Raw genomic sequence first — 144,179 nt, forward strand, 5'->3', positions numbered from 1 at the left:
TAAATGAGATATACCCAGTGCAAAGTTTGAGGCTAATCGTAAAAAATCAAAGTGGGGATTCTGCAGCAGGCTCAAGATACAACAGGACATAGTGAAAAATCTGAAGGGGTCTTACAAGGATGCCAGAAAGAGGTTCTTCTTCAGGGACTATAGTGATAGGACAAGGGGTAATGGTTTTAAACTGAAACGAGAAGTTCAGGTTAGATAGAAGGAAGAAGTTCTTTACTGTGATGGTGGTGAGGCACTGAAACAGATTGCCCAGAGAAGTGGTGAATGTTCCATCCCTGGCAGTGTTCAAGGCCAGGTTGGACAGAGCCTTGGGAGACACAGTCTAATGTGAGGCATCCCTGCCTATGGCAGGGGGTTGGAACTGGATGATCTTAGGGTCCTTTCCAAACCAAACCATCCTATGATTCTATGAATCAGACAACTGTTAGTGACATGAAGACACTACTTGAACACTCATTTTATGATGAGTTGACTACATCATTATAAATAGAGTATTACAAAGAAGGCAGCCCTGAGCACCTGGGTGGACTTGTGACAAACATCACCTTTGAAAATACCACCAGATGTTCATTACACTGTTTGACTGACAACAATCTTCACGCTCAACTGCAAAAAGTTAGTCTGTGTTGCTTGCTTTAGCACTCCTCACAAGCCTCAGTTCTAAACACTAGACATGCAATTATTTCATTAACATATAATCATACTAGCATTAAAAAGCCAAGTAATGCCCCATGCAGCACAATTATGCTGTGTTTGTAAACTGATGCTTTTGTCTGTATTTTCATAGACTGGTACTTCCACGACAGCACTTCTCACTGAAGACTGCTGTTTGTGGTTCAAACACCAATTTAGCACCCTTTAATCAAGAGATCCTTCAATTCATATCTCCCCAATTCATGCTGAAGTGTACAACACTTTTCCTGTAACAGAGCAATTCCTGAACTGTCTCACAATGACTTCCCAAGGAAGTTTTGGTACTCCCCATCTCTTCATTTTCCTAACTCCTACTAGTACCTAAATAATATAAACCTAATGTATCCTCTTGGCCACAAGGAACACGTGAAGACGAGAGTAATTTCCAGCAAATACTTTGAGATATCCCTATTTTTCAAGCCTCCATCATCTCCTCAACATATGTAAAATACAGTCTTTTGTAACCAATTTTGTTTCACTAGAGTAACTGAGAAGACTGACAAGCTCAGATTTTTGTTATTTTCTAATGAAATACAATTTAGCATTCCTTGTGTTTTGTTTAAAAAAGCAAACACACCCACACCCTTGGAAAAATTACTGAAAGGTATACATTTTATTAGGATAAATAAGCCTCAACTGGTCTGCAATATTTACCAAACAATGGCAGAAGGCTGTCTTGGCAGATTAATTCCGTTTAAGACCATCTTCTCTGTTCAATGCATAATAAACAGTATTGAATAAACAGGTGAGTTAAACCTCAGACTTGGTAGCATGATTCAATATGCAGTCTGAAGTGACACATATATTTTTAAGTATGCCTTTTTAACATTCCTTCAGCAATCTGGCTGATTTCAATGCTGGTTGAGCACCAACACCAATCACTGCCAGATTCTTTGTCTTGAATTGCATGCTATGGGAAAGAGGGAAGCTTCCCTATTGTTATCCACAGTGCAGATTTGGAGTATGCACTGAAACATACCCAGGCGGAGGGCATTAGGGGGGGTGAGTTTCATTGGTTTGTGATATTTTCTGCATTTACTAAGTAAAATGCTATAACTATTCAAATGAATGGAAGGAGTTATCATCTTCCTGAATATGGCTTACTCTCACCCACCAGTGCTACTGGACTGAAATAAAACCAACCAAACAAAAAGTCATTATTTGGTTTTCTTCAGAGCTCTGCAATAAAACAATTCACAGAAGGCTTCTACAGATTTCTCTGAGGAAAATTCTTCCTCCCCTTCCTTTCCCTTCAAGATTATCCTAATCCTTATCCTACTTGTGAACTGTTAAAAAAAAAAACAACCCTACACTGTTGTTCAAAACCAAACTGCATAGGGTAGCTTTCACCTTTGTTCTATATACACCCTAAACATTTAGTAATATCTACACTTTTAATATAAAGAGTAGCAACATGACTTCAGAGACTCTTCTCTCATATTTACATAACTGAACCTGAAAGAATGGCTGAGCTTCAGAAGGAATCAAATGCCTTCTGCTGTTTGTTATCAGTACAGATGTGCCCATGTATGAGATTTCACAGACAAGTGAACCCACTTACAGGTACCCACACAAATCAGAGCTAAAATTTTGGTAAATGTATGCATGCATACACTATTTTGTGTCTCTTTGCTACAGGTGTACAGAACTGCAGGAAATACCACATATTTGCCATGCCATAGAATAAAATCAAAACATAATCAGCTTGATGAAAAGTGGTATCTTTCAAGAACATCAAAAAGATTAACAGAGAATAGTAGTAAAAATCTGATTTTGCAAGTGACCTGAGGAATAAAAAAAAACCTGCCAGCACACTTGCTGATTTCCTTAAACTCTGAACTCTTGATAACCATTTCCAGAACTTATTTCTGTAGGTGATAATTAAACTGCTTTCTTCTTGAATCATTGAGCTACTCAAAGGAAATCAGAACACCAAAACCTATGGCAAGTGTCCAACTGTCTCAACTCCCTGAAAATCTTTATGCAAGTGGCAGTTGTTTTCTCCTGTGGGTATTTCCTGTCTGCTAATTTTGCCTAGAGAGCATTTGATCAAAGTTGCTCCCATTACCTTCCCTTTTATAGTTGGGAGAGTGGTGAAGCCCATTCAGAAAGCTGTGTGAGGGCTGCAGGTTCCACAGCTGGGCTGGGCTGCCCAGGGAGTTGTGCACACCTGCCCAGGAACATCTAAGAAGTGACTAATTTTGTACCAGTTTTGCTCTCTTCCTGTCAGACATGTTTTGTGGAAATGTTCCCCCCACACACACCATTATCCCCCACTTCGTCTAATACAGGATTCTTTATTACTGCAGGGGGCTAAAATGAAAAGTAACTACATTATCAGATCATATCTGAACTTAACAAGAAAGAAACTTTGAACACAACAGGCATTTCTATAGATTTAGTGGATCAGACCCATCTGGAAGTTTGGTAATACAATTAAATAACAGCAACTTCCGCTTTTTGCAACTGAATTGCAGCATGTTTATATCTACAGAGACTATTGAGAAATCAGTCATCCCATCTGATATCAATGTGAAAAGTCTTTTAAGTTTTTCTTTCAGAGAAACAGGTATAAATTAACGCATACAAGATAAAACACACTTTACCAGGAATGTTCATGTAAACTTCCCAATATTTAAAGTGATGTTAAGAAAGAACTCAGGTTAAGCATTCCATCTTTCAATTGATTCAACTGATACAGGAAACAGATCTCCAGTCACAAAATATATTCATTTTAATTTCAAGTACGTATTGTGCACCATGGTATATACCAAGAAGAAAGAATCTGTATATCCTAGTAAATATCCACATACATACAGTGTTTACATACACTCACACACACTGGGCACCTGAAAATAAACAGCATTCATTTGAACAAAAATATACTTCCAACAACAGAATTTCTCTATTAAATCCATGTTTATTGCTTAGATTTTATCACAGTGGAGATTAAATTATGCTTAATCATCCGGTCAGTGCTTTTTTACCTTCTTCAATGCCAAAAAAAAAAACATTTAAACCAAGTCATTCATACACTCTAAGTCTTATTACCATCCCACCATTCATTGCCTCTGTGTGCTCCTTTAGTTGCCACAGACTTCAAGATTGTAAAAAGGTATAGCTAATAGGCTTACTTATAATACCATTTTCTTCAAGTATTCAGAAACCAGTACAAGTAGCTGTACTGTATATAAGAAACATATCTGCACTGTTATTTATTGCTATAGGATAGAGGCTCCTGATGGAATGATAGTGAAATACTGCATCACTGTGTATGAAGATGATCTCAGCATCCTGTAATCATCACAACTCCTCCCATGTTAGTGAACAACACTAGACAGATGGGTTTCTTTCCTTTCTCCTTCAGGCATGGGATTTCAAACTACAAATAAATAAAGCATACACTCACAACACGTGTAGTGCAAATTCCAAGTAAACAGAATGACATGGAAATAAACTCATAGTTGCCACCTTTAGTACAGCAGGGCAGTGATGATTTTACACCCAGCGCCCTGCATCCCTGCCCTTGGTGCACATCACCACCAGCATCCTGTGTCGGCAACAGTGGTTGAAAGAGATTGTTGCAGGGGAAGGGCGAGATGACCACTTCTGCAAACCTTGTTCTGGGGTGGCCAGGCTTCACCCCATGTGTTCCACCAGCCCTTGGAAGGAAGGTGAGGAGGCAGGCTAGTCAACCACCCAGCAAGCAGCCCCACATCAAAGAATGTGGATTGGCAACTATGTGAAACATGGACTGAGTGGCCCAGACTAATAGAAGGTAGTATTTTTCCAAATATAACCATTGAAAGAGAACATCTACAACACTGTGATTTAGAAAGAACTTCATGAGAATTAACAAGAAGAGACATTCAGTGTTGGGGGCAGGGGGGGGATGTTTGGTGTTTTTTTAAATAAACCCCAAGTATGGGTTTGATTCTTTACAGCTCTGGGCCATTACAAAACCATCTGCATTAAGCACAGGTCTAGTTTTCTTTTTGTTGTTGTTGTTGTTTCATTTATTTGCCTTAATTATGCAAATCTACTTCCCACACAGCCATATTTTAAACTGAAATAAAACTCCCTAATATTTTCATGGCATAAATTATATATGCAGAGAAAGGCAACAAATAATTTTTTTTATAAATTTAAAATTAGGACATATTGTAGACTCACTCAAGATCCTTTTCTCCAAAGTACTAGTAGTGAGCAGAAGAGTCATGCAGTTTATCAGTAAAAAGAGTACCTATTTTTGCCATTTTTCTTCAGTGCTCATTTTAAGTTTGTTGGCTTTTTGGTTGTTTGTTGGGTTTTTTTTAATGTCTGTGTTTTCAGTCCAGAACTTCCTATTTCTTGTACAAAGGCTGGGAAAAAATGGGCTTTTTAAACAGCATTGTTACACAACACGTTGAGCCTTCAACAAAGGAAACACAGAACTAGCACTAAAGTTCTCTCAACTAAAAGATGGATATCTTAGATGAATAAAAAACTAAACAGAAAACACCTCTGCAAATAAAAAGAAACCTCTCCTCATTTTGGACGCACATTTAGCTTTTAAAACCTGAAAATTCATAAATACTATATAACTGTAGAGAATTAAGGCTTCTAAAAACTTCAGTGCCAAAATAACTTCTCTGCATCAGTATTAAGAATAAACTATTTTCCATTTTAAGTTGTGCTTGCCTTTGTTGTTCTTTTTAAAGCCTTTTCTTAGTTCCATTGAATTTTGTCACATAGTATTACATACTCAAGGGGAGTGTTAGAACTGCTTACTGAGGTTTTAAGTAGTTGTTAGACTAAGTTACAGCAATAAAATTTGATTACTGATCTGATTCATTACTACTTGACATGGGCAGTTGGCTCATTTCACCTTTTTTTCATGCCTAATGTGGCCATTTCTTCTATACTTGCCATTTGGTATCCCATTTTGGTAATGTCCATTAAGAGTGCTATGTTCACCATTTGACCAAAGCAGTTTGCTTTGTTTGCAGATAAATTTTGTTACCCTGGCCAAAATGTAATAAAGTAAGGCAGCACTCACTAGTACAACAAAGGCAATATCCAGTAAGAAGTACTGATAGAAAGAGATGCTGTAAACAGCGGCACGTAGATGCTGGGCTCCGTTGTGACGAAGGATGTAATTAATCCAGTATACAGTCCGGTTAACAGGATGACCAGGTTGGTCTTTGTGAATCTCAGACAGCCTCTGGGCCCGCTGTCGGTAGCTGCGGGGAAGAAAGGAAAAATCATTGTCAGCGCTTCGAGCAATGCAAGCTTGGGAACACCTGAAGATACTTAAAGCCTCTTCAGATAAAACAGCACATTACCACGAGACTCTCGCAACCACCAGCATACAGAAGGCTAGACACAGCAGATAAACTGTCTTTAATCAGTCCTCACAGCTTCGTGATGAAGAAAGACTAGAAAAGCAGACCCACGTGTGATGAAAGGCAGAAATCCACCCTCCAGCAAAGCAATGAAGAGCCAAGCTGACCTGCTGCCAGAGGGAGCTCTTATCGAATCCAAAATGAATCCTATCAAGTGAGACACATTTGTCCTTCCCACTGTAAACTGGCAATGTACCCTGCCTAATACACCACTCATTTATGTTATTGTGCAACTGAATTACTACAGAAATGCAGAACAAAGCAAGAAATTTGGTTTTGACTGCAACAGACTACTTCCACTTGGGGCTAGAGCTCAGCCTAAAACTGCTTGCTCTTCTAAACAGGCTCACCCAGCAGCTGATCACGACAAATTCCTTCTCTTTTCCCTCACTGCAGCTGCAGGGTCGACAGGTTATTTATGCAGGTCTTGCCTTTAAACCAAGGGTAATTGCACAAGGGAAAGGTGATGCAACTGCTGTTACCAAGATCTCTTTAATGACATTCCCTCTTGCTGCGGTTTTGCTGCTTGCTACTTTACAGGTTTCTCTTTTCCCAAGGCAAACACCACTTCCAAGACTTTGCTCCCATGAAAGCAAGAGACATTGTCAGCACCATACTCCAAATCTACAGCTAGCTAGACACAATAAACCACCAGCTAAGAGGTCATTATTTTTAATCTGGAGGTGGTCTGAACATCACAGATGCTTAAAACAGAGCAGTTTGAAACAAACTTGAAATTACTCTCCTTACACTTTAATATCCCTGAGCAAATTTGTTGGCTGGAATTAGAAGGAGTTATGAAAGCCAGCTCATGGGCTTTTACTTATTCCAACTTGAGTAACAAAAATAATTTTACAGAAAACAGACTAAACTTCTCATAGTCATAATAATTTATTAGAATATGGTCATTGCAAAAAATGACCTTCTTGACCTTAAGAGAGGTTTTACTGCCCAGAACAGGAAATACTTTTTTAAATGGGACTTTGGAAGAGTCAGTCTTTTTGAATACCTCTGTATTTTTAGTTACATTGCAAACATGCCACCCTACCATCATGTAAGTCTATTTTGCTCCAGCCCCCACAGGCAGCAAACAGACTGCTAGATATGGAGAAACTTTAGTCTGCAACAAGGAATAAAGCAGGATAAGTTTGTTTCTGTAACCTTTCTGCCCTTAACAAGGCAATTGCACAAAGAGCAAATGAGACAACTGAGTTTTGGTACACTGAACAATGAGCTTAGTACCTACACAGAAACCTGATCAAGTGAGTGAAATTGTAAAGTGGCACAATCATACAAAGACTTGCCCCCACTACATAGACAAGTAGATCTCAACATGCATTTCTTTCCCCTTGCACGAAGGCTCTGTACATGCATATTTAGCCCATAGCAATAGCAAAAGCATAAAACAAGCACTCATTCCATACCTGGGATCATTAATAACTTTTACTAGAGCTTCATACAATTCGTTCTCAGTGACAGTCTTCCAGTTCAACAATATTCCCATGCCCTTGGCCTGCACACGAGTCATAGTATCATAATGGTCTCCAAAAAGTGGAATCCCCACCACCGGAACCCCATGGTACATGGTTTCAAAAATGCTGTTCAAACCTCCATGACTAAGAAAAGCTTTAATGTTAGAGTGACCTGAAAACAGAAGAGGCGTGAAGATTAAAGAAAAGATTTACATCTTCTCCTTAAAGTTACTGAAGGTTGCTTCAACTGTGTACAACACATTTATCACCACATTTCTACAGCTGCAATTGAGGAAGAAAAAAATGAACGCAACTTGTTCTGAAGTTCTCCTCCTAAAACCCACTACACTGACCTATCACGTGCATTAGGTGATTTCATCAATGGGGTAATTAATTTACATTGTTTACTCCTGAGTAGCTGCAGGTGGAGACTACAACCAGTGTAACAGTACAAATGAGGCAAGGTGAGAGCATTTTTCCTCATTATTCATATGAAATACATGCCATTTAATAACAGGAGAACCAATGTTACATTCTCTAAAGCTTCACGTGCTTTACTTCAGGCTAGCAAGATCTGACAATAATGATAAAACCTTATGCAACGGAAAAATGAGACTGCCTCAGGGCAATTCAGGAACCAAAACAAATCTACCTGCACTAAAAGTCATTTGCCTAACAGCTACACAATGACAAATACTCCAGCTGACATGCACCCACAACAATGCATATGCATGCTTAACATATCCAACAGCACCCATCGTAGTGCTGGAACTGGTTTGTGAACACACAAACATCCAGATATCCCAGAGACAACCATATATATTCTCTGGCTCCTCAGATCTGCAGTGTGTTCAACTAGCCTTTAACACAGAAGGAAGGAAAATAAAATTCATAGACTCTTAATATTGCCTTCACCAAAATATGGAAAAATATAAAATTTTGTCTCTGCACCTGAGAACCTGGAGTACCTCAGGTTAGTTAAACAAAAAGGTTATTATCAGCTTGCAATACATGCCAAAGTTCTGTTAGAGCTTTCTTTGGAGAAAAATAAATAAATGTGTATATATACGGCCAGTATTCAGTAGAATATAGTTGGAAAAGCAACCTGAACGGGAGCAAGAATAAGCAACATATGATCAAAATAGATACCCACCAAGGAGATCATTTTGTGGTAACCATTCTATAAGCTTCGTATTGTTGCCTAAATTCCTTGGTTTGTTTCCTGAAAACCTAAAATAATAAATCAAATGGAAGCTGAGTTAAAAACCTCCAAAAGCAATAAACCAGAGAATTAAACCAAACAATCCATGAGCCCTAAGCAGACTTACATGGGGATACTCTTTACTCACTAATACAAGAAAACAAAATAGGCTCAAATAAAATGCTGTAAATAGCTAGTAACTTCCAACTTTGTTTTCATCCTTCAGTTTCCTTGTGCTCTGGCTTGAAATGCAATGTTTTCTATTAACATAATGACACTGTAGCTCCTTCTCAAAGCATATAAAACTTTCACTACATCAACCACGAGGAGGTTTTATAACCTCTCTATGGTTTTAAGTTCATTGCTTTACTAAAAACTGTAGCTGGTAGTAGCTGAGAACATCCCATTAGCGAACAAATAATAATCCCGTACCATCAACACAACTGGCCAGTTTCCTGTAGCTTCTGATGATTGACACAGTCTTATTTTAAAAGGAGTTACTAATACCAGGAAGGGAAAGGCTGATATCTTATCTTACAAGTTTGGAATGAAAAGTTTGGGATCAAGCTATGAGAAAAGTGCGGTCTTCTTACTTTCTCAACTGCCTGAAACCCAATGGCAACATCCTGCTCACTTGAAGTTGCTGGAAAAGTTTAGCCCATAAAATATGGGCTCAAAGTACAAAATGACTTACATATTAATCTTATGGACAATTAACATAGAAAGTTAATTATATTCTAAACAGAAAAGAGAGAAAAAACTACCACTTAGTACTAGAAGATAAAGCTGTTTTGTGACAGCTCCATTAAAAAACTTAAAAATACTCTCATTATTAAGAGAGCTTTAGAACTGTAGCTTCATAAAAATACACCTGCATATTCCCAATTAAGCAAGCCTAGATCTTTACAACTGCCTTATATAATCTGCATGTTGAAAAAAGCCTGTTATTTAGGCTCAGTTGCATAAAATAAACTATGTTGCTGGGTTTGGCTCTAACTAGTATTCCATCATCATAAGTTTAGAAAGAACTACAAAGATTTCCTTGATTTGACATTCTAACATAAGACTGCCAAGCAGTACTACCACCTTTCACATTTTCAGAAAAGTCTAGCATAGGACACAGGTCTGAAGAACATCAACAACAAAAACAAAAAACAAAGTTGGACTTATAATTTCTATTTAGGATTTAATTATGGATCTCAGATTCCCACTTGACTTCAAGCCACTTGCTCAGCCCTCCCAAAGACGATGTCATACAGCTCATCACACCGACATCTTCCCATTCCACAGATAATGATGGAAAAAAATCAGCAGGTGAGTTCCCTTATCCAAAAAGCTATTCAGCATTGCAGATAAAATCAGAACAAACCAAAAAAAAAACCCAAAAAACAAAAGCATTGGTAAGGAAATACTAGTGAGGAAGGGTTTCAACTGAAATTGTTGCTTTTGCATTAATTAGCTATCCCAAGTAAAATTGATTTATTGATTACAGAAAAATTGATACTTCCTACAGAAAAAAACATTTCAGGGAGAACATTTAGAAGGGTAAAACAAAAACCAAACAGTAAGATCAACAGGGATTAATAACTAATTAGAAGCCAAGCAACACTGCAGGTTTCATTAAAAGCAAACATAAAGCCTTGCCTCTACCCCAGAGAAAAACTGATGAGATCTTTACTGCACCTACCAAAGGTTCTGTGCCATGAAGAATTTCCATTTTCCTGTTCATTAGTGGGATTCACTTTTTCAATTACACACAGCAGTGAAAATGGTCCCTAAGAGATGGCAGGGGATAGGCTGCTAAACGAACTGCTAATCCAACTCTGAGTGCAGCAAGGACAGCAGTCATAAATTGTAAGACACTAATTATTATTTGGAAACCAATGGTTCATATGAATTCCTCTGAATTATATTCCAGAGCAACACACCATGTGAAGCAGAGCTGACTAAACAGTTCTTGAATTTTTACAGTAAGTTGACTACGCTACTCAAGATGTTTTTAGAGTGGAGAAAGTTTATTACTAATTTTTATACTCCTGCAGATTCTTCTAATTTCTCACAAAAAAAAAAAAGACAAGTGAGAAGAGCAATTATGAAAGTCTATGTTTACAGATAAAGAGAAGGGTCCCCAAAAAGTGAGAAATGAGAATCATAGAATCGTTAGGGTTGGAAAGGACCTTAAGATCATCCAGTTCCAACCCCCCTGCCATGGGCAGGGACACCTTAAGCTAAATCATATCACCCAAGGCCTCATCCAACCTGGTCTTGAACACTGCCAGGGATGGAGCATTCACAACCTCCCTGGGCAAACAGAGAAGAGAACAGAAGAAAGAAAATTAAGGATCAAATCAGCACGATGTCATTCTTCCTTCCTAGGGTGGCTTCTTTATCAGAAATTATGATAGTATGCCACAAATGCTATAACCTCAGACTCTCTTTTCACTGTCCCCAATCCTTCTAGGATATGAATTCATCACAGAAACATAACCTAAGCCTTATTCTGCCACAAAATCATTGCTCTTCCTTATTACCAGGGGACTGCAACATTTCCACAAAGAGTATCTTTCAAAAGCATCAGGTTCCCTGTGCCACCCAGACGATCTCCATTTCAGCTTCTACAACTCAAGGTCAAGATGGCACAACAGGCAATAAGCGTGCAAGTACATCTACCATCGCACTTACCTCCAAATAACTCTCTGAGGCAGTCTTGCCAGAGCATGTGCCAACTTATTCGCTATATCTTCAGACAGATATTTCACTCCAGCTCCAAAGGAGACAAGGACAAAGCCATTTTCACTAGCACCATTCACCCATGTCTGGAGATCCTGTTAAAGTAAAAATTTAGACTGAGCAACACAGAAGCACAGGTAAGTCACAACAGGTTAAATAAACATTGCTTAGGAAGAACAGTTGTTGGTCCCTACGTTACATCACAAGCCACATTTCCAAAGTCATACGTTTTAGAAATCACTGAGCACAATGACTCAATGATTCAGAGTCCACGGTACAGGCTATGAACAGCCAAATTATTCCAGGTTTGTTTTAGCTTCTGTATTAACAAGCAGCTTCACAAGACAAGTTTTCCTTTCCTAACTTATCAGCTGACACACAGTCACAAGTTAACACATTGTATTTTAACTCAGCAAAATGTAACTAGATCTCGTAGTATCAGCCTGGAAGTAGAACACAAGAAATACATGTATGAAGCCTGGGACTATGGTTTAAAGAAAGTGGAAGTACTTCCAAAGGGTTGGTTCTGGGGCTTTGCTGGGGTTTTGGTTTATTTTTTCATTTCTATAAAAATAATAAATGCAACCTGAAAAAAGTCAGAGCTGCTGTACCCACTGTACATCAGTACCCACTGCTCTAATATTTTAAGGAGTAAGGAACAGTATCACATAGAATCATACAAACATAGAATAGTTAGGGTTGGAAAGGACCTTAAGATCAGTACAGGGCGGATGTCCCTCTTTCTTGGACCTATATCCTTTATCTTACTTGGACCTGCATGCCTCTTCCACAGCAAGTTACCGGTATTATATTAAATACACACAAGCATAATGCAGGCAAAGCCCTTTATACCCTTAAGCTCATCCATCTCCTGTAATTATTCTGAAATTGAGTTTCTTGCAACCCATTTTTTGATGACTCTCTTGATTAATGGGCTGCCTCAACTTACACAAGGAAGGCAACAGTGCAGAAAGCAGAGGTCCACAATACCGCACTGCTCAGAAGCACTCCAAAAGCAGAACCAACATCAATCAACATGTGGGCCACACCATGAGATTCAAGTTCAGAGGTAGCAGCTTTTACAGCAGGACACCCTGTGATGCAGGTGTTTCCTTCCCAGTTGATGCTTCAAGCAAGGCACAGTGAAGTTGTGAAGACGACTACATCATCCAAAGGCTGGGGCTGACTTCGTATAAGTGGGGTCTGTATCACTGATGACAAGGCAAGCCAGCAGATACCACCACCCACCGCCACATGATGTTCATTGACTTGGAGGGAGAAGAAGGTTGGGAAAGCAATGGAAAAAGGAAAAGTTGCAATGTACCCTCTGCTTTTGGAAATACAGATGTAAATTCTATTTTTTCCAAAGTAACTGTTGGCAGTGGGGACTAAAAAACTGTACCACTGAAATACAGGTATATCAGCCCCCAAAGAATATGTTGTTTCCCAGGATATGGTTTCATTCTGGTCTCACCAAATTTAAGTATAAGCCTGCTCAACACCAGTACATCAATATGAAATGAGTAAAAGGAAAATCCAGAGCCCTGTTCACCGTGTGCATCTTGTCCTAGTAATAAATATCAGGCCAGAAAGTAATAGAACAATGTTGTGCTACCCTGTCTGAGCACAAAACCACACAAGTTACCACAAAACCCAGCAGGTGTAACACAGACCTGCACATTAGACTTGAGGTTGTATGCTAGTCTCTGTTACACAGTGAAAAAGGGATTTCCATTTTCTCTAGAATCCACACTTTCTCATTTTTCTTCATCCTTTTCCAGCACACTTGCTCATCCTATCTTTTCCCCACAACATCCATGGAGAGGGAAGAAAGATAAAGAGGGGAAGTGCCTGCAGTATGCCTCAAAGCTGAATCATTTATTATGGGCTGAGCTTCTGACATAAAAGTTTCCAAGTGGTTTTGTGATTTATTTAAAGCTTGTCCTTGAATTTTACTTAAGGACCGAAGGCATGCTGCAAGTGGAATCATATTATAGTCACTTTTACTTAGTGGTTCAGCTAGTCACATCTTGAACTATTTTCTATGTGTTATTTAAAGCTAACCAGAAAATAACCTTTTGTGGTTTCTAGGACAAACCATTCTGGAAAGCAATCAAGTGCTATGCTGTAAAACACAGCTCTCTGCCCATTTGTGACATCTGATCAAGTCAGATTCTGAAAGCTGCAATTGCCCACTACAAGGTGGTTTTCTTCTCACAACTAGAAGCAGCCCAGAATTCACAGGCTCTGGTCTTCATAGGGCACTTGTCCATCGCTGCAGTAACCTGGATGCTTCTGGAGTGTCTTCCTGATGACAACTCCATGACAGAGGTGCTCAAGAAGTCAACAAGAGGTGAGATTCTGCTGGACCTCAAATGTACAAACAAGGAAGACCTTGTCTGGAATGCCAATGTCAAGGGCACCCTTGGCTACAGTGACCATGAGGAGTTCAAGATACTAAGAGTATAAAGAAGACAACAGCAGCATCTCTTGGACTTAAAGAGAACCAAGTCTGGCCTCTTCAGATACCTACTTAGAAGACTCCCTTGGGATACAGCCCTGGAGAGAAGAGGGGTTCAGGAGAGCCAGCTGATACTCAGCAAATCACCTGCTCTAAGCTCAGGCACAGTACATGCTGATGAGCAGGAAGTTAAGCAAAGGTGGCAGGATGATGAATAAAGGACTCCTGTCAAGGCTTACATGTAAAAAGGAAGCATACATGAAGTAGAAACAGGGACAGGCTGCCTGGGAGGAATATACAGAAACATTGATGAGGTACTAGCTACACAAATGGGCAGTGAGATAGAACTGATAACTACTAAAACTGTGGGGCCCCAACAGTTGTTATCAGTGGCACAAAGTCCAGTGGAGGTTCGTTTGCTTTTCAATAAGAAAGAAAACAGGACAGCTGGCACTACTGCTCAAATTATCTCATTCAGCACCAGGAAGTTGTACCTGTGACTACTTATATTTGGTCAGACACGTGGCTTCTGCTGCTAGAGATCATTCTGTTCTGGCTGTGGAACAGCTCCCAAGGCTACTGCTCTTCCTCTGTGCTTCATTAGAGATTCGGTAAAACTCCACAAATCTGATGTATTCATTATGGGTCCTGCACTTGGGCCACAACAACCCCATGCAATGCTTCTGTCATAGGGAAGCATGCCTGGTAAGATTCTCAGGGGAAAAGCACCTGGGGGTGCTGACTAATGGCTGAACATGAGCAGCTTGTGCCCAGGCATCCAAGAAGGCCAACAGCATCCTGGCCTGTATCAGCACCAGTGTGACAGCCACTGTGTGGGCACTGGTGAGGCCACACCTCAAATCCTGTGTTCAGTTCTGGGCCCCTCACTACAAGAAAGACACTGAGGGTCCAGAGAAGGGCAATGGAGCTGGTGGAAGGGCCTGGAGCACAAGTCTGGTGGGGAATGGCTGAGGGAACAGGGGGCGTTTAGACTGGAGAAGGCTCAAGGGGGACCTTATTGCTCTCTACAACTACCTGAAAGGAGGTTGTCATGAGGTTAGGTCAGTTTCTTCTCCCCAAAAAGTGATAGGACAAGAGGAAATGGCCTCAAGCTGCACCAGGAGAGGTTTAGATTGGATATTAGGAATAATTTCTTAACTAAGAGGGTGACGAGGCATTGGAACAGGCTGCCCAGGGCAGTGGTGGAATCACCATCCCTGGAAGTGTTCACAAACCATGTAGATGAGGCCCTCTCAGTGACATGGTTTAGTGGTGGCCTTGGCAGTGCTGGGATAATGGTTGGGCTTGATGATCTTAAAGCTCTTTTCCAACCTAGTTGATTCTATGATTCAATGTAGTAAGAATTATACATCATTAGGTAAACACAGAGGGGGCATAAAATTTCCTACCAGTAGCACTGCCATGAATAATAACAAATAGTTATTGAGCACTTAGAAATTTATTTTTTTCTTTTGGGAGGGTGGGGGTGAGAGGAAAGGAAGGAACTTTACTACATACCATAGAATTAAGAATCACCCTAGAAACAGGCTTTTGAATTTTATTGTTGTGCAACAGCAAAGCAACCTGCTTTGTGTTTTTATAGCTCATTTCACACCCAAAGCTTCGTAACCCTAATCCCAGTGCTTCACTGTTACATAGCACATACAAAGGGGAGGATAAAATCCTGCCAGACCCGACAAAAATTCTGCCCACAGGTTCAAAACATGGATTTTTTTTTTCTTTTTCCATATTAAGTGATGTCAGATTACAAAACAAAAAAAAACAAAAAAAAACAAAAAAAAAATCAACAGAATGAAAACTATTTTATTTTGTATCAATCTAAGTTTATTATCTGAGTGTTCCCTCCCCTGGCCCACTTCCCAAGTGTGGCAACACATAAATGCACACTTGCAAACTTTAAACTGGAATCTAACTGACAGATGTTTGCATGGAAAGATCTGAATGAATTTCAGAAATCAGGCATTCTTCCCCTACAGACAGGTCCACATGAGGAAGAGACAAGTGAAATGAGGTTCACTATGCTCTGAGCTGGTTAGGTGCAAATCAACTCTGATCCAACAGGTCCATTGCCATTAACACAAACTGCAACAGGCAGAGACTTGGCTCAGATGGAACAACAGCCTACACGGCTACTAGACCAGAGCAGGGTGATGCTTGGCCAATCCAAGTCAGATGTAAACATACTTGAAGCTGTCCTCACAGTTTCTTTTAGGTTGTTAAATTAGAAAGGATATGATTTTAATTCCTCTCACAACTGTGGTGAAAACTGTGCTCTGCCAACCTCAGGAAGATCCAGAAGCTTCAACTCGGCTTGCATTCTGACGTCACCTGAAAGGTCCTCCTCCTTCCCCTCCCCCTCAAATTTGTCCTAATTTACTCGAGCTTTACATCATGTTGCTATTAAGAGGAACTGCTTGCCTGCATTCTGATCTGCAGCCCCTTTCCAATCTGCTTTCCCAGAAGGGAGGTAAGAGACCAGTTCCATTCATATGCTGCAGAAAATGAACTATAGACTTGTCAGAACAAGGGTTCACCTTGCATACAACTCTGTAATTCCTGGCATAACATAGCCTTAATTAAATGGGATCACTAAGCATGGCTAACAACTCAGGAGTTGGGCAAAAATCAGGAAGCAAAGAATGGGGTGCCTCCCTGTAGAGATCCCCAAGTTCCTGACCTGGAGGAGTCCATATTAAGATGTTAAAGGAACCTGAGAATAATCATTTCTCCGACAGCTTTTTAGTACAGACATTTTAAACTTAAGATCTAGTGAAACCAAATCCAAGTTAGGTCTTTGTTTGCAAGACAGATTGCAAGGTCCTGGTACAGTTAGCTGGGCCATGGCAAAGCTCAGTATGTTCTTGTACTTTTTCTGTCCTTTATATGGCATGCAAGGTATAGAAGTGATACATAAATAAAAAAAAGCAGGCCATGATCTTGCACATGAAAGAAACTAAATACTCCATCTGTATTATTACTATGGCTATGTACATCACCCCATTCACACATATACATTCCTAATATTTACTTTAGGAAGTGCACCACAGAAACTGTGACACAGGACAAGCTATGAAAAAATACAAGCTCTGAGTGATTCTGAACACCTGAATTGTGTCAGAGAACACACTGATGCTACAGGACAATTTTGTTTGCCTACAATTTTAGCATATCTAGCCACTGTAGCCTTTACTGACCTTCCTACATTCATTAAGGCTGTATTAGCCCCAACACCCTGAGTATCTCTAAATGAAACCTCCAACACTATATACTAAAAAGTTTCAGACACCTTGGCCTCACCCCCTGTAAATTCACCCCTTGATTTTCCTTAATTCCACTTACGCTTTTGACCTCAGGCATTCTGTCTTCCCCTTCTAATGACACACCATATGAAAACACTCTGAATCACTATGAGTCATTAGAGCTGCCTTCATTAGAAGCGGAGTTCCCTGTTCAGGCAGCATTTTACAGCTCCTTGCTCGAAACAGTAAAGTGACCTCCTTTTGTCCACTTTAAATGATGTTCAGGTTCACTGTAAATTCAGTGCCATTTTTTTAACGCAAGACAATGATGTTTATTATTTGAAATTACATCTTCTAAACTCTAAACCTACAATAAAGGTCTGTTACATGACAAGTTGCATTACTGAGCCTTTCTCAAATTTCAAATGAACACAGAAGTGAGATGGAAACAGCACTGACTTTTGCAGTTAATTCAACTTTAATATATATAACCATTTAAAAAAGTGCTTGACTTTGCAATAGCTCTTTCAGTGACTGTAACAATCACCTGATCACTTCCCCCCACCCCAATATAAGTATTTTCAGGTTTTGGTGTGTAGAAAGAAAAACTCTTGCCTCATTTACTTGAAGTCCTAGCATAGCCAGATGAAAACTAGCAGAATTGTGAACTACATTTGCTAACTGAATATCATCTAATACATATACTAATTAATTACCATTTTCACTGAAATGATTTTAAAGTTATGCATGCTAAGGTATAACATGCTTAAAAGGGGTCCCAATTACAGCATTGTGCCAAAACCATTTTCATGTTAACTTCTGTGCAAATGCATGTTCTTGGGCAAAGCAAGACTGAAATGATAAACTTTTTTTTGAAGCTCCCTACCTGCCCGTTCAGATATCCAGTTTCACTCATGCTGACTGATCTCAGCACACAGTTCCAAAGAAAGTACCGATTCTTCTTTGACAATATTCCACAATAGATGTGTTTTCCAAAGCCCTTTTAATAAGTTTTAGTAATTTTAATATTCCCTTTTAATAATTAAACATACATACAGGTCTCACAGAGAGGTATGGGACTTGCACAGACCAGACAAAGGCACTCAGCAGCTCCTATTCCCTTCCTTCCCTAAGCAGGGAGCTTTCATATCGTAGCAGACTGGCTTTGTGACCATTTCGCCCATCTCAGAAGTTACATGCTTGCCTTTAAAACACTGCCTCAGGTCTGTCACATACACTGTCTACAGACTGCCTAAGCAAGCTTCTCCTTTTTCGATCTGGGTAATATTTATTGCAGTCAGAGCTTTGCCCTTGCACAAGAACAGACACTACAACCTTGCCTTCTCTTCTCTGAGTTTGACTGGTAGAAGTAATGATTTCTGTGCAACACTGTTACTGAAAAGTGAAGGTTTTTCAGTATGTACTGTCCTCTTACAGAGGCTTGTATAGGAAGAATAAGAACTTACTGACCTATGCTGTACTATAGGCGCGAGGGAGGAGCAGAAGAAATAAAAAAAATAAAAGTAAAATAATTCTTTTGACCATTCTCAGACAGGAATGTTATTGTGTTAACCTACTATGCGAGCTTTGTTCTGTTTGATTTTCTAATTAGCTGTTCTTAGCAGGCTTAGATGCTAAATGCACAGCTGTGACTATAGAGTGAGGACCCAGCTGGCAGTAACCAGTGGTGCCTAATACTGAGCTTTGTTTCAGATAAACAAAGTATACAAATACAAACATAACTTGGTTTAATATCTGAAGCTTTCCCTGTTCAGCTGCTGGATTCAAATGCGCACAAGCCTCTGTTCTTTGAATAAGGTTGCAAACCGCCATTCCCTGATGGACAGCACAGGCATACTATGCAACTTTTACAAAATGCTACTTAGAGTAGACAAAACCAGGCCTATTTCAAAATAAATAAATTAGAAGCCACATGAAGTGATCTACAGAAAGAAGATACCCACTGATAAATAAACTGAAAGGTACACAGACCATTCGTATTAGGGTCCTAACTTTTCTGGCATCTTCTAAACAGTACTTCTCTCATGTGAAATATTTAAATGCTATATTAACACATTTTTAACTTCATTTCAAGTTCTACTAAAAAACAATCTTTCAGCACAGGCAGTTGAAGATCATATAGATGCCATTATACCTTTACTATCACTGAACAGAGACCTATCTTACAATCTGAAAGTTATAAAATATCAGCTTATAAACCCAGAGAAACTCCATTACTCAAGGCAAAGTATGCTGTCTATATTTACTTGCTATGAATTTGTAAATCAGTGTACAACCAAAGACGGGGTATTTTTAACTTGCTCTAAGGAGCACAGGACATACAACACCGCAACAAACACCCGACTGCACCGAGCAGAAGATGACTCACCTCCCCTGATTCAATACATCCAGCTGCCTTCTGCTAGCTCGGCTCAACATCTCCGCATCAGCCAGTGCATATGTCACACTCTGAAGGTTATTTTTCCACTAAGTAAAGTCCTGCCTTTTAAAAGCAATGGCCATAAGGCTAAGGTGTTCGGCCCATTTTCTCAGGGTTTGTTCTTTTTCATAACATCAGGCTCAGTCAGTTTAATTAAGAGCAGTCATACTGCCCCCAACCAGGACAAGAAACTTCCCCACCCCATTTCCCTCTGGAGTAATTGCAAGTTAATTTTCCTCTTTTGCCAAGTACAAGTTGCTGTCACACACCAGCCTCCTCTCTTTTGCAAGCTTGTAACTAAAGATACTTTCTTCCAGTTTCTCCCCTTCTCTCCATTTATTCTGCTGTCTTAAGTCAAACTGAAATTTCTAAAAATAAAGCAGAAAAGGTGGGATATTTGTAAAGTCTCAGTAAGTTTATACCTTGTCTTCCCTGGATACACTGATGTTGGCTGAGCTGCACCATATACTATTGAGATGCTGATAAATCTCACTGTTTTAGTAAGATCTACCATATACAAAGTCCACACAGTTAATATAGAATCACAGGAGCAACTAGGTTGGAAAAGACCTTTAAGATCAAGTCCAACCATAAAATTGATATTATTACTTCGTATTTTGTTGTTCATATTAGCAGAGTGAGATAATTCCAAAACCAATACTTTATAGACATTAAAAAAGCATACTCAAATTATAGCATTAGACTAAATTTCTCTATTTTCTTGCTGGATAAAGTCATGCTAACAGTCTCAGTTGGGAAACAAACTAAAATCTGAGCTGTTTTCTGCCTGGATCCCAAGCCCTGCACTGTCAACACATATTCATCTCCCAGTGCTGTTGTTAAAGTCCTTCTTCAATAATATTACACACAGATTCAGCCCTGCTGAAATACAGACTTTTTCCTTTTATGTTACTCACTGGTTATTTAGTGTATTAATACTGCATATTAGGCTTTACCAAAATGCACTGGTGGGGAAGGTGTCTTTAAAGCTTTTCTCAATTTTTAAAATGCATTTTCTCATGCCTGAACTCTGCTGCCTTTTCCTATTTAAGATCCAACACCAAGAGAATTTAACTGCATTTAACTTTAAAGAAAAATGAAATTCAGACTCAAAAACACAGGTACCACATGCCTTTGTCTTTTCTCCTGTATCTCAGGCCTCTCTAGAGTTACAGGTGTAATCAATGACGCCTCTGAGAACACGGACTACCAAAAACTAGAGGTCAACCAGAAAGCTGCTATGCAAGTATTTCCCTGATGCAACGCATTCCATCAAAAAATTCATTACTCACTGGACCTTTGGCAAGCACCCTGGGAAAGCAACCTTGCCTTCCAAATGAATGGAAGGTACTCAAAATAAAGAAGCTTGCCCTTCAAGAGAGGTTATTAGAATCACTGCATTGAGGAGCAAGTGCAGCAGAGGTATCCTCAAAACCAGGATTTAATAAAAACATTGTGATGATACCCCAGAGACAATATTCTGTTAAAAATATCTAAAACCCATTCATTTTCCTAAACATAAAGCCCTGTCATGTAATTTGCAAGCATACACAGAACAAGTTTCCAATTATTACATGTAAATGTAAATCAAGGTTTTGCCAATCCTCCCACAGTATCAATAGCTGCGTATGTAATAGAAGAGCTGTGCAGATAACAGTAAGGAAAAGACAGTTTTAAGTATGGAGGCTGCTTTTACTTACTCCTTCTATAGAACACTGGGTCAAATTAAATTTCGGCAAATACAGCAGAAAGGAAACTGCAAAGTTGAATTTTACATTCAAACCTCAACATTACAGATACCAACATACAGCCCCACCCATAAATCCACATTATAAGCTAATCTAGGTGGGAAATTGTGTCTTTGATTGTTACAGTACAATGCCTGTGCTCTGGATTGTAGGAGAAATGGTAGGTAGCTCTTACCTGAAGCTTGGATTCAATAACAGCAAGTTTTCTTCATCTCCTCTTCAGATTAATGGCTTTTCTTTCTCCCTGGAGTTTACCTTCCCCCTTCTCTCTTAAGTGTTTATTTATATATATATATATATGCACACACACATATATATGCCAGTGCAAATGTACACACACAAGTAGCTATAGACACAATATACATATATTTTATTCTAATATTTATATATGTTAAACAGTCTGCCAGTCACCACCCATTCTTTAACAAACTTAGTTGACTTCTAAGCCTGTGTTTAAGCAAGATGATCTCACATAATTCAATCAGACTGCCCTGATCTCTTCTGCTCCACCACGTAGTCAGGGTGGCCAAAACTGCATTCAGACTCTAAGGGGGGGGGGGGGGGGCATACGTATGTCTCCCCTCATCTTTGTGCAAAAAGCATGAAGAAGTATCAAGCACCACACCAGCACCTGCTGAGCAATTCCCTGTTTCCACCTCTTACAGAGCCCCTATTCCTGCTAGGTCTGGATGAAGGAAGGTAACTGAGGGAAGAGATGTCATCCAGAAGGACTCTGACATGCTTGAGAGGTGGCCAATGCCAACCTCATGAAGTTCAACAATGTGAAGTGCAAGGTCCTGCCTCTGAGTCAGGACAATCCCAGGCACAGCAAAAGGCTGGGCAGAGAAGAGATTCAGGGTAGCCCTGTGGAGAAGGACCTGGGGGCATTGGCTGATGAGAAACTTAACATGAGCTGCTTCGGTGTACACTCACAGCCCAGAAACCACCCATGTCCTGGGCTGCATCAAAAGGAGCGTGACCAGCAAGTTGGAGGTGATCCTGCCCTGCTACTCTGCTCTTGTGAGACCCCACTTGGAGTACTGTGTACAGTTCTGGGTGTCCTCAGTGTAAGGACATGAAGCTGTTGGAGCAAGTCCAGAGCAGGCCACAAGGATGATCAGGGGCTGGAGCACCTCCCATATGAAGGCAAACTGAGAAACCTGTTCAGCCTGGAGAAGGGAAGCTGTGTTGAGACCTCATAGCAGCCTTCCAATATCTGAAGTGGGCCTACAAGGATGCTGGAGAGGCACTCTTCATCACAGACTGTAGCGATAGGACAAGGGGTGATGGGTTCAAGCTGAAAGAGGGGAAGTTTAGGTTACATATAAGAAGAAGTTCTTTACTGTGAGAGTGGTGAAGCACTGGCACAGGCTGCCCAAAGAAGTGGAGAATGCTTCATCCCTGGCAGTATTCAACACTAGGCTGGACAGAGCCTAGCACGACATGGTCTAGTGTAGGGTGTCCCTGCCCACAGCAGGGGTGTTGGAACTAGATGATGTTAAGGTCCTTTCCAACCTGAACCATTCTATGATTCTATGAACAAAAGATCAATTTTTGAGGGGGAAGAAGCTTTATGTGGAAATAATTTGCACCAAAATACATGATCATACGGTTCAGCACAGAATTTACACAGTATTCAATCTCTTTTCATCCTTAAAGGACTTTTTGCCTCCCCAGCTTATGATCACATGCATTTTAAAACAGCTCTAGAATTGCTTCACATCACCAGAAATTTCCTGTAAGAAGTAGCTCTATAATACCTATTTCCCAGGCTTTCAAAAAAAAAAATTAGTAAAATTATGGTGTTATGACACACACAAAAACCATACTGCTACAGCCTGCAACAGCTTAGAGACAGCATCCTTGAATTGGACTGAAAGAGAAAAATCTGATCTAATGAGTAAAACATCACTACATTCTTCCACTTAATTTTAAAGAATAAATACTGTTATCAGCTAACACACTCCGAGTAAACACAACTGTCTGCAAGACTCAGGAAAAAAAAAAAACACAACTTCTTAGTGAAGATATTTCAAAGCCACGGATTTCTTACATAGATCCAGACATATGCAGTAACAAGGTCAGACAAGAGATCTGCAGGGAGGAGAGACTATGTTACTGTAATTACTATTTCTTTACAGCTACGGCTGAAAGGACAGCTTCTAATTCTGCAACATGAACACCCTTCTTGGAGGCATACAGTTAGTTTACTCAAGTATAGAAGAATTTAAAAAAATAAAGCTGTCATTGGCTTCTCTCTTCCTATGAATGACAAAGGGTATTCAGTCCTAAATACCACCTCAAAATCAGCAAGGAAAAGTGCAGCGTTACACAGAGGTAGTTATAAAAAAACTTTACAAACTGTGCATATGTGTGAAAGGAGCAGCCCAACTTAAACTACAGGGTATGGGACATTTTAGTTTGTGATTAATTGTTTGTTTTTTTTTTTAAACTGGCACAGATTATTTCAAGTACAACCATATCCAAAATGCAAGATCCAACTTATGTCCAAATATGTCTACATCATCAACTAGTTGATGAAAAGAAGTCCTTATGAAACACTTTACTGTTGCATTTTGCAGCAAAGATGCAGCAAAGGTAATTTCCAGTGCCCTCTGTCCCCTTCTCACCAGGGGCCAGGTATTTCCCAAGGCAGCTGCTCATAGTACCCCTTGGGTTTCTAACCCAATTCAAGGACATATCAGACTGATTATCGCCCAACTACTTATCAACTAAGACGCAAGATATAAATGCCATAGCAGAGGGTTTCCCCATTGTTTAAGATGTATGTTACTTGAAAAAGCCAGCTTTGTTCAGCTTTGCAAGATCCCTCTGAACAAATTTAGTAAGGAAGGCAGAGGAGCCCTTTGTTTCCTAATGGTCACTGCCAGTTATCTGGGAAATATGCCAGGTAGCATCACATACGTAAGTCAGTGATGACCTTAATGACTCGGCCTGCCTCTATCTTTTGATCTTTTAAGGCTAATTCTGCTCACGCTGTCCTCTATGCAATTCAAAACCTACTCTTTTTGGAGTTAACTGTACAAACCCTGGGGCCTTTCTCACAGCCATGTAAGATTTTATTCACTTAGGGTGATGGGTGCAGCCACATTAACCATCTCCTTGTCTTTCACATAACACACTATGCAAGAAGCACCTTCCAAATACACATTCTTTAACCAGTGAAAATAGCACGCTAGCTATCAGAGAAGACTACTAACTGTGCAGTGTCCATTGCCTACGCTACTAACTGCACTGAGCTTTGTGAGGCTATCATCAGCCCTCCTACCACGATGAAATAAAGTTCCTCAGGTAATGCTTCAGCTTCATCCACCTGCAGCAGGGATTAGAAGAGCACAGAAGGAAACGTGACACCATTGTGAATTTCAGACACTGCTTCTCTGTAAAAGGCAAGACTAACCCTGCTAAACCGAGAAGAAACCTCCCGGCTGCCCACACCATGCTGTGCTGCATGGTGCCGCTGGGAGCCAGTCAGAGCCGTGATCCCCAAAGGAGCCGCTGCTTTCCTCACTGGCTCTTGGCTCCCCCTCCTCAGCATGCTGATCACTGCAACCGCACTGAGGGACACTACGCCAAGCATAGCCAACATCAGGCCAGTGCTACAGAGGGATAGGAGAAAGGACTGCAGCCTGACAAAGGCTTCCCAAGGCAACTGTTCCTAAACACACATTTGCAGTTTGTGTACTGCAGCTCGGAGCTGCAGCCAAAACTGCCACAGAGCTGAGCAGCTGCTAAAAATCATGCATGCTACACGAGCTACTGCTGCTTCCTAGCCTATGCAGGGCAGTAAGGATACATCGCAGTAAAACCAGTTCACAGGTGATATGCAAGTGGCACAGTCAACATATAGGCCCCCGGGGCCTGTAGTCTGTTCCTACCAGAGCATCATGCTAGCACAGCAGAGGCTTTGCACCTACACTGTGCACACTCCAGCAGCTTAACTTTGACTACATCAATTGTGGACCCTGATCAGAGCATTCCTTCCCTCACCACCCCCCCCACCCCCACCCCCCCACCCCCCCCCGCAAACACATCACTTAAGCCATCCAAAAAGCCAAATGCTGCTACAGACTGTTACATCCCCTTTCAGACCAGCAAGGTTTCGGTTTGCAGGTGAAATAAAGCTTTGAGCATCCTCCAAAATAAATCTAGTTTACCTGAACCAAAAAGACTCTACAACAGGAAGCCACATGCAGTAAACGGGGATGACTAAAGAATTTACAAAACCCTTCCACTGCCCTGAACCAAATACTCATGTAGATGGGAACAGGAACAAAGCAAATCAAGAGTCAGGCTTTTTTCCCCCTCACACTCACACTATTACATGACATGGATATTCAGCATCCTCTGCCACATGCTACTTTTAAAACCATGATTTTCTAACTTTTCTTCAAAGAAAGTTTAAGGAAAACAGCTGCAGACCCTGAGCAATCACATAACAGTTACCACATCCCCTAGAATTAAGGAACAGCCATTCTGTAACGATGAAACGGCCTCGACCTTGGTCTCCTTTGTTTAATTTGTCTCCACCTTTTCTTTCTAAAATGTAGCTTATTAGCTTTACAGTTATGTGTCAGAACTCTTGATTTGGTTAAACAAGCTACCTCCTTTTTCACTCCTCAACTTGAAAATAACAAACTTCCTCTGCTGATGAGGCATCGGTGGCACTCCTGAAGTGCCTGGGTATTTTGTGTTCAGCAAGTATTCTGACTTGAAAATAAAAGAAAAAAAAAACCACACAGATTTTTCTCCTAATACTTCTCTACCAAAAAAAGTAGACTAGGCTACTCAGAAGCAGTTTTAGAGAATGGAAGAGACCTGAAGGGCTTGTACTAGTAGCTTAAATTCACCTGCTAAAGCTGTTATTTCCAGCCACACACCCCTCTTCTCTGATCATCATCTCTGGACAGGAACACCACTTTTTGTTTACAAGACCAAGCTCCTGAAGAGTCGCCATTTCCAGGCTAAAAGCTGTAAAAATAAATTAGCAAAGGACCCTGCCTTAGAAATGCAGCACTAGCTGTCTAATTTTAACCTGCCAGAATAAAGTGACAGGAATTTTATCTAACTGTTCAGTAAAAGCAAACTGATTGCCTAACAATTTACCTACAATATATATTGTAGTGGATGATGCATAACAGTTTCAGCATAGACTAATTCCATGATAAAAGATGAACACAGACACTTTGTTTCTCCTGAATTCAATCAAACTCCACACTTGGAACAATGTAAGAATGAATTGCCCAATAAAACTGAAGAGAAGGTAAATAATGTCTTAATTCACAAACAATTACAGGTTGGGCTCCCCCCCCCCCCACTGTAAAAAGTGCTTGCCAGCATGTATTCTACCTACAGGTCTACTTCAAGGTCACTGTCAGTCTGGTTATATTAAATATTTACTAACTCTTCAACCTTCTTAAATAGTAAGATATTTTAACGGGTTAACATCTGTGGTTCCAGAGTAAATTTAGAAAGTACACAGAAGTATATTCTTAAAAGGCTGCAAATATACATATGTGTGTACAAATATTTATCTATACAGGCACATCCCTATATCACAAAAGAAAACTCCTCCTTTTGTTTTGTCCACTCTATTTTATAAGAAGAAAGTACCTACTTTGAGGACAGATAATTTTTTACCCTGGCTACAGAGAGAATCATACCCAATATTAACAGAGTGACCAAATTTATCAGGTAACAAAGACATTTTTCTTCTCACTCAACAAAACATTGTTTTGGAAAACAAAGAGCTGAAATTCAATCCAACCTACAAAGTTTTGCTGAAGAGAACAATGTTGTATTTTGTTTAGACAGCACAAGGCTATCTTTAGTCTGTTTTCTTAGGATATCTGTGCAACCTGACACTTTCTAAACGTAGTCACATTAACACACACATAGGAATAACATGTTTACAAGCAATACTGTTATGGTCACCTCTGATGGCACCTTGTGTGTATTGGGATATAAGCCACTTGCATGTTCAGAGTGCGACGCAAGTGCCTGGTCCCACTCAGCTCAGCATTTCAAGTTGAGGAGAAGAGATGAGGGAATTGGCTCAGTGCTCCACATGATGCAGCCTGAATCAGAGAATTGTATGATGTGTGCTGAACTGGTGACAAAAGGTACTGCTAATTCAAGGCTACCAACAGTGCAAAGAAAAAAAAAAAAAAAACAAAACACCCCCACACAAGAATACAAAGAAAAAAAACCCACAAAAAACAACAAACAAAAAAACATTCACCCCCAAAAAAAAAAATCCCAAACAAAATAAAATCAAACCACCAAAAACCCCAACCTTCTGTGACCAATTTTCAAGCCAAAACAGATAAAAAGTAGGCCTGGCAGTTCCCATACAAAAAGCAAAGGGTGAACAAGGCATTTTTAGAGGCAAATTGTTGAGCACTGCAGGTCTATGTATCTATTTATCACCCAGCCCCTTTAATAATCCTCAAGATTTGTGTATGTGTACATAAACAGAAGTGTGACATGGTTTCTGTGAAATTTTGTTCTGCCTGTCACCCACCACTGTGCTGCTGTACAGAGACATTCTTGCGTATCAGGTATCAAAGATCACATGGTATATTGAAGTAATCAAACTTAATTATTAATCTGCATCCAGAATTTCTGGAATCAATCCAGTCACTATCACTATTTCAATCTGAAGTTTGGTACCTGATGCCAGTAAGTGCGCAGTAAAACTCAAGTACAGAAGTGGTGCCATTTGTGCCAACTCACATAATCTCCATATCCTGGCCTATACAGTTTCTTCCTGCTTATGTACACCTAGTTTAAAAGACATTTTTACATATCAAACCAAGGGAAGCAAACTCTGTATAAAAACACTAATAGCAACAAATTAGATAGTATTACATATCTGCAGGCTACTTTAAGCCTAAGCAGTATTCATCTGTTCTCCCTTCTTCCCATTTGAATCCACACTTGGTTAGAAGCTACAGATGTAATTTTTAAGACAGCATGCACTTGTTTTCCTCTACTGTATCATTAAGCACCTTACTTATGAGCAAAATACTTCCTGCAACCACAAAAAGATCACATGGTGATCTTTTTGATGACATTCGTTATGATGAGTTTGTGTCTGATAGCTCCCTTCACCACCACCCCAAGATCCCTCCAGTGACTTCAAGGGGCTATTTCACCAAGCAACAGTAAGAAAAACTAGATCCCATTTGAAATTCACTGTTTAAAAACTGCCACTCATCATATGAAGTTAATCAGATACCACAGAAATTACTGTAAAGCTCAGCAAACCTTACTTCTGGCAGAGGGCTGGCTGGTTTGGTTAGGATTCCTCCCACATAAACAACATTGGGTAGCGTAGGCCTTGGAAACTCCAGTGCTACATCAGTGCAAAGCATCCACAGGCTTGATCCATGAACCAAGTCATACATGGAGCGCTCTGGCAGAACCTTGTATTTCTGCATTATCCTTTCATATTTTGGCAGAACCAGAAAACTGACTCCAAATCTTGAAATAAGATAAACAACAGTATTTTTAATCCTCTCAAACAGGTTCATGTGATCTGTAAGCAGCGAGTTAAATTCTGGGACGTAAGACAGGGGAGCTGGAGCACCCACTTCTGCTGGATACCAGAGGCCAGTGGAAAAAACAGCATATTTAACTCCTAAAAGATGAGCTATAACAAATCCACACATCTCATTGGGATCTACCAGGAGCAGGTCAAATTTTTCCTGTTTCAGAGCATGCATGAGGTTTTGGTTGCCAACAATCATGTCGCAGTTCTTGGAATAGTGGTCCAGGATGTCAAAGAGTTCAAGGGCTGTCAGTCTGCCAGAGAAGATACTCCTCATCTTGGACTGGAGAAAATCATCTGAGGTGCTGCTGTTAAAGATCCCTGGATAGCGCTGAAGTCTATAGTGATTAGATGGAGGAATCTCTCTGCCCTCAGAGAGGAGAAACACTGTCTGGTGACCTTGGTCATGCAAGGCTGAGGCCAGAGTCTTGAAAATATAAAGATGGCTTTCAAACATAATTGGCGGCACAACAACAATTTTGGCAGCCCTTGCTATCCCAACAGCGCTCCACAGGAGAACGAAAGCTGGAGCATACGGCTTCATAGCTGAAATGAGAAATCAAAGCATTACATCAACAGAAAACAGGTCTGTTTGCTACCTGGGAATTTCAAACAAGTTATTATGTGGCTGTCCCATAAAAGCTAATCACATTTCCACATTTCAAAGTGGTCACGGGGAGCAACAGAGCCATTGTGCTTCAGAACGCAATTGGTAGTTCTCAGTTTCCAGCAAGATCTGTGTTTTCCCCTCCTCTCCCTTTCCGTCTGGCATTAATGGTAAAGAAGAGACTTCTTCCAGCACAGATGGTACCTGTATTACAAGGCAGGAAAAGCAACTGAGACAATGAAGTTGGTACTCTCCATGGTGACACTGTATGCAACGCTTCAGGATAATATATGCCATCCAACAGCTATAAGGTTTTTAAGGCAGTTCTCAAAGTTAGATCCTGCTACATTCGGGATATATTTAAAAGCACAAGTGCATTACTGTTTCAATTTATTAAGCAATTAAGAAAGTTGCTAAGTTCACCAATCCAAAGGCTGAAATCCTGTATTCACATACAGAGCCAAAGGATGTACTGGCGATTTTCAGTGCATAGGATATAAGATGACTCTCTTAGAAAAACAATTCAGTCTTGCTCCCTTAACTGGAACTTCTAATACATCCATTCTGATTTTTTAGTATTTTGGAGTACCACACTTCACACTAGTGTTAACATGGTTATGACCGTTTCTATCACAAGATCTTGTCTGGTAGTCACCCTCAGCTTTTGAGCTGTGGGTAACTCCTTCAAGCTGCAACTCTCAACTCTAAGAGTAACATTTTCCCCTGTTTTGTTTTCACAGAAGCCAATGGCAATAGAAAAACACAAATTCATGGAATATTTTTCTTTAGTATCAACACTTATCAAACACATGGAGTAAAAAGTCAGTCTGGCAGGAAGATGGTACTTTCAGCTTTCAATAACTACACTTTGTGTATGAGAACAAGTGAAATACCAGGAGTTAGAACTACATACATGAACATCACAACTTCTACTGAAGCACTTTTAGAAGTATTTACTTACATCAGTACTCTAGCACAAACTCTAATCTACGCTGTAAACCTCACTGCCATCCTAAATATACACGGTTCCTGACAGTAGCAGGCTGCCGCAGAAAGGGAACATACTTCCCCCCCCACTCCTGTGTTTTAGTGAGTAAAGCCTGTAAAATGCTGTATGCACCAGATGAAAGTGCATTAGAAGCATGAGGAAGGGGTGGCAAAGAGCTCCTCAGTCACTTTAACACTCCTAGGACAGATAAACAAGCAGAAGACAAATGAAACAATCTGCTCTTTCCTCATACCGAAACAATCCATGTGGAAACCCTAGTATGTTGCACTGTCCTTTTTAAGTAAGCACAACAAAAACGGGTAACACTGCTACTCAGTGCTTGTTAACCCTCCTTCAACAGATTGCTCAGGAGTTTATTTTTTTTAATGTTATGTGGGTTACCAGCTCACAGACAGAGCATCTCATATTTTTACTGTTAATACATAATACTGAGCTTTCTGAAAGATGCTCCAGCTTCTGGAAGTGGTTTGACTTGGAAACACTTATACTTGCGTTTGGTGCATGCTTAAAGCTGAAACATCACCACAAGATATGTTGACTATTTAAAACAAGTTTCCCACGTGGAAAGTTTCTTTACTGAATTTGAAGCCTGCTTCACACTTGCCTCCAGAAGCATTAGCCACTGCCTAGGAGATTACCAACCATCATATAGAGAACACTATCAATTTTAAATTGATTATCACCGTCAGCAGTGTGTACAGACACAGAAAAAAGTTCATTTAGGCAGATGCACCTGTTTTGGTGGGTTTTGGTTTTTTACTTTCCCAAGACAAAGCCCACAGCATGAAGATGCACAAGAAAACCTCCCGGTACCCATGGGTAAGTAGTGAGGAACTGAAACACAGAATGTATACCACCGCCACATTCACAGGCTGACACAGGATTCTGGGAAGTACTCGGAGGTTTCACTGTTTCTAGGCACAAAGCTCTATTTTACAGAGATAACACTTCAAGAAAAGAGGGAGGTAATTACTTGCTTCAAATATCACCAGATATTTGAGATATTCTCTATACTGCACCATTGCCATCAGGAGAGATATATTTCGGGTTTTTTAAGTTGCTTCAATTATGGTGTTGGAGCTTACCCTAAAACATCTCATCCTTGGCAAACAGTAGTAAATTCAAACTAAACAGCAATCTTATTCACTCTCCAGTGAAGTTGAAAAAAGCAGTCTTACTACATGAGAAACAGCCTACCTCCCAGCATGAAGGCCTGACCTGCCATAGAGCTTAAGGTATTAAAAATTGACTTTTTAGTTTCAGCCTTGGATTTCACTGGAGGCTTTCTTTAAAACCACAGCATCCCACAGAGCTCAGCTGCCCTTCCAAGAGCTCCTGTTTGAAGGATGTGCCAGCACTGAACCCCGCTCACCATCCCACTTCATTCCCTCCCATACAACTCGCAGGCTTCAAGCCACAGCAAAGGGCTGTGCGAGTGCAGAAGTACACGGGCTTGGCAGGACGTTCAATGTAAATCCCAACAAGCCATGCTCAGCTGTCTTCAACAGGGCCCCAGTGGAGGGTATCACTCAAAAGAGAAGTGTGGTCTTAAAATAATTAAGTAATGGTTCACCAGTGAAATATCCAAGAAAAATGATTCATCAAACCTGGAAAAAAAACCTTACTGATTACATTCCCCATGCTATAAGCATTCTCACGGTATTAAGTTACTGCTCTTGTCAACAATAGCAGTATTACAAAACCATGACTGGAGGTGTAGGATTGGGAAACTCAGAAACATTAACTGTTTCTACTAGCAGCATAAATCAAAGGTACCAGGAGCTTAAGGGCTAGTCATGATCCAGCAGGTTGCCAGATGCAGGCATGCTGTACTTGATTCTCCTGACCCCAACACAGGCCTGGAGCACAGCACAGGAAGATACAGTCCTCAGCCCTAAGGCATTATTTTGCACAGCCAGAGTTATTCACATACCACCAAGAGCCATGGGAACTACAGCTGTACTGCCATGTAATTATGACACTACTGCTCTACTGTTTTCTATCCCCTCCCTCCCAAAGCAGCAACATTTTAAGTGGGAATAGCATCGGACATTTTACTTTTTATGAAGGTGGTATCAAGCATTACCCAACATGAAAATCTGTCACTAAAGCTACAAGCAATTTACCAAACATCAGTTTTTCTCCTACTCCTAGCTATCAGCATCAAGAGATGACCCATTATGCTGTCCCAAGAGTGTGTAGCTTGCATTATCTTCCGAACTGATTAAAAAAAACAAAAAGTCTCAAAAACATATTATTCAACTTCCCTTTTCAATGCAAGCATCTTAAACAGAGACAGGAAAATGTATGTACAGGACCTGACAAGCCATAGAGATATTAAACACATAGTGCGTTTAGAGAAATGCCAATTAAGTGACATTTTTACTCGAAAAATAGCATTGGCCTTATACTGAACTTTTGGCAGAAACCTCCAGCCTCATCACTTCATCCCCTGACCCAACAGAAGCAGGGAGCTTGGAAGGTTTGTGCTTAGCAGGAATGAGGGCAATATGCAACAGCACTTTGCAAGCCAAATAATCTCAAGTGTAATTCCCACTGGGAGTGGGGAAGAGGTAGGTGCTTAGTGCCATCAGCAGGGTGACAACATTCAACAATGCAAACTCAGCCTCAGGCTCCATCCCAGACACTCCTTCACTCCAAGGGTCCTCAGCAGTGAGGTCTTCCAGCACATCAGATATTTCCACCAAGACAGGGATTGCTGCAGAGGCCTGTCTGTTTCAGTGGGAATTTGTGATTCAGCTTATCTCCAAAAGCAATAAGCAGTGCCTAGGCAGAGGGAGCTATACAGGGGTCAGGAGAACTGAGGTGGTGCTCAGCTGTAAGTCAGATAATCACAACCAGAGCACAGGGACTCTTCCCATTAACTTCCAGTCATATTACAGCAGTGAACTCCCAGAATCACTCGCCAAAATAAATAAAAGGTATTAACATGCAATGCAACTGCTTCCTGTTTCTGAATACCAGGAGCATGAAAAATTGTCAAGCATCCTGACAGAAAAGAGGAAAGAAAACCCAAAGCCAGAGAATGGTGCATTTCTCCAAGATAGCTGACAGCATAAAACAGTTTCTTACCTCTATTTTAAGTCCTTCTATTTAGGATTTAATGGAGATTAAGACAGATTATTTTAGTGTCTGACCTGGTATACAACATTTTTTTATAAGACAGGGTGAAAAAAGAAATCCAGATTTTCCAAAGTTTATTAAAAATCCAAAACCAAAGACAACCCACCAGCACCCGACAATAATATCACCAATTTGAAGCCATTACTACTTTCAGCCAAAGCCCTAAGGAATGGTATGGAGGGACAAAAAGTGATGCAGACTGACTTTATATGAGTGAAACCAACTGCCAAGTGTAAAGAGCTCACGTACTGGAGTACAGCAAGAAAGAGTTAAATATTAAAGAAATACCAAGAGGTTAAACATTAAACCTATTCCAACAGCTTCTCCTAAAGTTAATGACCTACATGTGGGTTTTACTCAAATGAAAGAAATTCCAAGTTTGAAAGTGCGTTACAGAAAACCAAGCACACCCACAGCACACGGCTGGAGGGATTTTTTTTAGCTGACCAGGACAGTTCTAAAATCCTGATTTTATTTTTTAATTTTAAAGAATTATTTTTCCATTCACCCAGAAAGACTAAGCAGGATCTAGAACCAGAAGTTTGACTATACAGAAATTGGTGACTTCCAGAGGAAAATATAATGCAAAGGATCCTCCCCTCATTCACAAAGCCTGATATTTGAAAATTGGGCAATGTGGGAAGAAACTGAATGAGATTAATAGAAATTATATATAAACTTCTTAATATTTAATTATTACAATACTAATAGTACAGTAATATTTCAATCTTAAAAATAGTTTTAAAATCATTCTAATTTATACTTTACGTAATGGTCAACTACAGTACTAGAATACATACTGAAGACTATATTTACTGCCAATCCTTACTAATCGGCTAATCACCCTGTAATTAAAATTTACAGGCATATTTCGGGGTTTCTTTTGTACTTTATGCCACTGGCTGCCTACCTACTATTTTTGGTTCTCACAGAAACAATAACTTTCAGGCACAGCCATACCATGGTCAGTGTTTTCCTCTACTGTAGCAAGATCTAGAAGCAAAAGCTCTTATGCACCTCCATACACAGCACATCTTGAATTCAAACTGCACAAATGTTTATCACTACTCAAAAAAAAGTAAACAGCTCTTATGCACTTACACATAACAATACAAAGAGTCCTTTTTATTCAGTAGCAACACAACACTCCTGACTTCTAAAACAGCAAATGAAGTTTCACAGAGAACAAGTCCAGTGATGCTATTAGCTTTTTCAGATTCTTTCCTTCCTTCCAGCCTTTCTTAAGATTTGCTACTGCTGGTTGAGTTTACCTGGGCAGCTTGGTCAGAAGACCACGACCTCTGCCTAGAAAGGTGCCCTTCATACTGAACAGCAACCTGTACTGACAGCAAAAGAGCAATCTTTCTAGCTGCTGCTCACTCTCACCTTACACAAGGAGCTCAAATTACTTATTACAGTTTAACAGATACCAGTACACATTAAAAAGAGCAGACTTACCAACTAGACTTCTACCTCTGCAAACCCAAGAGTGGATGCTAGCTAACACCGAATGTTCAAACAGAAAGATGTATCACATGAGTACAATTATTCAAAAAGGGGGAAAATTTGAGAATTGTGCACATTTCAGCAAATCCAGCCTACCCGACTTCGGGTAACATGCAGATTTATTACTTAACCTTGCTCACAGTATTAGCCTCTCTTTATTGTCCGTTCATTACACTGACTCGGAGAAAACTCCAGGAACAAACTCGCCAACAGAGTTTCAAGTTGACAAGCAGGTATTCTTTATTGCGGCTCCGGGAGACACGGGGGATAGCTCCTAACGTGTGTCCCCGAATTGCTATACAGGTCATCCTTATATGGTCACTGAGTATATTACATAATTTTCCAAAAAGTTTCCGGCATGCGTACAAAAATGTGGTGGTCTTTAAGGGTCGTTTACTTTTCCCAACAAGCTTAATTAACATTACAGACATTGCAATCATCCTGGCCTTCCACTTATCAGTTAGTTTAACTGCTCTCATCCTGGACATCTGCTAGTCCGGGATACTCCCTAGTAGATGCTTACACCAGCTTAATGAGTTTATTAACACCCCAAGCATAGCAATCATCCTATCCTTTTACTTATCAGTTAGTTTATCTGTGCCCACCCTGGACATCTGCTAGTCCCAGATACGGGACCTGGGGATGGGGAGCCCTTCTATTCTGCTTTTCTCACACCTTTTGTACTGAGGTCCTGAGGTCCTGAAACTATGTCAGCTACCTTCAAGCACCGCAGTTATTTTCCATTACAAGCCATCAAACTTAACATTACTTAGAACTGATTACATTTTGCACTTTTGTGCCTCCTTGTTTCAACACAAAACTCAGTATTTTAGAAGGGAGAAGGCAAACCCTGCTTTTAAGAGCTTCAAACTCTCCAGCATTTCATGTGATCTGAGTCAACTGCAATAAAGGGCAAAAAAAAAAACAAACAGAAAACTGAGGGGGTGTGGAGGGGAGAAAGGAGAAGGAAGGAGAGAGAGAAGGTGTATTTTACCATCAATGAAACTGTAAATACAAGTTGCAAATCTGATGCAGTTTCCGCACAGGGAGAGTGAATCTCCACCAGTTACATACCACACTGCCCACGGCAGGCTCCAGGCCAGGCTGCTGCAGTCATCTCCTTCTCCAAGTCCAACTCCAAAACAGTAATCCCAGCTACTCCTATCTTTGTGCGAGGTCAAAATCCAGAACCATAAGTAGTGCAGAGTCACCTCAACAGCCAATCCTACTTTACCATGCCCAAAAGCAGCATTTACCACTGGTAAACATATATAGCACATTTATTTAATTTAAGATAGTATGTACTGTAGCCCTAAGAGACATAGAATCATAGAATAGGTCGGGTTGGAAAGGACCTTAAGACCACTTAGACCACCGCCAGGGATTGGAGCATTCACAGCTCCCCTGGGCAACCATTCCAGTGCCTCACCACCCTTACAGTAAAGAATTTCTTCCTTATATCCAATCTAAACTTCCCCTGTTTAAGTTTTAACCCGTTACCCCTTGTCCTATCACTACAGTCCCTAACGAAAAGTCCATCCCCAGCATCCCTACAACCCCCCTTCAGACACTGGTTAAAAGCTTGATCAGAAAATGCTAAGTTGTGACTGAAAGACAACTGGTTACTGAGAGCACTAACAACTCCCTCTGAAGAGCACATAAGCAGCTGCTGGCTGTGGTTTACTACTGCTTTTAATAAAAAAAGGAAGCATTGATGAGGAGAAAGAAAAGAGCACAGATTTCTGATTGTTACCTGATGGGTTACCTGATTTACTGAAGCTCCACTTCCACCCTGCATATTCAAAATCTATTAAATTGTTTTACATGCAAATCTGTTTGCTTTAGCTGTTATTAAACAGTTTTACAGATAAATCATGGTACCCAGCCTTCACTGGCCTGTAAACATTTCAGTTAAACAAATACAGAACCAAGCCCTACAATGCTAGTTGCATGATAGTTTGCCCTGTAAGCAAAGTATTTTATCAAGCCTAAGATAGCAAGGAATGACTAACAAAGAGCACTTCCAGCTAAGTATAAAGCTAAAAGAGGAAGAAAATATTCCAAGACAAATAAAAGGTCCTCTAACACTAGTTACAGGGAGACTGAGTTCTTAAAAAAAAAAAAGAACAGCTAAGATTTGGTTTGGGTGCATGCATCAGCCACATGCAAGCAGCTGATATTAAAGACAAAAATATATATGTACACACAAGCATGAATGCATTGCATTGATTCAAAACTGGGGAAAGGTGAACAGAGAAAAGAAGAGGTCTTTCCTTCTATCTGTGACATCCACCAAGATATCTCCTGAAACAGTATCCAGCCACATCAGTTTGGGGTTTTTTTGCCAAGCACGAGAGTAAGGAATGCTACCCATGTGAGGAAATGCACTGACCAAATTATGTGTAACAGCAAGTCTCAGAAGATGATCAAATTACGATAGACACGGGAAGATTTTAATTAGTGACTTAACAGTAAAACCATGTTCGTCAAGCTGGAAGTACAACTTGACTCCTAAACCCTTTAATCTGGCAACTGTAAAATATGTTCTTAACTTACAGTACCACTTACTGTACTGTGCATATTCTGTAGGTAACGGGAAATATTACTCCATAATCCTTAAGGAGTATTAAAGTAAATCAGGGCATAAACTGACTTCAGGCAGCAAACTGCAGTTTAAGATTAGGAAGCAATTGCTACTAAGAAACCCTTGTGCTGTAAAGCAGAGGAGAGCATCAGAAATGTGTGAACGCACAGAGCCTTGTAGCGGCAAACCATTATATTATCTAGGAAGAGTCTCTGATAGCAGGTATTGCACAACCTTTGGATTTATCTAAGTTTTTTCTATCACACATCTTGTTACTAATTCTGAGGTAGTGCATGCTGTAATTGTTGTGCTGCAATGTTTTAGGTAAGTGGTAAGATTTGGCTTCTAATCACAGGCTCTCATTTCATTCGAATGAATAAATTAACAAATTAGTAGAAATGATTAGTCACATGTGTGTAAGCAAGGGCTGATTTTGCATTTATTTTGTACAGTTTCTTGAACTACATCATTCTATTCAATGACTAAAAAATTTCAGTGAGTACAAGAACATCCCATCTACAGAAAAAAGAGAGAGCAAGATTTACCCGTATCGCCATGTCATCTGTGAGAGTTATTCTGTGTCAGTTATTCAAACATCAAAAGAGTTAAGAGAGAATCAAAAGGATATGCAATTTATTAAACCCCTTCTAGTAAAAACCTCTTATGTGTATAACAGGTTTTATCACACACTGATGGATTTTACCTAAGTCTTTGTACTTGAGAGTTGCAGAAAACTGATTTTCAAAGTCCTCATTCAAAAGGTAGCAAGGTAGACAGAGAAGGTACTTATCTTTCAAAGTACAGGTTTTACAGTTAGTACACAACATATATTCAATAGACAAGCTAGCAATTAGATCTTTAAGAGGAACAGAACTCTTGTGCAAGGGATAATGTCCTATTAAGATGAATTTATAGCAAATGACCAAGTTGTAACATCCTCTGTGACACTTTGCCCCTGGCTTACTGAAAGAACAGCTTTAAATGAGTCCTCAGAAGTTTCAGATTGTTTCCCATAAGTATGAAAAGATTGATCATATCTAGAAAGATTAAAGATCTACAAAAGTTATCTGTATTAGTCTATGAATAGATTCTGAAGTTATAACATTAATACATTCAACCTTTTAAACAAAGGTCACTTATAAGCCATAGCAAGGTCCATATACTTTGAGATTATAGTAATGCAGTACTAACAGCATCAGTCAAGAAGAGATTTACCTGAGAATAAAGGATTAAAGTCTAATTAAATGTTTTCATAATGTGAAGTATGCTACAACAGGGCCAAGGTACATCCCCCTTCACAGGACTTGCATGTCTAGATACTTTATGCACTAGCACTAAGCAAACATTATTCAGTTGAAAATTCAATAAATACTTCATTGAACGACACTATTATACCAGTATCCATTTTCAAAACTCAGTCCAACTAACTGCATGAAACTGAATTTCAGAAAGATTTTACAACCTATGAAACACTGAGGTTCACAGGCCTACCAGATAGGCACGTGAAAACAATTCAAAATGCCTCAAGAATATGTTTTCGTAACGCAAACCAAGAGAGCAGGAAGAGCAAGTTCTCTTCTATCCTGCTGTGCATTAGGCAATTTAAACAGCATTTTAAAATCCTTATAATCTATAAATCTTTTACTTTACGTAGCTAAGCATTTGCAAATACTGTATCCACCTGTCAATGTTTTGTTAAAACTGAGAGCTACTGCAAAATCTTCTGTGAGGCTTAGCAAAAAGCGCTGCATGAAGAAAAAAAACTATCCTTTCTGCTACTGGCCTAGGTCCAAAGCAGTACAGCGAGACCAGAGCAGGCTCCTAGCCCTAGCACCTCTGCAGATGCACTGCATCCCCAGAACCAGGAGGGATGAAGAGAGAGATACTTCAGCAGGGCAGCTCGAATTGGGCTGTGCTTACTGCTTCAGGCCTTGCACCATAGCAAAGTTCACCGTGTACACACGTGGTGCTGCGACTGAGCTGATGTGCTGTCCTGGACCTCAGGAGGCACAGTGCAGCAGCCTAAGAAACAAAAAGCCTTCTCCAAAACCTGTGTGGCCTTCAACCAAATGCAACTTGACTCAGTGTGCAAGCAACACGTGTTCCTCTGCATTGGCGCTATTATGCAATTTCTTCCTTGCTGCCCATGGTTATTCCACCCCCAACACCTTGGAAAAATGAATGCTGAGTACATATAGTGAAAAAGCCATCTATTTGAAAGCAAGACACATATATTCCTTGTGGGGAGACTTGTCTACTTCATCCAAAACACTGCAAATTTTTTTTCTCACTAATTATGCATCCTCTTCACAGCTACTGTGGTTTCAGAGAAGATGCAGTATTTTGCACCAACATACAAGCCCCTTGAGAGTCTCCTCAACTTCTGGAGACCTTTCCTCCAAGTACCAAGAGCTAAAAGCAGTGTTTCTCAACCTGCTGCAGCCATGCTGCACCAGAAAGAAAGCAACCAGAAATAATGTTGTGGCATCAAGGGGTCAGGGTATTAACACAGAGAAGTCCATAAGCCTACACCACGTTCCCTAGAGACACCAACATTATTTAACATGTCATTCACTGGCTCACAAACTGCAGCACTACTCTTGCCGTGTGACACTGCACTGCGCAGAAGAGCCCAGTAACAACGTGTTTCATGCTGCAGGGTCAGGAACAACAGAAGTTAAGTGCAGAAAGAAGAACTTTACCTGCAGAGAGCTGGGGGCATGAGTACCACAGCAACTGATGGAGACAAAGATGTCTCCACTGAGGGATCAAAGCTGTCCAGGAATCCTCCTCTTTCAAAGTGGCATCAAAAAACAGGTTGAAATACTGGCTGAAGAATCAAAGAGGAAAAAAGGAAAAAAAAAAAAACACCAACCTGACTCTGCCTATTTTAAACCAATTTTTAAACATCTCTGACAGATTCTTCTTTGATAAAATGACTCCAAAGAAGGGGCTGGAAGAGCTTTGTTGTAGTCTTAATTTGCTGGTGTAACAAATACGGCATAATAGTTCTATGCTACCATCACACAAGCATGAATTTTGCCTTATGAACAAGCCTCAGGATCTTAAATGACATGAGTTTTAAGCTTAAACACATTTTACTGGGATTTTATTTGAACTTTAGTAATTGTTTGGAGGGATGCTTCATTTTCCACTACTAGCTTCAGCTTGGTACAAGCTCTCCCTGGTCACACCATCACATGACACCTACAAGCACTGAATGAATTTCTTTGTTTGGTTTCTGACTTCATCTTATAGCAAATAACTACAAGCCACACAAACAGAATCACAAGGGAAACTATAAGAGGTTTGCTTCTGTAATGGGGAACACAACTTTATTTAAAGTTAAAATACTTGATTTAATAGTGTTTTGCTCTTATTCAGCTCAATTACAATAACTGAATTGCTCAAGACCGTATGCAGCAACAACACTCACCAACAACATTCAGCTTCTTCAGCCTGGTTTTGAAATTTACAGGTACGTTATTTTTAAAGCTAATTATTGTCTTTGGCTTTCAGATGTGTTTCATAGCATCTGCTTCAAACTCTACCTCCTAGAAGAATTCAATTGTTAGATTAAGGGTAAGACTAATGTATGTAGCAACTTTACCATATAGTTTATTCTTCAGGCACTGATTTTAAGAGCAAAACCACATAAGAGTCAGAGGGGACAGAAATCAACTCACAAACCTTCTAGAAGTTGCAGACTGCTCTCCAGTAAGGCGTAAGAAAGATGGGGCTTGCAGTACCTGTATAAAGATTTTTAAACACACAGAAACTTCCTGCCAGTTTCCACAATCAGTAGTTGACTACGACTGGATTACAACTTCAGAAAGGGTCTAAAGATAGGTCTGGAGATTTTCAAAGACAATCTGAGACTCAGGTACTATCTGTTAATTTACAAATATTAAAAGAGATACAAATCAGGAGTTGCAGAGGGTCAAGATAAAGAGGATTTACAGCTCAAGACTACGATTCATGGAGGATGATCTGGGTGTAGTATCAAAACAAATCCACAATAAACCACCCAGATGCACATCAAGCACTGGTTCTACATGTCCACACTGTGTCTGTTCCTACCCACCGAAACTGCACATCCTAAGAAATGAGAAGATCTTCCCCCACTTCTGGAAAGCAACTAAAACTTTTTAACACTATCACTACATAATAACAAATATCTGATGGGGTTTTATAACAGAAACGTGGTCTCTCAACTACAGCCCTGCTATAGGCTAACAAGTTATTTCACTAGTGAACAGTTTAATGCAAGATTGCCTGTTTAATAACAATTGTAGTCTGACATTAATTTGAAGTACTCTAATCTTCTTGAGTATACTTTCACGAAAATAAGCTGATAATAAACAAAAAAAATTACCAAAGTATCACAAAGCAGATTACTTAAAAGATTCATCACTATGAATAGTTAAAGAAATATTGCAGCTTTAAGTTACACTCTTAAAACAGACATGCTGTACACAAGATTCTCAGCTCCTGAAAGAAAAATTTGCAGCCATCAACTGCTATTCTTGGGTGGGTTTCCATGAAAGTCTTCACAAGATTTACCCCAAGAGCTCACATTTACAAGCTTCCAAGCCCCACAAGCAATGGATGGCCCAATCATTAGAATGACCTATCTAGTCATGTTACAAAAACACACCTAAAATTTTCCAGTTTAGCATTCTGGGAATAAAAACATGCAAACAAAGCTTCCCACAAGCATTTCATGCTCCATTTCTTGTGAGAGACTTCTGTGCCCAGAGACCAAACACCATACATACCAAAACACACCTCTCGAAGTTCAGCTTCTTTGAACCCAGGAACAGAACATAACATTCTTCCACAGACCAGCAAGACTTAATCAAGGGTCTAAGTCTCAAACATATCTTTCTCTGTATTTACAGTACACTGGCATACAAGTTTTATTTAGACTACCACGACAATCTTCTCCAAGCTCAATGAGGTGTAAAAGGCTTAGTGGAAGAGAACCCTAGAAGAAAGCAGAAGAGATTGAGATCTTTTTTGCCTGCAAGGTATGAAGCAGCAACAAGATTCCCATGGCCTGTAGCTCACTTCAAGGAGTATCAGCACAGCAGGCTTCCTGTATGAAAAACTGACCCACCTCATACACCACAAAAGCATTTGCAGCCAACACACCCTACGGCTTACAAACAATAAACACCTTTTCAGCTAGTGGCCTGAGGACCATCAGGAACAGATGCAAGCCAGACTTGGCAACCAGGCAGCAACCTGATCAAAACAAGTTTTTAAAAAAAGTATTTGTTTCCAGTTTAGCCAATCCACCTTGTCAGATCTTCACATAAAAGCCAAATTCCCTGGTTATCAGTGTGCCATTACTGGAAGCAATGGTAATAGCAGCTTAAAAAGTTTTGACTGGCACTATAAAAATCTTTTCCCTTGGAAGAGCTGTGTGGCTCTAGAAGAGGTTACCGGAGAGGATGGGGAACCTCTGTTCAGGACTTTGATGGAAAGGAGCCACAGATAACCTGCTCTTATGTTGCCAAGAATTCTGTATTGAGCAGAAATTTGTACAAGACCTTCCAGAGACCCTTCAAGCCAACATTTCTGAGTCAGTTAACCCGTTCATTCTGACAAGGGCAACCTCTGCAGAGGCAGCGCTGCCTGCAGCACATGCTGTTTCCTGAGTACTGCCAATGCCAGACCTCATCTGCAAAGCTCATCACTGGCAGCAACCTTCTAGTCAAGAATGCTGCAGTCAACATACTGCTACCGAAGTCCAAGCTTAACATCTAGCACATCCATGCTATAAAAAAAAAAAAAAAAGTACTTTTCAGCACTTGTTTGCATTATGATAAATTGGCAGAACTGGCTGCCCAAGCAAACTTACAAAATAAACATCTAACTATTCACGTACAGTGTCTACATTCTCTAACTACTCCATTTTAAAAGCACAAAAGCACTGCATCTTATCTGAAACAAATACGCAGGAAACTACTATGGCAGCTTCCTAACAGCTATTAAAGTGAGAAGGGAGAAACCAAGTTAAGTGCTCACTTGAAAAAAAATAATTTATTACTGAATAACCAAGAGGATGAGGGATGAGAAGCTTTATGTATTTGGCACAATAACTCTGATTCCTACATATATTTCACATTTCATCTTAAATAAAAATATTTAATCATAGAAACATATCATAGAATATTAGAATGCTCTGGATTGGAAAGGACCTTAAGACCACCTAGTTCCAACCCCCTGCTATGGGCAAGGACACCTCACACTACACCATGTCACCCAAGGCTATGTCCAACCTGGCCTTAATCACTGCCAGGGATGAAGCATTTACTGTTTTTTTGGGCAACCTATGCCAGTGCCTCACCATCCTCACAGTAAAGAACTTCCTTCTTATATCTAACCTGAACTTCCCCTGTTTCAGTTTAAACCCATCACCCTTTGTCCTATCACTACAGTCCTTGATGAAGAACCTCTCTCTGGCATCCCTGTAGGCCCCCTTCAGATACTGGAAGGTTGTAGAGGACTCAGTAGAGGCTGAGGTCTCCATACAGCTTCTCTTCTCTAGGCTAAACAGCCCAAATTTTCTCAGTCTATCTTCATATGAGAGGTGCTCCAGCCCCTGATCATCCTCATGGCTTCCTCTGGACTTGCTCCAACAGCTCCATGTCCTTCTTACGTTGAGGACACCAGAACTGCAGTGAGTACTCAAAGTGGGGTCTCACGAGAGCAGAGTAGTGGGGCAGGATCACCTCCTTCAACCTGCTGGGACAAGAGAGAACATTTTCCACGAAACAAAACAAATTAATGTTAACTAAATCTGCATTCTCAAACTGTTCATGGTCAGGTGTAGCCAAGAGGAGATGTACAACTGCATTCAGATGAGTAGATTTCCCCCTCCAAGCACTGCATGTTGCAGAAAGCACATCCCAGTATGCCGCCGAGTTTGTCAGCTGCAGTGGGCCCCTCAGCTGTACTTCCCACTTCATCTCAAAGCTGCACGTGTACATGCCATTTAAATTATTCTAATGTTTAGAGCAATATTCTGGCCAGGAGTCTGTTCCTAAGATAGGTTTCATTCAGAGAGATGTGCTTCTTTGTTCCCATTAATAGCGTATTCTAGAAAATACACAACTTTGCTCTGAATCAGGAAGCTTCTCATTTTAAATGTGAAACTGGGAGAACAACAATGATGTCCTGAGAAGAAAACTAAGCATATATACGTAACAATATGCGAGTACCTGCCATGGGTTTTTTAATGGTAGTACTTCACTTCTGTTGAAAGTTATTACAATTCCTTTTTTAATCCTTTATTTTATGAATTGATGCGCTTGCCATTATATTATAAAGCTTTATTCATTTGACTTATATCAAGTAACTTACAAAGGAGGTGGAGGGGGGCTCAGAGACAAATCAAGTTTACTGTATGTAACTGCATATGAATAAAAAATCTTCAACTGAAACCCTGTATGTCATATTTTAATGTTTGAAGTTTGTAGGACAGCTACACACTCAATTCTTATGTGTAAGAAATACATAACTTATTAGAGACTGGTGTTGATGCATGCATGGAAAAATTTCTACAATGGAATAGAGTCTTAATTTAATTAACTCAGTCCTCCGCCTTTTATGTTCACACTACTGTGTTCAGGGAACCTCACTGCAAGAAAGACATTTTGGTGCCAGAGAAGGTCCAGAGAAGGGCAATGAAGCTGAGAATGAGTCTGAAGCACAAGTCTGATGAGGAATGGCTGAGGGAACTGGGAGGGTTTAGTCTGGAGAAGAAAAGGCTCAGGGGGGACCTTACTGCACTCTATAACTACCTGAAAGGAGGTTGTCATGAGGTGGGGGTCAGTCTCTTCTTCCAAGTAACAAGCAACAGGACAAGAGAAAACAGCCACAAGCTGCACCAGGGGAGGTTTAGGCTGGATATTAGGAACAATTTTTTCCCCAAGAGCGTAATCAGGCATTGGAACAGGCTGCCCACAACAGTGGTGGAGTCACCATCCCTGGAAGTGTTCACAGACTGTGTAGATGAGGCTCCTAGTGATGTGGTTTAGTGATGGCCCTAGCAGTGCTGGGGCAAAAGCTGGACTTGATAACCTTTTCCAATCTAGTTGATTCTATGATTCTATTACTGTACCAGCTCCTCTTAAATACACAGAGGGAACCTTCATAATTTTCTGTTTTTAAAAAGGAAATTGTTTCACCGGAGCGTAACGGCTCATTTTCAACTCAGTTCAGAATCTGACCCAAGACTGTCCATTAACTCTCCCTTCAGCAATTAAAATGATGACTACTCATGTCACTTATTTTCCATGAAGCTAAACCATCAATTCAAAGGAGTAAACAACAGCACAGAGCAAGGAAGAATGCTATACCTGCTGTCTTATACAAAATTATGGTCATGACAATTGTGCTACTTCAGAGAAGGAAATCACATTATAACTTCTAAATTATAAAGTTCAGAGTTGCAAAAAGTAGTTATCTATATTGTCTTCCAACATCCTTAAATCATATGTGTTACCTACAGTTTATAAAAATGAAAAATTTGGTGGTATTTTTTCCATTTACCATCACTACTTCTCAAAAGCCCAAATTGTAGCTGCAATGACTGCCAACAAACTATAACAGCTAGTAGCCATCTGCCAAGCTGAAGTTGTCACACCAGAGTATAAAACCAGCCCACTGCCCCATTACCACTTCCTTCACAAGTCAGCTGCCCTCCACTCGCAGGTAAGGAGAGGACTCTCACAAAGCCCAGGTGACACTACCCTGCACAGAACAAGGATATACAGATTCTCTGACACCCTCTCCTCAAGCCCTGATGAGTTACAGAGGTTTCTCCACCCAGATCCTGCTTCCAAAAAAATCCACTGCTTAGAGCACTCTAAGAATATAAAATAAGAATATAAAAAAATACAAGAATATAAAAAAAGTTTACAAAGTACTCTACCATGACTCTCACCAATATACTTAAGACATACATGACTAAAGAAGTACATCATTTTCTTTTCTTGCTTCTGGCAAAGAGCTGCTGTTGATGGCAAATCTAGTGCAAAAGTCAAAAACAAAAGCATTTCAGGCCAAGTACACATTTCCTCGTATTTCAACATTTTCACAACGGCACAAAAGCCACCTGAAAGAGTCTAAGACTTCAGCGTGAACTGATTAGTAGTTTTGGAAGAGCAGCCACTGCAGTGGTGTTCAGCCTAGACTGATGACTGAAACAAAAGAACAAAAACAAGAAAGTGTGAAGTAAAGGTTAATTGTACACTATGTTGTGTTGGTGCTATAAAACTAGCTCAGTTAAACTATGTAAGTGACCTTGTGTTAGAACTGCTTGGAGAAGTAGGCAGCTTCGGATGGGGACTCAACCAAGACGATTTTAGAATAAATATCTACAAACTGGTTAAAGTATGGGAATTATTCCCCCCAGAAAAATACTACTTTCGAAGTGTTTGCTTTGGGGAGGGGCGAGACCTTCAAGGATGCCTGCTATTAAAGCTACCCACTGCTGCTCACCCTGGCAACTCTGATAAGCATGCTAAACAGGCTATTTTTCACTGTTTTCTTATCATTCCAGAGCTTATGTCCATTTCTTATCATTCCAGAGCTAGTACCGACAAGTCATAAAAGAGATAGATATTAAATGCTATCTTCTAAATACCACAACTTTATTGACGTATTGCTAGAAAAGTTTGTGCTTAACCATTTTACATCTTTTAAAACCCACAAGAGAGGCACGGCACCAGTTACGCCATGCCCTTCCTTCAAAGGCAAGGAAGTTTTGACCAAAACTAAGGTAACATGCACAGAAAGAGCACACGCCAGAGGCGTCCAGACAAAATACTCACAGGGAGGTCCCTCAAACCAACGCCTTCAAGTTCGCACCCGGATGATAAAACGTTTACTAAGGACCCACAACAGTGTGGCTGCTCAACACCACTTCGGGGCGACTGTCGGCGACAGCGCCTCATGGCGATACCAAGGGCCAAGTCACCCCGCAGACGGGCAGCGGCGCATCTCCCGGCTGAGGTAGAGCCGCAGCCGGTGTCCCCACACACCGCCCCCCGCCGGCTCCTTCAGACCGCCAGGTAACGCGCGCGCGCGCCAACGGCTCCTCTCACGGCCATCAACTTCCTCAAGGAGGAGAGCGGGCACCCTGCACCCCCCCGGCGTCTCTCCCCGCTGCGGCACCGGAGGGCGGCCGGCCAAAGAGACCGCCTGACTGCCGCTCACCTCGCACAGGTGCCGTGATGGTACGATGAAAACCTCTTACAACGGGCGGTTGCGCCCCCACCAGCCCCGACCTCCCTCAGCAGCAGCCCAAGTTCTCCTCAAGGGAAGGCGCTTTTTTCTGGCGCCCCTCAGCACCCCCGCAAGGACACGGACCTCCCCCTCCCGCACTCTCAGTTCACGCCGTCCCCTTGCTCAGGGACATCGCACTGCCACAGCCTCCCGCTCCCCTGCGGCTTCTTTCTGATCAGTTTACAGCTCTTCCCGCTCCCCTCCTCCTCCCTGCTATTGCTCTCCCTCCTCCCCCCCCCCCCTTTCCTCCAGACCCTCCGCCAAGGGGTGATGCAAGGCGCCCCGTCTTTCTCTTGCGTTACGGGAGGGAGGAAAAGAGGAAGAAAAGAAAGCAGAAGGAAAGGGGAAACTCAATAAACCATCAAGGTGAAACGACAGCCGACCTCCATCCCGCCCGGGCAGCGACCCTCCGTCCCCCACCAGCGTCGCCACTTCAGAGCGTGTCGCCGGAGCCGGGACCCTCTGGCCCTCCTTCCTGACCGTCCTCCCACTGCCCCCGAGGGATACTCCCCGCCTCCCTCACCGCTCTCCCTTCAGCGCCGTTTCTCCGCGCCTCTCCCTTTGGTAACGAGCCGAAGACTGGAGGCAGCCGCTCGCGGGGACTCGGAGTTCCGCTTGCCGCACTCTTCCTTCAGTCGAGTGGGCGCGGGGACTGCGTGGCTCCGTCTGGCCCGGCCCGAGGCCCTGCTTCTGCCGAAGCCCCTCCGCTGCGGCGCCGGGCACGCCTGTCGCCTCCGCCCAGGCTCTGCTTCACCTGCTGCGGGGCTGGGCCGAGGAGAGGGCACCCTCGCTCCGTCCTCCCTCAACTTCTCATCACTTTGCCCCCGCCCCTCTCCGCTGCGCTGTCGCCCCGGCACCCCGCCGCCCGCATACACCGGCACTGCTGTCCTTCCCCCTCAGCAGCGATGCTGCCCTAGGGTCCCTCGGCTAGACGACGAAAGGCTCCCCTGGCCCTTCCCAGCGCGGACTGCTGCCGTCCCGGTCCCCAGGCGCCCTCCAGCCCCATGCACTGCCTCGGCTCCTAGGACGATGAAGAGCTCCCGGCGGGGCAGGTTCCCTGTGCCCGCCTCTGTACGCGCTCCACCAATTAGCCCGGCCGCGGGAGGCTCCGCCAGAGGGGCCGGCCCTGCCTCCGAGGGAGCGGCCGTGGCCGTGTTAGCTACGGCCGCTCCCTATCGCCGTGTTTCTGGCTGGCTTCGCGGACCGCTTCCGTGCGCTACCGCAGCGGAGCACGCTGTCATTCGTGCCTTGAAGTGAGCTTTGAAAAGGAGGATTGACGAGGGGCAAGCCAACACCCTGAGTAAATCGTAATCATAGCTTGTCCTAACCACGAGTAGTATCTCGACAGAACCGTGCCCTAATGTTGGTCGTCTTTTTTCATTTTCAGTTGGTTTTGGTTAAAAACAAAACATACGATAAAAGCTTCCTAAGCCTTTTTTCCCCCACATCCCCACGTCTTTCGTTAGACCTAAGTGCAGTTGTCTAATTAGTGCTGGGTACTTGAGTGATACACCATCCATTTATTTCCTCCTTCTGCAGGAAACAGTGCTTGGGGAAGGTTGTCCTAAAAGGGATGTAATGCTCCTGTATTTCCAGACCTCTGTGATCTTGGGAAAGATCTACAGTAGCCTTCTAAGCCATTCGCTGAGGAAACTCAGGTACTAAGGGTAATTCTCCAATTAGTTTTGTGTGTGTGGTTTGGATGTGGGGTGGGTTTCTTTTTTTGTTTTGGTGTCGTCCCGTGTCCGTGTGTGTCCGTCCGTCCCGTCCTGTCCCCCCCGTTGTTATATAGTAAAAGTGTAATTTCATAGCTGTCAGGTTATTAATAAAGTTATTTGAAAGAACAAGATTTGTCTCACTGTCTGCCACACACTTTTTAGAATTGCAACAATTGTGCTGCTTAAGTTACAAATTCAAAAGTGTTTTATGGACCTACAAAGGTAAATGCTTTTTTCATTGAACTTTAAGGAAAAAGAAGTTTTGGATAGCCTTACTGATTTAACAGATCATGTTACTCCTTCAATAAAAGGGAAGGTTTAGGTTTCATCAGGCAAAACAAGAAAGGGAATGAAATGCATGATAAGAAAACTGAATGTAAGCTCTAAATTAATCTCCATTCTAGTAAAGATGGCTTGAAAAAATATGAAACTTTCATTCAAGCTAATCAAATTTATTTGGAATATAGAACTTCTCATGACATTCATTATAGAGCCTTTTAAAAGTTCTTCTGTTTCTTGCATATAAAACAAATCATTAAAGTTCCTCAAATCATGTGACCTGTATGGGATCTAGTTAACATTAAATGAGGTGTTAGGGTTTAGTGAGTGATACTCAAATCCCACAAAGTAATAGTAGCCTCTGGCTTTGAGGTAAGTATTGAGCTTCTAAAAATGAGGTTCTGAACTTAAATGTCCCAGAATCAAGCATACAGAACCACTGTTGAGTTGAAAGTTTTAGTTACTTCCAGGCAAAAGAAATTTTAAACTGTAAAGCCAATTGAAAACAGTAAGTTGGATAAATTTGGCTCCTTTGCATATCTAAAGTACCTGCTGATAACTGTTTTAGTAAATTCCAAATAAACCAGAGCCGTTCTTAGGTTCACAGTAGGCTTAAGTCTGATTTGAACCAAATTTAGATTTTGTTTACATTTCTCTGAGATATGTTGGAATCCCCTCCATATTTATGAGGATTGTTCTTGTTTCTTGAGTAGCAGCTTTAGTAAAGCTGTTCTTACTGTGGAAGTAGCAATGCTGAAAAGTAGCAACTGGTGCAGTGACCTGGGGAATTTTATGAAAATTACTTAGAAGACCTAGGTAAAAAATTGATTTGAGAGTTTTCATGGAATGTTGTACTGAAAAATGTCTCATGGTGAGACATTTTCATATGGTGGTAGTATTTTAAATTTAATTACTGTATGCTATTTAATAGCAATGCAGGAGAGATTTTTACTTCCAGGCGCTTTTTTATTCATCCCCACACCTTCTACCTCTCTAGTCAGCAAGTGAAAGTTGCCGGATTTTATTAACGTTCTGCTTTCCCAGTTTCCTCTCTTCAGCAGACTGGCACGGGTCAAATCATTTTATTGAAAATTAGTGTATTCAAAGTTAGTGATTGCATTGCAGCGTGATGCAGTGATCTTACTTTAGTGAAAATGTTTCAACTCAAAGTACATGGTATTGTACTGTCTTCGCCTGTTATGATTACATGCTATTGCAAAATTGTTTGTATTTCAAACTCCAGATATGCATATAAATTTGTATTTAAAAAAATCTGTTTTTCTTTCAAAGATGCTCTTTTTTTCATTTGAGGGTAATACTGATATACATGGTATCTAATGTTACCATAGCACCTGTTCTCTGAGTGAGTGACTTTTGGATTGGAAGAGAATCTTCAAACAGGAACACTTAGTATAATCTCAGTTTACTATTTCCTGAGCTAATCCTGTAATGATTTTCTTTTCTTTGACTAGTCCAGGAAAAGCAACTTCAAATAGTGACTGTACTTGGATATCTCTTCAGTGGTTTCCTGGTATAGAAGATTCCAAATATACTAAATGTTGATTGTCTTTCCTTCAGTGTAGGTTTTAATCATAGAATCATAGAATAGTTAGGGTTGGAAAGGACCGTAAGATCATCTAGTTCCAACCCCCTGCCATGGACAGGGACACCTCCCACTAAACCATGACACCCAAGGCTCTTTCCAGCTTGGCCTTAAACACTGCCAGGGATGGAGCATTCACAACTCCCCTGGGCAACCCATTCCAGTGCCTCACCACCCTAACAGGAAAGAATTTCTTCCTTATATCCAATCATTTGGATATGGATTTCATCAGGTCCCATGGACTTGTGTACATTCAGGTTCAAATGGTCTGGAATCAGATCCTCTGCTACAGTGGGCCTAGGGTCTTCATTCTCACGGTCCCTGCGTCTGCCTTACAGGGCTCAGGTGGTGTGGTCAGAGCATTTGCCAGTGAAGACTGAGGCAAAGAAGTCATTCAGAACCTCAGCCTTCTCCAAATCCAGCATAGCCAGTTCTCCTCATAGCTTCCAGAGGGGGCCTACGTTTTCCCTAGTCTGTCTTTTATTTGCGATATACCTATAGAATCCCTTCCTATTATTCTTAACATCCCTAGCCAAGTTTAATTCTAACTGGGCCTTAGCTTTCCTAACCTGGTCCCTAGCTTCCCAGACAACATCCCTGTACTCTTCCCAGGCCGCCTGTCCTTGCTTCCACCTTTTGTAAGCCTCTTTTTTTATTTGAATTATCCTCAGGAGCTCCTTATCCATCCAAGGAGGTCTCCTGGGCCTCCTGCTGCACTTCCTTCTGAGCTTGTAGTAGGTGATCCTTGAATAACAACCAACAGTCTTGGGCCCCCTTGCCCTCTAGGGCTATATCCCATGGAACCTTACTAAGCAGGTTGCTGAAGAGGCCAAAGGCTGCTCTCTTGAAGTCCAGGGCAGTGAGCTTGCTGCACGCTCTTCTCACTGTCCTGAGGATCTCAAATTCGAGCATCTCATGATCGCTGCAACCAAGGATGCCCTGGAGCGTCACATTTCCAACAAGCCCTTCCCTGTTGGTGAGCACGAGGTCAAGCATGGCACCTCTCCTTGTCAGCTCCTCTATTACTTGCAGAAGGAAGTTGTCTTCCACACAATTGAGGAACCTCCTGGATTGCTTGTACTGGGCCATACCATCTCTCCAACATCAGAGTGGTTGAAGTCCCCCCATGAGAACAAGGGCCTGCGAGCATGAGGCTGTTCCTATCTGTCTGTAGAGTGCTTCATCTGCAGGTTCTCCTTGATCAGGTGGTCTGTAACAGATCCCCACAGTAATGTCTCCCATAGCTGTTCTCCCTTTAACCCTGACCCACAAACTCTCTGTGGACTGCTCACCTGTCCCCAGACAAGAGTTCCATACTCTCCAGCCTATCCCTAACATAAAGGGCAACTCCCCCTCCCCACCTGCCAGGCCTGTCTTTTCTAAAGAGCCTGTAACCTTCCATTCCAACACTCCAGTCATAGGAGCAATCCCACCATGTTTCTGTGATGCCTATTATATCATATCCCTGTAGATGTGCACACGTCTCTAATTCCTTGTTTCCCATCCTATGGGCGTTTGTATAGAGGCATCTGAGCCGAGCTCCAACTGAAGCCAGCTCATTGCTGGAGCGGTTGGAATATCCCTACATTGCTCCGAGCATTTGTTATAGGTGTTGGCAACTGACTGGGTGTGTTGGGATGGAATGATGCCCCTCTCCCCCAACACATCTAGTTTAAAGCATCCTTGACCAGTCTGGCAAGCCTCCTACCAATATGGACATAAAGCGCAGCTGGGGGGTGAAACCTTCAAACATTCCCTATCACAATAATTTTCCAAAGTAATTCAAACCAGAATTATTAACTTGTGTGATGTGGTTATTAGTTTGTAATACCAAGTTTCAACTTGTTGCAATTTAACATCTCTCAGAAATACTAGGCACTCCTGGAGACTCAAATTAGTGTCTTGGCAGATAAAGTAGTATTTACTCCGGAATATCAGTGTCTTGTATATGACAGCCCCAATCTTTTATTGCCTGTTTATTTCAATAAACAATATAGTGTTGTTCATATAGTTCATCATTGAAGAGAAGCAAGTAACCTGTAGATTGTTTTCAGAACAAAAAGTGTGCTTAATGCACACTTGATTTGTTTTTTTTCTGTGTTTAACTCTTTGTTCTATTTGTTACTTACATACTTACAGCTATCAGCATAAATATAAGGTATCAATTATTAATTAAGCTATTATTATAAGTCTAAGATATAAGGTATATAACACAATACTGAAACATGGAATTTTTGTACTCTTGTAAATTCCGAAACAACACAGAAATACTGCATTGCAAAAATTCCAGAATCTTGGAATTCAAAATTGTGATATGGAAATTAGATTAAAATAAAATAAGTCACAAAATGCTATAAATATGACGTATTTTTTAATTTTATTAGCATTTTACAGGGCTAATGAACACTTCAGAAGTGTTTTTTAATAAACTGTTACTATTGTCCAAAGGGGCACCTTCATATTATTTTCCTAGAGAGGAATTTCTTTCATTTGCTTTTAAGTTGGATGCCAGTGTCATTGAAGTTATTTTTACTAAGGAACAAGAAATGCATCTTGACATGAATTGTTTCTCTGAGGGATTTAGAACTTGATTCTGTTGGATAAAGGCAAAATTGCAGCAGCTGCAGAGCACTGTTTCCTTTTGTGCTTTCTTCCCACTAGAGTTTTTGTCATGCTCATAAGAATCTAGAAATATTACATTGTTAATTACAGATTTATGTTCCTTCAAGTTTGGTTAATTGGACTGAACAATGTATGTAAGTTAAATTGACATTTCTGTCCCTTGTGCTTTACTCCTGGTTTGTTTGGGTCTGTTGGCAAAAGAGAGCGGAATTTCTCCAGTAAATTTCTAGATCATGATGATTCACATACAGTTCCTTAAGTGTTTTTTTTTCCTACTGCCTTGACTGTTTTGACTACATATACATATACTTCAAGACTAGAAGCATCACCTTCCTTGTAACTTATCTAAGATGGTGTTGGCTCATTTTGCTTGTTAAATGGTATGAGATCATAAGCAGCCTAAATAAGGTTTTTAGTTCTGTTGCCTTACCAACATGCCAGATGGAACTAATAATCTGCAATGTATTCTCTAATTTACTGCAGTGTTACCAGACAGCCGTCTCTTCTGGATCTGCTTGCCATGTCTTGTATCCTTTTTCACAGATCCCCATAAACACAAGAAAGATGTACCTCCATATATTAACAATAAGAAAACAAAAAAAAGAGTCTTTAGGTTTTGCAACTACAGTCTCATTTACAGGACTCTGTTTAAATTGGTACAAAACTGACAAGAAATCCCTCAATTTATGAGTTTGTATGCTCTGTAGTAGTGAGCCCTCAGCACAAGAAATACCATATGGACAAACAAAGTTCCCCTAGGCCACTATTCAGCTTCTGACAATGGGAAAAGAAAATACTCTTCAGAGACAATTCAGCCACTTCCTATAATCAGTTCCCCTATACTCACCCAAGATGTATAGTTACTGTATTTGGGTAGTTACAGGATAAAGCCATACCTTTAGTGATGACTTGTTGCCCACAAAGCTGCTCACTCCCTTTTGACTCTGCTGCTGAAAAAGCCTGCCTCTGTAATTTCTGTGGTAATAAAAGCAATAAAGGTCAGCTGCTTTTCCAGAAGAGCTTGGAAGATTCAGCTCTTGAAAATTAATCTATGTTTGAGCATTTTAAAGTCTTAAGAGAGTATGGATGTTAGGTTGACTGAAATAAGCATGCAAGAAGTGCTAGGTGTGATGTAGATATTTATTGATTGAGTAAGGGTTAATGTTACCTTTTCTGGTGGCTTTTTGTTAATTTGTTTGTTCTATCTTAGCTATGATTCCCTGAAGTCAGTTCCAAACCTGTGCAAGTCTCTGTATTGTTCTCAAGTTCTAATACCATTCTTCTGGCATTGCACATTTGGTCACTTCTTGAATTGTGTAATAACCACTTCCTTGTCATGCTGTTGACAATAAATGTAGAAATAGCAAGGTGTATATTTCCGTTCACATTTTGACAAAAATGCTTTCAATTTCAGTGGAAAGGTCATTAAGTATATAAAAAAATCTGTACATGAAAACCCATACACAAGGTTGTATTTATTATTATTGTTTCCACCCATAAACCTCTTTTCAGTTACGTTTTCTTTAATACTTTGGGGTTGAAATTAGAACTGAAAAGACATTGCTATAATTCAGATGGAGGTTCAACTGCCACATGATTGTTACATCTCTGACCAACCTGAGTTGTATAAACTCATAAACCACCTGTATGGATTTGACTTGATTAAAAGATTATGGGTTTAGTTACTTTTTTTTTTAATCTACAAGTGTAATCTAATTTTTGCTGGTTTCTAAATAGTGTACAAATAATACCATTCATTACTATCCTTATCCCTCATAAAAGAGATAAGGGCTACAGTTCTATTTCCTCAAGATTGAAGAAGACAACATGTAACAGATATTGGTGACAGTCTTTTGTCATTTTAAAGTATCAAAAGTCAATTACCTGATATGGCTTGCTTAATTTGGTTAGTTTGTTAGACATGAAGAAGCAATTACAAAATTCTACTACAGTAAAGTCTTATTTAAGAAGGGAAAAAGAAGTATCTTTTAAATACTTAGCAAAGCTTGGGGCTAGTACTAGTTTTATACCTAACCAGTGCAAGATTATTTATGAGAACCAACCAACACTCTTTTGGTCCATTTTATCTACATGTTGTAACAAATACTGAGTTCAAAATTTGACTTCAGAGAGTAAATCCAACAAGATGCCTGAATGTACATTTTTTATATTTCCTTGATAAGTGACATTAGGAATTACTGATTAGCCTTGCAGATACAGTTATAACTTAAATCATACATGATGGTAAACTGTGGTTTATGCAATTTTCCTGTATAAGCAGAAAGGTTAGTAGTGTGTGACTGTAAATAAAGTCATTAATGGTGGATACGCTACTAAAACACATTGCTGTTTGACTGAAACGGGAAGGGGGGGAGGAACAAACCAAGTAAATGTATTACTCCAACGCTATCTTACTATATTTGGTTCTTGCAACATTTCTCATTAATAAGTGAGGTCTTAACCACACCTAAAAGAAAAAACAAAACACCAAACAGAGAAAACTCTGTGCATCGTGTTTGTTCTTCTTACCTCATCTGAAAGGCAAGAGTAATGAATAGAACTAGCACATTGAACCTCAACAGGGACTCAAGGAAGTAGTTAATTGAACTGAGATCTAGCTGGCCATTAGATACTGGGATCATTGACAGGGGTGTGGTGAGTGTGTATGTCTGTGTGTTCAGTTCTCTGTTTTACAAATGGTTATTAAAAGAGTATTCATAACCTTAATTATAGAGTGGCAAAAGCTTGAGAAAACAGTTACTAATCTCTTTTAAAGGGAGTTCCTCGTTTCCTGTTTCATGTAGGTGGGTAGTTTTCTTTTTTCCTTCTTTCTTTTTGGTGGGGTTTTGGCTTTTTTTTTTTTTTTTCCTCTCTTCCTCTTGTCAGAGGTAAGGTAAGATGAATAAGCCATTTAGGCTCAGTGTTGTTGTGTCTTTGTAGTCAAGAGGACACTAAGCAGTAATCTGAAAACATTTGCTAAGCAGCATTAAGAGTCTGCAGAAAATAATTTATGTTCATCCTTCCTTCCATGTCTGAAGATGTGTTTTCTGTCTCCTTGGGTGGTGCTCTAGATGCATGTTTATAGGCTTTATTGGTAAACTAATAATGTGTATAATCTTTTGTGAGTTTTCCATTTGTCATTAAAGTACTCCTGTTTTAAGATGAGCTTGGTAAGTCTATGAAAAACATTGTAAGACAGACTTCCTGTAATAGTAGGATAGCAGATTCAACCCCAAAGGAGGTCCCTTTGAATTGTAAATTGCTGATTAGAGGCTTGTAGGACCTGAGAGAGGAGGAGAGGGGAAGAAAAAAAAAAACCAAAAACAACGAACCCACACCCCAAAAACCCCCAAACCCCAAAACAACCCCCACAGGGCTCTTTAGCCTTCTTTTTAGGACATTTGCAAAGATCCTGAGTTCAAGCTCCAGTGCTAGGTGACTGTTTAGTGTAAACACACTGCTTTGCTTGTATACAGAGCTAAGAAAGGCAGGGGAGGTAATCTCCAGCAACTGATGAAACAGCAGCCCAACAGCATGATTAATCAAAACTGGTAAAGTAATAAAAGTATGGCCACTGATGCAAGTCCATAGAGCATGGAGAGAATATGGTGTTTCAAAGGTGTTGAGCCTATCTCAACAACTCTGCAGTACTTCGGTACATCAGTAAATTCTAGTATTAAATTCCTTTTGATAGCTGTGGCCTTCGCTAGCAATGCCTGTTAATCTTATTATAACTCTTGTGCTGGGTATTATGGGAAGCACGCCAAAATTGCTGTATGTACCTACCACATACCAAGGAGTTGTTTCCCTCTGTTCGGGTAGCCACCGCCACATCCTCATGCCAGATACTCCAAACAAGTTCCTCATTTGTGTATCTTTGTGTTTCATTCTGCAAACATGATGATACACTTTTAAAATGTAGTACTGAAATCACCACCATCCACCATTTTAAAAATGGGAGGACATGTTTCTGTTTCATTTGGGGAAGTAATCTTTCCAGGAAGTTATTTCCTTTTGTTCTTCAGCTTCTACAGCGATGGGTATCTTCACAGAATTTCCTTGTCCTTATTTCAACTGTGTGCATGCCTTGAGAACTATTTGCTGTCTTTCTTGCTTTTAAATAGCCCAGGTAATAGCAATATGCTGTTAAACTCCCTTCTGAATGCTGCAGAAACCTTTTTTTTAATCTTTCACCAAACATCAGTTTCTCTTTCTTTGTGCTCAAGGCATCATAGTGTGTGACTCTTCTTCCACTCACATCTAAGAACTGCATCCATACTTTGCAATCCCACCATCAAAAACTGTTCTAGAGACCACTGTAGGTACTAGAAATCCGTTGGTGTTTTCCTTTTCTGTACTGATGGCAGACTTACTATTTTTATTTCAGGCCAAAGGTCTCAAATGAGTAATCGCACATGGATTTTTAATGAATATCACATGCACTAACCTTTGAACTTTTCATGCATTTAATCTTGTTGATGTAATTCTGAACAGCATGTCTAAAGGCAGTAAAATAGTCTTATTTTAATTAAGACTATTAAGTAGAACAAGGTAGTAATTTTTAAACAAGTATAATATAACACTGATGCTGATATTTTATACAAACTAACTGTAGAAAATTAATTTTAAACAATTGCAGAAAATAACTAATATTTTGCATTTTTGGCATGTGTTATTTCTCCTTTTAAAATAAGTGTTTTGTCTGCTTTTATTTTACATGTATCTTATCTTCCTTTGTCCTTCTGGAAGGAAAATCTGTCTTGTATTAATCCTCTCAGTTCATTTTCTTTCAACTGTCTTTCCCAAATGTTGTTGTCTAGGTATGGAGCAGTATACTTTGTACCTATGACCTATGGAGAATTTCATAAATCACTTAATAAGCATGACTCTACATTTCCTGCACTGATTAATAACTAAGGTTTTCTTCAAATGGCAGTTATTTTCCTATAACTTTACGCTTAAACACTGTTGTAATCACATAATCAACAATCCTAGCCAGATGCTGTGGCTGAATTACCTTAATTTTTTCTTTTGGTAAACTGCTAGAACAATGTAGTTTATATCTTTCTTTCTTTTTTTTTTTTGTCATCTCAAGAAGTTACAAGCATACATTTTCTGTTCCTTCCTTAGAGAATAAGATGATCTAAATGTATTAATTTGAATGCACTGAAGGCTTACATTTTCAATATGAAGTCTTTCAAGGTCTAGAACCCAGATCTGAGCACTGTTTTGTTTTGCTTGGAATGAAAAGAGTAACAAGAGAAGAATTCATTTTCCACTCCATACAGGCATCTCTGCTTAGAAACAGTCTATTATTATGTAACCCTTTCTGTGCTTATGAACTAGCAGGGAAATCAAAATTGGACAGGAATAGTAGCATGGATAGGTACTTGCCAACATAGATGTGTTGGCCCTAACTCGTGGGGAGAGCAGCCACACCATTTCTCAGTACAGAAATCTTCTAGCTCCTCTGCCCTGTGTTGATGCTATGTAATGCTATGTTTCCTGTGGTTTCCCCCTCATAGGAATGCTCTTACTTTGCAGGACCTTGTCCTTTGGTGAACCTTTAGTGATTTAATTGAAGCTATTAAGTGTCTCTCACAATGTGCATTTATATTAAAGCCCTCTTGGGAACCTTGATTGATATATTGAACATTTTGCTAAGGGAAATTGAGTTTACTTAGTTTCATTCCAAGACTTTGTTAAATATATGCAAGAGGATCATGATATTTGGAGCAGTGACCTGTCACACTTTCATTTGTCCCATTACCTTATTAATCTAGTATGAATGACTGAGCAGTAGCCAATCAAAAGTGTATGTTTAGGGAAGAACAATCTGTCATTCAACGAGTAATCTCTCCTTTTACTCTGTAGTTCTACCAGCAATTTTGAAAGGTTGGTTCTTTCATTGGTAAGGTATAGCAAAGCTGGATCACTTTGCAGATAATGTAATTTTTCCTTTCTCTGTGGTGAGAGTTGTTGTTATGGGTTTGCTTTTTTTTTTTTTTTTTTTTTTTTTAGCCCCATACATGATTATGAGCTGAGATTTCTGGGTGTGTGTGCTGTGAATGGAGGAATGTACCAAAATCCATTACAGAACTGTCAGATCTGGATTTGAGTATTTGGAAGTCTTATTGCAGAGGATGTGGTTTGAGGGATGGAATTAAAAAAAAAGACAAAAGACAGAACTGGTGGTTGCAATGCATTGACTGATTAGGATTAGGCATTGCTAGTAGCAGGGCATGACCAGAAGTGGAGGTGAGGCAAATGGAAAGAGTGAACTGGAATTATTGTGCGGTGGGCAAATGGTCACAGAAATCACTGTATACATGTTAACAGGCTTGGGCTTTCATGGATCTAAGTCACAGAGAAGCAGGTAACTATTTTGGGGTTGTTTTTTTTTTTTAACTCCACAGTAATTTATTTGTGGACAAGATACAAGTAAAAAAAAAATAAATTACAAATATTGCAAGGGTGGAGTCATGTAAACCATTGAGTTGCATTTCTCTAGAGTACAAGGGAAAGACTGTTGGCAGAAGGGGGATGTGTCGTTTGCTTTTCAGCCAGTGCTTTGAATAATGAAATATTTATCCCATCGGAGAAGAAAAGCTGAAACAATAGAGCTGTGTTTATAGAAAAATGGTCATTTGTCCAGACTCTGATTTCTGGTTCATCAGTACCTCTTTGTGAGAGGTACTTCCCTCAAATATGCCATTGTTTCAAATGGAATGCATCCGGGGTGTATAGTGCAAGGAATCTCAGTTGAATAGGCTTAAACAAACAGTACGACTGTGCAAAGGCTGAAATTAAAATTATATTTTTTTTCTGTGCTGTGTTCTATTCATTACCTGATTAAAGCACTACATGAAGCAATACGACTTGAAGCTTCCAACCAGCTGAGTTCTATATCTGCACAGCAATATTAGATGTTTTTTAAAAATATTATTGCCGCATCATTCCAAAAGCAGTTGCCAAGCTTTTCATACTGTTGGTTTGATGAGGCTCTGAATGATGAAAATAACCAGCAAATCTCTCTTAACTGTTCACAAGGACAAATGTCAGCTTTTTCCTCTGTTTTCCAAGACTGCTCAGCATGATGATCCAGTATTAGACAGAATATGACAGGTGGTAACTGAGATGGCTTGAGGTCACTTTCAGTGGGATACATCCACTTGCTGAGAGACTGCACTAGTTTATTTTCTTCTCTCCATGTCCCAGTATTGTTTGTTCAAAACAGTTAAGAACTAGGAATATTTATTAATACTTTGTGGTTGGTCAGGTCCCTGTTGTGATGACAGTGTGTGTTAAGGCTTCCTTTCTGTGTCATAGAACCCCATTGTGGCCGCATTGTGGCCTCGTCATAGCAGAAACTTACGTTTAGTAGTTTAATGGTGTGTGAGATGCGCATCTAGTTTGATTTGTCGTACTTTTTTCTCTCCATAGTCGCATGTTGACCTTGACTGGTATTTAGACTTTTGCAATTTGATTCTTCTTGAAAGCACCATCTAGTGGTCAGAACTCGCAAGGAGATAAAGGAGTTAGGGTATTGTGTCTGCTTCAGTACTTGCTTTTTGTGGTAAACTTTTTGTGGTAAATGTGTCTGTTCTCGTTTTCCTTTGCTGAAAATAATGCTCAGGAGCATTTCCTCAGATTGCTCTCCAGCCTAGTTCATACTTGGAAACTAACTGGCTGCATCCCTGTGTTGCATTTTTGATTTGGATTTTTTTGTCAAATATAATGAACACTAAGAAGTGATCTATGATTCTATATAAAATGATTGCTGTATTATAGTCAGATAAGCAGGTGGATCTGTACCAGTGGAACCATGTGTCTGCTCTAGAAGCAGGGTAGTGTGCATTAAGGCTAGACAGAGGAGAGCTTCTGTTTTGTCAACTGTTTGGATTTTTTGAGTGATTTAGGTTTATTTTTGGTACAATGAAATAGTAAATAGGACACAAGGATATTGTGATCTCCACTGTAAAAAGACACACCTCAGAGGGATGGCTTTCAAGGAACAATGTGTGCACAGCTGAGAAGCAGTATGTGAAACAAGGACAAGCATGAAAGTTCAGGAGAGATGGCTTCTGCCACCTATTGTGAAAGCAACAAGTTCTATAGGATAGAAGGATAGAAATGACCAAGAACCAGGAAGTAAGGAACTATGTGAATAATAAATTATGGAATATATGAATGTGAAGTCAGGGCATTAAAAACAGCTAAATAGAAGGGTGTTTATGTGTGGAGAGTTCATAGAGATGCCAGGACAAGCCATCAAATAATTTGTCATATTGTATCCATAGGACAGCCTGGTTTCAACAGTATTAACATCATTATGTCTGCACAAATAATTTATTTATTCTGATTACTGAACAAAACTCAAATACATGCAGCCCAATGAAATGAGCAATATTATTTTTTGGCTGCTTAAATAAAAAAAAAAAAAAATAGGGGGTTCCTAGCAAAACAAAACAAAAAAAAAGCAATGCTTATGTACAGCTAAGTTTCATTGTCATTAATAACAACAATGATGCAATGATGAACAGATGGGGTTACCCCTTGCTGTCTTGCCTGGATCAAGTACTTCCTTGAAAATGGTGGTTGAAAATCTCTCCCTCCCAGGATAACACTACCTTCTCATTGTCACCATGTTATAGAGTACCAGAGGTTCCTTAAAAATATCAAGGAAAAAGTGTTTTCTGATGATCAGCAAGTATGCCAATATGTAAGTGCAACATCTTAACAGAAAAATCATGACAGACTTGTCCTACAGTATGGTATGAGCTGCTTATTTTAGCATTTGGAGAGGAAAATATGAGCTTGAGCTTCTTTAAATAGAAAGGGGTTTGAAATCCTGTCTATTTTGGTTTTGTACTCTGCACGTAAACTGTGCGTTTAAAATGTAGGGAGCCAACACTCCTGAGTTTAATGCTTAACAATCACTGCTCTTTGTTACAACATGGTATGACATGAAGATACATATATATATATGTTAACTTACACATAGGATTCATTATTAACATAAAGACTTCACTGAGTTCTGCCATAATACTTTAAAGTTATGTTGATATATATATATGTGTATATATATATATATCCAGGCACAGATGTGAGGCACAGCTGTAGGTACCTCCTTTGGTTTGAGTAAAGCACAGTGGTGCACTTTCTCTTGCTACCTATTTTCAAGGCATGTAACATTACTAACAGCCCATTTTCTATCTGCTGTGGGACAAAAATCTCATAAATGTTTCCTTAAGTCATAAAACAGGGTGTATCCTCACAGCATGAAACTTTGAGCTATCACCAGATCTTAATTCTTGGCTTAGCCATCAGAAAAGATCACTCCTTTCTTGCTGGAACAGATGGGACAGAGGCAAAAGGTCAAGTCAGCAAAGCAGATAATGAAACAGTGTCTTTACAACGTGTGAGGAGTAAGGACATGATAGCAATAGTGACTCAAAGTCTTTTGTAACCCATGATGTATTAGTGTTGATTAGAAATAACCCTCAAAAACTTGGTTCCAAATTATAATCAGGTGCGAATTAGCACACAAACTTTAAGGCATCCATGTGACAGTGTGTGAGTGTAATGATTAATGTGGTGATTGCGTAGTGAACTACAGCTGTGAATTGTAGGCAGTTGCTGAAATGCTGTTAAGTTGCATACTAAGCACACATGAAACTGAATTTCTGCCACCTGTGACTTCTGATGTATAATATGTGGTTATAGCTTGTGGTGATCAAACCATCTGTGTGGAGTTGAGTAAGTAGTGCAAACAATAAGAAAGTATTGCTGTCTCTCTCAAGTGTCAGTGATGAGACTGTTGCACAGCAGGTGCCTGCTGCTTCTTAGCTGGAAACATTTGCAGACAGTAGTACTCCTTTCTCTCCTGTGCCTAGCGAGTTGTATATGGTGCCCAGCACAATTAAATACAATCAGAGTTAGGGGCACCCAAACAAGTCTCTGCATAATAGTAGTTTACTGCCCTTTAAAAGGATGTTGCAAGTTTTGCTAGGACACTAAACTTTCTAAGTGCAGGAAATGGAAATTTAACTCTTGCATTATTTATCATTAACGTGGTTTGTCTAATGTTTTGGTTTTTTTTTTTTTAAAGACTGTTATCAAAACAAAGACTCTTGGACTAATACCTTTAAAGCTCCTAACCACAGAGGAAAAACCTGTAAATCGTCTGGGCCTAGGCTGTATTTGTGTGAGTGAATGTATGTGCTGAGTTTGCCCGCTGACAGTCCGATAAATTTTAATTCATAGAATCATACATTCTATGGTTCTATGTGGTATTCTGATATTGACTTCAAAGTTCTACTATGTAGTTTCACTACAGTTCTAAGCAACCTTTAAAGCAGTGGTAACGGACAAGAATATCTATCAGGTCTTTGCTGGATAGCAATGGAATGTAAAGAAGGCGGCTTCATTATGAACCTGAAATGTGTGTCCTCTGTCTAGTACAAAAGGTTTGTCACTTCCAATTATGGACTGACAGTAGCATCACCCTTCTTGTGAAACAACACAAGAAGGGTATTAAAAAGCCTTTCACTCCTGGTGTAGCTCTGTAGAAAATATAGTGACCATAAAGTCTACTGAAACTTGGCCAATGAATACTGTATGTTTATTGTGTGTATTGTAGACATTTCCTTGCAGTAATTTTAGTAAGAGAACTCTGAAATGGATTTATGGATGTAAGACTATACATTACAGTGTTTTCAGCATGTCATTCTCCAATTAAGTTGTAGGTCTGTGCTCATTATGCCTTTGGCATGTGATGTTTGCATGTGTTTATATATGTATATACACATTTACAAGTTTTTTTATGATTTTTCACATAGTTTTTCAGACTCACTTTAGTTAGAGTTGTTGGTCATATCGTGGTATAAATAAGGAAAATATCTTCATCTATTCTCCTCCTTAAGAAAGATAAGATGGGAGGGCAACACTGTGAAATGCATTTACAGAAACATATTAAGTAGAACTCTCAAATGCTAAGCATGGTCCCGGGGGGGGGGTGGTGGTGTCAGTTTCTGTGCTATTTTCTCTTTCTGTTATACCCAAGATATCTGTGCCACTTGCTCTTTATTTGTTCTGCTTTTTTTTCTTTACTATTCTTGCAGTTCTACCCATCTTGCTTTACTTGATTCTATTCTAACTTTTCTACTTATGATTCCTCTGTCAGATGCAAATTATAGCTAATTCATATATGTAAGTATTATGATACATGTATATATATTCAAAAAGGAATTCTTAACTGAGAGGTGATCCAAATATATAGTCTTTCTCCCCCCTTCATTCTGAAACATTCTGGTGAAACTAGGGTGACAATTTGAGCATAGAACCATGAAACTGAGGGGGAGTTTGTGAGATATCCAAATGACCTCAGTATGCCTTAAATACAGGCTTAACTCTGGCTCTCTCCACAAGGACAAACCTACTTATCATCCATAGTTTTAAACATTAGCTCTTAGACTTGACAGAGGAAGGAAAGGGTTGTTATGTGATACTGTGTAAGGAATCTCATAGTAACAAGCTCATGTGATGTGAGCCATGCTGAGCATTCAGATTTCCTGTACAGTATTCAAGGATATCAGGCTCTGGGTACCATATAACTTTCTCCGGGTTTTAAATAACCATCCAAGTGATTTAGTCTGTCAGTCATCTGTATAGAAAAACTCACTTCAAATCCCAAGAAGGGATTTGAACAAATATTGCAATTCTCTTTATTAATGGTATAACAACAAATGCTTGGTAAAGGCAATTCTCTTCTTGATCTTCATGCTTGACATGCTTACTTTTAGGCAAAAATCACTTCATCGTGTCTTAGCATGGTATTTGCTTTGGCAATCAATGCCATCTTAATCTCTTTACAGTGGCTGGGGTAGATTCTCCCCCAGACAGCTCTGTAAATGTCAGTGCGCTGATAAGCATTTATGCTAGATGCATATCTAGCTAAAGCATCATCAGTTTAAGAGGCATTAGGTTTTGCCTACATGTGGATCACTGATTCCCAAGTATACTTTGGAAGCCATTTGTGTATGTGACAAAACATTGTGAGAACTTGAAGAGCAGAAGTCAAAGATTCATTATTTATTCTTTGTGAGTACTTCAGCAGGGATGGGGGAAGTTTTGTAACATGTGCATAATTTCTTTCCAGGAGAGAATGGTTTTCTGGGGAGTGTGAGGGGTGTATAGGTATAGATTATGCATCAAAATGGGATGCATAGACAAACGCCACAGACCATCTCAGCTCCATCACAGTCATTTAAGTCATCTATAAGAAGTTACAGGAAGCTTTCAAAAAATATTGTTTCCTAGTATGTTTTCCCTGGGAAAAAAATAACACCTTTCTTACCTTCCTTGGCACAGGAGGCTGACTGCTGTCTGTCTTTTGAGATACGCCCTGAAAAGATAGTAGTAGTGAGCTGAGGACCTCTGATAAAGCAGAGTATTCCAAAAGTAACATCTTAGAAGAGGGTACTTTCTGAATTTTGGCTCAGAATGTGAGTGCACTGTCCTTTTATATTACTACTTCACAAACACTGAGTATAATAGAATAACTCTTGGACTTTATTTTAATGTGTGTGCTACATCCAACATTTTAAATCTCTGCTGTTCCACTGATAATCTAAGGGGCCTTCCTGCTTACTGAATGCCTTCAAAGACTGAGTGAACCTTAGATGCATGCTAAGTCTTACCATGGGATGAGTATGAGTCATCATATCTTGGCTGTTAATAAATGACTGTATCTCAAATAATGCTCTATGTTGAACATACATATATAATAAAAGTGTTATAGAACAAAATATTGCATGAGGGGACACTTTAAATCACATTGGGAAATGTAATATTCTTAACAGCATTTTACATCAAATGGAGCTTTAGAGGTATACCTGATGTGACAAGATCAAGACAAATCAACCCATTCTCTCTACCTGTCTTTCATTTTTGTGAAGCAAAGTTTTTACTTCATCTGGTAGAGAAGGCAGGTAAAAGGCTGCTTTGCCTTGCCAGAAGAGCATAAAACAGCTGGGAGAATGTGGTTCTGTCAGTAGAAGTAAAACAGTAGGTGGGCACAACCTTCAAATTACTGGGCTACGAGGAAGTTAAGGAACAAAGGTTTTAGTTACTGGGATTATTGTAGAATTCAGTATGTACAAATTTTTACTTTCACTGACTTAAGTAAAATCTGAAAATGGTGGTTTGTGAGAATGCTAAAGAACTTCTGTAAGGCAAAGTGCTTTGATTCATAAGAAATTAACCTGATGATGTGTGAGAATCACTCGCATTACATATTCCCAGTGTATATCCATAGTGCTTTGCTACAGATGTTTTTAAAAAACACTGGACTTGGAAGTTTAATTATGTATTGAGTTAGTACTCTCTTACTCATTAAAGTCTGCCAAACTTGAGGCTGCCTGAAGTTTCCACAACAGAAAAGAGATCCTAACAGTAAGTCAAGGTAATTGGAGTAACGTGATAAATCAGGCTAGCTGTGGCAGAGACTGTCTTCCCAGTGTGCCACCACTAGCTTAGTCATCCAATCTTTTGTAAGAGAAGTATATGGTCCGTATCAGGGCTTTTCAGGTGAGACTGAAATTCTGTGTCGTAAGTGCCTTGTTCACAGTGCTTAATTAGCCTCACTGGTTTTATATTGAGTTTTTGGTTCACCTCTCTGCAGAACTGTAGTCTATAAAATAATTTTAGAAACTGCTGCAGCAATTTATTTTTTGAGAGTATTTCACATAAGAATGGTACTTACTCTCCTCCTCCTGCCTCCCCCCAAAAAAGTGATAGTGCATCAAATTGTTGTAGATGATGCAAGTACTTCATATTCTAACTACTAAATGGGATTTGTTTGTTTAAAGCATAAAGTGACCAAATGAAAAAATCAAGAGGTTTAAAAGTTTTTTTATTAGGAAGATACTTTATGTGACAGTGTTACTTCAGACTTTCTCTGTTGAACTGTACAGATAAGGAACAATTTGGTTTTAACTGTATTTAAAATCTGTGTCAGGAGTATGTCCAAGAATCATCTATTAACTTAAGTCAGACAATGGTAACCTTCTGTGGTATTAGAAAAGCCTCTCTGTCCTGGAATGCCTTAAGAAAAGTTGACTTTGTTTTACACATTTCCTGTGCAGGGCTGTTACTGCCTTTGTAGCAGCTTTTTCCAATGTGTTAAGGACTGGTGAGGCCACACTTGCAGTACTGTGTCTAGAGTGGCATGGGCATACTGGAGAGAGTGACGCAAAGTACCCTCAGAAGGTGTCAAGAGTATAACAGAGAGGTCCTTTCCAACTTCAGCTGTTCTGTGATTCTGTTAATGATTCATGACCTGTGACATGGAAGGACCAAATTAGTTAGGCTTTAATGCTTTAAGGTCTGGCTGTCTGACATAGCTATAATAAATAGATGCATTAGCACAGGTAAATGTGACTTAACCATTATTCATAGTTAAAATAGTACTAGAGCTAGGAACTTCCAGTTAAATTATTTCACCTTTCTGAATCTGTAAATCAATAGTTTGACCTCTTAATCTTTAAAGGGCAGAATCCTGAGTTTCTGAGAAGATGTTGTGACAGTGGGGAAACCTGGAACAGTATTCAGGCAGTCTGACTGTGGGGGCATCCTTTGGCCATATCTGTGTGTACCTCAGGACAGGCCCAGAGGGCATACCAAGCGTGTGTAACACCCCACTCTCTGCTGAAAGAAGAACAAGGAACATGGGCACAGTTCTAGAGCAGACAGCTGAACAGCAAGGAGAGCAGAACTGCAGAGTTTAAGAGCAGTCATCAACTTGCTCCACAGGTCAGATGCATCCCAAGACAGACGAGATGTGTGGAAAACTTGGCCATTGATTTTGTTGACTACATGAGACCTTTAAAGTGCTGTTTGGAAGATATCATTCTAATCTAATTCAAAATCAAGATACAGCTTTCTTTCACTTTTTGGTATGTTTTGTATTTTAATCGTTCCAAAGTCTCTTTCAAAGTTACTTTGTATATTTACAGAGAAACACTTTTTTGTGATGCTTATCACATGAACAAATGAAATTGCGCCTTTCAGGAAGAGGGCTGATGTCAGGGCAGTGCCAATAACTCCTTACTTGCTTTTGTCCGTGGAGCTCTATAAGCTTTCTCTTTCCTTAATTCTACCTGTGCTTCCTGTTAATATAAATTGTATACATTGTCTAGGAGTCTAAAGAATAATCATGAGAATCTAATAATCCAACATGCACTTGAAATTTAAAACCCTGCCCATTTTGTACAATTTTTTAATATTTTTCTATTTGAATGGGATATTTTTATTTTTTTATATTAGTTTTAAACACTTCTGTTGTATCCCTTCCTTGTCTCTGAGTTCACTATGCCATTAAATGCTGTTCACTCCATACTGGATACCAGGAAGTTACACTTTTCAAGGTTTTACAAACAGCTTACATTGTGTAATGTCACTCATTAACCAGTCATGTGAGCTGTTAAAAGCCTGCTTTCCATTCACACAGTACTGGTCCTCCCAGACAGGACTTTGAGAATCCTTGATTTCACACTATCTATGGCTGTATAGAATAATTATGTAGTGTTTATACCTGTTCAATGAAAGGTTATTAAGCAAAGAACACAACTCTATGAACATAAATAATACCTACTGACATTTCACAGAATCATAGAATAGTTTGTGTTGGAAGGGACCTTTAAATGTTAGGTTTTTTCTATCATTGAGGTCTTAGAGATGTGGCTATAAAGTTGGTAAGTAATAATGCTTTGAAATAACAAAAAAAAAATTATATGAACCCATAATCCCTTGGTATGTTATTAGGCATATACTTGCTACTCTGATTTGTGACAGCATCCAAAGAGCATACGTAATAGGGAACATACTGAGTTTTAATGCAAGTTACGGACATACACTCCTAGGATGTCCTCACCCTTTCCTTTAAAGTCAGAGTCTGTACCAATTTCTTACCTTTCAAGACAATGCTCTCAGCCTTTTAGAATTTAGTCAGATTTCTGGTGTTTCAAATTTATCTTTTGCAGCATTGGCTTGCATAGATCTTAACCATTTTATTAAAAGAGTCATGCTGAGAATTGCAGGTGGGATTCTGGGTTGCTTTTGCCCATTTTTTTTAATAAAATATTTTTTATATTGATTGTTCCAAATCTGTTTTATGGTTATTGCATAGTATTAAATATGAAAACTCTGTTATATAAATTGTCAAGGAAAGGTGACCATTCATGCCCATAGGAAATAATAGGTGTTATTGTTAGGACAAGGAAAACCCCAGAAAGTGCTATTTAGCCAAGCTGGTGGTAGATAATGAAGACTGTTGTTTAATTTTCATTAGTGAAGCTCTTTGTATAAAGAGTATTGTGGTACTGCTGCCTCAGGGGCCTGGTTTCATGATTTCATGCTCACATTGCTTATGTAGTAGACATCTCTGCCACATACAACAAATTTGCAAAGTTCAAAGAACCGATTTTGCACATTCAGTAAAGGAAGTACTTCACACTTGCACAGACCCTAAACTGATGGTGCTTGTCTTTTGTTGGAAAGAATAGAGGGTTATAGAAGTTAACAGTGTGTTAACACAGTATTGTATCTTGTATATCTGTCTATACAAATATTTCAAGAGACGAACAAAAGTCTGTCTCTTGAAATATTTGGACTAGGAGATTCATGGGCAAGTCCATATGGTCCTCTGTGCTCCAAAGTAATAAAAAGAACTCAAGGGTCTCACACTGCCCCACTCCTTCCCTTCTTAAGGGCACAGAGTGCAGATAGTTCTTCATATTCTGCTGTGAGAAACTTTCCACAAGTCCAGGGTAATGCAGCACCAGAGAACAACGTATCCCATCTGCAGCCACCTATTGAACCTCCCTCCCAACATTTACTTTAGCATGACTGTTATACATGTCACACAGTTTTCTAAGAACAGATTCTAGTTCTATAGTCTCAATACTCTGGATGCATTAAAGGAATGTATGCACAATAAAAATTATTTGTGAAACAAAGTGACTGTTAAAATTGTAAGATAACTTTCATGTTAGATGAGTTTAAAAAAAAAAGAAACAAAAAAACCCCTAACATCTCCTAGTTCTCCCCCCAAAAAGTAGATTCTTATCTGCGTTCTTTATGACCAGGTACCTTTGTAATTAAGGTATTACGTATCTTTAGGGTCAAGTTTGGTAACTTGCCTGTATATCTCTTAAAAGAGTAACAGACTTGGAAAGTAAGTTTGAAGTATTATTACCAGTCTGGGAATAGATGTTGATTCGGTGCGAATTCCTGACAGTTGTTAAAAAATCTTATTTAAAAGCCACCAAAATGTCATTTAGAAAAAAAAACATAATTACCCTGCTACTGCTGTGCAATATCCTTGGCAAGACTGAGCACATTCTCTGCATGGTCAGAATTCCCCCTGGAATAATTCTACCTCCTTCCAGAGCCTCTGCATGTCCAGTGTCAGAGCCTGTTACTCTGCTGCTGTGTTCGCCAGCAGAGAGGGGACATCTATGACTTCTGGCCACCGTGTTCCTTAACTACTGCTGCTGAGAAGTCTGAGAGCCAGTTTGGTGTCTGTGGTTTAAGCTAAGACTTAGATGAATCCTTAACACTAAAGATAGGTAGGTAAGCAGAGGAAGATAAGAGGTGGTAAAGAAAATCGATCTCCGTTTACCTCAGCAAGGCTTCTGAAGCTCTATTTGTAAAGGCTACAGTGGTTTTTGGAGACTTGTTTTTAATACAAACCTCTGAATAGCTCAGTTACCTTGCCCTATTCAGGATTTTCAGCTGTTGAAACTAAGCAAGTAAAACTACAGTTTCAAAGGTGTAGACTAAGTTTGGCTATTCATAAACTGTACTTTGGTAGGTGTTGCCACTGTAGAGCCAAATAAGTCCCTAGGGGATGTTCTCTCACATCTCATATGTAACAAACAGCATTTCAGTTCTCTGTTGTGTGGCTTTCCCTTTTCAGATCTACTTCTGGGAGTTTTTGAGACAGCACTATTTGTAAATCTGGTTTAAAGATGAAAAAATAGATATTGGTAATAAAACATTGATGTTACTTGTATTCAGTGTTTAAAATTTTGGCATTCCTCTAAAAGTAGTGACTGAGAGGTTTGCCATGCTCCTGCTTCTTTTGAATGTTAGTGGTCGTTTGGATGAGTAGCCTGATGAAAATCACAGATGTCATTGGTTGTATCAGCAGGTGCCATGACTTAGCACAACTACAGCTTTTCTGCCTGTGTTTACTCTAAGGATTCTAGCATGAAATTAATTCATGTAATACTGCACTATCTTGTCATCATTGTGACAAATCACATGGTAGATTTCAGGTTTGAATGCCAAAACTTCTGTTTTGGCAGAGAAGGTTTGATGTAAGGATGTAAACCAAATTTATAGATCATGCTTTATTGATATATGTAGCTTGTAGGTCTGGAGTGGTTAAGGATAACTTTTGGATTTTTGACTGCTTCCAAAAAGGATCAGCAATTGAAGGACATTTGTGAGAAATTCTGGGAGGTTTGTCTGAAGGGGAAGGCTACTGCAGAGGTGAAAGAAGCACAAGCCATCCTCACAAATCAATCATGCTGCTACACAGACTAAATATTACTGTTACAGGGAGGGAGCAGTAAAGAGACAGACAGCACTAGGTTCACAAATTAATTAAGAATATTGAGAGAGTTATCAATGATGTGGCTCAGTGCTTAAAAACAGGTATTTTTAAGATTGATTTGAGATTTGCAATTTGAGGTTGCCTCAAATTTTTGAAATCATTCAGGTAGGGCTGGCAGATGACACAAGACCTAGAAAAGGCGTGTACTCTTCTACAGTGAAATCTGGAAGTTGGGCAGGAACTCCCAAAATAGCTTTAGGCAGTAGCTAATTTGAATCGTAGCTGTACTATCTACTGGTTTCAGAGTGCTGGATCCAAACATTTGGGAGAATTGGCTTTGATTCCTGTTGTTTCCTATTCTGGTCAGAATTGTGTTCTTTCACAGTTTTGTTTCAGCTGTGGGGTGCATCTGCGATATGTTACATTATGGTCCTACAAACCTGTATAAATGTCACTGTTTCACAATTTGCTTCCATTGGGGTAAGTTTGGGCCCTATCTGAGGTGGTGTATTTTATTACTGATTAGTTGGAGGAAAGAGAGCCTGGGCTTGGGTGTAGTATGTTAAATAATCATGGGTGAGAAATTGCTATACAGACCCAGGCAGGACAGGACTGTTAAAAGATGCTTTTTTCCTCCAGCAGGAGCTGGTCAGCTTCTGAGCTCTTCACCTTAATTTAAGGTCCATAAAGATTCCTTAATATTGCATAGGTATTGTAAAAACATCATTAGTCAAGTTAATAGAAAATTGTAGCTACAGCTGCACTCTTTTTCCAAGCACTGTCTTGTGTAGGACAGTGGGGGAAAAAAAAAAAAAAATGCATCCTGAATACCTAAGTCCTAGTTGTTCCCAAATGGTCCACATTAAAAACTACAAAAAGATTCATTCTGAAAGCTCAGTCATGCATGCACCCTGGAACTGCTGTCACAGCAGGAAGAGCCTAATTCGAGCAGCTTGAGTAGCACGATTGCTCACAGTATTGCAGCAGAGTGGAGGTCAGTCCTCTCAAGGTCTCACAGCAGCATTTTGTTTAGTTCCTTTTTCTTCCAGGGAATTACGTAAAGGCAAGATTTTCTAGATTGTCTATATCAATAGTATTTGGAAAACTTAAAAAAAAAAAATTCTGATGTCTTAAAATCCTTTTAAAAATAATGCAGCTGAATCTTCCAAGGGTCGGTAACAGTATTGTGCGAATACTTTGAAAATAATGAAAGAAACCAAGAATTTATTAAAGTATTCACCTTTTTTCCAGCTAAATCACTTCTGACTATACAGAGCTTCTCTGCAAAAGCTGTTTCTGCCTAGATCAAAACTATAGTCTCCTTTCTGCACGCAGTGGTGCTCACTAGGCAGTGTAGCATGTAATATTTGTACATCAGAAATGCTAAAAATATTGTTAGGCTCAGTAGAGAATGATGGGTGAATGTCAGACAAAATGAGTTTGCATTAGCTTTTGATGGCTATAGTTACATTAGCTAATTTGCAGTGAAGTGTTACAATGCAGAGTCATGTTTGCATACAAATAGAGTCCTTCCTTCTTTCCTTGCTGGGGAGTGTACACCAGCCCTTCCAGTGCATATAGAGTCTGGCTGTGCCTGCAGGAATCTTAATACTGTGAATAATAATAGATGGGATCTAAGGCAGAATATCAGACTTAAGTAGGGACCTTATCACTGCTTTTAAATATACAAAAGAGACTTGCAAAAAAACCCTAAGACTTTTCACCAGAGCATGTTGTGACTGGACAAGGGGCAACAGTTTTTAACTGAAAGACTTAGACTAGTTATAAGGAAGAAACCTCTTCACAGTGAAGGTGGCAAGATGGGTTGCCTGAGAAGTTGTGGATGCCCTGTCATTGGAAGTGGTTAAAGCTGGTTTGGATGGCACTTTGAGCAACCTGGCCTAGTGGAAGGTGTCTCTGCCTGTGACTGGGAGTTGGAACTTTAAGGTCCCTCCCAAACCTTTCAGTGATTGCAAACATCATTAAGGTTATTCCATCCAGCCTATGGGCTGCCTTTCTGAAATAGGGTTTTCTCGGTTTTAATTACAAATCATTCTGTGGCCTGATACCAGGTACCTGGGATAGAAATAATTAAATGCAGCTACGTCAGTGATTACTGCTAATAGAAGTAACTTAGGCATTAATCACAATTATGTAGTATTAAGGATGTGTGAAGTCACAAGGCAACAATTAAAGGGAAATGTGTTTTCCTGTAATTAAATGGTCAGTATTACTTCTTAAGAACTAAAATTTGAACTCCTATATGATCAGAAGCATTTCTTCACTACTGTGATTATGTATCTTAACTAAGCATTATTACTTTGGGTTTGGGTGTCTGAAACAACAAATTATGCATACCCGCATAGTCTTAGAAAAGCAAAGGTCCAATTCATGTCTTCATTTCAGTTTTTAGCCATGTTATTTGAGGAATTAGCTGGCTTTGTTTATAAACAGGATTGGGGCAGTCTGAACAAGCTTTAAGTATATATAGAATACTTTCATGTAAATTTTTCTAGAATTTCTTTTTTTTTAATAGCTTTTTGGGTGGTTTATGTTTTTCCTGTAGTATGTTTCATATGTTTGCATCTTGTTAATGCTCTCATTGAAGTAACAGCAGATGCAGTTCTTTCTGTCTCTCAAAAAAAAACCAGCTTTAATTGCAGAGCTAACACTGCTATACCCTCCTCTGGAAATACTATATTTCCATAACTCTTAATCCTTCTAAAGAGTATCAAGCTGAAAGTTATGTAGCCAGGGAAAGTGGAAAAATGTGTCATCCTCTCCGGTTTTCTTGCTACTAAACAAGTAAAGCCCTAACATGCAGATAACCATGGATGTCCTTGTATTATGTGTACATTATCTTTTCAAGCAGTGGAAGAAGCAAATAATGAACACCTGAAGAACTAGCTGTGCTGCCAGCAATCCATGGAAAACATGCATTAGTGTTATTAGACAGCAGCTACATTTCTAAAGTCCAATCTGTTCCAGCCTAACTCAACTCTAATTGAGGTTAAAGATAACATCTTGTCATTTTTTACTACTTCTGCTCCTTGCATAGGTTAAATTACTGTTATTCAGAAAGGCTATATAAGTGACATTCTGTACACAAGCATTTACGTATAATGAAAATGTCATGCAGGTTCTAAAAAAGACAACTAAGAAGGTAATTAAGATGGTTTATATTTCTGTCAGTAAAAGTATAATCCTCTTGGCATCATACATTTAAAAAACAAGCAACCATAGATAGAAGAATGCAACATTATTATTTTTAAAGCATAGTTTATTAAACAAAAATAAAGCCTTACAGTATTTAATATGCCACCCTAAATAGATTTATAGATTTTGGTTGGGGTTTGTTTTTTTATTTTTTGTGTGTGTTGTTTGGGTTTTTTTATATATAATTTGCCCTAATATTTGGTCAGGAATTTACGTGATACAGTGATACCAACTTACGCAGAGGCATGGGTTGGGTCTGAGATTGTGTTGAATCTTCTTGTTGCATCAGTTTAAGATAGGGTTGGCTTTTATCATCTTGAGTCCTTGAATTACTAGAGCTGTAATGCGAGCTCCCTTGCATTCTTCTGATTCATATTCCAAGCTAATTCATACTGTTTTACTGATTACATAGAGACTGTTCTCAACAATAAACAAATATGGAAATGTTTTCTAGCAACAATGCTATTATACCCTAAGTGTGAACTGAATCCAGCTCAGGTGTGCTCACATCACATGGGCCCAGAATTCCTAGCCATAATCTCTACGAATACTCAGCCTATTGCTGATATAGCTACTGCTGTGTAGGGAGAGTTGAATAGTGTTCAGCTGCGTCCATAGTTAGAGATGATTTGCCAATGCTGTTTTTAAGTGTCGACTCAGTAAAAACAACCAGTGGCCAAACCTCAAGATTTGTTCTTCATGGACCATTGTCATTAGAACCAGCAGTGAGAATAGCTACGCTAAATACGAAAGCTGACTGTGCACAGAAAAATGCACAGAAAGGATTAGTAATCAGTTCACTCTGTGTTTAGTTGATGGTTGTCTTCTTTCAGTAGAAGTGAGCAGCTTTAACTTTTAAGATGCCTGAAAGGCACGTGTGCTAAATGTGTTTCTTGGTTGTATTGTTACATCTTAAAGAAAAGAAGTGCATTTGGAAATGATATGTGTTACTGGCACAAGTGTCACCTGAAGAACTTTAATAACTTCCTTACAAGGTGCTTTAAAGCTGTGACAGTTGCACAATCAATAAGACAACCACATTCATAATTAATGTATTTCTCTAGTTCTTAGTAAAGGGCTTGATTCCATGTTAAAGAAAAAGTGCTTGCCTTCATTATGGAGGTACGCTCAGTAACACAAGTAATGGACCTGAGAAGTTGATACTCACAAACGGAGAAAAGGAAAGGGGATCCCAAGAAGGAGTGTGGATAGCAAATGGCTCTGAAAAGAGGAGGCCTGCAGATAAAAGTGGTAAAACAAAGCTACATGTTTTTACCCGTAAGAGTTGTTATTCTTTGGGAGTAACAGAGAGATAGGTTTTCTGTATGTGTGGCTTTTCTGGTAAATACATGCTGTTTGTAATTCTAATCTGATTTGATTTGATTGATTGATTTCTATTCATTTTTATTTCAGTAGATTGTCTCTGGTTTCCCCCTCATCTATGCTGTAATTTTGAACTGTATAGTCAAAAAATAGCTCGTTAGGTGAAGAACTGTTACATATATAATATTGTATTTTGTCCCCATGACTTGGAGAATCACTTCTTATCACAGCATTTGTTATAAATACATTTCAAATTACTTTACCAACACTAAATCAGCTGGTTTTTTTCCCTGTTGTCTGTCATGACCATGTGTCAGTAGTGCTAACTTATTAGTAATAAAAAGCACTGAAAAATATGAATGGAATAGGAGATCAATTCTGTGAGAAGCTGGTCCATCATGATACTCACCAGTGCAGGTGGATTACTGTCTACATGATGTTCTGGTAGAACAGGATGGCATATTTCTTCATTCTTTCTCTCTGTCACCCTCCAACTATTCCTCCCCTCAAAAGCAAATATATCTCTTCAAAATAAATGTCAAGTGTGGAGTTAGAGGGTGAGGCTATAGAGATAGCTACTAGTAGGAGGCTGTCTTGGAAGATGTTCTTATATATTCTGTTAGCCATATATAATAGGGTGGGCCTTGTTTCCTTTAAGAATGAATGCTCACTGGAAGTATGTATTTTTCCATGAACAACTGCTGGCCTATTGCCATGTAACCTGATATGTCAAGAGCAGAGCACTCCTTTCTTTTTCATTGCTTTGTGAAAAACATCTTCCTCTGTTTATTGGTTTAGAGAAGGGGCTATCTCTGTTACAGTTCTACTTTGAAACTGAGAAGTATTTGCAGTGAAAGTTTTGCTTGCAATAGTATGAAAAGTTTGTTCAACAAATAAATCTTTCCAAAGACTCGGGGGGGGGGGGGGGGGAAGGGAGAGAATTAATTAAGTTCACTTATATTAGGAAATATCATAAAACTCATTAGAGATAGAAGCATCCTCAACACTATTGTGTTTGCTTTCTGCTTTATTTTGCTTTTTCCTTTTCCAGTGTCCTAAACCACAAATGCTTTCTGAAGACTTTGGGAAATAACATATATCACCTGTGATGTTTGTTGTATTACGTTTGACAATTCTGTAGATATTCAAGGAGACAGTGAAGTGAAAATCTCATATTGCCTAAAAAAGATATTAGATGTCTAGGAAGATAAAAAAAAAAAAAAAAGGTATGATTTCTCATTTATAAGCCATTTGGGTGACTGGATTTACTGCAGTTTTCATGCCTTCCCATTTATATTCAGTTAGAGGAAAAAAGAAGGCAGGAAGTACCTAAGTTTTCTTTTAAAGCTCTGAAGCTAGGAGAGGAAAAACAATATTTCCCTTTTAATTAAATCCACCCCAGTGTCTAGAGCATCAGCAAGGCAAATGAACTATGTGTAGTCTTTACATTTCACTGCAATTTTTGAGATTTTTATGTGATGAGTGTTACAAGTCCTTTGCTGGGAGAGTTAATTCCTTCCTCCAGAAGTTCAAGATTTTAAAACTGTACTAAGTGAAAGTAGCATAGACAAAGTGCTTTGATTCTGCACTGGATCTTTTTTCTTTAGTCTGTCAACAAAGAAATGCATTCATTGTATATAATGAATTTCTCTCACAGTTCTGGAAAAGCTCATTGTTTATTCATGAAGGAAGGTCAGGAAAGCCTGGCTAATCCAAGCATTTCTTCTTTTTAGTTTTTTTCCTAAAAGGGATGATTCTTGCCTCATGAAATAGAAAAATTCATAGGAAAATGTGTGTGGCTTGCAGAAGGGAAAATCAATGGGGGATGCAAAGTGGGTATGTGTTTAGAGGAATTTTAAATCAGGCAAGGTTGTACTTTTCAGTTGCATTTTTGTTCTTCATGATCACAGGCACCAATATCACTTGCATTTTAAATGTATTGATTTATTTTTCTTTATTTCTTTTATTTTCTATATTGTAACTGGCTGCTTGTTCTACCAGTTAGTTCAGATTTAAGGGTTTTTTTTTGCAGTTGGTAGGGCTGGGTCCATGTAATGGCAAAAGCATGTAATTTGAGTCTTCTGGGGCATAGAATCTGGTAAAATCCCCAAAAGGTGTAAAAAACAGTGAGACTTATCTGACTTGTCAAGAGGAAAAAAATTATACACCATGGCACAATTCACATATTTTACCATTGATAATAGGGAGAGCTGGTTCTTAAAGTTGGCTAGAAACATGACCCTGAGGTTACACAGGCATTATCTGCATCATTTTAATGACCAGGGAACACCAATTCCATCAAGGAGGAAGAGGTATATGTAGTAGCTGCCATGAGCTACGAGCTGCTTGCCACACAGTGCAGTCTGCCATTTCCTGGACTGTGACTCTGACAGATGCACATATTGCCTTTTGATTTGTGCCTGTCAGCCTGTCCTTTTTTTTTTTTTTCTATTTTTTTTTACCAAGTTAGTTTTTACCTTCTGTATTTCCCTTGAAAAATTAAAAAGCCTCTTAGATAGTTTGAATCATTGAATTAGAAGAAACCGAAGTGGCAGAACTCCCTCTACTCCTGCTGAAATGAGAATAAAATACCAAAGTAAAGGAAATTACAGCTCCCCAACATTTCATCCTGACAAGGTTCTAGTGCACAGTGATAAAATTTTCCATTCTCAATTACTGAAGTCCACTTAAGCAGCAATTCACAAGCATTGTGGAACACAATTATTTATTTGTAATAATCTGTTTCTAAAACACATATTAGAAAACTTCAATGTTAAAAAAAAATGTAGCCAATAAATGTTGATTTATTTCTTTCATTTGAATTTAAGGCAGTACTGAAGCCTTTTTCTTACTGACATTATTAGTGCAGCTGCCTCTGTTTTGATTTAGAGTTATCGTTCAGTGTAGCTGAGTGAACCAAGACACTGACAGTGCAGGAGTGCCTCAGAGACAGAGATATCAAGTGAGCTATTTGATCTCCTTATCAATTGTTAATTGTCTACTGATCCTTAAACTAGATACCTGAACTGAAAAGACCACTATCAGCAACAGATGCAAATTATATGGATCCTGTAGGTGTGCAGGCCCTACAATATAAGTGGGATACTAAATTTTTTATTGCCTATTTGAGCTTTCATATCAAGGCAGTCCCCCTCATGAGGGCCGCCAAACCCAATGCTGTTCTAAGTTTATCCATAACTAAAGATAGCACTTGAATTGAAACTGCATTAACAGCAGCATATGGAATAGTTGTCCATAAATATATTTGGTTTTGCATTTCATTTGTCAAATATATTTTCCCTAGGCTAGCCCTGTACAAAACCTTGACTTATGTGTAATTACCATGGGAAGGGCCTCTATGCTACCCAGACTTCTCCATGTCTCACTTGAACCACCTGCCTATTCTTTAAAAGTCTCAGATTCTCAGATGGCAGTGTTGAAGGCTGTGGTGAGCTTAGAGATTGTTGCTGGTACATGTCCTTTCAGATACTGCATTCCATTTTTTCTAATGTAGTATTTTGCTTTCCAGGAGAAGGCCTAACATCTTCAAGTAGCAGAAGGAAATAAAAGATAAAGATTCCATCTGAATATTGCTTTTTCAAAGTAGCAGTGATTGCAAGCACAAAAGCTGAAAACATTTTGTCTGGAGGTTCTGTGATTCTAGTTGTTTAGTGTCAAATGCTAAAGCATGAGTATTCCTCTGGCTGAGCAGTGATTTGGAATGTCCACCAGCCCCCCAAACTAGCCCTACTTTTCTTGTCTCTAAAGGGTTCTTATAGAAGTAGTCTTCAGTTGCTGCTGAGTGCTGCCCAGTGGGGCAGCACTCCAGAATTGATGAAGACTGGGAGGCCTCCTATAATCCTAGGGTGAAATCGAGTGTGCTCAGCTCGCTCCCTGGAATGTCTGTACACCAATACACGCAGCAGGGGAAATAAGCAGGAGGAGTTAGAAACCTGTGTTAAGTCAGGAGACTATGATCTGGTGGCAATTACAGAGACGTGGTGGGACAGCTCACATGGCTGGAATATAGTCATGGAGGGCTATGTCCTTTTCAGGAAAGACAGGCCAGCCAGGCGGGGTGGTGGGGTTGCTCTTTATGTGCGAGAGCAACTACAATGCACCGAGTTCTGTCCAGGGACAGATGATGAGCGAGTTGAGAGTCTGTGGGTGAGAATTAAGGGGCAGGCTGGCACGGGGGATACTGTTGTGAGTGTCTGTTACAGACCACCAGATCAGGGTGAGGAAGTTGACGAGGCCTTCTACAGGCAGCTGAGAGCGGCCTCACAGTCACAGGCCGTGGTCATCGTGGGGGATTTTAACTTCCCTGATGTTTGCTGGAAGGACCACTCAGCAACCCAGCCACAGTCCAGGAGGTTTCTCCAGTGTATGGATGATAACTTCCTCACGCAAATGGTGGATGAGCCAACCAGGAGAGGAGCGCTGCTGGATCTCATCCTCACTAACAAGGAGGATCTGGTCGAAGCAGTAAAGGTTGAGGGCTGCCTTGGTTGCGGCGACCACGAGATGGTGGAATTCAGGATCTTGTGTGGTAGGACTAGTAGAATAGCAAGTAGAATTGCAACCCTGGACTTTAGCAGGGCAAACTTTGGCCTTTTCAAGCAATTGCTAGGGGAAATCCCATGGGCAAGGCTGTTTGAAGGTGAAGGGGCCCAAGATAGTTGGTTGGCATTCAAGGATTGCTTTTTCCGAGCTCAAGATCGGAGCATCCCGACACGTAGGAAGTCAAGGAAGAGGGCCAGGAGACCTGCGTGGCTAAATAGGGAATTGCTGGGTATGCTCAAGTGGAAGAGGAGAGTTTACAGCTCCTCATGGAAGGAGGGGCTGGCCACTTGGGAGGAATATAAGGCTGCTGCTAGAGGATGTAGGAAGGCAGCTAGGATGACTAAGCCCTCCTTAGAATTAAATCTGGCAAGAGGGGTCAAGGACAGCAAAAAGAGCTTTTTCAAATACATGGCATATAAAACTAACACCAGAGGCAATGTAGGCCCACTGATGAACGGGATGTGTGCCCTGGTGACAGAAGATACAGAGATGGCAGAGTTACTGAATGCCTTCTTTGTCTCTGTCTACTCTGCTTCAGGCAGTCCTGAAGAGCCCTGTACCCCTGAGACCTCAGATGAAGTCAGGTCAACGGAGCGGTTTGCCTTAGTCGATGAGGAATGGGTTAGAGACCAGTTGAGCAATCTGGACACCCATAAATCCATGGGTCCAGATGGGATGCACCCGCGGGTGCTGAGGGAACTGGCGGAAGTCATTGCTAGACCACTCTCCACCATCTTTACCAAGTCCTGGGAAACGGGAGAGGTGCCTGAGGACTGGAGGAAAGCAAATGTCACTCCAGTCTTCAAAAAGGGCAAGAAGGAGGACCCGGGTAACTATAGACCGGTCAGCCTCACCTCCATCCCTGGGAAAGTGATGGAGCACCTTATCCTTGGTGCCATCTTAAGGCATATCAAGGATAAGAGGGTTATGAGGGGCAGTCAACATGGCTTCACCAAGGGGAAATCATGCTTGACCAATCTCTTAGCCTTTTATGAGGAAATAACATGGTGGATGAATGATGGCAGAGCGGTGGATGTGGTCTACCTTGACTTCAGCAAAGCATTTGACACAGTCTCCTACAGCATCCTCACAGCTAAATTGAGGAAGTGTGGTCTGGATGATCAGGTAGTGAGGTGGACTGTGAACTGGCTGAAGGAGAGAAGCCAGAGAGTTGTAGTCTATGGGGCGGAGTCTAGTTGGAGGCCTGTAACTAGTGGAGTGCCTCAAGGGTCAGTACTTGGACCGGTATTATTTAATATATTCATCAACGATTTAGATGAGGGAATTGAGTGTACTATCAGCAAGTCTGCTGATGACACTAAGCTGGGAGGAGTGGCTGACACGCCAGAAGGCTGTGCTGTCATACAGCGAGACCTGGACAGGCTGGAGAGTTGGGCAGGGAATAACTTGATGAAATATAACAAGGGAAAGTGTAGAGTCCTGCATCTGGGCAGGAGCAACCCCAGGGTCCAGTATAGGTTGGGGAACGACCTGTTAGAGATCAGTGTAGGGGAGAGGGACCTGGGGGTCCTAGTGGACGACAGGATGACCATGAGCCAACACTGTGCCCTTGTGGCTAAGAAGGCCAATGGCATCCTGGGGTGTATTAGAAGGGGGGTGGTTAGTAGGTCGAGGGAGGTTCTCCTTCCCTTCTACTCTGCCCTGGTGAGACCGCATCTGGAATATTGTGTCCAGTTCTGGGCCCCTCAGTTCAAGAAGGACAGGGACCTGCTGGAGAGAGTCCAGTCCAGGGCAACTAAGATGATTAAGGGAGTGGAGCATCTCCCTTATGAGGAAAGACTGAGGGAGCTGGGTCTCTATAGTTTAGAGAAGAGGAGACTGAGGGGTGACCTTATTAGTGTCTATAAATATATAAAGGGGGAGTGTCACGAGGATGGAGCCAGGCTCTACTCAGTGGCAAACAATGATAGGACAAGGGGTAATGGGTACAAACTGGAACACAAGAGGTTCCGCTTAAACCTGAGAAGAAACTTCTTCTCAGTGAGGGTGACAGAACACTGGAACAGGCTGCCCAGGGAGGTTGTGGAGTCTCCTTCCCTGGAGACATTCAAAACTCGCCCGGACACATTCTTGTGTAACCTTATCTAGGTGTTCCTGCTCCGGCAAGGGGATTGGACTAGATGATCTTTTGAGGTCCCTTCCAATCTCTAGCATGCTGTTGTGGGTGTCTGTTACAGATCACCAGATCAGGGTGAGGAAGTTGACGAGGCCTTCTACAGGCAGCTGAGAGCTGATAATCTTCAAGGAAACTTGCAAATCAGACATAATGTCATCCCTAGAGCTGTTTGTAGTGATGTGTGTTGGAGTAGGAAAGCAGAGTAGGCAGCTGGAGACATCTGTTAAGGGCTTTGAGGCACAACAAAGTAGATCTGAAGGGGGATACTTGCCAATAATTCCAGCTGTCCCTGCAGTGTGTGTGGAGCAGGAGAAAACACTTTGTTCCTGTCCCTTTTGAAAACAGCCAAAATGAGCTTCAAATCAGTCACGAGTAGCATCCATTGCAAAACTGCCCAAGTAATGGTGATAATCACTGGGAAACACCCTTAACTGAAGAGTTGGAGATGTTGTAGAACTTTTCCCTAAACTGGAAATTCTAAGTGCCATTTCAGCTATGCTATTAATAATTCAAGATAATACAATGCTACTATTGTTCATGAAGGTTATCAGTACTGTTGTGGTTGAGGTTGTTATTGTTTGGTGCAGAAGTTATTTATATTCAACATGATGCAGATACCGTATTTATTGATCAAACTCCTCAATGTCACCTGTTTGCTTTCGGCGGTATGGGATAGTGACCTTGTGTTGGGAGCTTGTCGTGCCAAGCTGGAGCAGTCCTTGATTTGTCTGTGTGTGATTTCCTTGATTGTGTATGCCAGAAGAAGGAAGCACTGCTTGGAAGCATGTTATATGATGTTGTTTGGTGTCCTGGGTTCAGCTGTAGCAGTTATTTTTCTCCTTCCTAGTAGCTGGTGAAGTGCTGTGTTTTCAGCTTCAGTCTGAGAACAATGCTGGTAACACACTGATGTTTTTAGTTGTTGCTAAGTAATGTTTACCCTGATCAAGAACTTTTCAGTTTCATGCTCTGCCAATGAGGAGGGGCACAAGAAGGTGGGAGGAAGCAGAGACAGGACACCTGACCCAAGCTAGCCAAAGAGGTATTCCATACCACAGCACGTCATGCCCAGTATATAAACTGGGGGGGAGTCATCCAGAAGACCCAGATCACTGCTCAGGTCAGGCTGGGTATCAGTCAGTGAGTGGTGAGCAATTATAATGTGCATCACTTGTGTTGTTGTTTTTTTTCCCTTTCTCCTTTTAGTTTTGTATTTTCTCCCCTTGTTATTTCCCTTACCATTATTATTATTGGTGGTAGCAGTAGTGGGTTTTTGTTATACCTTAGTTACTGCACTGTTCTTATCTCAACACATGGGATTTACATTCTTTCGATTCTTTTCTCCATCCCTGCAGGAATGAGGAGGAGAAAAGAAGGGGGGAGTGAGTGAGAGGATGTGTGTTTCTGAGTTATCAGCTAGACTTAAACCATGACATTTGGTGACAAGAAAACATTATTCCCCTAAATAAGCCTGTTTGGATTTTATATTAAATTTAAAAAATAAGTATTTGTCCACCTGTACGTCAGTTTGGGTTGGTTTTTTTTTGGAACTGTGATACTTTAGGAGCAGAATAGGAGCAAAGAGAAATCCCATTCAAAGGAATGGACCACCTTACGACCTTTAAAGCCACTGTGTTAGGGTGGAGTAAACTTCAGTAGTCTGAGTCAGTCTTGAACACTGAGTAGGCCACTTCCCACCCTTGGACATAATTCTCGTGCTACAAAGGGTGAAGGCCATTCCTGAGGTGAATACATCAAATTACATGTCCTCTCTTTTTTTTTTTTCTTTTTTTTTTTTTTTTTTTTCCATTCTCACAAATGATCCCTTAATCATTGGTCAAAAATTTTGCACTGACAGGTCACCTGCCCCACGTAGTCTGCCATGTATGAGACAAAGTAGTCTGTTATGACACTGCTTTTCACATTACACAGATATCTGAGGATAGAATGTTAAATCTGTGATCCTTCTGATACAAATAAAGAAGGACATACCATTCCCTGAATAGCAACTGGATGAATAAAATAACAATTTGACTGAAACCATGTGCATTTTGTTTTTGTTGTTGCAATGCATCTCCCACCTACCTTGTGTTCTGCTTTTTCTGAGCTTTAGGTATAGATGTATTAAGTGGTCTCAAAGTTAGCAGCTGAAATCCATAGCTTCATGTTAATAACACTTTCAGTATTCAGTACGATAACATATGAAATAATGACTGTTTTCTCTATTCCACCTAGTATCATAAACTCTATTGCCTATTTTTCTATTTCAAAGTGCAGTTCTGTGTTCAGGAGAAAACTGAAACAACCTTCTGTAATACATGATGTTTTTCATTGTCTGAGATTGAAAATGTCATCCTCATCTGTCTTCCATGTTGTCTTTTTCAGTCTTGCATAATGGAACTGCAGCAGTCTCGCCTATTTCCTTATTATTCTTTGATCCAGTATATCCAGTCCCCTTTCACAGACAAACCTCAGCAGAATAACTACTGACTTAATTTCTTTGCATATCCTTTGAGATGAGACCTCATTTAGCTAGTAAGGGGTAGTTGCATTTCTGCTTCAGTTTGCATGTTTTGTCTTAGTGAATCAATCAGCTTTATTTTAGCTTGTCTGAAGACATTCTTGAATCCTTTGAGGGTAAATCAAAACTCACCCAAGACTACCTCCTGGCTGTGGTATCCTTATTCATGTAACAGTATTCGGAAGAAAGCTCAACAAGAACACAAACAATAACATCCTGCTCCTGATTACATGCATCCACATTCCTTTGCAGGGCACACAGTAGTGTCTTGGTTTGCTCTACAACTCAGTAAGTGTTGTCCACGATTTGGTGCTTGATGTCCCAAATAAGATTTTTTTCACTGAATGTTCCTGCTTATATATCTGTACCTGGTTTATCATTCTGTAATACCTGTGTTTACTTAGTGCATGTCTTTGCAACCTTCTCTCTTTAAATGATGACTGGAGGGCTTTTGATTCATGGCAGAATTTGTATAATCAGGTAAGTTCTTGTCTGACTCAGAACCATCTGTATCTTCAGTTAGAAGTGGGACCTTCAGTATCAAATTAATCTGTACTGCAAAGGGGATTCTACTGGGTGTAGGGTTCCCTGTTTCCTTGGGCTTCATTGAAAACTGGCAGTTAATATCTAGGGTGACAGCCTTCCAGACTTACTTTGTACAGTCTGTGCTGTCCTATATTTTAGTTTTTTCTTTACCTCTAGCTGCTCTTTAGATTATTGAGTTTCCTACCTCACTGCAGTGGGCAAATATTGCTCATCAATTCAGATTTTCAAATAAGCAGACATCTTTCACAAGCCATAAAGTGATGCCCCTGTGACTGGCATAGTTTGCTAAAAGCCCCTTAAAATATGGTAGTAGTTTGTTCTTATCAACAAAAGCTGCAAAACTGTTTCTTTTGAAGAGGGATAAGTGCCAATCTGCTAATTGCCTTTCCTTCTACTTTGATATCTCTGACCAGTTTTTCTGAACATTGAAGGACTCTTCTGAATTCAGAAATGAAAGGAGGCATCTTCTAATCACTCTTAATGCTCTGCATAATTCTTTTTCCCCAAAGAAGCCAGTTCATATCTTAGCTGAGCAAACATGTTTAAAGACACAATCTGGGTCATCTAAACAATAAAGCAGCTCAATGTGAGCTTTCAGTTTTCTTTCTAAAGGCAATATTTCGGAAGTTAGAGCAGACTTCATGTATATTTGGGTGGGTATGAGAGATTCTGTAGCTCATTAAATGCTGTTCTGGTGGTATCCTTGGTGGTGAGGATATGGGCCATCGGTGGGTTCCACTAAGATACGGGTGACCTCCCTGCTTTGACATAGGAGCATGAAATAAAGATGAAGTTGTGAAGTTGCTGACAGATGCACTTCCAATCATTCATCTGATCTGAAGAGACACTGAATCAACAGAATCATGGTCTCTGGTCTACCTTGCTGCAAACAGCTATGCCCTTCGGAATGATACCTTTGTCCTTCAGTGTTCATTCATGTGCTTTTGGAAGACGATAGCCTGAGCATTAAAATAGCAGAAAGCATCCAAGTCCTTCAGAGAAGGGGAAAAATACAGATTTAACATAAAATGATATAGCATTGTTTTCATTTCCAACTTTTTTTTTTCTAATTGATAAGGCTATTCCTTCTTTGGATGCATCATTGTGTTTAACTCCTTATGCTCTGCTTTGTGTGTTGTATGTAAAATAAAAATCTATGTATGCACAAGTCCCTTCCCTACTGCAATGGCAGAAATGCACAATCCAGTTCAGATGTCAGCAGTGATTGCAAATAAAAGCATGGCAGCTTACACCTCAGAAGCTGATCCTGTTACATCCCTGTCTGGTCCAAGCCTCTGTTGAATTTCATCTACAGCTGATTTCCAGCTAAGTTTGAAATAACTTACAGCAAATCCTGAATTATAAATGCCAACTCTAAATAGGGGAGGCAGAAAGGCAGAACCTAAGAAAATCTTTCATGAATGCACCTTCTTATAGGTGAAAGGTAATTCTGGGATGAATGTTTTGCAGTGTTTTGCAATGAGAGGTAATGCTGCTACATGATATCTTCTCTAGAAACAGGGAATGCAGGTTTGACAGGTAAACATTTGTTTTGCACAATTGCTGGGTGATGGGCAATGAATGTTCCACATGCAGCAGAGCAAAATTGAGTGCAACTTCCTTTGTAAATAATTATCTGCCTTTTAATATGCTATAGTTTGCAAGTACAGTAACAAGTTTCCATCAAGTGGGTATTGCTGAGTGATAAGTAGCAATGAGATTCTTGTATGAAATCCATATATGTCGTAAGGAACACTTCAGCAGTGCCAATTAATAGTTTATTGTTTAAAATCAGGTTTCTCAGTTTGACATTTCTTATAAAGACCAACTTCCAAGGATGATGACTCCACTGCTCTGGGCAGCCCGTTCCAATGCTTGGGCACACCTCTCAGTGAAGAAATTGTTCCTAATATCCAGTCCAAACCTCCCCTCACAGCTTGAGGCCTTTACCTCTTGTCCTATTGCTTGTTACGTGGGAGAGGAGACCAACCCCCATGACAGCTCCTTGCATGTAGTTGTAGAGAGTGATAAGGTCCCCCTGACCCTTCTCTTTTCCAGACTAACCCCACCAGTTCCCTCAGCTATTCCCCATCAGACTTGTGCTCCAGGCCCATTTCCAGCTCCATTGCCCTTTCTCTGGACCTTCAGTGTCTTTCTTGTAGTGAGGGGCCCACAACTGAACACAGAATTCAATGTGCAGCCTCACCAGTGCCCAGTACAGGGGGATAATCACAGCCCTAGCTCTGCTGGCTACACTATTTCTGATACAGGCCAGGATGTCGTTGGCCTTCTTGTTTGCCTGGGCACAAGCTGGATCATGTTCAGCAGCTGTCAGTCAGCACCCCAAGGTCCTTCCCATGAGCAGCTTTCCAGCCACTCTTCCTGAAAACTGGAGCATTGCATGGGGTTGTGGTGGCCCAGGTGCAGGACCTGGACTCTTCTTATAGCTTCTTTCTTGTCTATCCTTTAATGCACTAAAAAATATGGAATACATAGGATACTGTCATTAAAAAAAGATGTATATATTGATACTATTTACCTAAACAATCTGAAGTAATTTGACATTTCCCATTCTGTGGGGCAGCCAGCATATCTCTAGTGGGGCTTATACATCCCCTCCAGCATGGGCTGGTTAAAGCACTTAGGTAACTTTCTTTTTCCTACAACAGTCTGCATTTGTATTTGCTACTCTTTCCCTAATAGGATTCAGTCTATGAATAAGACTTAAGTCAGTGAAACTGAGGTGAGAATGAGAATAGTGTTGCTTGCTCTAGGCATCAGTCACTCAAATTATGAGTTACCTCAGTACATATTGCTTTCATACATACTTTAGCAAGTATGTGTAAGAGAGGGGCAGAGACAATTGTGAGCTAAAATTAAAATATTACTTTACACTGTATGTGTGTACACTGTATGATGTTCCTGATGTGTTCTAAGTTGTAAATGCAGTGTGTATGGTTGGCTTGACTGAAGTTGTCTTGTCTGAAGCTTCTGTTATACAGTGATCCAGTGGAACAAATGAAATGCTGGTATGCATTATTGCTGTTCTGCTCTGTCTGATGATAGAATATCTTTTAAATTTCCAAGCCAATAACTGCATTTTGCTTTCTTAAATAGTGGGCAGTGTTTCATCTTAGGTTGTATCTGAGTTCAAATTATAGGTAATTTAGATTTTTCTTCTGGCAGAACTATGAGGTTACATTGAAGTTTATCCCTTCAATTTTGTTATGCTGCCTTGAGACATTTATGTTGTTACATACCCATACCTTTCTGTGCATCCCATAAATAACTTTTCAGAATTCTAAGCCACTGTCACAGTGACCATTGTTTTCCCATGTGACTCTGTTATTTGTTTGGTTTTCATTTTTCTTTTTTCCTTTGCAGTGGGACACAGTAAAAGTTTGGATCCAGTAATAAGCTTCCAGACTCCCATAGTTCTTTGTCTTGCATTTTATCTATCTGAGTTATTTTCAAACAAAGATTTGGCATAGGTGAAAATTCGTAACAGATGCTTTTTTCCAGCTGTGAATGCAGAGAAAAAGCCTGCATGTTTGAAGTTGCAACAAGTAGGCATGGTGCTGCCATTTCTTAGAGCTTTTGATACCTACTAATATGAAAAAAGAAGAATCAAGGTGACGGTAACTTGCTAGTTCTGTTTGCAGAATAATTTCCATGAAAGGCTGGCTGTGCCTTTTGCCGTTACTTTGCTGTAAGTGGATGAGAAATGGAGTAACCCTGCCTAATGATGTAATTTTGGAGTGTAGATTCATTTATCTGTCCTGGCTGGTTCTTTTGTTCTTACGGGGTTAATTTTCATTAATCTTGTTGACATTTAGTTGAAGATGTAACTATAAATCGAAGTAGGATTCCTAATGCTCTTCTGCACTAGATAATGCTATAGGCATGTGCATCATATAGCATTGTTGATTTCTGACATATTCATAATGCTAGTGTTGGGGAAGGGCTTGAAGAGGCACAGAGCAGAAGAATGTACAAAATTCAGCTTAGAGAATGAAAGCGGCTAGAGATGTTAAAGGTCACTGCTGGTTGGTGATTTGATAGAGCAAGCAAATAAATTTTTAAGCTGTGAGTTTCTAGAACCCGTTTTAGGTGCAGTGATGAGAAGAAAGAAAGTTAAGTGGTAAGGAGACAGTTGGAGTCTCCTTGATCTATACAGTCTGGTAGCACGCAGACTATTGAAACAGAAGAGGGGTACAATACTTTGATCTCCTTTCTCTGTGTAATTGCACACAGAGCACACACTGCTAACTGGCACACCTCCTTGTAGCAGGATTGCCAAGCTGCCCACAGAGCTTACTTCATAACAATTTGTACAACTATCAAAACACAGTGCTTGAAGCCCCCTTTAAAATCTTCTGTTTAGACACAATGGCACTAAAGGGTTTCTTAATAATGTAGATTTCTGCTGTTACTTTGACAGCTATGTGAATAACTGACCCTTGCATCTTTCTTGTGCTCCACTGATCACAACACTACAATGATGCTAGGGATTCTCTTAATATCTTGACCCCTGCTACTGCTGTTAGAGCTCCTTTCATTGACTTATTAGCAGCAGCTTAGGGGTGCCTTCTTTTGATCTGCTGAGTACTACATCGGAGCTGCCTGCATACGGAGAGCCCTCTCTGCCTGGAGTTCAACTGGCAGGACTCCAGCAAGAGCAGCCAAGTCCAGGAGCAGCTTTCATTACAGAATGGGAAGAACAGGAGAATAGGAGTGACTTGGGTAGGCAGACAAAATGATCATTGCCTCCCATCACAGGAGAGATAATACCTAGCTTTAACGATCCCAAAGCATCAGAGAGCATAAATATAAAAAGGCTGATCATTTTACTTATCAAGCTCTGATTGAATAAGTAGTTACAGGCACTTTCCCATCAGTTGTAAAGCAAAGTATTTCTATGAATCCAAGACTCTTCTTGTAATGATCATTACTTTCTTCCCTGTGTGCTGTCTTGTCATTGGTTTCAAAGAATGTTTATGTTGTGGTAGGGTCTACTTGCAGACTTGCCAACTAGTTCATAAAATGCAAAATGCCTGTCAAGGTAAAATATATAGTAATGGAGAAATATATGGTACATTTTAAAATAATGTAGAAAAAAGTGCTTGGAAGTGTGTATCCCGATGACATCTTTTTTCCCAAATTCCAATTAATACACAGTCCTCATTTTTGGAGAAAAAACAAACAAAGCAAAACAAAAATCCACCCAGTGACAGGACACATCAGGTATGTTTAAAAAACATGAGCAGGAGGAACGCAAGCCATTTTCCTGTGAAAGAGTATCAGACAAATATGAGAGTATCAAGGTGGGGGCCTTTTAGGGGATGAGGAGTGTGCAGTTACCTTTTTTTGTGAAGGACCAATGGAAAATGAAATGTCATTCAAGGTATTTTGGAGATCTTGATTATTTTTATGAAATTGTTGTGAAATCAAACCTTTTGTGACTACTAGCACTGGTATTAATGATACCCATTGCAAGGCGATTACAAATACTGGATCTACTCAGTACCATGTCATTCTGTATAACCACTATGAAGTGCTCTCCAGTGCTTAGTAGCTTATTTCCCAAAAGCTTGTGTAACTTGCAATTCTTCCTTACTTCTTTAATGGGCCTGTTGGATTTATGTTTTACGGTATGTTCACCAAAGCATTGCCAACTTTTATCTATAACTTCAGCACCCAGGAATGCACTTCTGGGTGCTGCTTTCAGTAGAACAGGAAACGTGAGTCTTGAATGAGGAGAGGGACAACCTTCCAACTTCATGTCAGGTGGTTCTTCCTTCAGTTTGGGCTTGTGCCACGAGGTTGCTTAATAACTGAGGTAAATGCTGTAACTCAAGAAGAGATCCTTCTCAGTTCAACATCAGTCAAATGTTAAATGTTTTCACTATTTTTTTTACTTGGATGGTTTGCTGTTGAAAATGGTCTGTTGTGTTTTCTGCCCGCTTCTGGTTTTTACTGTTCAGTACAGATTTGGTTTCAAAAACAAAAACAAAATGTATTTTATTTCAGAAAATTTATTTTCCTCATTTTATGTTTAAGTAAACATGGTGTAATGCTTTAGCAAAGATAGTGCAGTCATTCTGTGTAGCAAGAAATAATGCTGAGTGTATGAAAAATCTAGATCTTTGTCTTGTGTAGTGTAATCGTAAATGTACCTACATCACAAGTATTAATTACAGAAATAAGTGATAGCGCCATCTATTGTTATAACTACTTGGTGCTTTGTATCCTAAAATCCTGTCTTGCAGCTCATGACAGTGTTTCCTCTTTTCAACAGCTTGGTCTGCAATTTTCCATGTATTTTTGCCTGCCTGCGGCTAATGATGGTATAATTTTGGCTATGATATGTAGGCCATTTGAAAAGAGAGATCAGGAAGGATAGACTACTTTGCCAGTGTTAAAGAACAAAATTCTAAGGATCAATAAAGCTTTACTTCCTCTGTTCTGAAAAGCAGGAATTTGGCATGTGATAGAGGAATAGCTTTATGGAATTGTAGGGAAAGAAATGTATTTAGAAACATGAATGCTTTGTAGAGACTCATTAGACTTTGGAAGCTAAATCCTGCTAATATTGTGTGCTGTATATACCACAGCCTAGGGTTGAAATCAAGAAACTCTTTCCTGCAATTTAATCCCCTAATAGTTAGAGGTGACTGTGGCTCTGATTGTTTCTGGAACTGAGAACCCCAGAAATCAATTTCTGCCTTATAAGTGAATGAAGATTACTGTAGTGTGTGCATATGAGCAAGCAAAATTAACTTCAGTGCTCAATAATCCATCTTTGACTTCATAACACTTCTTTAACTACTTTCTGGCAGTAATGTGTGTCTATTCTCAGGTATGTACCTGTTCTACTCTATCATTAGAATGCTAAGGAAAGTGATTGCAAGGAAATGAAGGAGTTCATGGAAAACCAGCTGGAAGTCAAAAAGTAGAAGAAAAAACTTGAAGGGGGCTGAGATCTTTCCCTGTTATTATCATTGTCATTTACAGTGAACTACGTTGTTATTGTATGAAATTCTGTAGCTTGTGCTATTTGGGAGGTTACACTGTTTCTTTCTCTCCTGCTGGCTTGCATGCCGGCCAGATACAAGCGAGCTTCAGCCTGGAAGCTGAATCTGTTGCTCTGGTAAGCTTATCCTGCTGTTAGAATAACATGGAAGCTGGACTCAACAAACTCTATCCTGTGCTGCTTTGAACTGGGTGATTGCACAGGGAAAGGAGTGTCTTCACTAGCTCAGGCTACTTCCTTGTGGTGTCACAAAGAAAGAGTGAATGGAGAAAACTTTAGATACCTCAATCAGCCAAATGACACAGGTAAGACCTGTGTTAGGGTAGAATCACGTTGGCAGAGCCAAACAGAGCTTTTTTGTGCATGCTAATTACTGGAAATTGTTGTGCTTCCTTCCTCTCTTTTTTAAATATTTAATACACTTATCATGCTGAAAGATTGCTCTCATCCCTAAGTGTGTCCTGTTTTGTAATTCTGAGACAACAAATACCACTTGCATCAACCTGAGCTTTGTAAGTATTTGTGAGGCACAGGTTTTATTCAGATTATACATGGCTACCTAGTGTTTATTACATAGTTAAATTGTGACTCATGTTGTTAGCGTTACACAATCATCACCTGAAACCAGACATAGATAATTCTTCTTCCTTTTTTTTTTTTTTTTAAGCTACCAAAATAATTGGAATTGTTCCTGTGACTGCTGCATGGCTACCTTTTGTACCCCCATATTACTACTCTACATTGTAGTCTGTTACACTATTGTATCCAGTTGAACTTGGTGGGATACATTATGCAAATCTGTGATAATTTCTTTTGTATCAGCAAGAGAGATCTCTGAAACCTAAGTGCTACTGCAGAGCTCCTGATGAAAGTCAGATGAAGTCAAGCACTAGCACAGTCCACTCTTTGTGAGAGGAAGGGGTGTTGTCGGTAGTATGGAGCTTTAACTGCTAACTTACCCTTAATAATGCAAAGCAATTAAAATTTGCTAGTTCTAATGATCAAATCAGCAGTTTTCAGTGATTAAAATAGGTAATGTTCTCTGAGAGTGGGAATGCTTGAGGGAATACTGTAATACATACATCATAGTACTGAGGTGGGTGGGACAGTCCAAGACTTCTGGGAAAATGGTATGTTAGGGAAGCAGGGAAAACCATACCACACCTTGATTCTACGTTCTGCTTTCTATCACTGGACAAGGATAAAAAGTAAGGATGGATGTTATTAGGCAGAGAATTGTAAAACTGCAAGTCCAGAGAAGGGGAGTCAGAGGGGAGATGGCAGCAAGTCCTCTGACTTGCTCTTTCCTCTGACTGCAGCAGGGGAAAAGAGTTATCATGGGAAAATGAGACAGACAAAGATAAGGTTGTGTAATGCCTTAGAGCTGAAATAATCGTACTGGGAAGGATAGGCCTACTTGATTTCAGCTGAACAGTGCCTCAAGGGAGAAGACAGGACAGAACACATGCACAGCTGAGCTTGCCTAAAACTCAGTTTGAGCTGTCTGTGGGGGCCATCACTGGGAGTATGTGATGAAGGGGAAATGAGTCAGTGCTTTTCACTTACAGATGGGCAAATCACAATTCTTGTGTTTCTAATTCTTCACCCAAGCTGACATGCTTATCATGTGGTGCCACAGTCAGACACTGTCTTTGCCAGCTATTCAAGTTATGTCTGAATTCTCTGATCTGGCTAGAGAAAGTAAAACACTGTGGTTGCTGTAGCTATAACACATCAGTATTTACACTTGATTGTAATCAAACACTCTGTCACAGTCTTGCAGTTGCTACCCTTGCTGATGTCATGGTGAGATAGTTTGCAAAGGGGTTAGTTCTTCGTCACGCACCTACATGCCTGTTATGTGGGGTGTAAAATCACATCCCAATACTGAGGTCTGTATATATTCCCTGACCTGGAATGGGGATGAGACTTGAATACATCCTTTCCTGCTCCCCTGCAGTAATCTAAGCTCCATGTACTCTGTTGTACCTCGAGGATAACTCAGAGATCAGCACTATAGCGTGTGTCACCGATACCACATCAGCCATGGCTGCTGAGACTGCTACAGATATTTAGTGCTCTGAAGGCATCACTTTTGTCTTACAACTGAACCATCCTATGCACTACTGCTGTTCTTACAGTCTGAATTCTGTCTGTCCCATAAGCACCTATCCCGTATGCATCCTGTCTTTATACATACTCCATACATCTGCAGATAGGAGAGAAATGGTAGAATCACTTCTGCATGACAAAAACGCAGCACAGCTCATTTCAGGCTGAGCAATAAGTGTGAGAGAAACCAGCATTCTCAAGGCCACTACAAATGGCATCCTCTGTGGGCTTGATGTGGCTGGAAGAGCCACATCTCAAAAAAGGTTATTTCTGTCTCATGGTGATAAAGTTTGAGGTGCCTCAAAGAATTAATTTAGGATTCTAAAAAAAACTAAATGACAATTTGAGATCCTTGCTGAGGTTTTCAGTGTGATTTCTTAGCTACCACATGCACTGAAAAGATGATGAAAAGCCCGCACATGCAGGAGCAAGTTGTGTTGAAAATGAGTTGTATGTGTGCTCCTTAGACCTTGTGCATCATGTGCTCGTTTCTTTTTCTTTACTGTGGGACACTAGTTAGGCCTTAACCAGCACTGATTAAAAAAGGCTGATCTTGGGTTTGTTAACTAACTAAGCTATTTACCAGAAATACAAGCCACAGGTTGTATGGCTGGGGTAGGGCGTATTCCTAAGACATTTTTAGGGAGGGTGTACTTCCTGATGACCTTATTCATCACTCAACTTGAAGTCCCTCTTACCTTTCCAGGACAGAATGTCTTGTTTTTCTGAGGTTTTACAAAATAGGAAAGTACAGTGCCAGAATTTATGATTATGAAACTCTAAATTGTATATCAAAGCAAATGTGAAGGTGACGTTGAAAAGGCATAAACACTTAGAAATCTGTTGGCAAGGACATAGCTAAATCATATTCATATGCTTGCACCAAACAACATAGGACCATTTTCAGTATCCTATAATTGTGTTCTCAGTCTGAACCTTTCGGAGCTATCTTAGGTCATGAACAAGAGGTTGTGTGCAGCAAAAAATTCAGTGCAAGTTCTTGTCCTCCCAGCTCATTAGTTATTGCCAACAAATGTGAAAGTTTGGTGATTTACACCCACTTCAGTGGTTAGCCAAAAACAGTGAGATTAGGTGAATTGTTCACAAACACATATCATGAACATGATGCTCTGTGTGGATCAGATACTGTCCTTTGCAACAGTCATCCACTCTGCTGTGCCAAGAGGTTTCCTAGGCTTGTGGCAAAGGTTGCTAATTTCAGCAACCTCCCTTGCTCTTACCTAAGGGGCATTTGTCTGCTTGGTTCACTGAGCAGCTGCAATGCCTAAGAGACCCTTCACTGAACTCAGATAGCACTTTCTTGGTTTGTTTTTACTGAGTGTTTATAAGTAATGTAGCCTGTGCATTGGCACTAACTTCTCAAAAGTAAGCAAATCCTATTGGGATGTAAATTAAAAGCTTGTGAGGAAGAATTGATTTTCTTTCTGGGTGTTATGTATTTCCATGAATATTAGAGACAGTTTATTGTGGCTTCAGAATCCCATTTCAAAATGTTCTTATGTTCCTAAGAAAAGGATAAAACTCTTTGGCATTCACATTGCACCACTGCCCTTGTTATGTAGAAGCTACTTCCTAGAGCACAAACCAGTGCTTGCACTTAATGTGAAATGACATGAATTGCCTGTGCTGGGTACATGTTATGAACGGCTTCAAGGTCCCATGGCACATTCAGTTACATGGAGAGTGCTGGATTGCCACAGAATCAAAGCAGTCAAGTGTGGTTCTAATTATAATAGTCAGTTAGTGATCTCCATAATATCATTGTTAAACTAAATACTTCTGGGAAAGGTGTTGAAATAATTCTTGTCCTGAGGAGTGGGTTTATATTCCCTCAGAAAATGATAGTTTAGGCTCCCATAAACTGTTTGAGGCTTTAACCAGCCCACTGTTTGTGGCCATCTTTCTGCATCTGCACTGTATATGATTCTATCTCCAGGAAAAATAAATCAGACCCGAACACTTGGGGATCTCCAGGGTGACTGCATTTGCATTTCGACACGCATGTGTGCGCATATGCATCCACATACAGAGGCTTTTCCTAAGATGCTTGTCATTCTTGTGCAGTTTATTGCAGTAGGCTGTGAATGCTACTGACTCTCAGAAGCCAAAAGAATGTCATAGCAGCATGCATTCCCTCTCAGACAGAGTAGGTTTGTACAGGAATGTATACAGACCTCCCCTACCGCTTTATCTTCCAAAGAATACATGATGTCTGTGTTGAAGATAACTCAAGTAATTAGGCACAGTTTGTCTTTTATCAAGGGAGTGATTCTATCTTCAAGACTCGGTAGTGTCTTTCAAGACCATGAACATATATGCAGTTTGATATTTTGACAGGCTTAGGAGATCTGTAATAAGTACTTGCAACAGTATTCTTTAATGAAGTTTAAAATGGCTTTTAGTAGCTTTAGTTGCCAGAAACTGCTGCCTACTGCAGCACATGGGCTGGAGGCATTTTTTTGAACTCTAAAATAAAAATGGGGGAAAGAGAGAAAAAGTATTGACTGTAGTTGTAGGAGTAAAGCTTTGTGCTATTCAGTACCAACTGTTATGAAAGGTTTCTTCTGTTTACTAAAACAAATGTTACATATTATGGAGTTTGAGCTAATTGTTTTGTTCCACTGTACAGTGAATGAGTAGGTGTCCTGGAAAACAACTCTATGCCAATGGCCAGACCAGAGCAAGTGAACTCAAAAAAATGTGTGTAGGCCACATGGTCATCTGAGGGTTTTGTTTTTATTTTTTCTTAGTCCTTCTATGTTTGTCTGTTGTCTAGATCGTGATAAATTGTTCTTCTGTCAGCAAGATAGAATATTTTGAATAGCTGATTTAATCATGCATTCATTAGATTCCATTTTCTTCTTGAAGACTGGAGAATTAGGACATCATGGTGATAAACACAGCAAGAGGGCTGAAATGGATAAATAGTGGGGGGAAGAGATGGAAAGGAAGAACCTTACACAGAACCTTATCAGCAGTATGTACGTACCTGATCCTGTAACAAGTTGAAAGGTCTGTTTGGACATCTGCCGATCCGCATGCTTTCCTGTGGTGAGGTAGAGCAGCTTGTTTCTGCAGCTGCATAGTTACTATATTGGTGGAAGTAACCTTTGCTGTCACCCTAGTAGTTCTTGTCTCATGGGGCTGCCAGTGCCTGTCCTCTTCTTTCTTTTATTAACCCACTTACCAAATGTATTACTATGAGACCCCTGAATAGTGACATGAGGACCCAGCAGTGCCATATACTAAATTCTGGCTTCTGTTATATTACTCATATTCTGATACTCTACTGCATTTTAAAACACTGGGCAAGGCATAACTAGCAGTGATTTGTTCTGGGTTCAAACACAGTTCTGTTGTTAAACTGATTTTGATGGGGGCAAACGCAGTATGGAAATCAGGTATTTGCTATCATCTTTAGTGTTTTGTATTGCCTTGCTCATCAGTCAGTAATATCATCAGCTGGTTTTGCTGCTTCATGACAGAAACAATGCAACTTGTAATAGCAAACTCAATATTAAAATGCCAACTAAGGAAATATAAGTGTGCTGACACCACATCAAACAGTGAGTTGCAGTGAAACACCACAGTGGTTCTGCTGAACAGTTTATAATTCAGCATGCTATCTCTTCACGTTAGGAAGGCAAATACTTTTGAAATGGCCAAACAATAACTTTAGATGTAGGTAGGGAGTGGCTGAAGCACAACCCAACTATCACCCATCCAAGTAAGAATTAAAATTACTATGTGTCAGTATTCATTCTCTCAATCTTTTATATTTTCACTGCAACCTGCAGTACTCGCTTGGAAGAGATTAAGGTGTATCAGCCTTTACCTGCTGGGCACTGTCTGGCAAATCCCTGTGCTCTGGTTCCTACATCATCCAGATCCAATGCTTGCCTGAGATTACTGTTTCATCCGTCATCTTACAGAGAGGTGTGCCTTTGTTTTGCACACAGCACAGAATATGTATAAGGTCAGATGACAACACAAAGTTGGGATGCTCTCAGGGTGTTCATCCAGCATCTGGAATCTTCAAGCACTCCCAAATTCCCTAATTTTGATGATATGGAAAATGAATGACATGCCTCAAACATGTCACAACTCACCTAAACAAATTACCGTATGTTTAATGCAGTATATGTTATTGGCTAGAAGATCTTCCAATGAAAATTTAACCTTGATGTTTTTTCCTTGTGGAAGAAAAATGCTGGAAGTGCCAGGAACTTGTACGTGCTCTGTGGGTGTGCTGAGATGGACAGCAGGCTGGGATGTAGAGCAACAAGTAATGGGTGGGGTATCAGAAACACTGTTGACATCTGCAGATGTCAGAGCAGAAGGCAATGTGTCATAAAACAGCCTCAGAGAATAAGGACAAATCTCTGTCCACCAAAAATGAAGATTGTTTTATGTATATGTGGGGGAATGGTAGAAGAAGCTCATACAGTGACAGGATCAACATCAGTGCTACATAATGGGTAACAAGCTATCCAAAAGCACTACTGTTTTGTAGGAACGAAAATTTTGACCTGCAGCAATACCCCAGGGAACAGGCATTCATTATTCCTGAAGCTACTGCTGGTGAAGGCAGATTAGATCCTAAACTGTTCATGAAAAATCATGAAAACACGGGGAAGCTATTTTTGTGCACTGTTTTCCTTTCCATCTGCTTCTTTGCTTATTTTATAGCTATTTTCCTATATTTCCAGATGGAAGAAGAATGTATGACTGCCATTAGTCTCTAGTAACATTGCTGAGTATATGCCAGTTTGTACAGTATTTAAGATCAGGTTTGAACAGAAATGTCAAACATTTAGAAATTAGCTTTTTAAAATATGGGCTACCACTCCTAGCTTATACATAAGAGAGCATATGCATGTTTGTCTCCAGTGCAGAGGCTTCCTTGCATTGAATTGAGACATGAGCTGTTTTCTTTGCTCCCCTCCACTACCCTTGTGTTAGGCAGGGTTGAGGCACACAAAACTGTGGCTGTATTACTTTCTTCAGCATGGCAAGGAGTAATGTAAGCTAGCATTTCAGAACACTTCATTGTTTTCTTCAAAAACAGTCCATCCATATTAAAATTATTAAAATCCATGCATAAAATATCAGCAGAATTGAAAGCCATGTTGGACCTCTTTGTAGTTTCATCAGTTCCTTGTCTGCTCCTTGACCAGATTATAAAAATAAGTCTAATTAAAACTTTTATTATAAGTTCAGCCTGGTCTTCATATGTAATTAATGGAAAAACACTTCAAATTATCCTACGTCAACTATTATTTCTACAGAGCTCTTGTACAATCACAATACTCAGGCTACTCATCTAGAAGATACAAATTTAGCTGCCCTGCCCTGCTTTAAATGTTCAGTTTTGATATCCATCTACTTCTTTTATACCTCCTTGTGAATAGCCAAGTACGTGCAGAGAATTCTCACTGAGTAAGCCAGCGTGGTACAAAGTATACGGTTTGGATTTCACAAAATCACAACTGTCAACATCACAAATATTCCATTCCCCCACACTACATAAAAGAAAGCTTCTTTGTGAGAATAACTGATTCTATCTTACAGTCTTTTTCTTGGAATGTTTTAGATATTCTGTAATTCAGAAATAATGGAGAAAGTCAAAATACCTGAGAGTAGCCAAAGTCTTCCAGTAGAGTAAACTTTTGCTCTGCTAAGTAGTAAGGGTGATTAACTTGAAAGGAGTATAGAATGAGGGTTAGGTAAGGTAGGTGTGTCTTTAAAATTCAAGTGACATGTGAAGCTCTCAAAAGCACATGAGAAAAATTATTACAAATGTTTGCCATGGTTGCTTTTATGTATCTTGCTACATATTTTGAGTAGTTGTTAGAACAAGTTTCATAATATTTATTTAGGATAAGTAACTCTCAATGACCTCTTGTCACAGAATATTGTAACATAACAGCATGGGCCAGCCTCTGAAGAGAGACTTATCAAAATACTCTACATTTCAAAATGAACTTTAATGTCATTCCAGTCATGTGAGTTAGCAAGAGATAGAGAGCTTTTTTGCTTTCGGATCAGCTTAGAGATCTTGTCAGTATGTAATTTCTGTAAGAGGAAGAAAAATAAGCCAAGAATCATTACTGGTGTAGTATACAAGTTTGTATATCCTAATGGTTTGCTTTGTGCTCTCTTCTGAGGCTGGCATTTCAAACTTGCAGTGTCTTGGTTTGATAACCCAGAAAGTACATAGGAACTAACTAACAATGAAGATGTCCTTTCAGTATCAGTACATTTCTGAGACAGCCAGTCTGGCACTCTGAGGATATTTTCACATGGTGCTTTCTGCACTTCGTCTTCCTTTGCACCTTTCCTCATGACAGCCACAGTGCAAGTGATGGCTTGGAGCAGTTTGACAAACCTGTTGAAGTCTGAACACGGCCTTCCCAGACTGCAGGAGATCACAGGGGGTAACGTTTCAACCTGTCAAGGCTAACATTAACACTGAAGAGTCCGAACAAGTTTCTGCAGGCCTCAGGCAACCTTTTGTATATTTGTACTCTACGTATATTTTTTGTATTTGTAGATCCATAATTTCATATGAATATACATTGGTGCTGTTATGAATACAACCGCTTCAGAAAAAGCCAGATCAGCTCATTTTCCTGATTGATCTGAAAGCTAACTTGATGGAAAAAAGGGAAAGAAATCCTGAATGAATGATATGAAAATGATCCTGAACTTTGTTTGTGGAATCGTTTTGATATTTTTTTGTTCATTTTTTTGTTTGTTTGATTTAGTTGGTTTAACTGAATAGCGAGGGAAAAACTGCCAATAAAGCTCTACTGATATAATCCTCTTTCAAAAGGGTCATAGTGAGGATGCAATGCTGAATCGAGTCCTTACACTGAAATTCTCATTAAGATATTTGGTACAAAACTGGTAATTTATACTGTACTGAGCTTTCTTGTAGCAATCCTTCTTATAGCTAGAATCTCCCACTGTAACAGCTGAAAAAAGGGATCAAGATTTAGATATAGTTTCCATTGTCTGAATAATCTTTTAGCACTTTTTAAGTCCTGCATTAAATATTTTATGTACCACTTGAGAATGAAAAGTCATGAGAATCTGATAGTTATCTGCTTAAAAAATACAATAACGCTCCTTGCACAAACATCATGTGAAACCCAGTAAACATTTCATTAACATATCTTTTAAATGGAGGTTGTGTTTGGTAGTATAATTAGAAGCCTAGGTTACATTTGTATTGCAGTGACACCCAGAAATCAGAACTGAGACCCTAGCATGCAGGCTTCTGTGCATGGGGAGACATGGTCCCTGCCTTAAAGTACCTCCCATCTAATTAGAAGTGATATATGAGCATGACGCATTCTAGGTGGGAAAGATGTGATTGAGGACAAGAGTAATTGGCAGTCCAATCAAGTTAGGCTACCTTTGCGCATAGAGCACAAGGCCGTAATCATCATAGCTATTAGCAAACACAGGTCCAAGGAACGTCCGCTCCACTACCCAAGAAGCAGGGCTGTATGGAAAGTCTGCAGGCTGACCAAGTCAAAAGTTACTGCTCTTCCAAGATTCCTGTTTCTCCAGACAATGGCAAGGAAGAAATCCCATATTATTACTCTAGGGTAGAAATGTGAACGCTGCTGAACAGTAACTCTAGTGCCTTGTCAGACCTGGTCCTCGTAGATTTGAACTGGGACTCCTGCTATGCAGCTATGAATGAAGCAGGTCTATCCATGAGGAAGGAAAAGTACTTCAGAGAATATGAGATTAGAAATTCAAACTCCAGAGAATTAGAGTGGGAAATGTTATTTTAAATTATCCTTGCACTTTCATAGTTCATGAATGTCCATATGCATTAAGCCTTGCTTTCCCACATTTCTTTTTAAACCCCTTCTTGTTGTAAGGACTTTAAATTAGCAGATTTAAGTTAATGGAGCTATGCATCTCTTTTAAAATAATTATTCAGTTCCACTTAATTAGTAATGGTGAAGAAACGAATGTTTGCAACAGGCCCGAGAAAGTGAAACCAGTTGCTTAACAAGAAGGATGCTGCAGCATGCCTATGAGATTTTTCTGCTTTTCTAGATACTTGTTCTTCAATGGGAAATGTCCTATCAAAGTGGGTGGTTTACTGCCAATTACCATGGTATCAGAATTGGTGATTACAGACTTTCAGTGTCTGTTCTTCAGACTTTCAGGCTTTCAGCATCGATTTTCAGTGATCTTGAAACGGGGTTAGGTCAGTGCATCCCAAACATTCACAAGAAATGTACATGGCTGACAGCGAAAAGTAAGAAAGGAAAGGAAATTGTAACTAAGCTTACAAGTATACTCTGTTTAGATAACACTGCAGTGAATATGAAAGGAAAACTTTCTATGAAATACAAAAGGCAAAGAGGGGATTTTATTTGTCATCTGCTGATGACCAAATGACTGCAGTCATCCATGGAGGATGTTGTCTTTGTAGCATTTCCCATATCCTGCTTTACAGTCTTTATTGGGAGAAATATTTCTGTACTGTACTCTTTCCTTCTCATTCTTGTATGTACCCTTGAGTGCTTCTGTTGAAATTCATTCAAAGAAACTTCCATTATTAAGTGGTATCTCCCCCTTCCCCCTAACAGATGTATCATGGCATCACAATCTTTATTTGGCGTTTCCATAGGCCCCCTCACTTCTCAGATAGAGAGTCATGCTTTCAGGCTGATAATTGAAGTTGTGAGGCAGGACCAGAAAGCACCCTCCCCTATTGAAATGGAGTTGAATGCACTATCTTCTGTATTAGGGATAACTGCTAGGACATACCTCTGATGACCTGTGCCAGTCATTGCCACCATATTCTTACTGTTGGTCACTGATTAAAATGCAAGTGTGAGGAGTAATTGCCTGGGCAAATGCAGAAAGAAAGATGCTATGTTAGGGGTTGTCCTGGGTTCTTCTATGTTAGAGGTTGTCCTGCTACTGCATGAACTATCTCGCGTTTAATTTGCTCAAAGGCTTGTTGCTGCTCAGGGCCCCATTTAAAATCATTCTTCTTCCGGGTCACATGATAGAGAGGGCTTACAATCAAACTGTAATTCGGGATGTGCATTCTCCAGAACCCCACTGCACCCAAGAAAGCTTGCGTTTCTTTCTTATTAGTTGGTGGAGACATTGCTGTTATCTTGTTGATCACATCTGTGGGGATCTGGTGACGTACATCTTGCCATTTTATTCCCAAAAATTGAATCTCCTGTGCAGGTCCCTTACCTTACTCCGTTTTTATGGCAAAAAACAGCTTTCAGCAGGATTTGGATTATTTTCCTCCCTTTCTCAAAGACTTCTTCTCCTGTATCACCCCACACAATAATGTCATCAATGTATTGCAGGTGTTCTGGAGCTTGCCCCTGTTCCAGTGCAGTCTGGATCAGTCCATGGCAAATGGTAGGGCTGTGTTTCCACCCCTGGGGCAGTCGGTTCCAAGTGAACTGGACACCCCTCCAAGTAAAAGCAAACTGTGGCCTGCACTCTGCTGCCAAAGGAATTGAGAAAAATGCATTGGCAATATCAATCGTGGCATACCACTTGGCTGCCTTTGACTCTAGTTCATACTGAAGTTCTAGCATGTCCGGTACGGCAGCACTCAATGGTGGTGTGACTTCATTCAGGCCACGATAGTCTACTCTTAGTCTCCATTCTCCATTGGACTTTTGCATTGGCCATATGGGGCTATTAAAGGGTGAGCGGGTCCTGCTGATCACCCCCTGACTCTCCAGTCTACGGATCGGCTGATGGATGGGAATCAGGGAGTCTCGGTTGGTGCGATATTGCCGCCGGTGCACTGTTGTGGTCGCAATTGGCACTTGTTGTTCTTCAACTTTCAGCAACCCCACAGCAGAAGGATCCTCTGAGAGACCAGGCAAGGTGGACAGCTGCTCAATTTCCTCAGTCTCCAAAGCAGCAATACCAAAAGCCCACCGGTACCCTTTTGGGTCTTTGAAGTACCCTCTCATGAGGTAGTCTATGCCGAGGATGCATGGAGCCTCTGGACCAGTCACAATAGGGTGCTTTTGCCATTCCCTCCCAGTCAGGCTGATTTCAGCCTCCAGCACAGTCAACTCTTGGGATCCTCCTGTCACTCCAGAAATATAGATGGGTTCCAGCCCTTGACAGCTTGATGGCATCAGGGTACACTGTGCACCGGTATCTACTAGAGCCTTATACTTCTGTGGGACTGATGTGCCAGGCCATCTGATCCACACAGTCCAGTAAATCCGATTGTCCCCTACCTCCACCTGGCTGGAGGCAGGGCCCCTCTAATGGTCGTCACAGCACTGGACACTTAAGTCGTGTTGAAATGGATTATTCTTCATTATCACAGGAGCTGGAGTAAAATCAGCTCTTCCACTCCATCTGGGAAACTGCTCACCAGAGACTGAAGCCGTAGCTCTCATGGGACCATCAGTCTTGGCCCTTGCTCTCCTCTTCAGTTCACTCACCCGTTCCTCCAAAGCTGAAGTAGGTTTTCCATCCCACTTTGTCATGTCTTCTCCGTGATCCAGCAGGTAAAACCATAGGGTACCCCGTGGCGTATACCTTCTGTATCTCCTCTCTTGTACAATAGGATGCCTTTTGTTAATAGCTGAGACGTGTGTTGGTACACGTGAGGAGCTGGATAAATCAGATACATCGTCCCTCAATTTTTTGAGGTCCTGGGACAGTTTTTTCACAGCTGAGATGATGGAAGGGGTGAGATTGTTTTCGAACTCTCGGAGTTTATGAACCATTTCATCCACTGTTAGTGGTACTATGTCATTCCAGGTCACTGTTGCCAATGAATGGGCATATGATGACGGTGCATTCCATGTAAGTTTTCGCCATGTGGGTCGTGTACATTCAACTTCATCTGGATCTATAGGTGTATCCCCGTTATTCGGCTTGATGTGATAGATCATCTCTACGATGGCTGATTCCCTCAGAGACTGGATGCCTTTGTCTATAGTAGTCCACTTGGCCGAACGACTCGTAACATCGTCCTTGTACGGAAACCTTTCTTTCACAGCTGCCAAGAGCCGCCTCCAAAGGCTGAGGGACTTTTTCTCTCTTGCAATTGCTTTGTCAATTCCCCCTTCTCTAGCAAGTGATCCCAGCTGCTTGGCTTCTGTACCTTCTAGTTCGTGACCATCGGCCCCATTGTCCCAGCATCGGAGTAACCAGGTGATGATGTGCTCCCCTGGTTGACAGGTAAAATCTTTTTGCATATTCCGCAGCTCGGTTGAGGTCCGAGGTCGAGAAGTTACCTCTTCTTCTTCTTCATCATGTGATGATGACTCCTGATCAGATTCTGGACCGGGTGGTGAATTCATTGGTTCTTCATCTCGCTTCACCCTTTTTGCCTCCTTTTTGCTTGTTCTCTTGCGTACAGGGGCAACCGATATTGGTTGAAACTGTGAGATCAAGAGGAAAAACCTTGAGAGCCAATAAATCAGCATTGTGACGAGTGACTATCAATCCAGTCAGATCTGTTCTTATCTCAACCCCTCGTGCCCCACGTTGGGCGCCAAAAAGAACTGTCGTGGTTTAAACCCAGTCAGGCAACCTGTTCACTCACTCCCAGTGAGTGATGCCGAGCTGACAACAATCGAGGACCGTGTCCGTTTCCCCCCCCCCCCCCCCCCGCACAGGGGCTCTCCCCTTCCCCGCTCCCGGAGGAACGGGGAGGAGGATCGAGAGAGTGCAACTCCTACGGGTTGAGACAAGAACAGTCCAGCAACAAATCACCACCGCTACTATCAGCTAAAACAATGATAAGGGAAAATAACAAGGGAAGAGAATACGATACCACCGGCCAAGAAAGCGAGTTCCACCCGGAAGCCCCTGTCCTTCCGAGTAACTCCCAGTTACCCCCCACCCTGGGCATGACGTGCTGTGGTATGGAATACCTCCCCGGCTAGCCCGGGTCAGGCGCCCCGTCTCTGCTTCTTCACAGCTTCCCCTCCTCCCTGGCAGAGCATGAGCCTCACAGAGTCCTTGGTCAGGGTAAACATCACTTAGCAACAACCGAAAACATCGGCTTCACCAACACTGTTCTCAAGCTAGAAGCCAAAACACAGCACCGCACCAGCCAACACAAAGGAAAAACATGACTGCCACTGCTGAACCCAGGACAGGGGTATAGAAACATGAAGTTGCAGGTCTTCTGATGCTGCTCATCAGCATCAGAACCTTAAACTTCAGGCAATCACAACTCGTGGAGGACCTCTAAAGAGCAGAAGTAGTATGTTGTCATTCCACTAGAAAGAGGAAATGAGTCATGTCTTGCTGTCCTGTATTTGTACAGTACATAGAGCTGTGAGTCAGGGTTCACAGTACTATCATGATAAGAAAACCATAAGCATTGAAGGAGTTTTTATTTACATAATAGTTAAACCTCCTTGGTTAAACCCCATTTTTACAGTTCATGTTGGTGCACACTTTTATTTTCAAATTACTTTAAATTATTAAATTATTCAAATTATTAAAATAAACTTTTTCCTTGACTTTGTATTGTGATTGTCCAGGAATTTAGATGCTAGATGACCTGTGCTGGTATTTGAAATTTATCTTCATGTGTGGCTAAAATATACAGTCTCACAAGTAAATGTCCGAGGTTTTCAGTGAAATTACAACTTTCATTAACCATTATCATCTTAGTGTAGTTGGCATTTAATAATCTATCGGTCTTCATTGTTGTTTCAGCCATGGGGTTTAGGAAGGATGCATCTTTGCAGAATGCCCAGGGATGCTACTTCTGTGTTGCATGCATGACCAAGAATGTTCTAAGTTTCGTCTTGGTCTTTAACATACCTATTTCAAATCCATCATTAATTCTTTTTAATATGGTAAATTGAATGATATGCCAAACCTTTTAATTGGTATGTTCTTATAAAGATAATGTTAATGACTAAAAAGCAATCAAAATGCTGTAGAAATGAACTTTGCAAGCAGTTGCAATTTACGCTTGACTTTCTTTGTCTTAACTTCTGCAGTGTCCTGTGTAACAGAAGTAGACTTGCAATAAGTTGGCTGAACAATTAATTAACAAACAGCGTACCTGAGCTCTAAAATGTTTGTGTACAACTAACTCCAAATGTGAAAGTGTGGCTTTTTTCTTTTCCTCCTCTTGCACATTTAAAACTAGAAGTAAAACCTTTGGGAAAAGATGACAGAGAACAAAAGTAGGGGCACTGGTTGTATATGATTAGTAAGATGTAGTTTTCTTTTGAAAAATAAGCAGACTAATCTTCGTATGTGCCAATCAGTCAGCTTTAGCGTGTGAGATGAGAACTTTCCTGGAACACTTTCCTGGACATCTGCAGTCTGTGATTAGAAGCTGTCAGCGCTAAACTGAAGGCAGCTGTCAGCAGCGAGCCTTCACTTGCCCTGCAAGGTCTTGCAGGATGGTCCACGCCTGTGGTTTACTGACCCCACAGCTCACTAAGAGGAATCACATCATCTAAACAAGAAAGCCAAGAGGCTGCTTGATTCCTCAGCAAAGAGAAAAGAATCATAGAATCATAGAATCGTTAGGGTTGGAAAGGACCTTAAGATCATCTAGTTCCTGTTTGAAGAAGCTTATTCATCTGAATGTGTTTGTTCCAGCTAGCCCACTGTGCCACTGCAGCTGCTGCGGCCCACAAATAATGCTGGTGCTCAGGAAAGGTGACCTTCTCCAGCAGGTAGGCCTTGCCAGTCTGCTTGGTGCTGCCAGCTCACACCCTCTGCTGGGAAGAGTGAATATTCTGCATTTCCTTGCTTTTTTATATTATTCTGACCATTTTATTCCTTTCTGTCATTCTTAATAAGGAGTCAGAAGTATACTTTTGATTGAACTGATTCCAGATGCAGAGAATATTTAACACAGTTCCTCAGTAATACTCTTCTATTTTAATAATACTAATAGTATTCTAGTTTAATCAGACATCAACAATATCTGTGTCCATATGCTCCTACATTTGTTTTTTGGTAGTTTTACTCAGATGAGAGCTTGCTTGTTGTGGTTTAATAAAAATTGTGCTAATATTTTCACTTTAGATAGAAGGATTAAATACTAAAATGTATAAACATTAAGGCTTTTACAAAAGGCTTTGACATTGGAGGCTAACATGTCTTGCATTTCTCAAATAGATTATCTTTTTTTAAACCACCTATTACTGAGACATCAGAGAACCATTATGTATTTGCCTTCCAATATAATCATGGCCTTCAAATCCAGAATACAGTTCACCAAAAATCCTCATTAGGAAAAAAAAATCTATTATTTTCCCTAATAACACCTTCCTGAAGTATCAAAAAAGCACCTCGGTACTGAGAACAAATGCCAGAAGTCTATATTAACAGTTCCTTGGATATACTGAAATTAGCACTACGGGACAGATACAAATTTGGAGAAGAAAGGTACATTTTCCCCAAGCAGGCAAAGATTTCAGGCTTTATTCACATTGTGCTGTAGTTCCTCTTATGGCCTAATTAGCCCATGTGGATTTTTTTCTATAGGAGTTTGATATCTTTCAGCACTCCTTCTAAATGATGAGGAGTCTGTATCTCAGTGAAAAGTAGACAGTTTAGAGGATCTATGAATAAGGGAGTAGCGATTCCTTCTGGCCTTGAACTCCATTGAAGGCTATCAAACTGAGAAGAAGAACAGGACCACAAGCCATATTTTAATTTCTTTGTCATGGTTGTAAATCTAGAATTAGTCCTTTTACTTTACCTCAGTCATATTAACCCAAATATTGAGAGTGTATATGTTGAAAAAATAGACGCAATTTCATTGAAACTGCTAGAAACAAGTTAAATGAAAACTATATTTAATTCAATTCTACCAGAATTATAAGTTGGTTTAAAAAGTTGGTTTCTCCATAGAAAGCAAATCCTTTGAAAAGCATTTTCATAAAGACCTGTTGATTTTATTGACACTTTGTAGGATATTTTGTGCAGAACATTTGTCTTTTTACACCTACTTGAAATGTTACTCAAATCACGTTTTGAAAAGGCTGCAGACGTTTTCATACCTATGTTAACATTTTGAAAACGTATATGTACATAATTCATTCAAAGAGAAAAGAGCTACATTGAAGAACTATTTCTGATTTGAATCATTTATATTCAGCCTACTCTGTTGTTTGTGTACTTCAATAGCTCTTCCACCTGAAGATGTCAGTATTTTACAGCAGTTGAACTAAATCCCAATGAAATAGATTATATGTATATTATTAAAGCTCTGAAAATTATTCTTGTCAAAATAAATGCCTAATACTTTCATTTTATTGTGCTCTTGAGAGAAATTTACCACTGTTTGAGTGATTTCTCTTTGACTGTGCTTCTTACAGTCTTTGTCTAATTTTCTTATTTCATTTGCTGTAGAAAAACATTTTTGTGTTCATCTTCAAAAAGCAGAAATAAGGATTATTTAGCATCTGCTAAATATCTTTGATAATCCAAAATTATTTAAAAGCTAAAGAAACTAGAGGGAGAGAAGTTAATCTGGAAGGATGCTAGCAAATATTCGGTGAAAGCTGGCAGGTTCAGGTACCAAGTACCTTGTCTCTTTGCTAAGTCAACTCATGGTAAGATGGTGCAGACATCTTGAGGTAGAAACCAAAGGGCAAAGACAATCTACATTTCCTTCATTTAAGATCTGTTTCAAATAATTATTTTTTTTTCATCTAATAATCTAGACATTTCTGTGGTGCAGGGTACAAATAATGTAATTTTCATTCTTGGACAGCCAGTCTTTTAAAAGACAAATCTGTATAATTTGGCATTGTACATAGACATCATGGCTGTTCAGATTCTCAGAAAAGGCAAAGGTAGAATAATCATGGTCAAGTCCTCAGTCCTGCTAAACTGAAGGAGAGAGTTTAGTTCTTTGCTTTTGGGTGCAGGCTCTCTCTTTTGCAAACAGTGCTGTTTCTAAACAGATGGTGTCAATTCGTTGTTAGCAAGTATGTCATCTATATTTTTACACCCACTTAGATGCAGCATTCTCATAAGGAGATCAAGTAACGATCATTTTCATTTCATCAATGTGAGATCTGAAAATTAAAGATAAAGTAGCTGGTGTAGGAGTTGGTATGAGAGCTCAGATAGATTCCCCCATTCTGCTTCAAAATTCAGCAGATCTCTTTTGTTATCATTAAGATAAAATAAATTAGCCGTGATTTTTTTGTTTTCTCTTACTGACCCTGTTTTTTCAGTTGTGTGGCTGATCCCAGGGTACCAGCAGTGTCCAGTAGGTGACACTCCAGCAACACAGACTAGTTAAATCATAATTGGTTTATGTTTCTGTATTATAGAATTGTAGTGCTTTTTAAATTGGAAATTAGTATTTTAATAAAATATGTTTGTTTTACTTATTATTCACCAAATTATAGTTTTATCATGCAAAATTATTTTCTGTTAAATAAATCAATTCTTGTAATGATAAACATGGAAGTACTCTAATCACTACTCACTGTACTAGCTGGGTGTTTAAAGAAAATGTTAAACTTTGTGGATGACTTTAAGCATACTCATAGTAGAAGATAATATTTGCTTACTAAAATAAGGTCTCATAGCAAGTCTTAAATTACAGAGCTTCATCAGATAGTTGAGTCAATCATGGAAGAAAATGACACATTAAATGTGAGATAGAGAGCCAACAGGGATCTTTGAGTTAATGCCATCTTATCCTTTGCACCATAGCTACGTGATCCTGTCTGTACCATTTGTCAAGATCCATACCTAAACTAGCTGGCTGCTTTGTCCCCAAAACTCCTGTGAATCTTTGTGAAAGCCTAATATAGAATTTTGTGTCTTGAATAATTTCAAATTTTCTAGTTGTAAGAATGATCAGTTTATAGCTCTTTCTCCTTGTGTCTGCATGGTTTCATACACTCTGCACAGTGAGTTGTTCACAGAAAGCAGTGTTGTTTCTTCTCAGCTTCATTTTGAAAATCATCCTCAACTGCAGCCCATTTAGTCTTCCCTCTCTTTTAGTTTCCCATTACAGGAAAAAGGCATGACTAGTTCATGTCTCACTGCTGGAAGTGTTTGCAAAACTATCCTTAATGTACCACTGACACCAGAAAAGCTCTATTAGAAACAAGAAAGAAATTAAGGGTTGCGGCTGTTTAACAGGAATTAAAAGTGAGGACTGAAATGAGAGAAAATAAAACATCCCATTCCTCAGTTACCTTACCTATGCAGAGGTTTTGATCCTCATGATTTAATTGGAGTTTTCCAAGATAATACCATATATGTCGTGCTAGCTTCCAAAGACAGTTGGAGCATGCCAGAGCTGAAAGATCCTCTGAGTCAGGAGTAGACCTATTTGGTTTTCTACTTGATGTTTTCCTATCAGATCTCATAAATGCACGTGATAGTACTATGGGAGTAAGGGGACTTAGCTGCTGTTTTGCTAAGCAGAAGAAATGCACTTCGTAAAGCTTTGCTGCTCTGGTCTCAGAGACCTGACTTTACTGGTACTTTAACATTTGTATAACTCTAGATTTACACCAATAAAATAGTGAACAAGGTTGTACAGAATATGTGTGTCTGCTGTTGTTGGAGTTGATGGAATAAAAACAATACACAAGTTTGTTAATATCTGTGTGCCTTGATTTAAAACCTGATTCAGGCACATTAAAGGACGCATGATTCTATTTTTTTTTCCATTCAGTTCAAAGGGTATTATAATAAGATTTTTATTCAGCATCTTTTCTTCTTCTTCAATATACATTAAGTAATGGCAGTGAGAGGCAGTGAATAAGATTCATCCTTTAAGTGAGGAGAATTTGGGATAAATGCCAATGAAGCTAAATCATGTAAAGCTCATGTTTTATCACATTATTCTCTTCTCTTGGTCAGTGTTCAGATCCCTGATTGCCCTGAGTTCTTCGTGCCTTTTATTTTTAGACTATGCTTTGAGAGAAAACCTTTTTAGGAAGGAATGAAAAGACCTGAATAGCAATTAAATACCTGACAGCTGCTTCCTAGGTTTAGATGGTGGGTTTGATTTCTTTACCTGTTTATAATAATGGAACGCATGGCCTTCTGCATATAGAGTTGACTAGAAAACCTGAATGCCTGGTATGGAACTGTTACAGTTTGAAAGAGAAGGAGATCCCAAATCAAGATGGAAAGCCAAAAGGGATAGCTTTTTTGTAGCACTTAAATCTCTCACAGCATTTTTATTCACTTTATTAAATCCTTGGGAATCTCAGCAGTTAATCGGGCTGCATAGATTCAGTGGTTTAGGGCTAGGTAGTGTTGTGATCTAAATTATTTCCTTAAGTGCGCTTGCAAAATGTGAAGGTCAGAGATTAATGTCCTATTATGTAGAAGATAGCAGCAACTTTAATGAAGATCACTAGGGGTTGTTGCTTTTTTTGATTATTTTTCTTTTAAGCTTTATTATCCAGGCAGGAAAGCTTAGCTTTTATGTGCACAATGTTAAAAAAACCTACTCCTCATGACGTACTTGTAAAAGTAGAGATTTACCTTATACTAGTTGGCTGAACTTCCCTCTTTTAGTGTAGCCAAACCCAGTTTGCACAAGCTACCTGGCAGCTTTCAGACAGATTTTCATCCATCAATAATCAATGGCAAAATTGTACTCTCTGCAAGTCATACAGCTTTCTAAAATGTTTCCCTCTGCTGTGGTTGTCACCTAGCAATATGGTTTTGTTCACTGTATTTGTATTCTTATGTGTGAATTGTGTGTAGTTTCACCCCCTCACTTTGTTAGATTACTATAAGTAACAGCCAGAATAACAGTGGGAAATGAGAGTTTTAGAAAGATAGCTCACTTCTGAATTCACTTCACATCAGGGAGGAATGTTCCATCTATTCCTAAAAGAAGGAGCCTTTATAAGCCAAGTATGGTTTCTGAGCCTGAAAAACTGACAGCTTTAAAGTCTAGGCAAATATCAGAAGGGCTTACCACAAAAATAAGTGTGCCTCCTATCTAAGCTATGGAAAGCTCAAAATTGAAATCAGAGAAAACTGTGTGGACATTATTTAAGGCTATAAAATAGACCCAAAAACATCAGGTATTTTTCAGAGAAAGGAAGAGATCTGTCGTCATATAGATTAAATATGGTTATTCATATATGTATGCCAGCATATTACATAAGCATGACAGTATCTCTAAAGAAAATTCATTAATTTTTTTTTTTTTTTTTTTAATTTATATCTGGATTGAGTTTTGGGATGCAGAGAGGTATGCTGGCAAAACAGAACTTCATAAATGTCATTGGATTGTATGACCCTACTAATATTTCATTGCTGTGGAATAGCCTAAATTTATGAGCCCCTTTGATCCTAACACACAGGATAGAGAAATAATTATTTCTCATACAATGAATTTGTTTTCTCTCTGCTAACCAGCTGGCCTGGATGCAGTTCCACCCCCTTTTGTTTTCCTGGTTTGGGAGTTATTTTTTAAATGCCAGCGGCACATACTAAAGTCTTTGAGCTTCCCCTGACTCCCTTCCCCTGCTACCTAGGAAGCAATACCAAAAAAGTAGTAAGTCTGTAGAGCGTGTCACTTATACATTCAAATGTGTCTGGCATAAGTTACTGTATGACGAGAAGAGCTCATCAAAATCTTCTGTCTTGTCAAAGCCGAGGGATGAGCTTAGTCTCAGCGAAGATTCTGTGAAAATGCCTCTTCCTGGAATATCCCCAAACCTTAATGAGAGAAAGGATTCATCCTCAAACAGTCAAGATGCTGTCAAGTTCAGGTCAAATTCCTCTTTTACTTTTTGCTTCTCAACTCCTACTTTCAGGATCTCCTTCACTGCTGGTCATGAGTTTTATAACACCTCACATGAAGTTTTACATTCTTACTTTAAATCTACAAATGCTAATTTTGCAAAAGAAACAGACCTGTGTAAAATAGATTCTGCTTACTCATAGGCTGAGATGGAAAAGATGAGTAGTTAATCTGGGAAGCTTTCTTTGCACCAAGCCCTACTTTCTCAGTACTTGGAGTATAAATAATTAAGAAAGTTATTTTTTTCCCAATGATAGAAATTGTAAAAAATTAGCCTGAAATGATGATTTTTAATTGTAAAGTAACCCTCTTGTCAGAGCACTCTTCATGGAATAGAAATCTGTATGGGGTAGGTCATATGTAGTAGCATATACAGGGATGTGCAAGGCATCTCCAAGACACATTTGGCTTATGAACAGAAATAAATTGAAAGCACTGATTGGAACATCTGGACATAATGCTTTTAAATGACTCCTTGCAGGAAGGCACAACCAAGAGTTGTGCATGTTATAGTTTTAGGCCTGTTTGCAGGCAGGAATAAGACTGCTAAGAGTTGAAGGTCCATGAAAGTTCCTGTCACTATTTGCAGTGCTGAGGTAAAACAGCATCTAGAAGAACTGAACACCTTCCTGTCAGTCAAAGCTAAGTTAGTCTGCTCCGCAGTCTACTGAAATGTTTTGGTTTTTTTCTTCACAGAGTTTGTGGGCAAACATTTTTACTTTTTTAACAGAAACATTCTTATACAGCAGAGCTATTTAAAATTCTCCTTCAGATGGTATGTGTTATTTCCTCCTTGTGATGTGTGAAATTGAAGTGGTCTTTTGAAGTACTCAGTATGAAGAGAACTAACACAATAGTCCGAGGCTTAAACACAGAAAGATGTGTTTTTTGGACAAAGGAAGTACGTAGTCAGGTTTCCAACAAGAGGTCTTGCCTCTTCTGTCATTAAAGTGTATCGGACTTCTGTAGAAGTAAGCCTGTTGAATTCAAACACTGTTGCTTGCTCAGCAATTTGCTAGATCTACCTGAGGTGGAAAAAGTTCTTCAGTTATAATAAAATAATTTCTTTAATTAGAGAGGCAGATTCAGAATAGCGTAAAATGTGCACAGTATGAAATAATGGCTGAATAAAATCTGATAGTTTTAAAACTAATGTATGGTAGGACTAGAGTTTGATGTATGCACATGGGATATTGGAACGGTTATATTCTTTTCAGCAATGGCTTCAGACTCAGTACAATTGGGCTTTTTTGATGACCATATGCTACTCACTACTGTGAACATGAGCCAAAGCAGTTCATATACCTGAAGAAATGTTGTCTTGTAATAATAAAAGATGTTAAACTCTTGTTTTATCTTCTGCTGCTAAGGGATTTTGATCCTAAATGGACCTCTGTAGAAGGAAGGGTGTGGAAGACAAGAAACAACTGGATTTAGTGAAAGGTCATTTCCCAGGTATGTGGGTTTCTGGTTCTTCTAGTTCTTCAGTGTAGACATGCCACTTGTAAATACATAGCTTCTCTCTCACTTGCTCAAAGAAATCTTTTTGGAACACTTCAGTAAACAGAAAATTTTAAAGGACAGCTTGGAGCACTTGATCTGAGAAGAAATGGCATGAAATTGTGAAAGAAACTCTGCATGTTTAATGTTGACATAGATGCTGATATTAGATCTTTCAAGAACACTTATGGCAAATTTATTTGCTGTACTATTAGTAAGTAGGAGAAGGTACACCCCAAACATTCCTTAAGGATGGAGGAAAAGGAGGAAGAAAGCATAAAAGAAAATACTTCAGGGTGAAGTCTTCTGGCAGATAATTCTAGGTGGGTGCATACTAGTTTTTCTTTTGACTGCCAGCAGAGAAACACTTCTTGTTATGAACATTTTACCTGGCAACTACAGTAAAACATAAGCTCATAATTTAGGTGATGATTTCATATTGCTCAGTTTCTGTGCCAAGTTTATCAGTCCAACACACCTAGAATACCAGTCAATAGAATGTGCACAAGACAGTTAATTTGATGTGGTTTTGAAAGAATTAGTTAAACCTTTCACTTGCTGTTACGCAAATGGTAATTAATTTCAAATTAGTAGGCCAGAAAACTGAAATGTGTGGAGAAAGATGGGAATTTGGTTTCAATTTTTCTCTACCTCTGTGCATATTTGTCAGTATCATCCCACTTCATTAATGTGGAGAGCAGATATAAATTGGCAAATTTTTTATTTCAAGTTGAATTCCCATCCACAATAGTAGGAACTCAGCTCTGGTTTTGACTGTAATAACTTCTGAGAGTTAGAGAAAAACAAACTTGAAAATCACCAGAATTTGAGGATTGTCAGGTGAAGCCCAAAGATGAAATGTGTGATCCATAAAGGCCAATTCCACCAGTATACCTCAGCCAAACGTGCATCTTCTGTGAGTTGCAGAATAGGAGATTTATGATATGTATTTGAAAGTTATTTTCAAAGTTCTTGGGTTTGGCTTTTGAAAATTTTCTGTTTGCTTCCGTATTCTTCAGCTGTTCCTCTTTGTCTCTTTCTGTAAGTGTTCATTTTGCATTTGATCACTGCAGAGAAAGGAAGGCAGCTGATATATTTAACCAGACCAAAAAAAAAAAAAAGAAAAGAAAAGCTCAAAGTAGACTTAAGATTATTAGCTGTCTTAGAATCATAGAATCTTTGAATGGTTTGGGTTGGAAAGGACCTTAGGAACATCTACTTCCAATCCTCACACTAGACCACACCACCCAAGGCTCTGTCCAACCTGGCCTTGAACACTGCCAGGGATGGAGCATTCACCACTTCTTTGTGCAACCTGTGCCAGTGCCTCACCATCCTCACAGTAAAGAACTTCTTCAGTCTTTTGAACCTCTTAAGTATCAGTGGTCCAATTTAAAAAGAAAAAAAAAATAAAATATCCACTGAAGCTAATAGGACTGACTCTACTAATCTCACTGGCTTTTAACTACAGTATTTGCTCTTCTATTTGACAGTAGGAAAAAAGGATGCAGTATTTTTTTTTTAATGTGCTGCCAGCAGATGTCTCACACATTTTCTTGCAGAGCAGGATTACTCAGTTAACTCACTTTGATTATACAGTTCTAAGAAAGTGAAAATTGATGAAATGGTTTTCATTATCTTATGGACAGACAAATCTTCAGTAGCTTCAGCATCAACTATTTGGAGTCCTTTCCTGAGAGACAGGTTTACATAGTAATTAAACCAGAACAAAATTTCAGGGCTTCTTTAGGGTTTTCATACATAATATAAAATTTAATGTACCTAAAAATGTCTAATGCCTCTCATTAAAATTATGTTTCAGGCTTTCTCATCTTGTGTTTATTCTTACGCCCTTCACACTGCTCACACAATGGGACTGCAAAATGGCCTTGAAGTTAAGTTTTATCACAAATTCAAAGAGTTTGGCAGAGTCCTCTTGATACAAATGAGGTTGGCTGTGTTCTTCCCTAATAAATAATTGTGTTAATTATTCCTTCTGCTATCAAAGGACCATTACACTGTATTTTACACTCTTTGGCATTATACAGAAATTGCTACTAAAAGCCTCAGAGATGCTTTTGTGATGTGCTACATCAGCCATTTTCTCAGGCTTAGTGTTTATGCTGTATGCCTGAAGCCTGTGCAGACTGCAAGCTATTTAGTTCACTTTGCCATGGAGCTGGAGAATGAGTAATGTACTCCCCAAAACATTCTTATTAGCCTGATTAGTCTCAGAGATGTAATGCAGCAGTAACAGTAGACCAAAAAAAGAAGTGTTATTTCTGTTCACTTGAGGTACAAGAGTGATTATACAAAATTGAGAGGTACTTCCATTTTCTATAGAGACAAAAGAGATCTGTCTCCAGGAAGAGAAAAGCTGTTAAGGTGCTTTTGTGCTGTAGCAGTTGCTGGAGAGCAGCAGAGTTATTATTCTGCATTCAGAGCCAATGAGCTCCTATATACGTGGAAAAAAAAATAAGCTGTGTAACATAACCTGCCTCTTCTTGTTCATGAGAATGCTGGTGCCACAATCATAATGATTACTCTGAATATATTGGATTTACTTATTATTCTGTATAAAGGTGGGGAAGATAAATGGGAGATGCATCCCCAACAGTCTGAGATACAGCTTTTTGGATAGACAGATAGAGAGAAGCCTTTCAGGACATTTTGCAAGTGGTTAATATTATTTTTCTCTTTTTTTACATCCCAAATTGAGCCCAGTGTTCTAAATAGGGAAGAGCAAAGGCCTGGATTAGGGAAAGGGAAAAAGAAAAAGAAAACAAACAAACAAAAAGAAAAAACCAAAAACCCAAGAAAACCCAGCAAATTAGGAGGAGGGAAATAGAAGCATGTGCAACAAATAAAACATAAGAATTCCATTTTTTTATGCTCTTCTATCTATTTTTTCAGGTATTTATTTGCACTGTAAATTCTGTCTTGTGAGCTTGATACGTAGTGACAATTTGACCTGAAGCAGGCATGTAGAAGGTGAATGGAGTATGTAAGCCTTTGTGATTAACAATATAAATAGTTGCTTCAGCAAAAGGTTGCTTTATCTTTGTTTTTGCATTGTATCCTGCTTGAGCAAAATCGCATAGGCAGATGGGAAGATTGCAAATTCCTGAAACTGTGAAACAAACAGGAACAAGAGACTTTTGCGGCTGGACATAGAATATATGGCAGTCATACTTAATTTACCCAGCATCTAATCTGGAAGTAACAGAACAAATTATATGAAAAGGGCTTTAGGCACATGCACTGGGTTAAGTAGGTATAAAATTCGTATCAAAGAGGACTACTAGCCTTTATGAACTAGCTTTTAAAAGACCCTCCTGGAGATGCGCAAAAGAAAGAATGAATATTACATCAGCCATTGGGAGGTGGGATTTGTCTTCTTGAAAATCCTATGAATACGTAAAAGGCTTGACTATAAAAAACTTCAACTTTGTACTCACAAGTGTGCATATGGGATATGAAGGCATGCACCCAGAGCTGTAAATAAACCTTTGTTCCACTGTCTTTGTCCCCAGTTAAATTTTTCTAGATGTTAGCACGTTTCCCAGGCCATCATTCACCATTAAGCACACTTTCCCTTCTAAAGCAAAAGCAATCTGAAAAGATCCCAAAAGCCAACAGGACTAGTAAGGAAAACAGTAATGATTCAGGCACTGGGTCCTGCATTCCTCAAGGGCAACAGAGAGCAGCATAAGCTAAATATGTAGTTCAGTTGTCATCTCTCAGAGACCACAGCAGAAATCCTATGTGCTTTTATCATCCTTGTCTCATAAGGCTATTTTCACATGTGTCACCAACTTAATAAGTCAGTTGGGGATTAAGTTTTTATGACCTGGGACTTTGACATTGAGCTTTAAACTCCTAGCATTTTGTAAATACCTGTTTCTGGATGGAAGGCGCTGAGCTGCCTAAAAAAACAAGGATTTGTAAATGCACCACCATTAACAGTTTAGGAAATAATTACCCTTGGTTTTATGAGGCAGCTGGATTGAAAGACTGAATGAAAACAGAGGAATGATTATGCACCTTAGAGCCCTTTCTTCATTCTTCATTCATTCTCCAAATATTTTATTCTAATGGGAACAGTAGTTTCAAAACTCATTTAAGTCTATTTTACAAATACTATAGAGGTGTCTCTCACCACTTTGGTAATTTTTTTTTTCCTATGTCATTGTTTAATGAGTAGGCTATCATCATTATGAGTAGGTTATATCATTTTTATGGTCTAAAATATGAGTAGGTTATATCATTTTTACATCTGTTTTGTACTCCCCATAATATTTCAGCACTCGTTTCTACAATACATCATTATTGATGAATTCCCATCAACCAAACAAATTCCAAATACCACCACCCCGCAAAATCCCTCCCTAAAAGCTCTAAGTTTTGATGTCTCCAGTTAAAACAGCTCAAATTCAAATTTAGCCGTTTCCCAACATCAGTCCTTTGTAGGAGAGCAGAATGGAGTTGTGTGTGTTTTAGACATGAGCCATACAAGACTGTAGTTGTTTCCCCAGTGCCAGGTGCTGTCACAGGCTGAGGCATGGACTCTCTGGTGTCACTTAAACCAAAGAAAAGTACAGAGTGCATAAGAAGTGACCTAATATGGTCCCGTGAATTTTATTCTGTCTTCATAAGGGTGATGGACTTGTACATTTTGAATGGCCCTAAGCTGTTTCCAACATGCTACAAGAGCTGCTCTCCCCATCCCCACCCTGTCATCATGGTATGAGAACTATGCTTGTAGAGGAAAAAACATTTTGTGTCCTGTGTGATGTCTTTTAAATTACTCCAGGAAAAAATAATTTGTCATAAGCGTAGCCTCAGGTTTACATGCATGAAGTCAAATATTAGCCTCTTATTTCTCTTGCTGCTTTGCTGTACTAGCTGAGCTGCTTTTCGCCCCCGAAAGGTGAAGCCAGGCTTAGAATCACAGAATCATAGAATAGTTAGGGTTGGAAAGGACCTTAAGATCATCTAGTTCCAAGCCCCCTGCCATCGGCAGGGACACCTCACACTAAATCATATCACCCAAGGCCTCGTCCAACCTGGTCTTGAACACGGCCGGGGATGGAGCATTCATAAACTCCCTGGGCAACCTATTCCAGTGCCTCACCACCCTAACAGGAAAGAATTTCCTCCTTATATCCAATCTAAACTTCCTCTGTTTAAGTTTTAACCCGTTACCCCTTGTCCTGTCACTACAGTCCCTAATGAGGAGTCCCTCTCCAACATCCCTATAGGCCCCCTTCAGATACTGGAAGGCTGCTATGAGGCCTTCTCTTCTCCAGGCTGAACAGCCCCAACTTTCTCAGCCTGTCTTCATACAGGAGGTGCTCCAGTCCCCTGATCATCCTCGTGGCCCTTCTCAGGACTTGCTCCACCAGTTCCCTGTCCTTTTTATGTTGAGGACACCAGAACTGCACAAAATACTCCAGGTGAGGTCTCACAAGAGCAGAGTAGAGGGGCAGGATCACCTCCTTCAACCTGCTGGTCACGCTCCTTTTTATGCAGCCCAGGATACAGTTGGCTTTCTGGGCTGCAAGCGCACACTGCCGACTCGTGTTCATTTTCCCATCAACCAACATCCCCAAGTCCTTCTCTGCAGGGCTGCTCTGAATCTCTTCTCTGCCCAACCTGTAGCTGTGCCTGGGATTGCTCCGACCCAGGTGTAGGACCTTCCACTTGGCATGGTTAAACTTCCTGAGGTTGGCATCAGCCCACCTCACAAGTGTGTCAAGGTCCCTCTGGATGGCATTCCTTCCCTCCAGGGTATCAACCGAACCACACAGCTTGGTGTCATCGGAAAACTTGCTGAGGGTGCACTCAATCCTACTGTCCATATCAGCAACAAAGATGTTAAACAAGACCGGTCCCAACACCGATCTCTGAGGGACACCACTCATTACTGGTCTCCAGCTGGACATTGAGCCATTGACGACAACTCTTTGCGTGCGGCCATCCAGCCAGTTCTTTATCCACCAAGTGGTCCATCCATCACATTGATGTCACTTCAATTTAGAGACAAGGACGTCGTGTGGGACAGTGTCGAAGGCTTTACACAAGTCCAGGTAGATGACGTCTACTGCTCTACCCCTGTCCATCAGTTCTGAAGCCCCATCATAGAAGGCCACCAAATTGGTCAGGCAGGATTTCCCCTTAGTGAAGCCATGCTGGCTGTCACCAAGCACCTTGTTGTTTGTCATGTGCTTTAGCATGCCTTCCAGGAGAATCTGCTCCAAGATTTTGCCAGGCACAGAGGTGGGACTGACTGGTCTGTAATTCCCTGGGTCATCCATTGTAAGCGGCGAGGAGAAGCAGACAGGCCAACCCAATATGGGTGATAAGCAACTTCTACTTTATTTGTGACGCAGTTCACACATATATAGGAGTGGTATTCAGCCACTCCTTCTTGGCACAACAGTACTGGTTAGCCCCCCACAGCTTCCTCCACATTCTCCTCCCAGGTCCAGTTTCCGGTTACCTGCGGGGGCCACCCCCTGCCTTGCTTGCACAGTCCTCCAGAACTCTATGGTTCTGCTCTTAGAGTCATTCTGCAACAATTCCCCCCTTTTTCTTTGTGCAAGCAAGGCATTGTGGGTTATTCTGTTCACCTTTTTTATCACACAACTATAAACAAGTCTAATAGCTACGATGATTAACCTAATAAATGATACATAAGTGCAATACTTTTAAACAACAGTGTTTGACTCAACCTGTAATGTCCCGTGAAAACAACCATCTAGTTATTCTTAGAATATTGCTCATTTACTATTGCTGGGTAAGCTGAGCCAGGGTTCTCAGCAGTGCGTGCATCGAATTAGCATAATCAGAAAGACTCATACAACACATTCCATCAAACTCTTCACATCCATGTCCCTGTTCCAACAACAAAAGGTTCTGCAGTGTTGCATGTCTTACAGAGTCAACATTAAAACAAATCAGGAATTGCCTCCGATGTAGAATTGTCTGCTTAGCAACTCAGCAACCCAGTCTGCTTAGTTGAGCCAAGGCCCCGGCTGAAGCACTTACAGTGATTTGGCATATTATGATTGGATACATGTTTTGAAGATCCTTAGTGACTAACATATAATTGGTTAAACACAGGTGTGAGAACTCAACCTTGAAAGCTTGCCAACAGTCCACAGTTCTCATTAACTTGGTGAATTCCAGCCTCTTCTCTTGCTTGCTTAAGCTTCTTCAGGCCTCCCATGGCCTTGCTGTATCTTTCAGGACTATTCAAAGTTTATGTACCACTTATGCATTCTCCCGTGAGAACACTGTCTCCACATCTCCCCCCTTTATGTTTTATATATGGTTTGAGTGACCCTACTTGAGCAGGGGATCTGGGCTAGATTATATCTCCAACATATGCCAACTAGAGGCGGCCTGGGCCTGCCCCTTTTTTCTGCTGTATGGCTCTCTGGTAACAGGCTGTATAGCTCTCTGATCCTTCACATCAAGGTCTGGCATGGCATGTGTCCCCACCGCTCCACGCCTGCTGGGTTGCAGCCAACAGCGGAGCTAAAGGTTCTTCTTGGTGGCAAACACAGAAGCCAACCCAGTCTTGCCCTTGATTGTGGTAGCAGGCATTTGGTCAGCCTCAGTCCTTGCACCTTGTTGTCAATGCACAGTTTCACCTGCTTCATCCAGTAACAAGTTGCTACTACAGCAAGGCACACACACATTTACATTAGCAGAGTAACTATTACAGGGTGCAGCAGCATGTTGAAGATGCTGATGGCAGTGAGGGACTAGCCAAAGAAATTTCTTACCAGTGGAATTCTCCCCCCCTCTTAATTTGTTCCATCACCTGCTTTATAACACTACCATTGTATTAAAATTTTTCTAGCTTTTGCCTTAGCATTTTTCTAGCAGCTACTGCAAATTTCCATACTCTAACATCTCTTTTACAAGTGACAAATCTGTACAAGGTGCAGTTTCTTATTAGCAGCTAGCTAGTAAATACAGGTGGTTTTATACACAAAATCACAACCTCTAATAATAGCTATTTTACAAGCACACATATTCAGGATGTTACTCTTCAGTTGCCCCCAAGTGATGTTTTGCAGTCATTCGTTTTTCTCTTCCTCTATCTCAGTCTGCTTGGGGTATTCACAGTCAGCTCCTGTAGCTGAGGCATCAGGTTTTTCCATTCGTCTGTCCAGCTCATGGCAAGGCTTGACAAACTTTGCAGGCAGTCACCATGGACCTGTAGGCAGGAGGAAACAAATATACCCCCTCCCCCAGGTTATCAGTTCTTCAGTTTTTGAGAAGTAGACAGGTTAAAGTTAAATGTAGCATCATTACTTTCTCTCTCCCCCGCCCCCTTTTTTTTTTTTCATGAACCCAACAAGAAAAATAGAACACCGTCTGCCCTCAGCACACACACACACACACACACGCCACACAACTACAATATTTGAAGCACAAAATCTAGACAATCATTACTCCCACTACACAGTCCCATGTACAGAACATGGCACAAGGACCCTGTGGAGACTAACCTAAAAACGGCTCCGAGAAGCATCATTGCAGTGCAAGGCGGCAGGCTCAACCTTAGCGGGCGTCCCCGCAGAGGCTCTGCCTCCCCCACATCGTATGAGGCTTGGGCTTTTATACTGACCAAAATGCACACTCATTCCGACACAGGTGGCCAGCCTGTGCTGGAAGAAGTGGCCAGCAGTATCTACAGAGGTCTCCAAGGGTTGACAGAAACCTGGACATACTTATATTTACCAACTTCTAGTACATGAGTATCACAGAGAAACTGTATGGGCTCCCCCTGTCAAATGCAAGAAAAAATCATAACATACACAGCTTGAGTGTAAGAGGATTTTAACCATACGTGGTCACTGTTTGTCAGGCCTCCTTAACTATTTTGAGATCAAGAGCTTCCCACTCTTTAGCCCCCTGCTGTGTAGTAAACACAGGATATGCAAAGATGCCCATTGCAGAAAATTCCCCAGTAATGTTCGCATCCTTGGTTACCCATTGTTACAACTGAGCGTCTCCAGGGCCAGTAAGTCTGAGCAGACCGACCCGGGAGACGAAGAGTCAGGGTCTGGAAGCAGAGGATATAAATCTGGTTCGGATTCAGGGGATTCGGGGGCTGATCCTGCGCCGAACTCGGGGTCTCCGTTGCTCGCAGCTGTGTCTTTCTTATCAGATGTATCTCGTTCGGTATGTAGCCATCTGCAGACCTGGCTCTTCCGTGACTGAGTTAAAAATTTTTTCACTCTAGGGCATAGTGGGTTGGAAAGGCTCGCGGTTCCTTTAAATCTCCCGCTCGCGCATGATCCCTATTTTCTACTGCGTGCTTCAAAGTGGCTCCGTAATTGATCCGGCGCCGAGGCACCACCCTCTTTCTTTTGGATTCCTCGGCATTTATCATACGTATACCTTCTAATATACTTTCTCTGTCCTTTTTGAAGTCCCTACTTTCGGAACTGGGGTGGTGGGGGAGCAGGGGGTTACCTCCTCCGCGGCACCTTCTGATGGAGGGGGAGAAAAGGAAGGGGGGGGGGAAACCCTGTGCTCCCGCGAGTTGGGGGGGAATTGTAATCTTCCCCCGGTTTCAACCGACCGGGGACGTCTGTTCCTAGTTTCTCCTTTGCTACCGCGGCAGTTTTCTTTTCTGCCTTGTGCCTTTTTATACAGTTCATTACTTCCCTCCGTGGTTTACCGAGTTTCTTTGCCGTTTTATCATCATTAAGCATTGAGTCAAATAGTTCTTCACCAAACTTTCACCACTCACTCTCCTCAAAAACTGTATTAGGATCTACAAAACATCCCTTAGCCTTCCCTACAGCCACTAGACCTGCTAGCTGCTTTAGAGTCTCAGGCTCATTTCCCCACTTTTATAAAAAGCACTGTAAAAAGTTCAGGGCTCAGTTCCCCGCTTTTATAAAAAGCACTGTAATAAGTCCAGGGCTACCTCTCGGTCCATTTTCATGGCCAGCCTTTTCCGGATCGTCTTCTTCTGGGTCATCCTGTAACCTCGGTCTCCGGATCGGCCTCCCGACGCAGCAGTGTCTGGTTCACCCCAGCAGTGGACTCCTTTCGGTTAGTCCGAGCACCTGGGTCCATCACGCCACCGCAGCAGCATTGCCCGCGCTTCCCGGCCGCTGCCGCCGGCGCCGCTCACTCGCCACTCCAGGTCCCCGTTGGCCGGGGCCCTGTATCCGGGTCCCCGCTAATTGGGGCCTATCTGGGTCCCCGCTAGTCGGGGCCCTGTAGTCTGCGTCCCTGTTCGGGCGCCATTTGTAAGCGGTGAGGAGAAGCAGACAGGCCAACCCAATATGGGTGATAAGCAAACTTCTACTTTATTTGCGACGCAGTTCACACATATATAGGAGTGGTATTTAGCCACTCCTTCTTGGCACAACAGTATTGGTTAGCCCCCCACAGCTTCCTCCACGTTCTCCTCCCATGTCTGGTTTCCAGTTACCTGCGGGGGCCACCCCCTGCCTCGCTTGCACAGTCCTCCAGAACTCTATGGTCCTGCTCTTAGAGTCATTCTGCAACAATCCATTTTCCCCTTCTTGAAAATGGGGGCTGTATTTCCCTTTTTCCAGTCATCTGGAACATAACCTGACTGCCATGATTTTTCAAATATGATGGCCAGCGGCTTCTCAACTTCATTTGCCAGCTCCTTCAGGACCCGCGGATGGATCTCATCAGGACCCATGGACTTGTGCATGTTCAGATTTTTAAGATGGTCTCAAACCAGTTCCTCTCCTACAGTGGGCACAAGGTCTTCATTCTCACAGTCCCTGCATCTGCCTTCCAAGGCTTTGGTGGTTTGGTCAGAGCATTTGCCAGTGAAGACTGAGGCAAAGAAGTCATTCAGAACCTCAGCCTTCTCCAAATCCTGTGTGGCCAGCTTGTGCTGCTGCTTACAATTGTTTGCAGTTGCAAGTTTTATTTGGGCTTGAGTGAGGCTTGAATGTTTGGTCTCAAGCAACTTGAATCACTGGCAAAGGAAATAACCCTGAACCACTGAAATGCATTGGAATGCTTACTAACTTTTGAAAAATATGCTGAAATCTCGAATTTGAGAGAGTGATTATTATGGCAGCAAACAGGATATAGTGGCAGGAATATGCACAGGCATGAATGTTTCAGTTGTGTCTTCAGGACTTTAATGTCCCTGAGGAAATGTTTGACACTTCTTGCCTGACTGTAATATTTTAGAAGTAATCAGGAAGACAGATCTATGGACAAGTTTTTGATCACATTGATATTCATGTAGCCTGTATGGCTTAGCACACTGCTTTTTTCCTGAGTGTGTGGTTCCCTGTGAAGGGAGCGTAGCACCACTATGCTTCTCCCTGTTTTCAGTTTGAGTCTTAACTGAACTCAGGCTGCTTCATCTGAGTTATGCTTTTGTTGATCTCAGCCTTTTCGCCAGTTGTAAAACCAAATCGTTTAAGGTTAGAATTGGCCTCGTGAAACACCATTTCAAAATAACACCTGTAAACCAAAGGTGTGAATGACATATAAGCTATCTTCTAGGTATTCCCCAAGAGGCAATGCACCAGTGAAGCATTTTGCTGGTGAATGTAAACCAATTCTGCCTGCACCCTGAGACCTGCTCAGGAGGCTCAGCCTGGCTTAGGTGGCTGCCAGCAGACAGTACACAGCTGTGGGCTGAGTCTGGAGTCAGGCACAAGGAAACCAGGCAGGCTCATAAGATACCCACTATAAACACATGCAACCTATGTTGTAAATCAAAGAAATTCAACAGTTTTGTCAAGCAAGATTACACTTCTGTTAATGATACTTTATTATGGTCTGAGAAAGAGGTGAGTCTCTGATAGGGCCTAATTAGAAGAAAGGGAAATATAATTTCTGTGTGCCTTCTCCACTGTGTTTTTGCACAGATTTTTCTAGGGTGGTTTCCAAGTAACTACTGAAATCATAATAGAAGTGTTGGATATGGTTACGCGTATTCTTTAACTATTGTTTATGTAGCACCAAGGGCTTACACTATATTTTACAAATATGATTATAAAACATATGATGGGAAGAGATGAAGTCATATCCCTCACAAAAGATAAGCAAGCTCAAAATTTGGCTTTAAAATGAGTATAGATTTTTTCTTTCATATTTTTCTGTAGGCAGAATTTGTTGTAAAAGTGCAGTTCTTATTGAAGTAAAGCCAATTCAATAATGTAAACTTCCTCAGAATTACAAATTCTTGTACTTTCAACTCCACTTCTACGTACCCTAACTCCCTTTATTTGAGATCCATCATGGAAATTATTTTACTGAGGGAAATTAAAAGGGAAGAATCTGAACAAAATAAGATTAATGATAAAAACGCAGTAAAGTTTTATGACAAGATCTTTAAAGGCACAAATTGTGTTAGGTTGATAACACCATTATTTAGCATAGAATCATAAGCATTGTTTCTTTTCAAGGCTTTCCATTAACTGAGGACATTTTAAACAATAAATTGGAATTTAAAAACACCTAACACTTCAGTTTTGGTATATTAAAAGACACTTTCACTTCTCAGTCTTCTCAGACTCCTTTATTACCTAGATAATATTCTCCACAGAATTTCTTACTTAAAAAATCCTATCAAAATATATCAATTAAAAAAAAATATTTTTAACAGAGACTTCCTCCAGGGGGCTTCCTCCAGTATAAAAGGAGAAAATCATATCTTTGTTCCCTTCAGGAGCAACAGTTTCAAATAAGATTTTAAAAATTTGCTATCTTATTGATTTATGAGACTTACAAAGTTATGCCTTGTTCTTCAAAGCAAAATAAACAGTACATTTCCAACGCAGAAGAAAAAAGTGAGAAAGAAAATGTTAGTGAAAGATAGCAGTTGAAATACTCTTTCCTAGTTCTTAAATATTTATAAGCTACTTAAATCACTAAATATTAAATGTATATTGAAGCTCAGAAATTTAAGGTGGCATTTTAAACTGGCAAAATCTGCAAAGCCAACAAAGCAGGGAAGTGTTTTGAAGCAGAGCGTTTTAGACAGCTTTACTCCCCAGTAGTAGTATGTGTATATAATAGTAAGAGCATTCAAAAGTCCATTAATACATAGGGTTCTCTTTATTTAAGCCCAACAATTTAAAGACAGGAGGAATGGCAGTTTGATATTCCCATCTTAGACCCACTGAAATCCAGGGCAATAGTGTCATCAGTTTCAGTACAAATAGTAATTGTCTTCAGAAATGTGCATGACTCACATTGCCCACACAGACTACTCGTACATGATATTCAAAGGGTCAAATCTGCTTCTTGGGGGTGTGTTATTGTGCTTTTACTATCACCCAACATAGAGTGACCATGTCATATCTGAACAGAACGACTGTCACAGAGACCTTACTGCTTAACAGATAGGATAACTTATGGTTCACTAGGTATATGATTTGACAAAGGGTTAGATGATTGTTCAGCCAAGAATTTAGTGTCTTTTTCAGCTGCTGATTAGCAAAAATGTCCTACTCTTTATGTTTCTCTAGATCCAAAGGTGGGAATTCATGCTACAATCCTAAAGTGGGAAGCTATTCTGGAAATTTGAGGTTGAATGTACTAAAACTGCTTCTTAGAAAAGGAGAATGACATTACAAGCTGTATTATGGGAGGGATTATGAAAAAAGACAGGAAAATGCAAGAAGGTAATAACAATAATATGTTTAGGATAGGGTAGTGCTACCATAACATACTTCAGAAGTCATTCCTGACAATGGAGACATTTTCAATAGTGCCCATGTCACTGGCACAGCTGTTGTAGCTAATGGAACGTTTTCTACATGCTCATATAGACAGCTATAGTTGTCTATATATGTATAGACTGGAAAAAGTCCACTCTGTTCCTGAGGACATTGCAGAGTTTCAAAACCACTGTGCCAGCAATGGTGGCATTCCTGCCACACACCAGAGAAGGTCATGTTTTAATGTCTCGCTCTTCATGATTGTCTACATTCCTAGCAATCTTTATCTCTCATAATCTTGAAATATAACTTTTCTGGGGTATCATCCATCGAAGTGTACCCACAAAGGTAAAAAAAGCTGTGCTTTTCAAGTGTAAAGCCATAAAAGAGAATTTAATCTCCATGTCCTACTGTCAATTGCTTTATGCCAGGTTTTTTGAACTACTTTCTCAAATGGTCATCATTATACAACGCACAAAATTTGTTTCAACCACCAAATTAGCTTATTTGTATCCTGAAATTGGATGCAATGCAAAAAAATGGGGGCAGCAGGAAGGAAGGAAAGAATATCATAGTAAGAAAGTTAGATACAAAAATGCCTGCTGATCCTGCCAGGACAGATGATATTCTCAGAATAATCTGTTATTTGAAATTGTTTGCAGGTTTTCTAGAAGACTAAATTTGCATAAAATATTATTCTTTCTTTGAAAACTAATTTGAAAGGATTGTTTTGTTCTCTTTTTTTTTTTTTTTTTAATTTGGTGCCAGCATGCTTGCTCTCTTTTCTTCAGTGAATAGTTTTGCCAGCGTATGATTTTTTATACCACTGTTTCACAGTGAAATATTTTTCAGCATTGCTTTTTAAGCTCTTCAGATTTTTATTAGTCATGGGATAAAGTGGGACAATTCAACTGTACTGGACTTATAAGTAAATATGCATCTTCAAGTTAATTGTTCAATCTTCAGTTCTTTGGGTCAGTTCTTTTGCCTAATCTCTTTCTGAGGCTTCTAATGCTGACGTTCCCAGAAGAATGACAGGAATTCATATGGGATTTATTGGCATCAGCCAGCTGCTGCCATCAGATGTTAATGCTGTGATCTGTCAGTCACAGGTAAAGTAATCTAATAAATTATGTCATGCGTTGGATGGATTAGGGGCTGTCCATAAATGTAAAAATCAAATTTTATGATTTCTTAATTGTTTGATTATAGGATCTTTAGAGTATGTGATGCCTTTCTGAGAGGAGACATAGTTCTCTAAAAAGGCCTGGTTTATTTTCTTCAGCTAAAGAGGTATTAGTTCATACTAAGTACAACCAGATGTACAGGTCACTGCCAAGAGTGTTCTGACATTACATTCAGAAGTTTTCACAAATATCTTGCTAATAATGTAATCTATAATCTTGGAAGTATTTTTTTTTTTTGCATATCAAACGATATAAAACATCTGCGTGATATAAATTCTGTGCTGTTATTGGCAGAGCTAAATTTGTGCTGTGTGAACTGTAAAGTGGTTTCTGATAATCTGTGGAACGATGCAGAATTATTTTTAAGATGTGATATTCCACATGAAGTATAGGAAGTTCCAGCTAAAAAATGGAAATTGTCACAAGAACTATATGTATATATATAAAAACACACAGAGTGTTAATGGTTTTTAATAAAGATGTGGTAAAACACTTAATCTGATGGTTTAACTGTTCTGAATACTCAGGTCTTTTCACAAATGAGTTTTATAGTGTTTCTACTTTTCTGAGCCACATGGGGAGTAGTACTGATCATTGTTTATTATGGTGGTCCCATGTACAATGTAAGTTCTCAAACAGTGATTTTTAATTTTGAATCATTTGTCTGCTTCATGGAAAACTCACAGGAACTCTACAGAAGCATTTGACTGGCTCAGCTTGTTCTGAAAAAAAAAATCCAGTGTTTCTTAGTGTGTTTGTTCACACCTGTGCTGGTTGTATAATCATGTCTACATGATAAGTAGCAGTTTCTAATAAAGGGAAAGGTTTAATTAAAAGCTAGTGATATAAAGCTTTCTCAAGGCAAACAAAAATGGTCAGCCATTTATTGGGTCACAGAAAAGGATTCTGGGTTGTTCACTGTTGCCAAACAGACAATAAAGTTGGATGAATCCAAAGACCAGAAGCACACACATAGGTCTCTCAAAGAGAATTTCAAGTACTTTAGAAGTAGGAAGGAGCACCTTCTGCTAGATAAGTTATGGCATTACCAGATCAGACTATGAAGTTCTGGGGAAAGGTTTTGGAAGACCTAACTAGTAGAAAACAGTTACCTTGAAAGGCTGGAATGCAAAAGTGATTAGTGATCAGCAGAGGCAGGAATTACCCTTTCTTATCCTGAGGGAAATGTCTGTTGCAGAATGACTCTAAGAGCAGGACCATAGAGTTCTGGAGGACTGTGCAAGCAAGGCAGGGGGTGGCCCCCACAGGTGGCCGGAGACCGGACCTGGGAGGAGAATGTGGAGGAAGCTGTGGGGGCTAACCAATACTGTTATGCCAAGAAGGAGTGGCTGAATACCACTCCTATATATGTGTGAACTGCGTCACAAATAAAGTAGAAGTTGCTTATCACCCATATTGGGTTGGCCTGTCTGCTTCTCCTCGCCGCTTACAAATGGCGCCCGAACAGGGACGCGGACTACAGGGCCCTGGTCGCTGGGGACCCGGATTACAGGGCTCCGACTAGCGGGGACCCGAAATACAGGGCCCCGACTAGCGGGGACCCGGAATACAGGGCCCCGGTCAACGAGGACCCGGGATACAGGGCCCCGGCCGACGGGGATCCAGGATACAGGGCCCCGGCCAACGGGGACCCGGGATACAGGGCCCCAACTAGCGGGGACCCGGGATACAGGGCCCCGACTAGCGGGGACCCGGATACAGGGCCCCGGCCGACGGGGACCCGGATACAGGGCCCCGGCCGACGGGGACCCGGAATACAGGGCCCCGGTTTAACGGGGACCCGGATACAGGGCCCCGGTCGACAGGGACCCGGAATACAGGGCCCCGGTTTAACGGGGACCCGGGATACAGGGCCCTGGTCGATGGGGACCCGGGATACAGGGCCCCGACTAGCGGGAACCCGGGATACAGGGCCCCGGTTGACGGGGACCCGGAACGGTGAGTGAGCGGCGCTGGCGGCAGCGGCCGGGAAGCGCGGGCAATGCTGCTGCGGTGGCGTGACGGACCTGGGTGCTCGGACTAACAGAAAGGAATCCGGCGCTGGGGTGAACCAAACACTGCTGCGTCGGGAGGCCGATCCGGAGACCGAGGTTACAGGACGACCCAGAAGAAGACGATCCGGAAAAGGCTGGCCATGAAAATGGACTGACAGGTAGCCCTGGACTTATTACAGTGCTTCTTATAAAAGCGGGGAACTGAGCCCTGAAATTTTTACAGTGCTTTTTATAAAAGCAGGGAATTGAGCCTGAGACTCTAAAGCAGCTAGCAGGTCTGCTGGCTGCAGGGAAGGCTAAGAGATTTTTTTTGCAGATCCTAATACAATATTTGAGGAGAGTGAGTGGCGAAAGTTTGGTGATGAACTATTTGACTCAGTGCTTAATCATTATAAAAAGGCAAAGAAACTCGGTAAACCACGGAGGGAAGTAATGAACTGTATAAAAAGATACAAGGCAGAGAAGAAAACTGCCGCGGTAGCAAAGGAGAAACTAGGAACAGACGTCCCCGGTCGGCTGAAACCGGGGGAAGATTACAACTCGTTCCCCCCCCCCCGAACTCGCGGGAGCACAGGGTTTCCCACCCCCCCCTTCCTTTTCTCCCCCTCCATCAGAAGGTGCCGCGGAGGAGGTAACCCCCTGCTTCCCCACCACCCCAGTTCCGAAAGTAGGGACTTCAAAAAGGACAGAGAAAGTATATTAGAAGGTATACGTATGATAAATGTCGAGGAATCCAAAAGAAAGAGGGCGGTGCCTCGGCGCCGGATCGATTGCGGCGCCACTGTGAAGCACGCAGTAGAAAATAGGGATCATGCGCGAGCGGGAGATTTAAAGGAACCGCGAGCCTTTCCAACCCACTATGCCCTAGAGTGAAAAAATTTTTAACTCAGTCACGGAAGAGCCAGGTCTGCAGATGGCTACATACCGAACGAGATACATCTGATAAGAAAGACACAGCTGCGAGCAACGGAGACCCCGAGTTTGGCGCAGGATCAGCCGAACCCCCTGAATCTGAGCCAGATTTATATCCTCTGCTTCCAGACCCTGACTCTTTTGTCTCCCGGGTCGGTCTGCTCAGACTTACTGGCCCTGGAGACGCTCAGTTGTAACAATGGGTAACCAAGGATGCGAACATTACTGGGGAATTTTCTGCAATGGGCATCTTTGCATACACAGCAGGGGGCTAAAGAGTGGGAAGCTCTTGATCTCAAAATAGTTAAGGAGGCCTGACAAACAGTGACCACGTATGGTTAAAATCCTCTTACACTCAAGCTGTGTATGTTATGATTTTTTCTTGCATTTGACAGGGGGAGCCCATACAGTTTCTCTGTGATACTCATGTACTAGAAGTTGGTAAATATAAGTATGTCCAGGTTTCTGTCAACCCTTGGAGACCTCTGTAGATACTGCTGGCCACTTCTTCCAGCACAGGCTGGCCACCTGTGTCGGAATGAGTGTGCATTTTGGTCAGTATAAAAGCCCAAGCCTCATACGATGTGGGGGAGGCAGAGCCTCTGCGGGGACGCCCGCTAAGGTTGAGCCTGCCACCTCACACTGCAATGATGCTTCTCGGAGCTGGTTTGCTGTTAGTCTCCACAGGGTCCTTGTGCCACGTTCTGTACGTGGAACTGTAGTGGGAATAATGATGGCTTCTGCAGGGACTAAAAAAAAAAAAAAAAAGGGGGGGGGGAGAGAGAGTAATGATGGTGCACTTAACCTGTCTAACCTGTTTACTTCTGAAGAACTGATAACCTGGGGGAGGGGGTATATTTGTGTCCTCCTGCCTACAGGTCCATAGTGACTGCCTGCAAAGTTTGTCAAGCCTTGCCATAAGCTGGACAGACGAATGGATAAACCTGATGCCTCAGCTACAGGAGCTGACTGTGAATCCCCCAAGCAGACTGAGATAGAGGAAGAGAAAAACGAATGACTGCAAAACATCACTTGGGGGCAACTGAAAAGTAACATCCTGAATATGTGTGCTTGTAAAGTAGCTATTATTAGAGGTTGTGATTTTGTGTATAAAACCACCTGCATTTACTAGCTAGTTGCTAATAAGAAACTGCACCTTGTATTGTATAGATTTGTCACTTGTAAAAGAGATGTTAGAGTATGGAAATTTGCAGTAGCTGCTAGAAAATGCTAAGGCAAAAGCTAGAAAAATTTTAATACAATGGTAGTGTTATAAAGCAGGTGATGGAACAAAATTAAGAGGGGGGGAGAATTCCACTGGTAAGAAATTTCTTTGGCTAGTCCTTTACTGCCATCAGCATCTTCGACATGCTGCTGCACCCTGTAATAGTTACTCTGCTAATGTAAATGTGTGTGTGCCTTGCTGTAGTAGCGACTTGTTACTGGATAAAACAAAAGGGGGGAGATGTGGAGACAGTGTTCTCACAGGAGAATGCATAAGTGGTACGTAAACTTTGAGTAGTCCTGAAAGATACAGCAAGGCCATGGGAGGCCTGAAGAAGCTTAAGCAAGCAAGAGAAGAGGCTGGAATTCACCAAGTTAATGAGAACTGTGGACTGTTGGCAAGCTTTCAAGGTTGAGTTCTCACACCTGTGTTTAACCAATTATATGTTAGTCACTAAGGATCTTCAAAACATGTATCCAATCATAATATGCTGTCCTGGGTTCAGCAGTAGCAGTCATTTTTCTCCTTCTTGGTAGCTGGTGTAGTGTAGTGTTTTGACTTTCAGCTCGGGAACAGAACTGATAGCGATGTTTTGGTTTGGCCAAGGACTTTGTGAGCCTCATGCTCTGCCAGGGAGGAGGGGAAGCCAAGAGGAAGCAGAGACAGGACACCTGACCCAAACTGACCAAAGAGGTATTCCATACCACAGCACGTCATGCCCAGGATGTAACTGGGAGTGAGCCGGAAGGGCTGGGAGACTGCAGGGTTGGAGGAGGTATCGGTCAGAGCTTGGTCGGGCTTGGGGGGGCGAGTGATCGGTCGGCTGGTGCTGAGGTGTTGTATTCTCTTCCCTTGTTATTTCCTTTATCATTATTATCACTGGTGGTAGCAGTAGTGATTTGTGTTATACCTTAGTTACTAAACTGTTCTTATCTCAACCCGTGGGAGTTGCATTCTTTTCGATTCCCCTCTCCGTCCCTCCGGGAGCAGGGGGAGGGCAAGAAAGGGGGGGGGGGGAAGTGAGCGAATGAATTACCTGACTGGGTTTAAACCACGACATATGCCAAATCACTGTAAGTGCTTCAGCCGGGGCCTTGGCTCAACTAAGCAGACTGGGTTGCTGAGTTGCTAAGCAGACAATTCTACATTGAAGGCAATTCCTGATTTGTTTTAATGTTGACTCTGTAAGACATGCAACACTGCAGAACCTTTTGTTGTTGGAACAGGGACATGGATGTGAAGAGTTTGATGGAATGTGTTGTATGAGTCTCTCTGATTATGCTAATTCGATGCACGCACTGCTGAGAACCCTGGCTCAGCTTACCCAGCAATAGTAAATGCGCAATATCCTAAGAATAACTAGATGGTTGTCTTCACGGGGCATTACAGGTGGAGTCAAACACTGCTGTTTGAAGTATTGCACTTATGTATCATTGTTAGGTTAATCATCGTAGCTATTAGACTTGTTTATAGTTGTGTGATAAAAAAGGTGAACAGAATAACCCACAATGCCTTGCTTGCACAAAGAAAAAGGGGGGAATTGTTGCAGAATGACTCTAAGAGCAGGACCATAGAGTTCTGGAGGACTGTGCAAGCAAGGCAGGGGGTGGCCCCCACAGGTGGTCGGAGACCGGACCTGGGAGGAGAATGTGGAGGAAGCTGTGGGGGCTAACCAATACTTTTATGCCAAGAAGGAGTGGCTGAATACCACTCCTATATATGTGTGAACTGCGTCACAAATAAAGTAGAAGTTGCTTATCACCCATATTGGGTTGGCCTGTCTGCTTCTCCTCGCCGCTTACAAATGTCAGGCATTTCTAGCCTACAACAATGCAAGCATGCCTGCCAATAGTTTTTCTTTGAAAATATTTGTCCTATTATGTCTTATTAGCAATAAATGATATGCAGATACATTTGCTGTGGTCACTCCCCTGAGCTGTATTCTTGGCATTTGTGAATGTCTAGATACTGTCATTGGGCCATTGATTTAGATTCCCCACCCCACCCCACTGTCAGGATTTGTCAAAGTTCAACTAGTTTCAGGATGCAGAATAAGATATATCTGCTCATTTTGTCTTTTTCTAAGGAACAGGGAGATTTATTGTCAATGAGAAGGACACTTACCTAGTAGGAAATTGCTGATAATTAAGGATGTGAAATGCAGAAGGATCTATTTTAACAGGGAGATTATAATGCCATTTGTTTTGAGGGTGTTTATCCCTCTACCTGTGTGCTATGTCTAGAATAAAGAAGAAACACCTCAGATGAAACCTGACACAGCTTTTATTCGTATGTATATATTTAAGGTTGAAATAACAATGCCTGTCCTGAAATCTTTTCTCAGTTGGTTGGGACTTTCTTCATCTCTCTAGGACAATGCAAGCAGGATTAGACCAGCCACTCAGAGCATTTTTAGCTAACTGATGAACTTAGAAGCTGCAGGGCTACCCAGGAGGTATGCAAGTAAATGCATAGTCTTTTATAAGTGAACACATATAAAGCGCAACATGTGCCTGTTCTTTGTCTCTGTAAAGCATTGACTTTTATTGTCACAGTCCAGCAGTAGGTTTCATTATCAATATGAGGATTTTCCTTTCTGTAGAAACGACTATGGAGAAGTTTACAAAGGAGGAAAAATAAGTACACCTAATGCATATGATACAGAGGGTTGACCATTGTACAGGGGGGTTCTACAGGGGGGTTGTACAGGGGGGTTAGAGGAATTTGTTTAAACAAAAGGACTATCTTTTGTAAATGCCTGCTAAGCAAAACAGAGACCTCCGGTCCTGTTAATAAGCAGACGCCTGAATCTACTGATAAAGGGGAGAAGTAGAGGATTTACAGCTGGGACACTGACCAAACTCTAAGGCCACACGTAAAGACTAAAAAAGGTGAAAAGTGCAAGAAGAGGAAGACTCATTTACTTCATCTTGAAGACCCCTACCCAGAGGAGGAAGACTCATTTACTTCATCTTGAGACCCCTGCCCATGACCAGAGGGGGCACTGCGCAGGCACAGAGGACCTTCTGGCTCATTATAATACGAAGCGGGTATAGGACATGAATATATATAGGCGTATTGTGCAACCTTATGAATATATATAACTTTAGAGAATAAATATAGAGGGAAACAACACTGAGGTACGCATGACTTTGAGGAATTATCCCCGTGCGTCTCAGCGCTGAATAAAAAGCATACCTACTTTACAACTTTAACGAGTTGTGGAGTCAATCCGCGCATCACGTATCAGTAAGATAACCAAAGGGATCCATGTTTACTGAAAGTGAATGTTAAGATGTCTATCACAATTTGTAATCACGCCTTTTTGGAATCCTTCTGGCAGTACTTTAAAAAAAAAAAAGATAATCTATTTTTACATGGCACTGCAGTGCAGTTTGCCCATTGAATTCAGGTACTAGTAGTATGAATTATATGGTGTCTGATAAGGAACAGCTCTGTGACATGAAAGGTTTTTGTGGCGCAGTAGAGGAGAGAGCTAAAAAGAGATCAAGAGAAACAAATGATAAAAGGGTAGATGCTCAAAGCTTGCGAAAGGAAATTGAAATCTCTTCTGTTTCTTCTTGCAGTATAAAAAAAAAAAAAAAAAAGAGAGACCATTTAGTAAAATGGTACATTAGGAGCTCCTCAGCTTATTTCTCTGTAGAGATCTCATTAAGCCAAACAAATTGCTCTTAAAAGCTCTGTGCATGAGATTAGATGTCTCAAGATACAATTCCAATAGTTTGTATTAAATATATTAAAAATATGATAGATGTTGTGATGTTTAAAAGCCATCAATTAAAAATAAATATTATTTAAAAGAAAAAGAAATCAGCATCAAAGTGTTCCCTGCTGGATCACACCTTTTAATAGCATGGCTCAATGCCAATTTCCTACGTGACATTGAACAGAAGTTCCAAGTTCCAGTAGGAACCACTCTTATGTAGCCCAAATCAAATGAGATAAAGATCTTTAAACTCTCTATAAAATTATTGGTAAGTAAGGCTGTTCTGAGAATTGTGCTATGAGTTTGGGAACTGGGAGCCCTGCATCACTTATTTGCTCTAACTTGCCATAAACCTGGGCTGTATTTTTGTGGTCTTCTGCAGAGACTCAAGCTTACTCACTTCATGCTTAGCCCAAAAGTGTGAGGTTTTGGTCATGATCACTATATGGAATTGTATTAAACTGGTATTCTGCTCCAGATATTGAGTGCTCTCCAATGATGTAATTGTGGGGAAACATGTAATTCACAATCTGGAAGTGGTTTATGTCTGGCTAACTTGTAACTCAGAACAACTGAATTCAGATTCGTCTGCAGAAGAATTTGTAAGCAGACACTTAGCTTCTGCGTGTAGGTTTTTTTTCTGTATATTGCTATAAGGGATGATTATACTTTCCCACTGCTGCATTTTACAGATAAGCACATTAATTGTGAGGTACAGGGGAAAGGGAACCATAAATGTTCATTTATTAATTTGCTAAAACACATCCAAGGAGATTATGCAAAATATGTATGCATTTGTAAAAGCCATTGGGGTTTTTAATTAATTTATTTAATCTGTTAACAAAATAGAAATAATTTCTTATTTATGAAAACATCTCTATTTAGTGATTTTATAAACATAAGGGATACAAAATACTTTGTTTATTCAAGGATGTCAATTTAAAAATAAGGGTTTTTCAAAATGGTCTTGTGTCTTTCAAGAGCAGTAATATTTAAGCTAGGTACCTCAAAGATGGAGAAAGAGCAGGTACATGTGTTGCAGGGAAAATTTTAAGTGCCAGACCTAATCTTGCTGACTTCAGTGGGAACAGGTATTCATTGTAAAAGCATCCATACAATGCCGACTTTATGCAAGTGAATAGTCCTATTTGTGATCAAAATAGAACTCAAAACCAGTTTTATATTTAGCCTATAAAAAATACTTCAGTTCTACTTAGAAGAGCTGGCCTTTAGATTACACATTCCTTATTGTCAGGGGCCATGACTTCTTTGTTGTATTCAGCAGCAAGCCCTCTGAGGCTGAAGTTTCCACTTCACACTGACAAGTGGAAACACTTCAAAATGTATTCAGGGTAGAAACAGCATTTACATTTTCTGATAAACTTGAACTTCAGTCTTTTCTGTTGATTGATTTGTACTGCCGCAGACTACTTAGATTTGTCAATCCCATTTTAAAATAAGCAAACTAATACACGAGATTAATATTTTACTAGTCTGTGCAGTAACTTCTTTAAAGAAAATGCTGCTAATTCTCTCTTCCTACCTTGCTGTCACTCACCTACAAGTTAGTAGCAGCTTTGAGTATCAAAACTCATTCTGAGAAATTCAATTGCTGTTTCTGGAAAATTCTTTCTCATATCCTGTCTCTTCCAGCAGAAAGCCCAAACTCCAAGCACATAAAATTAAAAGATTTGTCAGAGGTCCCCATGTTTATGAGGTTATAGACAAAATCTTACGTAAATCTGTAGTTCTGAACAGAAAAGATACAGTATGGAAGAAATACATTTGTCATACTCTAGTTTGCTGATGCATGTTTTGGTCTGTCTCTTTCAGCTTTATCTTTGCTTTCACAAATGTCAGTTTTATTTATCTCCCTTTGACAAGTGAACTAAGAGAAGGCTTTTTCAGACATGGGCTACCTGTTTAAAAATGTATCATGAGGTCAATAAGAACTCCTTTACAATTTGCACTAGTCAGCTGGCTAAACTGAGAGCTGAAAATCCTGTTTGGTGAGACATACAATCCAAAGTACATAAAGGGGTATCAATTTCAGTGATGCCGATCTAATCTTATTGTCAAGTATTGCAGAAAATACGTGGCACATTCACCCATCAGTTTTAACAAGCCATCAAAATCAGTTTGGAATAAGCCCTGTGCGCCTTCTGTAATTCATGGTGAATTATATACTGTGATTCATTATAAGTTAACCAAGATATGAATGCTCAGTCTGGTTCAGTATTTGTTGCAGAGAAAATGCCACTCAGAAAGTAGACAAGACTTAGGCTAGCAAATACCATTCCCAAAGCTAGGGTATCAGCAGTGACACTGTTGGATATATAAGGTTTGCTTACCAGTCTTTGAAAACATTTTCAAGACACACATGTCCAGAATAGGTCAAGATACTTCTCAATTTTTCTGTGGATTTCTGTATGTTCAGATGGATTTATGGTTATATTTAAATGCCGGTTTTATGTTTCAAATGAGATAAAGTTTGCAAGATCTTCCTGGTTTATGTGTAGGATTTTTTTTTTTTTTTTCTTTAAAAATAACCCAACAAAATCAAAACAAAAACCAAGCAGCAACAATAAAAAAAAACAGCCAAAAAGGTCAAGACCTGGAGTCCTCACCCACCTGAGCATTTACTTTCACTGTTGCTTATCTGTAGATGTAGACGCTTCACAGGTTTGGAAGCAAAAAGGAGTTATCTCTGTAAAAGCAGGGTTCAAAATTTTGCTGCCCAGTCTGTTACACATGAAAGCAGAAATTTGTCTGAAAATAGTTTAATCAAGGTGAATGAAATCTGCCTTTGAAAGCATCACCCTCAATAATTTTCCAGCTTACCTGTGTATGTAATTGTTGCTATCTAAAAAAGTGATTATTTGGCAACTATAGTGTACAGCAGTTTTTGGGAGAAGAACAGTTTTCCGGCATATTCTTTGGCAAGAGAAGCATGTGTCTCTGAAGCAGTGACTTGATTTGATCTTATTAGTTTTAATAGTTTTAACCCACCTATTTTTTAATTTGCCTGATATCCTTATTTCTATCTCTTGTGCTGTTTTGAAGATCCTTTTCTCCTTCATCTTTATTTAAGTGCAGAGGCACTATTTGACATGTTTATCTCTAGATTAAATAATCACACTGGTAGTATCTTTCAGTAGTATCCTTCTGGGGCAAAAAAATTGAATTGGAGTGAAGTAGCTCTGTGTCAGGCTGCATTGCCGATGTAATCCCACAGCCACTGCCTGGCAATTTGTAGGGGAAAACACGACCAAGCCTTAGCTTTGACAAGAAATGTGACATCAGCTACATGCAGTATCTGTTTTCTTTTTTAACTGAAGCTGAATCATACATAATTGACTCTCTGCAGAGTACAGAAAGTGTTTTCATATCTACATAAAATTTTTATACTGATTTACATGTGCATTCTAATGTATTCTGATTGAGTACATTCTGAAGAAGTTTTGAAATGGAAAACATCAGAAAACTTGATAATAAGAACAATAAAAGAAAAGCAGAACTGAAAAGGACATGTAAGTTTTTTTTCTAGAAAGTTAATATCTGTAAAATGCTGTCAGTCTAAATGCAGAAGCTTTTTATTCTAGACAGTAAGAAAGGAGAAGTTTTATTCTAGTCAGTAAGAAAGTGGTGGAGTGGATCCTTTGATACCGTTACAGACATGAGCATTAATTCTGTTCATTTTGGCATGCTG

At 40.2% G+C, this 144,179-nt stretch overlaps 1 protein-coding gene and 1 long non-coding RNA gene across 5 annotated transcripts; one reads left to right on the top strand and one right to left on the bottom strand.

Moving 5' to 3' along the window:
- Positions 1-3,602: 3,602 nt before the first annotated feature.
- On the bottom strand, positions 3,603-49,042 carry UGT8 (UDP glycosyltransferase 8). 2 transcript variants are annotated; one of them, XM_061443088.1, is made up of 7 exons: positions 48,644-49,042; positions 40,524-40,651; positions 28,694-29,517; positions 11,442-11,584; positions 8,712-8,788; positions 7,511-7,730; positions 3,603-5,924 (listed from the first exon to the last, which is right to left on the bottom strand). In XM_061443088.1, exons 3-7 carry the CDS (start codon positions 29,513-29,515, stop codon positions 5,561-5,563), a joined length of 1,626 nt encoding a protein of 541 aa, XP_061299072.1. In that variant the 5' UTR covers positions 29,516-29,517; positions 40,524-40,651; positions 48,644-49,042; the 3' UTR covers positions 3,603-5,560. The 2 variants fall into 2 exon arrangements, with proteins under 2 accessions (XP_061299072.1, XP_061299063.1); XM_061443079.1 differs by lacking the exon at positions 40,524-40,651 and having other exon boundaries at positions 48,644-49,041.
- Positions 47,904-104,658, top strand: LOC133263348 (uncharacterized). Of its 3 annotated transcripts, none has more exons than XR_009741473.1 (3): positions 47,904-48,071; positions 49,660-49,787; positions 104,513-104,658. It is a non-coding gene; the product is annotated as an uncharacterized LOC133263348 (long non-coding RNA). The 3 variants fall into 3 exon arrangements; XR_009741474.1 differs by lacking the exon at positions 104,513-104,658 and adding an exon at positions 72,323-72,418; XR_009741475.1 differs by lacking the exon at positions 104,513-104,658 and adding an exon at positions 51,590-51,702.
- The last annotated feature ends 39,521 nt before the right edge of the window (positions 104,659-144,179 follow it).

Source organism: Pezoporus flaviventris, unplaced genomic scaffold (genome assembly GCF_033815535.1).
Source record: "Pezoporus flaviventris isolate CSIRO_AGI_PZ_B2104156 unplaced genomic scaffold, CSIRO_AGI_Pfla_v1 ptg000002l, whole genome shotgun sequence".
Lineage (NCBI taxonomy): Eukaryota > Metazoa > Chordata > Aves > Psittaciformes > Psittacidae > Pezoporus > Pezoporus flaviventris.

Bases quoted from the DNA above. Each gene is read 5' to 3' on its own strand.
- UGT8 (XM_061443088.1), bottom strand. From the start codon at position 29,515: ATGAAGCCGTATGCTCCAGCTTTCGTTCTCCTGTGGAGCGCTGTTGGG. The intron at 7,731-8,711 runs GTGGGTATCTAT...TTCTGTTTTCAG, and splicing joins ACCACAAAATGATCTCCTTG to GTCACTCTAACATTAAAGCT. The intron at 5,925-7,510 runs GTATGGAATGAG...TCTTCCCCGCAG, and splicing joins AAAGTTATTAATGATCCCAG to CTACCGACAGCGGGCCCAGA.